Consider the following 144,179-nt stretch of genomic DNA (forward strand, 5'->3'; position numbering starts at 1 on the left):
TGTACAGAAGTTCAATAGTTAATTGAAGAAGTGCATGTATTCAGCACACACTAGGTGCACGTCGGTGCCTATTCTGCTACTGGGGAGAGGTAGTGGAAAACACTGGATGGGTGAATGTGGACATAAGCTCAGCGTGTACCTCTTAAATGCAAGCTACAGTGAGAGGTGTACGCCCATCTCTGAAAAGTGGAGGCCCACCTTAAGGTCGAGTATTCCCCCATGGCAGCCTTATCCCAGGGCATTGATGGAAATGGCACAGAGTAAAGATACAAGTAAACGTGCTGATGCTTAGTACATCAAGAGAGTGGAGGCCCACCTTAAGGTCAAGTATTCTCCCATGGCGACCTTAGCCTTGTCCCAGGGCATTGATGGAAAAGGCACAGAGTAAAGGTACAAATAAATGTGCTGATACTTAGTACATCAAGAGAGTGGAGGCCCACCTTAAGGTCGATTATTCCCCAACAGCGGCCTCAGCCTTGTCCCAAGGTATTGATAGAAACGGCACAGAGTAAAGGTACAAGTGATAATGCTGATGCTTAGTACATAAAGAGACTTTGTTCATGTTTGTCATCTACCAGGTCATGAGGGTAGCTCAAGTAAAGGTACCCCATGTGTAAAGGAGAGTGACCCTGTTACAGGTGCCTAGCGTAGCCCAGAAGAACTCACCCCAGGGGCAGTCCTCTTATGTGACCCAGAACTTGGCGCCCAATGAGTTAACAGGAAGCTTTGGAGAAATAAGGGCAGCACGGTGGTGTAGAGGTTAGTACTTTCGCCAACCAGCAAAAGGGGCGCTGGTTCAAATCCTGACCATGACACTACCTGCCCTAAGTTTGCATGTTCCCTGTGCCTGCGTGGGTTTCCTCCCAAAGACATGCTGATATGTTAAATGGTTCCTCTCTAAAAAAATTAACCCTTATATGTGTATGTATGAATATGAGTTAGGGATCTTAGATTGTAAGCTACTTGAGAGCAGGGAATGATGTGAATGTACAATGTATATGTAAAAGCGTTGCGTAAATTCATGGTCCTTTAAAAGTACCTGAAATAAATAAAGTGTTGCCTGCCTACCCCAGCCCTACACCCTGAAAAAGTATATAAGAAAAAAAAAATGTTTAAGTTCCTGATTGTGTAACAGGAAGAGGGAGAAAGAACGAGATGAAGTACCTAAAGTGAATGAAGGTCCACATTAAACTGGTATACACCATTGGTCTGTGTGTTAAGATATGCCCAATGACCTCCTGTGTGATTGCTAATATTATTATATATTTTACAGCACAGGAGTACAGACTGCACAATATAATTTGAAGCATTTAGATTAATCAGTGAATATCCTTACAAATCTTGAAAATCATTGCCCTTTGATTAGCTATACTTTACTGCGTCAGTTAATCAGCATACATAAAACTAAGGATCTTATACCTAGTATGAAATTATATATTGCAACACTCTAACATGTTTAATATGCATAATAAGCTATACTTATATTAGAATACTATGCTGCCTAGCCCCTGACATAAATATGTAGCCGAAATGTATTTAAATGGTCATATATAGCAAAAGAAGAACTTGATTATTATGAAAGCTGGATGTGATAATAATTACATAATATGCTTAAATCTTTACATTGACATGACATTAAAGCAAATCTATCATTATTTAATGAGCGGTATAAACAGATGTCGCCTGACACCATTACTGATATCTCTGTGCAACAGGGTTTTAAATAACATTTCCGGAATAGTAATGTGCAGAGCTCACCCTCCAAAATATGTACATTCAAAACAAGTAGCATAGATATACACAATAGGAAAAGGTTAAACACTGGATATCCTTATAAAATATTTTTCATTAATGAGATAATACAGGGGTTCCCAACCCACAGGCCGAGGACCGGTCTGTGGCTTGTTGTGGGCCAGGCCACATGGCATTGGGTGGGCAGCAGGCAAGCAAGCAAGCATAACCTGCACTTCAACCCTCCCACCACCGAAGGGCACCCTCTCCCTTTCCCACAGTACACTGTGGTCACCTTACTGGCACCGGCCCGGAGATGACAGGCTGCACATGCCCCCAGAGGTGTCAGGTTTCAGCAACACCCCTCCCAAGGTGACAAGGGCAGTGCACACACAAAAGAGTTGACAAGCTGCACACCATCATAAGGGGACAGGCTGCACCAACATCCCCCCAGGTGGCACTCAAACAAGGGAGGTGACAGGCAGCACATACACATACCACCCCAGTCACCCCCCCCCCCCAGAAGTGACAGGCAAGACACACACCACCCCAGCCCCCTAAACCCCTAGCCTCTCCCTGAGGTAACAGGCGGCACTCACACAAGGGAGGTGACAGGCAGCACACACAACCCCAGCCCCCTATACCCCCCTCCCAGAGGTGCGGGGCAGCACAACAACACCCCAGTCCCCCCCCCCAACCCAACCTATCGCCGCGACCAACAACCCACCCCCCCAGGTCCATGGAGGGGTATTGGTCACTAAGGCCAATCACTGGTGCTGGGAAGGTTGGGAACCGCTGTGATAATAGAAACATTTAATGAAATGTGCACGCTTTTTCCCCCCATATGATTAACAAAACCTGCACTTTTTAGGGTCCAACATGGACCCAGCCTCAAACTGACTCTACTGTGATCCCATGACAGTAAAGCTTACACCTATGGCATGGTATTTTAATTACCTTAGCTAGTATACTTTGATGGTTGGGGTGACCAGACTACCCAGTTTCTGGGGACAGTACCTGATTTTTGGGGGCTGTCCCCGGGAAAAAAAATGTCTACTATTTTGTCCCCGGTTAAAAGACTGTGTTCCTGATTTCTTTAATAATGGCATCTCCATCCCAGGGCTGCTACAGGGTAATCAATTTTAGAAACATTTCTGTTACTGGCTGGCGGTTATTGATGATGTCACATGCCAATAATATGTGGTCTTCCCAATTACTCCCCTCTCAGTGTCAGGAATCAGCAGCAGAGATGGCCAGATATTCATAGCTATACTTAGAAACTGAGACCAGACTATACAGTAAAATACGTTTATTAATAGTAAAACAAAAAACATCCACACACCAGCAAACAACAAGCAAACGTGAAGATACAAGTGAACTACAACCAAATAAACAAAGCGCCTAAGTAACAGTAAGCCTAACTATAATACAATATATACAAGATGAGAAACACAGGTCACAAGGAATACCGGAGATGCAAGGAAGGGGGAACCAGGACAGCAACAAGGGGAGCAGATATAAGGCAGCATGGTACAGGATGCAGCACAGAATGCAGCACAGCAAAGCAAAACAATACACTAGCGCAAGGTGTATCAACAGAAGAGGGACTTAAGTACCCTCCTAGCAGCCAGCATCACTGATTACTGGGATCTGCTAAGTACTAGGAGACATCTGCTGGTGGACACTGAAACTACAGCTTTCCACATTTGGAAGCACAGTGCCACCAGCAGGTGACACATAGCTTAGCTTGTGCAGCCTTTAATGCGGGAGGAAAGAATATGGATTATATGCCACCATGCTCTTCCTTGTGATATTGACCTGCCATGCATACCTGGCCTGCTTTCTTGACCGACAGAAAATTATGCTCAGATGTTGTTAAACCATACTCCTTTAAGCCCCTCTCTACTGTTAGCACAATTTGGCCGAACCAAAAATTTGGTGTGGCATGCAAAGCACATCACTATTATCCCTACCCCCTGCTCCACCTCTTCCTTGCCCCAATAAAAGTGGACGCAGTCCATAGTGTGCCCCCGGATTTCATTTTGTAAATCTGGTCATCGTATTTTAGATGCACTGATTTCATACAGATTGCTTAGATAGTTTAGCTGGATCCTCATATTACATTACATATTATGTTTTGGTTAATCTAAAATTGATTGTAATCAATTTTGTGCAAAAGAATCACTTTTATACACATAGGCTTATTGTTATACTGTATAATAGTGCAGTGCACAGAACAATGGTGTATATCAGTTTAGAAACCAACAGCCACCAGGTGTCACCTCACACCAATTTATAGCAGTTCAAATCTTAAAGCTGTAAATTGTTGTGTGTAGAATACATTCACATTAATTATTAGACTATTTTTGCATCACTTCTGCAATGTGTTTACATTGTAGTGGTGATTAAAATGATCAGCTTTTATTTATTCATGTAAACCCTTTATCCCAAAAGGGAAAAACTATTTGCTGCAATTAATTATAACATGTGAGCTAGAGTTTGGCTTCAATTAGTTAGTTATTTAAATCTACTAATACATTTAACATTGACAATGCTGCGGTCTGCTGTGTCTCCTGTGCTCATTCATCCAGCGTTGTCTCTCACTAATACAGGAGATATGTTACTGGACAGATGACCAGGTAAAAACAAAGAGGAAAAAGCCAAAGAAAAGAAAACTGATGCAGCCACCCCATCTTATGTGTGGTAAGCTGAAATATAATACATTTTTGGTTTTGAGTTTAATACCACTCTAAGGTAAAAAAAAAACTCTTAGACTTTAGAACCACTTTAATATGCTTTGTGGATGGAGGTGCTTTACACACTTCCGATTCTATGTATTCTAGCAATGAATACAAAGCTTCCTCTGATTGGCTGAGTCAGCCAATCAGAGGAAGCTTTGTATTCATTGATAGAATATATTGCTTTCTCTGAGCGGCTGGGCGCCGATCAGATAGACTCTACTGTGTTCCAGGTATGAGACAGGAAGTCTCAGTTCAAACTCGAAACACAGTGCGGTATGCTGTGTGTAGCCTCAACTACATACAGTTTATACCGCACATCCAGCGGCCTCTCATGTTAATGAGGAACGTAGTTCCTTTGGGCCAGCTTGGTATACTATGTAAAGTGTATCAAAAGCTGGAGTTCAGCTTTAGGTTTTGACAATAAAACATGGAAGCTGATTGGTTTCTATGCAGAGCTGCATCAGATTTTGCACACTCCAGTTTTTGTAAATCCCCACTCCAGGTCCCGCATCACTTTCTTTCCTTCCTATGTCACCGGGAGCCAGCTGTCTCTTCTAGATTCCTGTAGCCAGCCCCTGATAATACGCGGCCAGGTAGCATTACAGCCTCTGTGAACCTGCTCCTGCAGCCTCCTGCGATATGTGACGAGGACATCCCAGGAGGCTTCAAGAGCAAGACATGCCATTCTTGCCTAGAGAAGGAAAAGGGTGATCGGAGTAAAACAATTCAAGCAGGGAAAACTTAATTTTTGACATGAAGGTCCACCTAAAATTTGGACCTATTGTTTTTGACAAGAAAACCTGGATGCTGATTGGTTTCTTTGCAGAACTATATCAGAGCTTCCTCTGAGTCAGCCAATCAGAGGAAGCTTTGTATTCATTGATAGAATATATTGCTTTCTCTGAGCGGCTGGGCTCCGATCAGATAGACTCTACTGTGTTCCAGGTAAGAGACAGGAAGTCTCAGCTCAAACTTGAAACACAGTGCGGGAAGCTGTATGTAGCCTCAACTACATACAGTTTATACCGCACCTCCAGCGGCCTCTCATGCTAATGAGGGACATAGTTCCTTTGGGCCAGCTTGGTATACATTGTAAAGTGTATCAAAAGCTTAAAGCTGGAGTTCAGCTTTAAGTTTTGACAATAAAACCCAGAAGCGGATTGGTTTCTATGCAGAGCTGCACCAGATTTTGCAGGCTCCAGTTTTAGTAAATCCCCTGCTCCGGGTCCCGCATCACTATCTTTCTTTCTTATGTCACCAGGAGTCGGCTGTCTAGTCTGGATTCCCTGTAGCCAGAATCCAAGACAGACAAACCGCTCAGGTGAGATTAAAAATCAGGTGCGAGTCAGATCCGCAATCCAGGCAGCACTCCAAACAAGAGATAGTGACCGCACTCCAATGTAGATGAAAGCATTGAAGTATTTATTCATCACCACGAACATCAAACATGACTAGCACATCACAGGACAGGTACATAGGTTGACGCGTTTCACAACACTGATGATCGCTTACTCTTAACCATGCGTACATAACCATATGGTTATGAGTAAGCGATCATCAGTGTTGTGAAACGTGTCAACCTATATACCTGTCCTGTGATGTGCTAGTCATGTTTGATGTTCGTGGTGATGAATGCATACTTCAATGCTTTCATTCCAATATCCAGCCCCTGATGATACAGGCTTGCATTCCAGACTCTGTGAACCTGCTCCTGCAGCCTCCTGCAAAATATGGTGGGGACATCCCAAGAGGCTGCAGGAGCTATACATGCCATTCTTACCTAGAGAATGGGCTGGAGTAAAAAATTCAAGAGGTGAAAACTTAATATTTAGCATAAAGATCCACTTAAATTTTTTGTTAGATATTGGAAAACCCCAGCAGATGAACATTTCTTATAACGCTTGGGAACTCAATTGAGTCTGCACACCTGTTGTAACCATTATGATGTTCTTCCATTCTATGATGGAATCATTATTTAAAATCATGGAGAATGTAACAGGAGATGCTGGAACATGCAGAGAAAAGAATGAAAACCCAAAGCTACCAGATTGACAGAAATTCTGAAATTAGATAGATCTTTCTATTGTTGGGGTCTTCAAACTATGGCCCTCCAGTGGAATGTCCAAGACATATACCGTAAAAAGGTAGGTGCTAACTCTCCTTTTGAGTTGACCGACCCTTTAAGAAAGGCCTATGCCTCCTTGATGAACAACGTGGATATTAAATTATTATTTTCCTCTCTATCTTACCTTCATTGTGATTTCAGTACAACACACTCACTGACCATCTCATATTATGACAAGTTGGGCGCCAGGCTCATTTTCTGGAGAGTGCTGAAGATGAATGGAGAGTCTCACTGTCATTCTATTTATATAAAATCTTCCAGCTCACTACATCATATTTTAAAGCTCTTTGAAGTAGCTTCTCAGCCCGGCAATGAGTAAAGACCTTTGTAACTTGATTTCACATCCTGGCAGCTATTGTGGCAGTCCGGCAACGTCAATCTTCCCGGTATTTTATATTTCAGTAATTACGTGAATAGGATATTTTTTGCATCCTGGCTGTTTGCTGTTGAAAACACTCATCTTAGAGATGAATTAATTTCCTTCCAGACAGCTATGAGAACTCTTCATTTTATACACTTTTCAATACTCATGTAAGTGGTTAGAAAATGTAAAAGGAAGTGCTGGGGAACTATTGTCTGGCATTAGTTGGCTTTCTATAAACATTTAAGCTCTATGCTATTTGTGTAAGAATTCAGTGTGACTCCAGTTTCATTAATCGCTTGCCGACCGCCCTATTGCATTTTTCCTGCTACGGGAAGGCAGCTGTGCGTAGGATCATATATATATATATATATACATACATACATACACACACACACTTATTTATTTATTTCAGGTTCTTATATAGCGCTGTCAGTTTACGCAGCGCTTTACATATACATTGCACATTCACATCAGTCCCTGCCATCAAGGAGCTTACAACCTAAGGTCCCTAACTAACATTCATACATAGGTAGGGACAATTGTTTTTTTTTTATACAGGATCCAATTAACCTACCAGCATGTCTTTGGGGAGTGGGAGGAAACCGGAGTACCTGGGCGCAAACCCACTCATGCACAGGGAGAACATGCAAACTCCAGGCAGGTAGTGTCGTGGTTGAGATTCGAACCAGCGACCCTCTTGCTGCTAGGTGAAAGTGCTAACCACTACACCACTGTGCTGCCCAATATACACTGTATATACATATACACCAGTGGCAGCCGGTCTATAGGGGGCGCAGGGGCGCTGCCCCCCCCAATCTGTGTAAAAAAATAAATAAATAAAAAAAATTACAATTTTCAGCCCACTAGGGGCGCCGGACCTACTATGGTCTATGGGGGAGGGGGGGGTTTGCACCCCACGTGCGCCAGGCAGAGGCGCTGATTGGCAGCCTTCTGGGGGTCATCGGGGCACAGAGCAATGCGCCCCGACACAATATAATAATAGACTTTGAGATTTGGAGTTGCTGCTCCTAATACAGGGAGCTTTAGAAATTCTTCAATTTAGTGTTAGGTATACATTTAGGAACAGGGTCCTCACATTTTTTAAACAAAGGGCCAGTTCACTTCCATCCTTCTTGGGGGCCAGATTGAATTCTCTGGCTCAGGTGGGAGTAAAAATTCCTTGGTGCCACTGGGAGAAACAAATGCCCCCCACGTCACTGGTCAGTGGGGCTAAATAAATTCCCTGACATCAGTGGCTAGTAAGAGTAATACTTACATTGGTGTCAGTGGGAGTAATTAATGGCCTGACATCATTGTTAAGACTGGTGCCTCATCATTGGTGCCAATAGCAGGAACTTAGTGCCCATCATTGTTGTTCAGTGGGAGGAATGGTGCCCCATTATTGAGAGTTTAAACCACCTGCCGGCTGCCTGCAGTACATATACTGTGGCAAGTTGGCTCTGTCTCGCAAAACAACGTAACTTTATGTAGTTTTGAGGGACCGTTAGTGGGGACGCACGCATGTGCCAATTAGCTACAGGGGGAGCCAATCAGGGGGTCCGTTTGCGGGACCGTTGGTGGGGAAGCACGCACGGGCCAATTGTCTACAGGGGGAGCCAATCAGGGATCCGGCGGCCATGATTGCTGCCAGGCACCCGCCAGTGCCATCTTAAGGGCATTAAAGAGCCCCGGGCAATGCAGTGCACTGGGGCCCTGCCTACACAATCATCCACGAGCATAAAAATACAAATTATCGATAAGGTGATATTTATTGGTGCAGCAGTGCCAGGCTAATGACAGCTTCCAAGTTGGGCGGCTGGGTCTGGTGACCACACACACGGACGGGAGTCAGACTCAACTGTCCTGTGTGTGCCTGTTCCTGTTGAGGTGGACAAGCATTCCTGCAGTTGTGGGCTCCCCCTCCACGGCCCAAGTGGCCTGACAGCAATGCAGGGCCGACAGGTGCTTGCCACCTGCTAAGTTCGGCAGCAGGATGCACACCGGAGTCGGGACTAATGCTTGACTGGGGCTGAGCCAGGCAAGTTGGGCCCCCAGGCAACTGCCCAGCTTGCCCATTCGGTAAGATGGCCCTAGCACCTGCGATCGCTCCCTGTAGAGACAGAACGGCGGTCTGCCGTTGTAAACACGGCAGACCGCTGTTCTGTCAGAAATGAACACAGAGCTCCTGTGTTCCTCCTATTTAGGTCTCTGTTCATTCAGCAAGCCCATACCCCAAACAGTTAGAAAGCACCCCCTAGGGACACATTTAACCCTTTGATTTCTCCTGGTGTTAACCCCTTCCCTGTCAGTGTCATTAGTACAGTAACAGTGGATATTTTTAGCACTGATTACTGTAGCAATGTCACTGGTTCCCCCAAAAGTGTCAAAAATGTCAGTAAGGTGTCCGATCTGTCCGCCGCAATGTCGCAGTCTCACTAAAAATTGCTAATTGCCGCCATTACTAGTAAAAAAAAAAAGACTTATTTCCTCTAGTTTGTAGATGCAATAACTTTTGTGAAAACCAATCAATATAGACTTATTCTGATTTTTTTTTTACCAAAAATATGTAGCAGAATACATATTGGCCTAAAATGATGAAAAAAATGTAATTCTTAATTTTTTTTCTATTGGGAATGTTATAAAGCAGAAAGTAAAAAATATTGTTTTTTTTTTTTCTCTTCAGAATTGTCGCTCTTATTTTGTTTATAGCACAAGAAATACAAATCACAGAGGTGATCAAATACCACCAAAAGAAAGCTCTATTTGTGGGGAAAAAGGACATCAATGTATTTAGGTACAGCATCTCATGACTGCACAATTGTCCGTTGAAGCAATGCAAAATGGCCTGGTCATTAAGGGGGAAAATCTTCTGGTCCAGAAGTGGTTAAAAAGTAAGTAAACTTCCATACATGCCTTTTACCTACACGTAAGCCTATAATAAGACTTACCTATGGGTGGTGTAAGTATCTCCTAAACATGCATGGTTTAGGAGATGTATACATTACAGGGGGAAAAAAGAATGTCCAGCAGCATAAAACCACTTTAACTGTACCAAATGCATGAAGGAGCAGCATTGTCACAGTGCTGGGATAGGAAGTATTTTAGGACTACAATAAACTTCATCCTCTACTCTTCTCTTTAACATAAGGGAAGTGTTCTGATAATATTGTTTTAGATAAGTGTGAAGGGTTGACAAGACATCGCTGAATTTCTGGCATAAACAGCAGGTCTTTGCACTTATCCAACAGATTATACAAAATGCTTTTGATGGTATATTTTACACTTCCTAGTGGCAGATGTCTGTGTTCCCTGCATGTGCTGTTGCTCCTTCCTCTCCCCTTCCACCCCTTCACCTCTCAGTAGTGATGAAGGGGTCAGAAGGTGGAATCACAGTGACCGCAGATGTAGCATCCTCCTAGGTAGGTGCTAGTGAGAGAGTAAAGTTTTGAGCTCTGTCTGCTTACCAGAGAGCTGCAGGTAAATCTATATTGCTTTCTGCCTACCAGAGAGTAGGATCTGTTAGTGAGGTCTGCTCGTTGTGCTTAGTATGCGATTCATTCACTCTAGAAAGTGTTTCACACTGGTCCAATAGGGAGGCATGTTGGACAGTGGGAGGAAACCTGACAAATGGGTGCAAAGGGTTTTGATCCAGTCCTGGAGATTGGCAGAGGGCAGGTCACCTTGGTGCATTCTAGGATACTGTATAAAAGCCAGGAGCACATGTGCTGCAGGGTTTTTGGCTGGAAAGCAGAGTCCCAGAGGACGGGAATGGCTGCCTCCTCCTCTGAATAGGTGCCATGCGGTCGCAGGAGGTCATCCTGAAGGCCTGAGAAAAGGATGAGAGGAGCTGAATCCAGAGGTCCAGGAGAGCTGATTGAGAGGGGGAGACACTAGAGACCCTGGGTCCCCAGTATCGTGAGAACAGGGACCCGTTTCAAGGGGCCTGACCTGAGGGGGGCCACCCCTAAGTGTAGGATAGTCAGCGGACGAGTGTCAGCAGTGGAGAAGAAAATGGATGCTAGTGAGAGTGTCCTGAAGATAATTGCCTGTGCCCTGATATGCTTCCTGCCTACCTGTGTTTGAGCCGGTTTGACCTTGACTCTCCTCTGGATTCCCACCTGCCTACCTGTGACCTCGACCTGTGCTTTGACCTTGCTCCTGTCTGCCCAACTGTGCAGAGCTGCTGTTAGAAATCATGGGGCCCCGTACAGCCTACCTGGCAAGCCCCCCCCCCCAAATTTATCAAGACAATATTTTCACTAAAAATACACTAAAATCAATGTGAATTAGCCCTTTTTTTAATTTTTTTTTTTTACAATTTTTTTTTAATGTATAACTTTTTTTTTTTAATGCTAAAAATGTGTACAATTATTTTATTTTACAATTTTTAACAATTATTTATTACAAGAGCTGCGAGGGGGGGGGGGCTTCACAGTGAAAGGGAGGCACACGGGAAGGGGGGGGGGGTTTTGAAGCAGGCAGAAAAGCAGGGGGATCTGTGAGCAATTACAGGAATGATGCCCTATGTCTGGGTCTCTCCCTGTAGCAGGTGAAAGCTGGCAGGAGGGGGAGGAAATGGCTTTTAGCTGCTGCACAGGGCTTCCTTCTGTAAGTTCCCTCCCAACTGTACCGATTCCCATTGCTTTTGGGGCCCCCCTATGTGCCCGGGCCCCCTACAGGAGGACTGGTGGTCCCCCCCTATCAAGGGCCCTGCGCTTATGTACTAACTCCGGCTTGTATCCTGACCCTGCTCTTGTCTCACATTCCTGTGCCCACATTGCCTAGATGTTGACAACCCCTTGGCTTGTGTTCCGGCTACACTACTGCCTACTGATCCAGCATCACGGAGTTCCAGTTTCAGATGCCTGTCTGGCGATCCACAGCCATCAGCTTTCTGTTAAGCCCTCGTGTTCCACACTACCTGTCATATCTACCAGGGGTGTTGGACAGGAGGTGCAAGAGAAGCCCCCTTTACAGCTTGATCTTCACCAGGTACGTGATAGTCCCTCTGTCCCTCTTTCCCCCTCATTTGTCCCTCATTTTGGTCTGATCTATATAGTTGTATATAAAATGCACTTTTTATCTTTCAAAAAGTATTTTCCAGTGCTAAACCTTTCATCCAATTTCTAAATTGCTATATTTGTAAATTTCAAAAGCCGGTATAAAGGAATAATAGTGGTAAAAAAAAGCTCTTGTGGGTTTAACTAATCATATTTGTATAACTCTCATTGAAGGGGGCGTGGTAGGGGGTGTGTCCTATGCCTACATACTTTTGCTAATAGGTGACCTTTGTTCCCATCTCAAAACATTGGGAGGTATGTGTAAACTTACCACAGTATCAGGGGCCCATCAGCAAAGATAAACGTGGTCAGTTTACAGAGGGGAGGACAGCACCAGGCATGATTAACCAGGTATTTTAGAAAATACAAAGGGCCAAATGTCACATCACAAGCACTATGCTGTTATTCATGCTTTAAAGTGAGGTGATCAGATTTTTAAAAATGAAATCCGGGGATTTATATATTTTATTTTACTAGTAAGGGCAGCAATCAGCGACTTATATCGGGATTGCGAAATTGCAGCAGACAAATCGGACACGGAGTGACACTTTTGATACTTTGTGGGAACCAGTGACACTAATGCCGTGATCAGTGCTAAAAAAATGCACTGATAATGACACTGGCTGGGAAGAGGGTAACATCTAGGGCAGTGATGGCAAACCTTGGCACCCCAGATGTTTTGGAACTACATTTCCCATGATGCTCAACTACACTGCAGGGTAAAGGAGCATCATGGGAAATGTAGTTCTAAAACATCTGGGTGCCAAGGTTTGCCATCACTGATCTAGGGTAATCAAGATAATGGAAAAAATACCCCCCCCCCCCCCTAATGTAGTAGGAGCGGGGGGGGGGGGGGTAATAAGAATTTTCAATTTTTTTTTTCAATTCCGCACTGACTGTCTTTGACATTGCCCCGACCCCTGTTCAAATCCAATCCAGGGACAAAACCGGGGACAGATTTGGTCCGGGGGTAGTGTCCTCAGTCCAGGGACTGTCCCTGGAAACGTCTGGTCACCCTACTTTAAAAGAACAAGATCAATAACTTTTTATTTTATTTTTTTAGAATAACAACAACTTTAACTGTATATTGTATATGGAATTCATAGTCACTAACAATTTATTATATTTGCCTTTTAAACCTTGGTCACCCTGGCACGTATGGTGCACTTTAAATGGCAGCTCTTTTGTTGGCGTCATCTCACTTAGCGAATGCAACATTCACTGTAGTAGCTGTAAATCAAATGCTATTTTTGATCCAAAAACACAATCTTACAGTGCTGGTCATAGAGATCTGCCCTGGTTATGGGCTGAAGCCAGCATAATATGTTAACAGCTAATGCCAGTTTAACAAATATGCCTTATGAATTCTACCTTTGTAGATCGATCGATAGGTCACCACTGGAACACTTTAAGCAAAGCAGGCAAAGATCTGTCCCAGAAAATGCTGGCCTAATTGCAATGAAAACTCAAGGCAGACTGATTTCTTCACAGTGGCAGGCTGTGACAGCATCTGACCCTGAGCGCTACTAAGAAATGTTTTCCTCTTTATCTTATTCTATCATGATGTGTGCCTGATTATCGTGTGTGCTGAACCCTGTCATTTCCGGAATATCCATGTCTGAAGATCATCAGTTTAGAAGCTAATTAGAATACAAATCAAGTCACTCAATCTCGCTAGTAAAGACTACTTCATGCGTAGGTTATTATCCATTGTCAGAGTGACGGAGTCGTCTGAAAAAACTTTTTAAAATGTAAGTGCCAGTGAACAATAGCACACTATACATCTCAAATCAGCCCCAATTTCTGCACCTTCAAACATCACATCAGCCTTCATTTCTGCAGATACAGATATAGGATCAGCCACACTTTCTGCATCTTCAAACTTCAGATCAATCATAATTCCTAAACTTGCCGTCTTCAGATCAACCTCAAATCCAGCACACTGCCTACTAAAATCAGTTCCAATTCCTGCACCCTCACACCTCAGATCACCCCAATTCCTGCACCATCACACCTCAGATCACCCCAATTCCTGCACCATCACACCTCAGATCACCCCAATTCCTGCACCTTCACACCTCAGATCAGCCCCATTTCCTGCACCCTCACACCTCAGATCACCCCATTTCCTGCACTATCACACCTCAGATCACCCCAATTCCTGCACCTTCACACCTCAGATCACCCCAATTCCTGCACCTTCACACCTCAGATCACCCCAATTCCTGCACCATCACACCTCAGATCACCCCAATTCCTGCACTATCACACCTCAGATCACCCCAATTCCTGCACCTTCACACCTCAGATCAGCCCCATTTCCTGCACCCTCACACCTCAGATCACCCCATTTCCTGCACTATCACACCTCAGATCACCCCAATTCCTGCACCTTCACACCTCAGATCAGCCCCATTTCCTGCACCCTCACACCTCAGATCACCCCATTTCCTGCACTATCACACCTCAGATCACCCCAATTCCTGCACCTTCACACCTCAGATCACCCCAATTCCTGCACCTTCACACCTCAGATCACCCCAATTCCTGCACCTTCACACCTCAGATCACCCCAATTCCTGCACCATCACACCTCAGATCACCCCAATTCCTGCACCATCACACCTCAGATCACCCCATTTCCTGCACTATCACACCTCAGATCACCCCAATTCCTGCACCTTCACACCTCAGATCAGCCCCATTTCCTGCACCCTCACACCTCAGATCACCCCATTTCCTGCACTATCACACCTCAGATCACCCCAATTCCTGCACCTTCACACCTCAGATCACCCCAATTCCTGCACCTTCACACCTCAGATCACCCCAATTCCTGCACCTTCACACCTCAGATCACCCCAATTCCTGCACCTTCACACCTCAGATCACCCCAATTCCTGCACCATCACACCTCAGATCACCCCATTTCCTGCACTATCACACCTCAGATCACCCCAATTCCTGCACCTTCACACCTCAGATCAGCCCCATTTCCTGCACCCTCACACCTCAGATCACCCCATTTCCTGCACTATCACACCTCAGATCACCCCAATTCCTGTACCTTCACACCTCAGATCACCCCAATTCCTGCACTATCACACCTCAGATCAGCCCCATTTCCTGCACCCTCACACCTCAGATCACCCCAATTCCTGCACCTTCACACCTCAGATCACCCCAATTCTTGCACCTTCACACCTCAGATCACCCCAATTCCTGCACTATCACACCTCAGATCACCCCAATTCCTGCACTATCACACCTCAGATCACCCCAATTCCTGCACCTTCACACCTCAGATCATCCCAATTCCTGCACTATCACACCTCAGATCAGCCCCATTTCCTGCACCCTCACACCTCAGATCACCCCAATTCCTGCACCTTCACACCTCAGATCACCCCAATTCTTGCACCTTCACACCTCAGATCACCCCAATTCCTGCACTATCACACCTCAGATCAGCCCCATTTCCTGCACCCTCACACCTCAGATCACCCCAATTCCTGCACCTTCACACCTCAGATCACCCCAATTCCTGCACCTTCACACCTCAGATCACCCCAATTCTTGCACCTTCACACCTCAGATCACCCCAATTCCTGCACTATCACACCTCAGATCAGCCCCATTTCCTGCACCCTCACACCTCAGATCACCCCAATTCCTGCACCTTCACACCTCAGATCACCCCAATTCTTGCACCTTCACACCTCAGATCACCCCAATTCCTGCACCTTCACACCTCAGATCAGCCCCAATTCCTGAACCCTTCCACCTCAGATCAGCTCCAATTCCTGAACCCTCCCACCTCAGATCAGCCCCAATTCCTGCACCCTTCCTCCTCAGATCAGCCCCAATTCCTGCACCCTCCCACCTCAGATGAGCCCCAATTCCTGCACCCTCACACCTCAGATCACCCCAATTCCTGCACCTTCACACCTCAGCTCAGCCCCATTTCCTGCACCCTCACACCTCAGATCAGCCCCAATTCCTGCACCCTTCCACCTCAGATCAGCTCCAATTCCTGAACCCTCCCACCTCAGATGAGCCCCAATTCTTGCACCTTCACACCTCAGATCACCCCAATTCTTGCACCTTCACACCTCAGATCACCCCAATTCCTGCACCTTCACACCTCAGCTCAGCCCCATTTCCTGCACCCTTCCACCTCAGATCAGCTCCAATTCCTGAACCCTCCCACCTCAGATGAGCCCCAATTCCTGCACCCTTCCTCCTCAGATCAGCCCCAATTCCTGCACCTTCACACCTCAGATCACCCCAATTCTTGCACCCTCACACCTCAGATCACCCCAATTCCTGCACCTTCACACCTCAGATCAGCCCCAATTCCTGAACCCTTCCACCTCAGATCAGCTCCAATTCCTGAACCCTCCCACCTCAGATCAGCCCCAATTCCTGCACCCTTCCTCCTCAGATCAGCCCCAATTCCTGCACCCTCCCACCTCAGATCAGCCCCAATTCCTGAACCCTCCCACCTCAGATGAGCCCCAATTCCTGCACCCTTCCTCCTCAGATCAGCCCCAATTCCTGCACCTTCACACCTCAGATCACCCCAATTCTTGCACCTTCACACCTCAGATCACCCCAATTCCTGCACCTTCACACCTCAGCTCAGCCCCATTTCCTGCACCTTCACACCTCAGATCAGCCCCAATTCCTGCACCCTTCCACCTCAGATCAGCCGCAATTCCTCAGAGTTGTATAAAGTACTCGAAACCCATACTTGAGTAAAAGTACAAGTGCTCGATAAAAAAGTGACTTGAATAGAAGTACTAAATTATTCAACATTTTTTGTACTTAAGTATTGGAAGTAGTTTTTTTTAAATTTTGCTACTCAAGTACTGAAAGTAAAAGTACAAGTACTGTGTTATGTAGTTATGTAGTTATTAAAGAAAGAAGTCAAAAGTTTGAACATCATATTGTTTTTTATTATTTCAAATGCAGCTTTTATTTATACATACAGTAGCATTTATTTTCGTAGGCGCTGATTATACACATGTTTTGAGCTTCATGAAACCTGCCATCTACTGTTCTGGCAGTGGTAATTTTTATAATTGTAATGAGTAACTATGCAGCACAAAAAAAAAAATATCGGAGTAGAAGTATTGAAATCATTGAAAAAATGTAGTGAAGTAAAAGTGGAAGTAGAAGAAAAAAAAATCTACTCCAGGAAAGTACAGATACCGCCTTTCGGTACTTAAAGCGGAGTTCCAGCCATTTACTCACCTGTCCAACGGTCCAGCGATGCGGCCGCCGGAAGCCTCGATCCTCTCCCTCGGCGCCGGCATCACTGCTGTGGGCACCCGGCTGTTACAGTTTGCGGCTTCACAGCCGGGTACCCACTGCGCATGCGCGAGTCGCGCTGCGCGCCGTGATTGGCCGGCAATCTTCTGGGACCTCTGACGTGTCCCAGAAGATTGCAGGGAGGGAGGGGGAGAGGAGAACTTCCGCTCAGGGCGCCACGGCGCTCCGAGCGGAAGTGGGAGCGGGTACCTGTCAAAACTAGGTACCCGCTCCCCCCCCCCAAAAAATGACATGCCAAATGTGGCATGTCGGGGGGTCAGGACTCCCTAAAGCGGAAGTTCCACTTTTGGGTGGAACTCCGCTTTAAGTACAGTAGTGAAGTAGTTCTACTTAGTTACTATACATCTCTGCAATTCCTGCACCCTCCCACCTCAGATCAGCCCCAATATCTGAACCCTCACACCTCAGAACAGCCCAATTTCCTGAACCCTCACACCCCAGATTAGCCCCAATTCCTGCACTCTCACACCTCAGATCAGCCCCAATATCTGAACCCTCACACCTCAGATCAGCCCAATTTCATGAACCCTCACACCTCAGATCAGCCCCAATTCCTGAACTCTCACACCTCAGATCAGCCCCAATTCCTGAACCCTCACACCTCAGATCAGCCCCAATTCCTGAACTCTCACACCTCAGATCAGCCCCATTTCCTGAACCCTCACACCTCAGATCAGCCCCATTTCCTGAACCCTCACACCTCAGATCAGCCCCAATTCCTGCACCTTCACACCTCAGATCACCCCAATTCTTGCACCTTCACACCTCAGATCACCCCAATTCCTGCACTATCACACCTCAGATCACCCCAATTCCTGAACCCTCACACCTCAGATCAGCCCCATTTCCTGCACCCTCACACCTCAGATCACCCCAATTCCTGCACCTTTACACCTCAGATCACCCCAATTCCTGCACCTTCACACCTCAGATCAGCCCCAATTCCTGAACCCTTCCACCTCAGATCAGCTCCAATTCCTGAACCCTCACACCTCAGATCAGCCCCATTTCCTGAACCCTCACACCTCAGATCAGCCCCAATTCCTGAAACCTCACACCTCAGATCAGCCCCAATTCCTGCAACCTCACACCTCAGATCAGCCCCAATTCCTGAACCCTCACACCTCCGATCAGCCCCATTTCCTGAACCCTCACACCTCAGATCAGCCCCAATTCTTGCACCCTCACATCTCAGATCAGCCCCATTTCCTGAACCCTCACACCTCAGATCAGCCCCATTTCCTGAACCCTCACACCTCAGATCAGCCCCATTTCCTGAACCCTCACACCTCAAATCAGCCCCATTTCCTGAACCCTCACACCTCAGATCAGCCCCATTTCCTGAACCCTCACACCTCAGATCAGCCCCAATTCCTGCACTCTCACACCTCAGATCAGCCCCAATATCTGAACCCTCACACCTCAGAACAGCCCAATTTCCTGAACCCTCACACCCCAGATTAGCCCCAACTCCTGCACTCTCACACCTCAGATCAGCCCCATTTCCTGAACCCTCACACCTCAGATTAGCCCCAATTCCTGAACTCTGACAGCTCAGATCAGCCCCATTTCATGAACCCTCACACCTCAAATCAGCCCCATTTCCTGAACCCTCACACCTCAGATCAGCCCCATTTCCTGAACCCTCACACCTCAGATCAGCCCCATTTCCTGAACCCTCACACCTCAGATCAGCCCCAATTCCTGCACTCTCACACCTCAGATCAGCCCCAATATCTGAACCCTCACACCTCAGAACAGCCCAATTTCCTGAACCCTCACACCCCAGATTAGCCCCAATTCCTGCACTCTCACACCTCAGAGCAGCCCCATTTCCTGAACCCTCACACCTCAGATTAGCCCCAATTCCTGAACCCTCACACCTCAGATCAGCCCCAATTCCTGAACTCTCACAGCTCAGATCAGCCCCATTTCATGAACCCTCACACCTCAGATCAGCCCCATTTCCTGAACCCTCATACCTCAGATCAGCCCCAATTCTTGCACCCTCACACCTCAGATCGGCCCCATTTCCTGCATTTTCAGAACTCAGGTCAGCCCCAATTTTGTACCTTTAAACATCAGCTTAGCCCCAGTTCATGCACCTTTCCATCCCAGATCAGCCCAAACTCCTGCACCTTCTAACATTAGATCATCCCCAATTTCTGCACCTTGAGGCTGGGTTCACACCTAATTTGGATGCCGCTCACAGCAGAGGTCTGGTGTGTCCCTGTTCTCTGTTTCACTGACAAATCAGGCCCAAACTGTTGCCTGAATTTGCACTTGAAACAGAGCCAAAGACACACAGGACCCCTGTGCAGTCCCCTCCACAGCCACCACAGATATGTGTTCCCGGCTCCATTGAGAGCCAGGCACACTCTCCTGTCATGCGAATCGCATGCGGGGAAACTCATATCCAATTCATACTAGTGTGAACCCAGCCTCAAACTTAAGATAAGCCCCAATTCATGCACCATCAGACCTCAGACCAGCCCCATGACCTCCTTATCTCTAGCTTCATTGACATCTCCACCCATACTCAATTCTCCAGAACTTCTCCAAAGCCTTTCCCATCCTCTGGAACTCTCTACACCAAACTATACAGCTTTTAGCTATTTCCTGCTCTGTGTGCTTTTAAGCCATTCCTGAAAACTCATCTATTCAGGAAGGCCTTGCCTGTCTATACCAGTAATGTATGCAGTCCTGTAGCCTAGAATGGCAAGGTACCCTCCTCCTCTCTCCTCATCCCCTCCTTCCTTCTCTAAGCTAACAGACTGCCTGGAGACTGCACTGTCTACTGTTAACTTGTTCCTGGTAAGACTGGAAGTTCAGGGAAGCAGCACTGAAAGAGCAGGAGCCGGCTGCATAAACGTTGTAAACTGCAAGTACAGGGGTATGAATTTTGACAAATAAGTTATTGGCAAATATTTATTTTAATGTGCTAAATGCATTCAATTAAAATAACGCTAAGGATTTAATATTACTTTAAATTGGAACTCTATTTATCACCTCACCTTGCCTCATAAAGCAGTATTAAACCCAAAAGCAATCTTTCATTATATTGCAGCCTACCAATTTATAGATGTGATGCCTGCATTTGTTTTCTTTTTTTTGGCTTTCTTTTCTTTATTTTTATCTGGCGATCCAGCCAGTATGTCTGTTATTTTTCAAAAGAACATCCTCCCCTGCAAGTGTTGCAGTAAGAGTGTTGAGACAGATTATTTAACACTGACAGGGATGCTTACAATGATCAGCTTTTATTTATTTATGTAAAAACCTTTTCCCCCAAAAGATTCGTGTATCTAAATCTGCTAGTCCATCTAACACTCCACTCCCCTAGACTGAAAATGCTGCTGTCCAAAGGTGCCCCCTGTGCTCATTCATCCAGAGGGGGGGGGGGGGGGGCGCTCTGATACAGGAGGTGTTTCACTGGCCAGATCACCAGGTGAAAACAAAGGGGAAAAAGACTAAAAAAACAAAATGAATGTAGCCACCACATCTAATGATTGGTAAGTGGCAATATATTACATTTTGGGTTTTGGATTTAATGCTGCTTTAAAGTGGTTGTAAACCCTTACATATACCCAGTAAAGTGACTGGCCTCAGGTGATACACAGAGATAAAACAAATCTTCCTATATAAAACTTGTACATGTTTATCTGCAGCCCACTCTCCTCTACATCTATTCAAAGTACATCATTTATAAAGCTTGTCTGAGCTTTTAGAAAGCAGGCGGCTAAAGGTACACATTGCAGAGCTCAGAGCCGATTAGAGGAAGAGAGGCAGCACCCTTCACACAGCACACAGGTACAGAGCTGAGGTTTTCAATCACACACTGTGTGCTGGAGCTCCTTCCCCTGTCACCTTTTTATCTCCTGGTGTCAGGAAAACTTGTCAGAAGTGACACAATCAGATAGCAGAGGAACGAGGCAGCAGACAGAAATTACACTTAGTGGTCTAGACTGAGACAAGTACACACTCTAGAGGGATATTCTTTATGATGTATGCCTGCCAAAAGCAAAAAAAAAAATATTCCTGTAAGTAGACTTCCAAATAGAAATATTCTGTAATCTACTTTAACCACTTCTGGACCGGAAGATTTTCCCCCTTAATGACCAGGCCATATTTTGTGATTCGGCACTGCGTTACTTTAGCAGACAATTGCGCAGTCGTGTAATGCTGTACCCAAATAAAATTGATGTTCTTTTTTCCTCCACAAATAGAGATTTCTTTTGGTGGTATTTGAACACCTGGGCGATTTTTATGTTTTACGCTATAAACAATAAAAGAGCGACAATTCTGAAAAAAAAAAAGAAACAATATTTTTCACTTTCTGCTATATAACATTCCCCCAAAAAAATAAAAAAATAAAACATGTTTTACATTTTAGGCCAATTTGTTTCTGCTACATATTTTTGGTAAAAAAAATTTGCAATAAGCGTATTTTGATTGGTTTGCGCAAACGTTATCGCATCTACTAACTACGGTAACGATTTATGTCATTTTTATCGTTTTTTTTTTTTATACTTACTGGTAATGGTGGCGATCTGTGATTTTTTGCAGGACTGCGACATTGCAGTGGACAGATAGGACCCCTAACTGACATTTTTGACACTTTTGGGGGGACCAGTGACATTACTACAGTAATCAGTGCTAAAAATATGCTCTGTTACTGTAATAATGACACTGGCAGGGAAGGGGTTAACATTGTGGGTGATCAAGGGGTTAAATGTGAGCCTAGGGGCATGTATCTAACTGTGGGGGGGGGGGGGGGACGTGGCTTGTGAAATGACCATAGAGATATGTGATCCTATATAGAAGGATCACATGAGCTCTGTGATCATTTCAGGTAGAAGAACGGTCAGCTGTGTTTACAACAGCTGACCGTTCTTCTCTCTCAGCGGGGAGCGATCGCGGGTGTCAGGCGGCAATCGGAGCCGCCTGCTCCATGCATTGGCTTCCCTGCTGCCGAGTGGGGGCGGGAGCGCTCTGCCGGTGGCGAGCGCTCGCCCCCTGGGTTCCCACGCACGACCAACGTAGGTCTATGTCAGTTTGCGCAGAAGAGCCAGCCTGCCGCAGTAAAAAGGTGGCGGACGGTCCGGAAGCAGTTAAAAAATACCTTTATGGTTAATTTTGGGGGAGCAAAGATTGTTCCCATCAATAGGTCAGCAGCTTGGTGATTAGAGAGAAGGACCCTGGGTCCTCTTCCCATGCCAATTTGGCCATAAGTGGTATGTAAAGTCCCATAGATTTGAGAATATTCAGGGGACGTTTCAGGGGACGTCTATACCTGAAGGCTGCACAATGAATATGCCTAGAAGGAAGGCTGAGTCTACAAATATAGTCACTTCCTTAAATTCCATCCTCGTTTTAGCAGACCTTCTTAAGAATAATAAATAATAGAGAACATCCAGTAAAAGAGAGAAAAAAAAAACATTTATAACAGTTGTAAAAGCCACTATAAAACATTTTTATATATCCGATCCTCCAAGCACTACGACATTCACATTGAAAACCAGACTACATTATAAGAGGCATTAGATTTCCTGTTGTTGAAGTGGTGTTAACCACTTGCCAACCAGCTGGCGCAGATATACGGTGGCAGATCTGCAGATTCCCGCAAAACGATATATACCTGTATGACCATTCGGCAGAGGAGAAGCTGATCTGCGGGGCTGGCAGCCGCGATTCCCGCCGAACATCCGCGATCGCTCCCCATGGAGACAGAACGGCGCTCTGCCGTTATAAACATGGCAGACTGCTGTTCTGTCAGTAATGAACACAGGGATCCTGTGTTCCTTCTATTTAAGAACATAGGTCTCTGTGTTCATTCCATAAGTCCATCCCCCACACAGTTAGAAAACACCCCCTAAGGACACTTTTTACCCTTTTGCTCGCCCCTGGGTTACCCCTTCCCTGCCAGTGTCATTTGTACAGGATTACACCAAAGACAGCCTGATGTGCTTGCTTATTTGACATGCTTGTACCTCTGGATGTCTGTTAGTGTACCCCCTTTTTATAAATGAATTTAGCGGATTTACACTACGTTTGCTTCCTCTGGCTTATCTCCTATGTCATCGGCTGGTTGAGAATTTCCTTCTCCCTCATTTTCACCTCATGACCATCCATTGGAGGATCTGAGGTTACTACAATTATTGGGGTTATTCAAGAGCTATTCTATGAGCATTATCTGACCCGTTTACCGTATGGTACTTTGGGTCCACAGTCTCTGGTGAGCGCATAACTATCTATCCTCTGATGGTGTTGGGATCTGGCGACCACTGCAACCACGCATATCAGTTTGGATTGTTTGCTGCACTATTCACATGGGACTTTCTTTCAATGAATTTATTCACTATTTTTAGACCCCGTTCACACTGGGGCGACCTGTCAGGCGACCTGGTTGCCTGACAGGTCGCCGTAGGTCGCCTGCCATAGAGTAGCTGTGGACAGTTCTAATAGGAGCGACACAAGTCGCTCCGACTTAGAAAAAGGGTCCGGAGCTTCTTTGGGGCGACCTGGAGCGACCTGCATTGACTTCAATGATATGAAGTCCGCGCCGTCCCCTCCGAGGTCGCTGTGCGAGCTTCGCACCGCGACCTGTGAGGTCGCCCCGGCAAGTAGCGTTGCCCCAGTGTGAACGGGGTCTAAGTGAACTCTGTTGAATATGGACTTATTTATTTATTTACCATTCTAGCGCTGCACTTATCTTTTTTCATTTTTACAGTAACAGTGCAGATTTTTAGCACTGATTACTGTAGTAATGTCACTGGTCCCCCCAAAAGTGTAAAAAATGTCAGTTAGGGGTTCGATCTGTCTGCCGCAATGTCGCAGTCCCGCTAAAAATCGCCGCCATTACTAGTAAAAATAAATAAATGAACAAAAATGACATAAATATTTCCGCTAGTTTGTAGACGCGATAACTTTTGCGCAAACCAATCGATATACTCTTATTGAGATTTTTTTTGAACAAAAATATATGGCAGAATGCAAATTGGCCTAAAATGTTGAAAAAATTCGATTTTTTAATTTTTTAATTGGGAATGTTATATAGCAGAAAGTAATATAAATAGAAGAAAAATTTCCGCGCTAGATGTGACAGAAAACCAAATGATTGAGAACAATAGTGAGCAGCTGGCACAAAATCAACTAACAGTGATTCAAAAAATACAATAAAAACCAAAAAGTGCAGCGCTGAAATCAGTATACAATTATATAGCTGAAAAGCTCATATAAAGAAAACAAAAAAGGAGAGGGGATAATGTCCAAATGAATAGTCCCAATATTAAGTGCAGAGATGTGAATCCACGTGCAAAATAACTTTCTTCCAGTGACACCAGGGAAAAGTGTAGGAAGGGGACACCCTTGTGCTCAGGTATAACAAGCAGCTTACCGAAATTCCGTGGCTGCTCAATTTAATGAGACAGCCTCTCCCAGCTAGTAGTAAACCAGTAGGTCAACCGATATCAAGCTCAGGTGCTTCGAAAGACTCCAAAAGCCGAAAGCCGTTTCCGGTGTGTTGTTAAACCGATCACATTAATATGTGGCACACTTGGAACTTCTCATATACTCCATTGAACGTAAAGCCATATGTAGAAAGAAACAGAGGCCCATAGCGTAATCCCGTAAACCAATAGGTAAATTTATTAAAAAAACTACTTACAATTTAAAAGACAAAAACAGGCATGTAGTATGTGCCGGTAATGGATCTAACCGCGGCGTCCCGCAAGTCTCACGCCCAGAAGAAGTCTTTCTTATGACGAAACGTTGGCGATCCCAGACATAAACGTCCACACGCCCCCCAACGAAGCCGGCCGTTTATCCATATGCTGATCTGGAGACTTGCGGGACGCCGCGGTTAGATCCATTACCGGCACATACTACATGCCTGTTTTTGTCTTTTAAATTGTAAGTAGTTTTTTTAATAAATTTACCTATTGGTTTACGGGATTACGCTATGGGCCTCTGTTTCTTTCTACATATGGCTTTACGTTCAATGGAGTATATGAGAAGTTCCAAGTGTGCCACATATTAATGTGATCGGTTTAACAACACACCGGAAACGGCTTTCGGCTTTTGGAGTCTTTCGAAGCACCTGAGCTTGATATCGGTTGACCTACTGGTTTACTACTAGCTGGGAGAGGCTGTCTCATTAAATTGAGCAGCCACGGAATTTCGGTAAGCTGCTTGTTATACCTGAGCACAAGGGTGTCCCCTTCCTACACTTTTCCCTGGTGTCACTGGAAGAAAGTTATTTTGCACGTGGATTCACATCTCTGCACTTAATATTGGGACTATTCATTTGGACATTATCCCCTCTCCTTTTTTGTTTTCTTTATATGAGCTTTTCAGCTATATAATTGTATACTGATTTCAGCGCTGCACTTTTTGGTTTTTATTATATAGCAGAAAGGGAAAATATTGTTTTTTTCCCAGAATTTTTTTGTTTATTGCGCAAAAAAAAAAAAAAAAATCGCAGAGGTGATCAAATACCACCCAAAGAAAGCTCTATTTGTGGGGAAAAAAAGGACATCAATTTTATTTGGGTACAACGTTGTCAGTTAAAGTAACCAAGTGCCGAATCGCAAAAAATGGCCTGGTCATTAAGGGGGCAAAACCTTCCGGTCCAGAAGTGGTTAAACCCAGAGCCAAAACATTATTATATTACAGCTTGCCAATTCTTAGATGTGATGGCTACATTCATGGTCTTTCTTTCTTTCTTTCTTTCTTTTTCTCTTTCTTTCTTTCTTTCTTTCTTTCTTTCTTTCTTTCTTTCTTTCTTTCTTTCTTTCTTTCTTTCTTTCTTTCTTTCTTTCTTTCTTTCTTTCTTTCTTTCTTTCTGCTTGGTTAAAATGACCAGCTTTAATCACTTCCCGCCGCCATATAGTAGAATGACGTCCGCAAAGTGGTTAAGTTATCCTGACTGGGCATCATATGAGTGGCGATTGGTGGTAAGGTGTGTCAGAGTGACATAGGCCCTTTACCATGTGATCAGCAGTGACCAATCATCACTTATCACTTTATTATCCTATATGGACTTATGACTTTTTTGGATTATTATATTCATTTATACATCTATGTGATAATCTGTGTATTGTATTATTTTTTTTGCACTGAGGGCACTTTTTGCATCATTTCATATTACACAGTGTGTTGGAGTTGGTTATATTTGAGTATTATTGCATTACGTATGTAATATATCACTTATGCATTTATATATGCATTGTTTTAAGGAAATAGCACCGTTATTATTTTATTGATTTATATATTGACACATTTTTCATACACATGTTTTAGGCAGCGCCGCCTATCCCTCTTTCTTATATTTAACGCCATATCCCATATGTTGGGATATGTGAGGTAGGCTGCAGTCTTGTTGCGCATCCTAGCGCAGAATTAATTTACCTTCTAAAGGCCAAACATTCCAGGGGATGGAAACTTTTTATTGGGGCCATTGGGGTGATTTCTGTTTTCATTATGATTTACCAACTTCAGCCCCGGAAGCTTTTACTTCCTTAATGACCAGGCCATTTTTTGCGATACGGCACTGCGTTATTTAACCACTTGCCAACCGCTGACATTGAGCCTACTGCGGCAAAGTGGTTCGTTATCGTCCAGCGACATAGCTCTACGTCGCTGGACTCCTCCCCTTGTGGGCGGTGCGCGCGCCGCCGGAGGCTCGCTCCCGCTGTATTCAGTCACAGCGGGAGCCGGGCAAGGGGAGGAGCGGCGTTGATCACCGCCGCTCTTCCCCGATCGTCGGGGATCGAGTGTGGAGATCCGCCCGCTTGTGTAAACAAAGCGGGCGGATCTCCTAAGTGACAGGCAGGGACAGACTGCAGGATTCAGCATAGCTGAACCTGCGATCTGTCCCTGTGTCACATAGTCCCCTCCCCCCACACACGTCAGTAAGCACCAGGAATACATTAACCCCTTGATCACTAATAAAAGTTAACCCCTTCCCTGCCAGTGTCATTTTTTACAGTAACAGTGCATATTTATAGCACTGATTACTGTAGTAATGTCACTGGTACCCCCAAAAGTGTCAAAAATGTCAGCAAGGGTCTGATCTGTCCGCCGCAATGTCGCAGTCCCGCAAAAAAATTGCAGATCGCCGTCAGATCGCCGCCATTACTAGTTAAAAAAAAAAAACAATAAAAATGACATAAATTTCCCGTAGTTAGTAGCTGTGATAACTTTTGCGCAAACCAATCAAAATACGCCTATTGCGATTTTTTTTACCAAAAATATGTAGCAGAAAACAAATTGGCCTAAAATGTTAAAAAATTTAGATTTTTACATTTTTTTTTTGGGGGGGGGGGGTTTCATATAAAAAAATGTGAAAATTTTGTTATTTTTTCAAAATTGTCGCTCTTTTTTTGTTTATAGCACAAAGGTGATCAAATACTACCAAAAGAAAGCTCTATTTGTGGGGAAAAAAAGGACATCAATTTATTTTGGGTACAGCATCGCACGATCGCGCAATTGTCCGTTAAATTAACGCAGTGCCGAATCGCAAAATATGGCCTGGTTAGGAATGGGGTAAAATCTTCCGGTCTTAAAGCGGTTAAAAATACGCTCATTGAGAATTTTTTTGTCAAAGACATGTAGCTAAATACATTTTGGCCTAAATATATGACAAAAATTGAATATATTGGATATTTTTTAACTGTCAAAGTAGAAAAATATTGTTATTTTTTCAAAATTGTCGCTTTTTTTATTAATATCGCAAAAAATGAAAAGTGCAGAGATTATAAAATACCACCAAAAGAAAGCTCTGTTTGTGGGGAAAAAAAGGACGTAAATTTAGTTTGGGTACGGTGTCGCATGACAGCGCAATCGTCAGTTAAATTCGCACAGTGCCGAATCGAAAAAAGTGGCTTGGACGTAAAGCAGGAAAATCCTCCGGTGGTAAAGTGGTTAACCTGACAATTGCGTGGACGTGCGACACTGTACCTAAATAAAACGTATGCCCGTTTTTTTGCCACAAATGGAGCTGTTTTTTGGTGGTATTTGATCCCGTCTGTGTTTTTTATTTTTTGCGCTATAAACAAAAAAGTCTAACAGTTTTGAAAAACATTTTTTTTTTACTTTATGCTATTAAACATACCCAATAGAAAAATTTCAAAATAAAATGTATTCATCAATTTAGGCCACAATGTATTCTGCTTCAAATTTTTAGTAAAAAAAAAAAGATCCCAATAAGCGTAATAAGCGTTTATTGACTTGTGCAAAAGTTAAAGTGTCTACAAACTTTGGGATAGATTTATGGAATTTGTATTTATTTATTTTTTGTACTAGTAATGGCGGCAATCAGCAATTTTTAATGGCACTGTGACATTGTGGCAAACCAATCTGATACCTAAGACCCCGTTCACACTGGGGCGACACACTGTATATGACAGGTTGCTGTAGGTCGCCTGCCATAGAGAAGCTGTGGACCCGTTCTAATAGGAGCGACACAAGTCGCTCCGACGTAGAAAAAGGGTCCGGAGCTTCTTTGGGGCGACCTGGAGCGACCTGCATTGACTTCAATGTTATGAAATCCGTGCCGGCCACTCCGAGGTCGCGGTGCGAGCTGCGCGCCGCGACCTGTGAGGTCGCCCTGGCAAATCGGATCGCCCCAGTGTGAACGGGGTCTAACTGACACTTTTTAGGGACCAGTGACACAAATACAGTGATCAGTGCTAAAAAAGAATGCATTGGCACTGTACTAATGACAATGGTAGGGAAGGGGTTAACATTAGTGGCGATCAAAGGGCTAGGTGTACTCCTAGGGAGTGCTTGCTAACTGTGTAGGGGTGGCCTAACTCGAGGAAGACAGAGATCCGTGTTTCTGCTTAACACAAGATCTCCATCTTCTACTCTGACAGAACGGCGGTCTACCTTGTTTTTCATTGCCATTCTGCCTCTCTTCCAAAAGATCGGAGGGTTCCGGCGGACATTGCGTCCCTCTGACCCGCTGAATGGCTCCCGCTGTGTCTAATCACAGCAGGAGCAGGTCGCCGGCAGAGCGAGCATGCCCCAGACCCAGAGTATGAGCTGACCTACAGGTACATCTGTTTACGCAGGAGGGCCACCCTGCCACATTATATCTGCGCGGGGGGTCCTCAAGTGGTTAATAGGGAGCCAATGTGATAATAAATGGCTTGATATGATCACTATCCTTAAGTAAGAGACAGTTTATTGGTATGATCAGTCATATTTTCAATATCGATGACAAAACATCACGATTTATGTAAGGGTATGCAAACTTTTGAGCACAACTATATGTGTCACTCTCTGTATTGTTAAGATTTGGCAAGGTTGCAAAACATCAAAATTGCATCAAAGTTGCACTGAAGACGCATTGAAGTGGCAAGCAAGTCACAAATCAAAGTTTCAATAGAAGTTGCACAGATTTTTTGATTGTAGATTGTAAGCTCTAACAAGCAGGGCCCTCTAGTTCCTCCTGTTTTGAATTGTATTGTAACTATATTGTCTTCCCTCACATTGTAAAGCGCTGCGCAAACTGTTGGCGCTATATAAATCCTGTATAATAATAATAATAATAATAATAATAATAATAATAATAATACATTTGGGGGTTGCAGCAGTGTGAACTGAGCCTAAGAATTCTCTTGTATTGCATTAATGCTCAGGTGATAACATGCTTTTCGGTAAAGAAGCCCATTAATTTTTAATATGCTGCCAATGCACCACAATGGATGCAAAACATGTATGACCCTTTTTAACCACTTTACCACCGGAGGATTTTGCTGTCTTATGTCTGGGCCACTTTTTGCGATTTGGCACTGTTCGAATTTAATGGACAATTGCACGGTCGTGCGACGCCGTACCAAAACAAAATTTACAACCTTTTTTTCCCACAAATAGAGCTTTCTTTTGGTGGTATTCGATCACCTGTGCGATTTTTACTTTTTGCGCTATAAACAAAAAAAGAGCGACAATTTTGAAAAAATAACAATATTTTTCACATTTTTTTTATATGAAATTCCCCCCCAAAAAAATGTAAAAATCAAAATTTTTTATCATTTTAGGCCAATTTGTTTTCTGATACATATGTTTGGTAAAAAAAATCGCAATAAGCGTATTTTGATTGGTTTGCGCAAAAGTTATTGCGTTTACTAACTAAGGGAAAGATTTCTGTCGTTTTTGGTGGGTTTTTTTAACGAGTTATGGCGGCGATCTGCGTTTTTTTTTTGTGGGACTGCGACATTGCGGCGGACAGATCGGACCCTTGACTGACACTTTTGATACTTTTGGGGGTACCAGTGACATTACTACAGTAATCAGTGCTATAAATATGCACTGTTACTGTAAAAATGACACTGGCAGGGAAGGGGTTAACTTTATTGGAGAAGAAGGGGTTAATGTATGCCTGGTGCTTACTGACATGTGTGGGGGGAGGTGACTGAGTGACACAGGGACAGATCGCAGGTTCAGCTATGCTGAACCCTGCAATCTGACACTGCCTGTCACTTAGGAGATCCGCCCGCTTTGTTTACACAAGCAGGCGGATCTCCAGACTCGATTCCCCGACGATCGGGGAAGAGCAGCGGCGATCGCCGCTGCTCCTCCCCTGGCCCGACTCCCGCTGTGACTGAATACAGCGGGAGCGAGCCTCCGGCGGTGCGCACGTGCGCCGCCGAGACGGGGAGGTCGTCTACGTCGTCAGACCTACAAGAGCCACTTTGCCGCAGTAGAGCTCTAGTGAGCAGCGGCAAAGTGGTTAACAATGCAGCACACCACAACACTTGGAATATGCATGTTGGTGTGCTGTGGCTGTGGTGCATTGGGCTCTACTGTGAAACGCATGTGGATGCGATACCCTGAGAATAGCACCGCACATAGAGCAAGTGCATTGCCATTTATTGTGATAATGCGCATTACCGAAAGCATTTTAGCATGTGTTGTCACAATACGCAAGTGTGAATAGGCCCCTAATAAGTGGCATGCTACGCGGCAACTCAAAAGCCCATCTCAGTCACCAGCACATCAGAACGATGGATCCTCGCTATTTGCTCTGCATGTCTGATTGTTGTTTGTTTGAATATCACAGCTCATACTGTGCACATTTGCATTGCTAAATGTTCTAATGTGCAATTCATCTATTATATTATACTTTCCGACTTTTTTTAATGACTCAATCAGTTTACAGTGCTCAAGATATTGTGCTGCTGCAGGAGGAAAGATCCACTAGAGGGCACTAGAGGCCTGCAATTTACTCTATCAGCCAAGGCTTATATCTGTTGGGTTTGCTTTGATTAGGAGAAGAGATGCCACCCAAATGATGACAACAACTAGAAAAAACAACGACACGTTCACTGCTCTCATCATTACAAATCTGCATTGCTTTCAGGCAGAGAAAATTTCACATCAGTGTTAGTTTTAACGGATAGATGATTTTAGCTGTCAGAATTGGGATTGGAAGAGAATAGAGCAGTTTAGCAGAAAAACTCAGTCGTTCCCTTTTCCCTGGAGGAAATGTATCTGCTAATTTTAATTATATAAAGTTGAGAAAGTTAAAACCAAAACTTTCCTGTATGATGTAAAATGATACAGGGATTCTTTAACTTACTAATAAACTATTAACAGTTGAAGAGTAACTCCATTTTCGTGGGAAAAATAGCAAATAAAGAAAAAATAATATAGTATATCCAAATTATGACAAAAGTCATATTGTAATTGAATGTTATTAAAAATGACTTTTCCTTTTCAATCTGCAGCCGCTTCAATTTTTTGAAAATGCAATGCAATATGGCTATCTGTGAAAAAGCCCCGCTCACAGGACGTAACGCGTATGGAAGAGGCGAGCATCTGACGTAACCCGCGGTCATTCTGTCTCTTCGCTGTATTTACACGCTTTTATCATCTGGCACTGGGTTACAGTGCTGCTCATGTAAGCAATTTTCTACTTCATTAAAGCACTTTATCTGCAAACAGAGAGCACTGTATATATGCTTTATTTTGTAGGACATCTGCTGGGGAGTCCTGGAGTGATAAGCTTGGAGGGACGTGTTATCTGTTCATGATCTGTTCCTATCTTGGATATGCCCGGCCCCATTGGGGATCAATGCTGGAGAGTTTTTCTGCCTTGAAGGCGACAAGCACATTTAGACCCATCTGTTAATTCAGGAGTCGCCCATTGAGGTGAGAGGCTTGCACTACCGGTGGAGGATCTCTAGCACCTGATCACTCATGAGTGTTATTTTGGAGCACTTAGGTCACTGCATGGGACTTTCTTTTATCCTATTATTCCTAGTTGTACTTATGAGGAGCGCTGCACTGATTTTTCATTGATGATTTTTTTATAGGGTTTGATATTTTGACCCTGATTTGCCAGCTGCTATTTTTGGATTATAGTTATTGTTTTGCACTGATTCATTCACTATTTGCCAATGCAATATGGCTACCTGGATGTGTTCTGTACACACAATGTGTACTGACCAGGCCCCAGAAACATCATTTCCTTCTTGTGCGATTGGCTCACCGATTTTCCCAGTCTGCCTTAGGCTGGCCATACATGTTCAATCATGTTATACAATATTTCTTTAGATTTACCAAAACTTATATAATATGAGGTGAAAACGAAACAACTTTCATTGTATCCAATTAGGCAGGCTCTTGCACTTTTAAGTTAAATCTAAAGGTAAATTGTACAAGAAGATTGAACATGTATGGCCAGCCTAAGATACAAGTCAGATTTCAGGCATCCCCTGCAATAAAAATGTATTTTTCGGTGAGATACTTCCAATAGGAACATGTCTAAAGGGATGCAGGTCCAGCCGCTTTCCTCATTAGTGCTCTGTAGCTGCACAGCTGATTGATAGGTATGAAACCACTCCCATTAGACCCATTCAGCACAGATGCACAGAGGAACAAACAATGATTTCTTCAGACTAACAAAAGGTAGGAATCTGCAACAAAGGTTGTTATATACCTTGTACAGAGATCCCCCAGAGGGGAATGTTTTTTTTTTATCAACAAAAGTCGAGTTACGCTTTAAAGTGGTATTAAACCCAAAACCAAAAATGTAATATATTATAGCTTGCCAAACATTAGATGTGATGGCTGCATTTTTTTTCTTTTTTGTAAGCATTTTCCCCTCTGTTTTCACCTAGTGATCTGGCCAGTAACACACCTCCTGTATTAGAGCGCCCCACTCAGGATGAATGAACACAGGGGCACCTTTGGCCAGTAGCATTGTTAGTCTGGGGGGGAGGATAGTGTTTGATGGACTAGAAGATTTAGATACACTAATACATTGAAGCCAAACTCCAACGAAGGCCCCTTTCACACCAATTAGGTCCACCTGTCAGTTTTTCAGGCGGAGCCGATCGCACCATCCATTGCTCTCTATGGAACGACGGATGTCAATGGATGTGTCAATCCGATGGCAGTTGGATGGAAATGATCAGGCACTCTGTTTCCATCTTTCAGCCCATAGAGGAAAGCGGACTGTGTCTGTATTTGCTCTGCAGCAGCGGAGTGGATTTAGACCTGTCATCTGCTTGCTCAGAGGGGATCAGTGGAGAGATCCCCCACTGAGCAGGCAGATCTGCTGAAGTGTGAAAGGGCCTTACACTTTCTAAACAGTTACAGCAAACAGTTTTCACCTTTTGGGATAAAGGTTTTTTATAAATAAACGCTGTACTGGTCGGGATATGCCGCCTTTCTATTTGGCCTAGCAACCATTGTCACAGACAGATTTTTGGGGGGTCGGTAAAACATGAATGAAGGGAAAGTCTTCCAATGAGGACACTTGTTGGGGTGACAACTGTCTAAGGGCTTGTTCACACATGAGGTTGGGGCTGTAAAAATTAGGCAGTTAAATCGTAATTTTACCTCCCCTGACTGCACCCTGAACACAAACCTACAGAGGTACATATGCTGTGGCCATCATGCTGTGCTTCACAGCAAAACCTAAACAGCATGTTGCTTTTGGAAGGTGGGGCCGTCCCAAATGTGACTAATTCAGTTCCATAGGAGATGCGATTGTTACATAGTTACATAGTAGGGGAGGTTGAATAAAGACAATAGTCCATCCAGTTCAACCTGTGTAGGTGTGTGTGGCTGTAATCATCTCACATACCCCTGAATGTTCTGATCCTTGAGATGTAAGTCTAAGAGTCTTTTGAAAGCCACCATACTACCCGTGGAAACCACCTCTTGTGGTAGAGAATTCCACAATCTTGTAGCCCTAACAGTAAAGAACCCCCCACGTTGCCTGAGGTTAAAACGCTTCTCCTCTAATCGCATTGTATGCCCCCGAGTCCTCGTGCAATCCCTTCGAATGAACAGCTTTTTTTCTAAGCTGAGATCCCCATTGAGATATTTAAAAATTGCTATCATGTCCCCCCTCAGGCATCTCTTCTCCAGGGAGAATAAATCAAGCAATTGCAGACGCTCTTCATAATTAAGGTCCTCTAATCCTCTAATCAGTTTAGTTGCCCTTCTCTGGACTCTCTCCAGCTCCAACACATCCCTCCTGAGGACTGGCGACCAGAACTGGACAGAATACTCCAGATGTGGTCGGACCAGAGTTTTATAAAGTGGAAGGATTATAGTCTTATCTCTGGAATACATCCCTTTCTTTATGCATGCTAATATTCTGCTGGCTTTGGCAGCTGTGGCTTGGTAGTACCTCCAATATTGGATTAAGGCTGGGTCCCCCCTTAAACGAATGTGGCTGACAGTAGCGTCCCTGTTCACTGGTTCAAGGATGAATCAGGCCTGAAATTTTGCCTGAATTCAGACCTGAAACTGAGCCAAAGACGCACAAGACCCCTGTGCAATCTGCTCCGCAGCCGCCCTGGAGGTGTGTGAACCGGCTCCATTGAAAGCCGGTCACAATCTCCAGTCATGTGAATTGGATGCAGGGAAACCCACATCCATTTCACATAAGTGTGAACCCATCCTGAATAAGTCAGCGGGGACGTGAGATATCGCTTCCTCACTGCCTGTCGAACACCTTTGAAAAGAGTGGATTGCTTTTCAGAGGATCTGAATGAACCCTTAGGAGAGATATCTTTTTGATTCCTATTTTATCAATGGGACAGTAAATGTAGGGGGATCCACCTAAGGGGACACAAAGGGCAAAAAAGATGACCAGGATGTAACCTTAGCTTTGGCATAAGCATTTTTTTAGTTCTAGAATAACATAGAGATGAAGAATTCAGAAACTTTTCGCACTCATTTGCAACACCAGAATATATATTTGTATACACTACAACTAGAGGAAAGTTTATAGATTTTTTACTTAAATCGACAAAAATTTTAATAAAAGAGCGGACCAGCAATAATTGAGAGTTATGTGGATCACGGCTGTGGACTGAATGGATCACTGATGAAGAAGAATTTCACAAGTACTTTTATCTCTAGTAATCTGTCAAATACACTTGACTACTCTGTAAATTATCCAAAATATGTGATATATAAAGTATGGAAAGCCATATTTGCATAATGAGAAGGAACAAAGTTGCCAATTAATCCTTTAATTACTGACATATCTAAATAATACAGGTTGTGTGGTTAATTAGATCCAGTCAGTGCTTCATCTGGAGGTAATCATCCACATAACCACCCTAATTCATATATGTCAACAACTAAACTTCTGAGTTGGCAGCCTTAAAGCTGGATACACACTATACAACTTTTGTTGTTTGATTTACTTTAGATTTACCTTCAACTATGTAGTGCAAGAGCCTGCCTGATTGCATACAAATTGAAAGTGTTTAGGTCTGACCTTATATTATATGGTTTTGGTAAATCTAAAGGAAAAAATCTACAGAGAATTTTATAGTGTGTATCCAGCTCAAGGCTCCGTTCACATATTGGCGTCTCGGATCGTGGGCAGAATCACCACGACTCTGCCCATGATCCCGAATTATTGCAAATTGCGAGATGCCTGCGTGATTTCCGTGACTTGCAATGGCACCCCAAATGTGGCGCAATTTTGCCACGATTTTCGCCCGACGAATCATGGTAAAATAGCACAAACAGAATGCCTGTTGCCCAAAAGAAGTTCTTGCACTTTTTTTGGGTGACAGGCGTTCGGATCCGAGATGGCAATATGGGAACGGAGCCTAAAATTGAAGTGTAATCTGCTTATATTTTGCATTCCGTGGTTTCTCTCCCCCCCCCCCCCCCCCTCTTGTCCACATGCTACTGACATTTTAAATAATACCTTTCTGTCTTCATTACATATCTTATTTCATAGTTGTTGACGTCAGCACTGGGTCTCTGTGCTTCTATATTTTTTTAGTCAAGGCACTATCCAAAATTATGGGCAGTCTCAATGCACCTCATTCTAAAAATGTAAAACCTATTCTAATATTTTTACATAATGCAGCAACATCCACAAATCCAAGTAGGACACCCAACGTTGGAGGTGATTTATTCTTCCAAAGCAAAAACACTTTTGCAAACTGGTACTGACTAGTATTCCAATGTTTCTCTTCTCCCTCAGTTTTCCTCCATCACTCTGCTATTGTGACCCCAATGCTGATGGAGAGAGGCAGAGGAGGGTCAAACAAGGATGCTGTGGAGGCGACAGACATCCTCCTTATCAACTGATGATGTCATTGATTGTTAGGATGCCGGCAGCTAGAAGGTTGTAATGGTGCACAATGAAAACCTGTAACTAAAAGGCAGCCTTCATCCTCACGCCAGCTTGTATACAATTTTTGGACAATTTTAGGCATTTTGCCAATGCACTCTTGAAGAAACCTCAAGGCACCCCAGGGTGCCTGGGCACCCTGATTGAAAATGGCTGGTCTGGACAATGCAGACAGATTATGGCTGGTGAGAGGGGCCAGCAGAGTGCTGGACATAGCTTCCTAAAAACATCACTGTACCCTTCGGGTCCTTTGACGCGGGCGTTCCGCCCCACAGACTCCGCTTTGCTCATCGGCAGATCGATCCGCTGATCCCGCTGAGCAGGCAGATGGCTCACTGTGCTGACCGGTCTGTCCCCCCTCTCCTCTATGGCCGTCCTCCTCCTCTGGTGGTCCATTTTCATCCGATCCACCAGACAGATGGGAAATAGAATTACCATCTGTCTGGATTTCATGGATAGGATCGGATCAGATAGCAGCAGGTGTCAGCGGACATGTCACCGCTGACATTGGCTACCCCATAGAGGTGAATGGAGCATCCGATCAGGTCTGCCTGAAAAACTGACAGGTGGGCCTGATCAGAAAGCCAGTGTGAAAGGGGCCTTCCTCAGTACTCCTCTTTAGAATCTTCAGCCCTAATGCAAGCAGTGGGTTGGCTTTTGGGAGAAGTTATGAAAATGTCAAAAGGCCTTGATGGGGGGATATCAATCTAGATGAGTAGACGTTCCAAGGTCTTTTCATGCAGACTGCTCTAGGTAATGGCTACATGTGATGCTGAGCCTTCATAATTGTAAATACTAGAGTCCAATTAATGACAAGTTAAAGTATATTTACATTAGGCTGGCCATGCACATCAAAGTCAGTGAGCCAATCAGGAGAGAGAGGGGGCGGGGCCAAACAACAGCTTCATTTCTGAATGGACACACAAAGCTGCAGCTCAGCTCGGGGTGCCCCCATAGCAATCTGCTTGCTGTGGGGCACTGGATAGGAGGGAGGAGCCAGGAGCAGCGAAGAGGGACCGGAGAAGAAGGATCTGGGCTGCCCTGTGCAAAACCAACTGCACAGAGGAGGTAAGTATAATATGTTTGTTATTAAAAAAAAAACAAAAAAACGAGAATTTGCAATCATTTTAACACTGGGGAGAGGAGTCCGCCCCCACCACCTGAGCCTTGGAGGCCAGTTCTGGTTTTCATCCGGGGGCTGAGGGCAACCTCAGGGAATGTACCCTTCCTCCTCCAATCAGCACCCTTTCTCCTCTCCCCTCCTCCTCCCCCTGCATATATATATTACACCAGAGGACAGAAGTTTCAGACTGCTATTCCAAACACACGCCATGCTGTGTGTGTAGTCTTGTAAAGGATAGGTAAGCAACATTTCTCTGCAAACTCCACTCCCTTACACAAACTTTGTATATTTTTTTGTGACATGTTGATGTCCTATCTTTCTTTTATAAGGACACCTCTATAACTCGCCTAGCTCCAGCCTATAGGGGATATACCCTTTATAGCAATACAACTCATCCAGGCTCTGAATTTTTCCTCTAAAGCAGTTGAATTTTTCCAACCCTTACACCCTAAGGTTGCGGAAGCTGTGGTAAGAGCAACACAGAAATCACAATTTTCCCCCCACCCCCCCTTTCTCCCTAATACCTGTTTTGCCTCTTTTCCTCCTTTTTCCCTCCATTCCCCCTTTACCCCCCCCCCCCGGTTTTCCCCTCATTTTCCCTTCCCTCTTCTCTTGACCTTCCCCTTCCCTCGCTCCCCTTACTCCCACAAACCCCCTTCCCCTCCCCTCCTTTCCCCCTCTCCCTTCCCCTTTCCTTCCCCCTACCTCCCTTCCCACCACCTCCTGCTTCTTTTATTCCCCCTTTCTTCCCCCCTTCTCTTTCCCTCCCCTCCCCATTCCTTTGCTATTCCCTTGGATTATGATATTATTAATTGAATCAGTTATTCTGACATTTGAATTCTCATTTTTGGCAACCCTGTTGGGTTAGCATTGAGGAACTCGGTATTGTACCCCATGAGCCTGGCAGACTATCTAATACTAATCTAATATGTAATTGACATACTGTTGATCCATATCAAGTAATGGATCACAGAATCTTGATAGATATGAATTTATAGATTAAATTGTGCAACTTTTGATCCATCCTTCCTCTTTTCTCATGGTGGGTATATTACTCTGCTATACTATATTTTGAATAAAAAGGTGTATATGAAATATCCTATGATAATATGTTGTCTAATGAGTAAATGTCTTATGTATATCTTATTTGCTGCTTATAAGACGACCCCCTAATTTTCAAGGTAAAACATAGGTTTTGAGCTATACTTTCCGTATAAGACTACCCCCCTTCTGTACGGTAGCAGAGTATAAAATGTGAAGACTACGGTACTGTACATGGCCCAAAACGATTGTCCCTATTGGTCTCTTAACCCGCTGGATGTGCGGTAATAATGTATGTACCATACATCCAGCGCGTTGAGAGATTACACCTTGTATACTTACCCTGCTTGGAGATTAATAGGGACGTTTGTTTTGAGCAAAAGTACCGTAGTCCTCTCATTTTTTACTCCGCTACGGTACATACATTATTACCGCACATCCAGCGGGTTGAGAGATCATTAGGGACGTTCGTTTTGGGCCTTACATTTTATACGCCGCATATAAGACGATCCCCCTATTTTTGGGGGATGTTTTTAAGGTTAAAAAGTCGTCTTATACGCTGGCAAATATAGTATTTGTTTTCTTTATTATTACAGTTCTTTTTAGAGGAGTTTTCCCACCAAACACGTTGGCTAATTAACCAGATCCCAAGGTTAAGATAGATATCTGTATGGCAGCTCAATTTGTGTATATGTTTTTAAAAAGAGTCTTTTAACCACTTTCCGTCTGCTCACATTGCTGCTACTGCGGCTTGTTATCGTCCAGCGACATAGTACTACGCCGCTGCACTCCTCCCCTTGTGGACGGCGCGCGCGCTGCCGGAGTCTCGCTCCCACTGTGTTCAGTCACAGCAGGAGTCGGGCCAGGGGAGGAGCAGCGGAGATCCGCTGTGGAGAGCTGTGGAGAGCTGTGGAGATCCGCCCGCTTGTGTAAACAAAGCGGGCGGATCTCCTAAGAGACAGGCAGGGTCAGATTGCAGGGTTCAGCATAGCTGAACATGCGATCTGTCCCTGTGTCACTCAGTCACCTCCCCCCACACATGTCGGTAAGCACCAGGCATACATTAACCCCTCCCTCTCCAATAAAATTAACCTCTTCCCTGCCAGTGTCATTTTTACAGTAACAGTGCATATTTATAGCCCTGATTACTGTAGTAATGTCACTGGTACCCCCAAAAGTGTCAAAAATGTCAGTCAAGGGTCCGATCTGTCCGCCGCAATGTCGCAGTCCCGCAAAAAAAAACGCAGATCGCCGCCATTACTCGTTAAAAAAAACCCACCAAAAATTACAAAAATCTTTCCCTTAGTTAGTAAACGCAATAACTTTTGCACAAACCAATCAAAATACGCTTATTGCGATTTTGTTTTACCAAAAATATGTAGCAGAAAACAAATTGGCCAAAAATGTAAAAAAAATGTGATTTTTACATTTTTTTGGGGGGGAATTTCATATAAAAAAACGTGAAAAATATTGTTATTTTTTCAAAATTTACGCTCTTTTTTTGTTTATAGCGCAAAAAGTAAAAACCGCACAGGTGATCAAATACCACCAAAAGAAAGTTCTATTTGTGGGAAAAAAAGGACGTAAATTTTGTTTGGGTACAGCGTCGCATGACCGCGCAATTGTCAGTTAAAGTCGCACAGTGCCGAATCGCAAAAAGTGGCCTGGACGTAAGACAGCAAAATCCTCCGGTGGTAAAGTGGTTAATCTATGTGATATCCAATAAAATACTTTTTTTTTTTTTTTTTTTTTTTTACATCTTTGCTGTCTGTGTCTAATATAACCTAGAATGTACATTTAAAGTCCCATACTACTTACTGGTTTCTAATATTGCTGTATATTGTGACATGTCAGGTATTTACTTGTATAGTTACAGAAAGGTCCAATACAACTAAATTCATAGATACATATATAAAGGTTTCATGTGATCTAAAAAAAAAAAGATGAGTAATACAAAAATGATGTAACACATAGTGATATTTTTTAATATACAGCTGACCTCTTATTGAAGCAAACATTGAAATGTAAAATATCTCAATATCTAAACAGGTAAGTGACATTCTATACTTACAGACTTGTATAAAGTACTCGAAATTTCTACTTGAGTAAAAGTACAAGTGCTCGATCAAAAAATTACTTGAGTAGAAGTGGAAGTGCTCGCAGAAAAAGTTACTTAAGTAGAAGTGCTAAAGTATTCAACATTTTTTTTACTTAAGTATTGCAAGTAGTTTTTTCCTAAAATTTGCTACTTAAGTACTAAAAGTAAAAAGTACCAGTAGTTTTGAAAAAAAATTTCTACTCAAGTACTGAAAGTAGAAGTACAAGTACTGTGTTATGTAGTTATTAAAGAAATAAGTCAAAAGTTTGAACATCATATTGTTTTTATTATTTCAAATGATTTATTCAAATGATTAACCTGTGTTTGTTAGTAGTTTCTTGATGCACTTTAAGCGCTGTAGCACCATTTATTTGTTTGTTTCATATTTTCTTTTTATTGGAAAGATTTGGTATAGCAGCTTTTATTATACACAGCCTTTATTTTCGTATGCGCTGATTTACAAATGACATTATACACATTTTTTTGAGCTTTATGCAACCTGCCATCTACTGTTCTGGCACTGGTAATTTTTTTAAAAGTAACGAGTAACTATGCAGCACAAAAAAAAAATACTTGAGTAGAAGTATCGAAATCATCGAAAAAATGTAGTGAAGTAAAAGTAGAAGTAGGAGAAAAAAATTCTACTCTCGGAAAGTACAGATACCGCATTTCGGTACTTAAGTACAGTACTTAAGTAGTTCTACTTCGTTACTATACATCTCTGTATACTTAGGTATGTATGTTTTTGTAGCTCCTTCATATATTGGGGCAGATAGATGACCTTTTAATCTTTAAATCTATATGCTGAGATCTAATAGAACAAATCACTGAAATTCGTTTTTTTTTTTTTTTTTGCGTTGCCCTTCACACTTAGTATATCTATAGTCAGAGCTTCAGTAGGCTCCCAGCTTATAGCAGCACATATTTCTCCCCCACATTTTGTAGGAGTCAATGTTCACAGTAAACAACAGCGCTTGTTCTTCCCGGAGGAGTCGACACACAAGCTATTGCTGTGACATTTGAACAGCTCTTGTATACTGAAAGTCTGTGAGGTTGTGCCTTGTGGCAGTCAATGAGCAAAGCAGTATTTATAATCTAATCTTCCCTTTACTGGACATCAGTCATGGGGGGGGTCTCACCATTCTGAAACCTGGGGCTGAAAATGCCCTTTCTTTATGTAAATTGAATACAAACTCTATTACTGCAGTATTCTCCGCAAAGTCAGATGTTTTATTTAAATCCCAACTTCGAGAAACTTTAAAATGATGCTTTTATAGTGGGGCTGCACCCACGCTGCTAGGATTAAATTCTTGTTTAGGTCTAGGGGACACCATAAAGAAGATTTACTTGCCCGATCCTGTGCCCCCTATGCTGCTAAACAAGTCCCCGCAATGTCTATTGATTTTGTTTAGTGATTTTAACAGCTACAAATCCTTTAAAACAATATCCTTGACTTAACACTAGGGTTAAAGTTTGGTTTGCTGTGCATCCAAAAAAGCCTGAAGGGACGTTTGCAAATCCCAAACATAGTACCAATCCCTACTAAAGTTTATGGGGGCCAAATCTTATTTTTTTCTGTCATTTTTCTAATGCCAATTTTCAAAGTTTTATTAGGCAAAAATGCTATGACTGTCTGCTGATGAAGTGGACGCTGTTCCACGAAACCCATAGAGACTTCCGCTCATAAATGCTTCAACAATTACCAAAAGTATTGGGACGCTCGCCTTTACACGCACATGAACTTTAATGGCATCCCAGTCTTAGTCCGTAGGGTTCAATATTGAGTTGACCCACCCTTTGCAGCTATAATAGCTTCAACTCTTCTGGGAAGGCTGTCCACAAGGTTTAGGAGTGTGTCTATGGGAATGTTTGACCATTCTTCCAGAAGCGCATTTGTGATGTTAGGCACTGATGTGGACGAGAAGAACTGGCTCGCAGTCTCTGCTCTAATTCATCCCAAAAGTGTTATATCGGGTTGAGGTCAAGATTCTGTGCAGGCCAGTCAAGTTACTCCACCCCAAACTCGCTCATTCATATCTTTATGGACCTTGCTTTGTGCACTGGGGCGCAGTCATGTTGGAACAGGAAGGGGCCGCCCCTAAACTGTTCCCACAAAGTTGGGAGCATGAAATTGTCCAAAATGTCTTGGTATGCTGACACCTTAAGAGTTCCCTTTACTGGAACCAAGGGGCCAAGCCCAACCCCTGAAAAACAACCCCACACCGTTATCTCCCCCTCCACCAAATGATTTGGACCAGTGCACAAAGCAAGGTCCATTAAAACATGGATGGGCGAGTATAGGGTGGAGGAACTTGACTGGTCTGCACAGAGTCCTGACCTCAACCCAACAGAACACCTTTGGGGTAAATTAGAGTGGAGACTGCAAGCCAGGCCTTCTTGTCCAAGATCAGTGCCTGACCTCACAAATAGGCTTCTAGAGGAATGGTCACAATTCCCATAGACACACTTCTAAAACCTGTGGACAGCATTCCCAGAAGAGTTTAAGCTAGTATAACTGCAAAGGGTGGGCCAACTTAATATTGAACCCTACAGACTAAGACTGGGATGCCATTAAAATTCATGTAAGCGTAAAGGCAGGTGTCCCAATACTTTTGGTGATATAGTGTACCTTTTATTTTTTATTATTTTTAAGTGATCACATAACCTCTCTTCTCATCTGCATTAGGGGTTCAGAGTGATGTATGTATGTATATATATATATATATATATATATATATATATATATATATATATATACTGTATATACAGTATATATATATATATATATATATATATATATATATATATATATTTTTTTTTTTTTTTTTTTCGTTTTTTGGAGTGGAGTGGAGTGGAGTTACCCTTGAAGCAGTAGCATTTATAGAATTACTTGGATGGGCCTACCCTAAAAATGATCTCAGACAGAATTCCCACAAGTTCATGCCACTATGTCAGGAAGTCATTACTTATTTCTGACCTGCCTGTAACACAAGTAACATGCTGTAGTTCCTGTATTTACAACCTTTGGCTCCAATTTCTTGTCTCACTTATTTTTAAACACCTGTTCATGTCTTTAATAGATGAGTATCATGCGATTGGATATCAGAGAGGACAATGAGGACAGAACAATGGGGATACCTATGCTGTTGACTGATGATGTCTTTTATTCCTGAAATTCTGTTAAAAACCTGGATATCATACTACACCAAAACACCCACAGGAAATTAAACTATAAAAGCATAACTCTTACCCCGTCCCTACTTGATCAATATTGATTCTGAATGCAAATAAAGGAGTAAGGGACTGAATGCTATATGTATTCCATGGATATTCCCTCAATGTGTCCCCTAGCGATGAAAGATAGAATAAAAAAAGGAGTCTCCAATTCAGAATGGAAAGAATTATACAAAGAGAATGCATATTCCCTGTTTTTTGTCACGAGGTTACAGAAATACACAAGAACACCCTGTGACATTTTTAGCCCTAGGGTTTTTGGTGGTTATGATTTATCAACTCTACACTGTATCATCTGTAGACTTTAGATTTGAACACCAAAATCATTTAATTTGAAATTATTCCTGGATGAGTGGAATCATTTTGCAAAACCTGATTTTGCCACCAATTTCCAATTTTGCCTTGGCTAAACTTTTACCACAATTGACAGCCAGTAATAATTCATCCCAGTTCCTGTGAGCCTAGGTTGTCATACATCATTACCACCTTAGCCTGGGCTCACAGTGCAATACTGTAGTATTGAAGATGTCACACCAGTGTCATGGAGAGAAAAGGAAGAGGACCCTAGGACGTCATATGTCCAGCTAGAAAAACCCTAGTAAAAAATATGAATGAATGCAATTGTTAAGACTGGTGCAGGGTAATAGGGAGGCCAGGAGGCTTCTGTAAAAATGATAAAATTCTTCTTTATGTTGTAAGTTGGAAGGAAAGAAAGGCACTAAGCTAAAGTGCCTCCAATCTCAGCGCAAGAAATCATATTCATATAAATTGAATGAATGTCTAGGCTTCAACAAAGTGTTAGAGTTGTCTGGATTTGCTGCTCCTTTATAATGCATAATTCTAACCCAACTTTTGTGATTGTAAAGTCTTGTTTTAAAAAAAAAAAAAAAAATAACAAAAATGTTATACTTACCTTCTCTGTGCAGTTGGTTTTGCACGGTCTGGATCCTCCTCTTCTCAGATCCCTTGTTGCTGCCCCTTGTCCCTACCTCCTATCGAGTGCCCCCACAGCAAGCAGCTTGCTATGGGGGGCACCTGAGCCGAGCTTCAGCTCTATCCGTCCATTCAGAAATGGAGATGCTATTCGGCCCCTCCCCCTATCTCTTCTGATTGGCTCACTGGCTTTGATTGACAGCCGCAGGAGCCAATAGTGCCACGGCTGTATCTCAGCTTGCCCTAGTGATGGACTTGTTGGTCTTTCTCCATTATCATCATCACCATTTTATAGCTTTTTGAGCGACTCCACCATTGCACCCACTACCATTCCTTCCTTTCTTCTTTCCGCTTTAAGTCCTTCTCCCCTGCCACATTTGGAATTTTGTTTTTTTGGGGGGAGTGGGTACATAGTTTAGACAGGTACCCGCTCCCACTTCCGCTGGAATCACAGGCAATCCAGGTGGAAGTTCTCCTCGCCCACCCAGTCTTCTGGGACACGTCACAGGACCATTCACATAGCTCAGCACAGTTTGCGCATATCCAGTGGACAACCAGCTCTGAAGCCAAAAGCAGCAAAGCCTGCTGCCCACAGTTAGGATGCTGGCACCGGGAACCCGAAGGCTAGTAAAAAACTAGCCCCGGTGCGATGACACTGGATCCTGGACAGATACAGTAAGTGTCCTTTTATCCTAGCTGCTGACTTTTTTTACTTTTTTCAAGCGAACCTCCTCTTTAAGCCTATTAGACTTCTATTTTATCTAAAGCCAGCCATACATGGATCAAAAGAATTTTGATCCATGTATGGGGCACGCTGGTGGTACACAAGTGTTGCCGGCTATAGCTAACGTCACTAATTGTGTTCTGATGGCAGGGAAAGCTCCTCATCGGCAGAACACAATATTGCTGCAAGAGGGATTCAGTGTTGATGGAGAATCAGACAAATTGCATAATCTATGGCCCGCCTAAGACCTTGTTGGGGAGACTAGCCCTTTCTTCCTTTCCTGGTGTCCTGGTTGTTATCTGACAGATAGCAATAAAAAACTTATGGGGATTTAGCCTTTCTCTATTAACCAAGATTAGTGGGTTTTTTTTTTTCGATTTCCACCCTGGTTACAATGTTGGAGTACTACTGGCCTTAAAACAAAAAGTCTAAATATACCAACTTACTGTTTTCTAGTTTTTGTTGGGTAGCATGACGTCTCAAATTCTCTTCTTCCTTGGAAAAGATGGACTTTAATTTGACTTTGAGTTTAGGTAATCTTTTGCAGCAATAAAACTTTTGGTTATTTCTGGGTAAGGCTATATCCACTTGATTCCTAATTTTGGTCTGATTCCTCAATAGAGGGAAAGGTACATAGCAAGCTGATCTTTTTTTTTACACTATACCTACACTATATTACCAAAATTATTGGGACACCTGCCTTTATACACACATGAACTTTAATGGCATTCCAGTCTTGAGTTTGCCCACCCTTTGCACCTATAACAGCTTCAACTCTTCTGGTAAGGCTGTCCACAAGGTTTAATAATGTGTCTATGGGGTGCACAGTCATGTTGGAACAGGAACGGCCTTCCCCAAACTGTTTCCACAAAGTTGGGAGCATGAAATTGTCCAAAATGTCTTGAAATGCTGAGGCCTTAAGAGTTTCCTTCACCTAGGGGCCAAGCCCAACTCGTGAAAAACAACCACACCCCATAATTCCCCCCCTCTTCACCAAATGATTTGGACCAGTGCACAAAGCAAGGTCCATTAAGACATGGATGAGCTAGTTTGGGGTAGAGGAACTTGAATGGCCTGCATAGAATCCTGACCTCAACCCAATAGAACACCTTTGGGATGAATAGAGTGCAGATTGCGAACCAGACCTTCTCTCCAACATCAGCGCCTGACCTCAAAAATGCACTTCTGGAAGAATGGTCAAACATTCCTATAGACACACTCCTAAACCTTGTGGACAGCCTTCCCAGAAAAGTTGAAGCTGTAAGTGGGTGTCAAAGGGTGGGCCAACTCAATACTGATCCTTACAGGCTAAAAGTGGGATGCCAATAAAGTTCATGTGCATGTAAAGGTAGGTGTCCCAATTCTTTTGGTCATATAGTGTATACCGTATTTATCGGCGTATAACACACACTTTTTCCTCCTAAAAATGGAGGAAAAAGCAGCAGTGCGTGTTATACGCCGCTTTAAAAAAGAAAGTGCCAGGAAACATCGCCGAGAGCAGAAGGGGATGGGCCGGGCCGAGGAGAAGGAAGGACTAGCTGTCATTAGAGCAGAAGGGGTGGGCCGGGCCGAGGAGAAGGAACGACGAGCTGTCATTAGAGCAGAAGGGGGCAGGCCGGGCGGAGGAGAAGGAAGGACTAGCTGTCATTAGAGCAGAAGGGGGCGGGACGGGTCGAGGAGAAGGGAGAACGAGCGAGAGCAGTCATCGGAAGTCCCGCCTATGACAGACGTCACACATCTCGGCAGAGGAAGCGGGTCTTCCGATGACTGCGCTCGCTCGTTCTCCCTTCTCCTTGGCCATGCCCGCCCCACCCCCTTCTGCTCTTATGACAGCTCGTCCTCCTTTTCCTCGGCCCGGCCCGCCCCTTCTGCTCTCAGCGCTGCTTCCGGCCCTTTTTTAAAACATATTGGGACAGTTCCAATGGCGCTTGTGAGGCTGCATATTTGGACACTGCGCTTGCGAGGCTGCATATATTGAGGCTGCATATATGGACACTGCTGATGGGCTGCATATATGGACACTGCATATATGGACACTGCATATATGGACACTGCTGATGGGCTGCATATATGGACACTGCTGATGGGCTGCATATATGGACACTGCTGATGGGCTGCATATATTGAGGCTGCATATATGGACACTGCTGATGGGCTGCATATATGGACACTGCTGATGAAGATGCATTGTTGGACACTGCTGATGAGGATGCATTCATGGGCACTGGTGAGATGTCATTTGATTTACAAAAAAAAAAATGTTCTGAATTCAAAGCTGTTTATTTTAAATGTAAGCCTTTTTTTCCTGAAATTTCTCTCCAAATATTGAGGTGCGTGTTATACGCCGGCGCGTGTTATATGCCGATAAATACGGTATCTAAAATAACACATTTGGGAAAACCTTGTCTTTCTTTTAAAGTATTCTCAAGGATAACACTACCTGAGTACTTGTTAGCAGTATTTTTATGCAATACCAAGGTCAATTAACCATTGTGCAGCTACTAATAACAGTAAAAGACATCCGTTTGCACTGAATACTTAGAGGATGTACTTTTGCCAAGTAAAAATGGGATTTAGTAAAGACTCACAGAGCCATTAGTGAATCGCAGTATGCAGGAATGCAAGTCTTTTGAATTATTTTTTATTGAACCCCAGTATATATTAATTTGTATTGCAATCACTTTGACAAAAAACATTTGCAGAGCTTAATTATGGAACTTATACAAACATATAGCATTAAAGCCACATCTACTTTAGTGTTTCTACAAGTCGATTTAGTTGAAGGATTAATGAATGTTCCATTTATTATATAGCTTTTGTGTGACCACAGTGCTAAAAGCTGATAATTTTAATAAATAACTATTTAAGTTGTACAGAGATCGAGGAGCCGCAATTTATGAGGTTACTTTATAGTTTATGTAAGGTGTAAACGGTGACTTCGTGTCTGCATAAAATATATACAAAAACGCACTGTTTATTTAACAGGCTTAAAATCCTCTGTCATTTACACTTTGGAGACATATCTCTGCCAAAAAAATTGAGACGCCTGAAAAACATACTAATTTAAGGTAGTGTGGCAAGAAAATGTGAACATTAAAATGATTAATGCATGATTGATCAAATAAACGAAGTAGAGTGCTGATGATTATTTTTAGATTATCGCCATAAAGATAGGCTTTTATTTAAAGCATCAAAACAGGTTTAACCAGTTCTGGACCGAAAGGATTTGCCCCCTTAATGACCAGGTCATTTTTTGCGATTCAGCACTGCGTTATTTTAACGGAAAATTGCGCGGTCATGTGACACTGTACCAAAAATAAAAACGATGTCCTTTTTTCCCCCACAAACAGAGCTTTCTTTTGGTGGTATTTGATCACCTGTGCGATTTTTATTTTTTTCACTATAAACAAAAAAAGAGCGACAATTTTGAAAAAAAAAAATATATATATTTTTCACATTCTGCTATACAACATTCCTAAAAAATATATAAAAATCTAAATTTTTCATCCTTTTAGGCCAATTTGTATTCTGCTACATATTTTTGGTTAAAAAGCGTTTTTTGATTGGTTTACGCAAAAGTTATCGCGTCTACAAACTAGGGAAAAGATTTATATAATTTTTATTTATTTATTTATTTTTTACTAGTAATGGCGGCGATCTGCGATTTTTAGTGGGACTGCGACATTGCCGCGGACAAATCAGACCCCTAACTGACACTTTTGGGGGGACCAGTGACATTACTACAGTAATCAGTGCTAAAAATATGCACTGTTACACTGGCAGGGAAGGGGTAAACCTAGGGGTGATTAAAGGGTTAATTGTGAGCCTAGGAGTATTTTTTTTTTCAAAAGGGGGTGTTTTCTAACTGTGGGGGGAGGGACTTGTGAAATGATCATAGAGACCTGTGATCCTATATAGAAGGATCACAGGCACCCTGCGATCATTTCAGAGAGAACAACGGTCAGCTGTGCTTGTTTACAACAGCTGACCGTCCTTTTCTCTCAGCGGGGAGCGATCCTGGGTGCCTGGCGGCAATCGCGGCGGTTGGTACCGTGGAGCGGCATCCCTGCTGCCTAGTGGGGGCGGGAATGCCCTGCTGGTGGCGCACGCTCGCCCCCCAGCACCACTTTCGCGAACTGACGTACCCCTACGTTGATTTGCGCAGCCGAGCCAGCCTGCCGCAATAAAACTGCGACGGGTGGTCGGCAAGTGGTTAAAGTACAACTTCAGTAAATAGATAGATACAGATAGATAGACAGACAGACAAAGAGACAGACAGACAGATAGATACAATATCTCAATTTTCATAGAGTTTATACAATAAAATATAACTTTCCCATAGGGTATAGAAAAGCCATGGAAGATACTGTATGTAGTAGACCAAAAATGCCTCCACTGCCCTCTTAGGCCTCATGCACACAGGACTTTTTGTCCCCCCCCCCCCCCCCCCCCCGAATGACTTTGCTTCTGCCAAGAGCAGCTTCTAAAACTGCATTTTGCATGCATATTTAAAGCTTGTGCAGTGTTTTTTTTCTGCCCAAAAGCTCTTCTTCTGAACGTGGCAAGTGATGTTTTATTTTATTTATTTTTTTTTATTCAGCTTCTAAACGCTTCTTTGTAAATGCCTCTGTGTGCATGGCCACATAGGCTAACATTGAGGCCCATTTACAGACTGAAAGATAAAAGAAAAGTCAAATTCCCGTAAAAGTAGTGTTTTTTCAAAGAATATGAAAGCTCAACTTTTAATATTCCTGATATGTTTCTGCTGTACCATGTACTGGCATGAAAAATATCCTGCCCTCTTTGTATTGAAATCCCTGATGATCATGCCAGTCCCTCTTCTATCAAAAACTGACCATACTAGACATCAAAGTGCAGCATGGTCAGTTTTTCTGCCTGTGCTGGGACCTCCGTTTCCAATGATCAGACTTGTGCTGACACGCCTCCGCCCCCTATATAGCTATTCACTGGGAAGATGGGTGTGCTCCTGTTTCTCCTCCCCTAGCTCTCTGAGCTCATTATGAAGCTGAGAACAGAGGGGATGTGATCACTTATAAAAAAGGAGAAAAAAAGTATTTAGAATGTTTTTTTATATGTATACAAGCTTTTTGCCTTTCATTTCTATTTTAAACTGAATGAGTTATTTTACAAGATGAAGGTTTACATATGCTTTAAGCTCTGTGTGTATGAGGCCTTAAAATGCCTTCTTCTTTATCTATGTCACCGGTAAGATCCACACTTCAGTACACAGTGCTTACTCACTAGTATCCATGTCAGCAATAGGATCTCCAGCTTACTTACCAGCATCCCAGCACCATTGATATCTACACTTCAACACACACACCCTAATATCCATGTTACCAGTGAAATGAACCTTGCATTACACAGAGCTCACTCATCCTTATTCATGGCAACAATTTACTTCCATTGAACCCTCGGTGACCTGCTTCCAAACAGAATACATTAACCCCTTAGTGACCAGTCTCCAATGTAGGTGCATTAATCCGCCAGGGACCAATCTTTCATCAATCAAACGTCATCTTTCACATTATACAAAATAATTGGGCTAACTTTACTGTTTTCTTTTTTTTTTTATTATTATTATTATTAAAAAAAGTGTATTTTTTCCCCAAAAAATTGCGTTTGTAAGACAGCTGAACAAATAGGGTGTGACATAAAATACATGGGTTTGTTAATAATAATTCTCTTAACCTATTACATGTGAGGTGTTCATGCTGTTATGGGCCATAGATTTTCTGAAGACTTTTTCCTTTAGATTTACCAAAACCATATAATATGAGGTCAGACCTAAACACTTTCAATTTGTATGCAATCTGGCAGCCCTTGCACTACATAGAAAAGGTAAATCTGAAGGAAAAAGTCTTCAGAAAATCTTATAGTGTGTATGGCCCGTTAAAGCTTACAAATACATATTTGTGAATTGTATGTTCCCCCCACCCCAAAATTTGATACGCTCCTGCAGACTTCTCTTTCCTGGAGTAACTTTGCCATAGCAATCAACAGAACAGGGAGAGAATGTTGCGGTAACTTCTGCATAAGCTTTTGGCAATATTAAGGCTAATAAATATTTTTCCACTTATATGATTTGTGAATATTCTGTACATCCTATCCTTGGACTTTAGTAATGTCCTGCAACCTTTCCATCGGTTGAGTAAACTCATTATAGCAACCAGCAGACCAGAGAATGCGCGAGTATCTCCTACAGATCAAATCTGGTTAAATGCATAAATTGCTTATTCTATAATTAAGACGGATGGCAACAGGGATATACACTCACTGGCCACTGTATTAGGTACATCTTGCTAGTACCAGGGTGGACCCCCTTTTGCCTTCAGAACTGCATTAATTCTTCATGGCATATATTCAACAAGGTGTTGGAAACTTTCCTCAGAGATTTTGGTCAATAGTGACATAATAGCATTACGCAGTTGCTGCAGATTTGTCGGATGCAAATCCATGATGCGAATCTCCTGTTCTACCACATCCCAAAGTTGCTCTACTGGATTGAGATCTGGTGAGTGGAGGCCCTTGGCGTACAGAGAACTCATTGCCATGTTCAAGAAACCAGTGGTGAGATGATTTGAACTTTGTGACATGGTGAATTATCCTGCTGGAAGGAGCCATCAGAAGATGGGGACACTGCAGTCATAAAGGGATGGACATGGTCAGCAACAATACTCAGGTAGGGCATGGCGTTTAAATTATGCTCAATTGGTACTAAGAGGTCCAAAGTGTGCCATTACACCACCACCAGCGGCCTAAACCATTGATAAAAGGGAAGATGGATCCATGCTTTCATGTTGTTTACGCCAAATTCTGACCCTATCATCTGAATGTCGCAGCTGACATTGAGACTCATCAGACCATGCCTTTTTCCTACCTTCTATTATCCCATTTTAATGAGCCCATTCCCATTGTAGCCTCAGTTTCCTGTTCTTAGCTGACAGGAGTAGCATCTGGTGTGGTCTTCTGCTGCTGTAGCCCATCTGCTTTAACCACTTTACCACCGGAGCATTTTGCTGTCTTACGTCTGGGCCACTTTTTGCGATTCGGCGCTGTGCAACTTTAACTGACAATTGCGCGGTCGTGCGACACCGTACCCAAACAAAATTTACGTCCTTTTTTTCCCACAAACAGAGCTTTCTTTTGGTGGTATTTGATCACCTGTGCGATTTTTACTTTTTGCGCTATAAACAAAAAAAGAGCGTTTATTTTGAAAAAATAACAATATTTTTAACATTTTTTTATATGAAATTCCCCCCTAAAAACCAATTTTTTTTTAAATTTTTGGCCAATTTGTTTTCTGCTACCCATGTTTGGTAAAAAAAAAATCACAATAAGCGTATTTTTATTGGTTTGCGCAAAAGTTATTGCGTTTACTAACTAAGGGAAAGATTTTTGTCATTTTTGGTGTTTTTTTTTTTAACGAGTAATGGCGGCGATCTGCGATTTCTTTTTGCTGGACTGCGACATTGCGGCGGACAGATCGGACCCTTGACTGACATTTTTGACACTTTTGGGGGTACCAGTGACATTACTGCAGTAATCAGTGCTATATATGCACTGTTACTGTAAAAATGACACTGGCAGGGAAGGGGTTAATTTTATTGGAGAGGGAGGGGTTAATGTATGCTTGGTGCTTACTAACGTGTGTGGGGGGAGGTGACTGAGTGACACAAGGACAGATCCAGGGTTCAGCTATGCTGAACCCTGCAATCTGACCCTGCCTGTCACTTAGGAGATCCGCCCGCTTGTGTTTACACAAGCAGGCGGATCTCCACACTAGATCCCCGACGATCGGGGAAGAGTGGCGGCGATCGCCACTGCTCTTCCCCTGGCCCGACTCCCGCTGTGACTGAATACAGCGGGAGCGAGGGTCCGGCGGCAGGAGTATCTGACGACGTAGTACTAGGTCGTCAGACGATAACGAGCCACTCTGCCGCAGTAATATTACTGCAGGCAGACGTAAAGTGGTTAAGGTTCGATGTGTTGTGCATTCAGATATAGTATTCTGCATACCTTGGTTGTAATAAGTGTTTTTTTTTGAGTTACTGTTGCCTTTCTATTATCTCAAACCAGTCTGCCCCTTCTCCTTTGACCTATAACATCAACAAGGCATTTTTGTCCACACAACTGCCACTCACTGGATGTTTTCTCTTATTTGGACCATTCTCTGTAAACCCGAGAGATGGTTGTGTATAAAAATCCCAGTAGATCACCAGTTTTTGAAATACTTAGACCAGCCCATCTAGCACCAACATTAATGCCACATTCCATGTCATTTAAATCCCCTTTCTTCCCCATTCTGATGCTCGGTTTGAACCTCAGCAAGTCATCTTTACCACGTCTAGATGCCCAAATGCATTAAGTTGTTGCCATGTGTTTGGCTGAATAGCAATTTGTGTTATCAAGCAATTGAACAGGTGTTCCTAATAAAGTGGCGGGTGAGTGTATATGGAGTGGCAACCCATTATAACCAATTCTATTTCAACTTACTAACTTCAGCTAAAATATTTCTGGTTGCTTTGAGTTACTCTGCTTGTAACATCATTGTTCTGTGCCAGATTCATTTTTCCTGTCATTTCTTCAAAGGGAAGATCCAGGAGGCCTTATATTATATGTCATACAATTCTCAATTACCTATTCAAGGAATAAACATACATCTGCTATCTTTATTCCAGTCAGCCTAAAAAAGTACCAATAGCTACATATTGGCAGTGAAAAATATATCCAAAGTCAAAACATTTTTTTTTTTCTTTTTAGATTGAGTAAGGAATGGGTAAAGCGGAACTCCACAATAAAAATGCTAATACACTACATGCAAGGATTAAATGCTTACTCAGTAGAGTGGATAGCAGGCATGCGTACTTTATTCCTTGCTCCACCGGCAGCTCTCCACGTTCTTCTGATGTTCCAGAATGAGGATTGGCCCTCGCCATCCTCATGTACAATTCAGGACTGCTAGTCTTACATTGTGTGTGATAATGTCAGAAAGCTTTCATGGGCCCAGTCATATACCATGGTGGAAATCTGCTGAGGAATAAGGTATTGTAGCTTCTAAATCTTCTTCTAAACCTAACAAGCATTTGCTGCTGCCTAGAGAGGAACGTTCATTTTATTTGTCGTTGTCTATGTGCTATTAGAGAGATTCTCCTTTACATGTCTTCAGACACAAAAGTTAGTCGAGAAAACCTCTCTATGGTAAAGGAAATATCTTCAGTTTTCACCATTACAAATGTCCCTCCAGTGTTCCATAATGAGAACAGACCCTCACCATCATCACGCAGAATGCAGGACTGCTGATCGTACAGTGTACGTGATCATGTCCGAAAGCCTTCGGGGGACCAGTCGCACAGCATGGGTAAAGCCTGTTAGAGTAATAAATAGGGTACGTATCAGTGGTGTATTTAGGTTTTGTGCTGCCCTAGGCCTGACTAAACTTGTGCACCCCCTAATTTAAATATGACCCACCCCTTCCTGTAAATGCCACGCCCCTTCCTGTTTAGGACCCACCCTGTCATCTGTAAACCACAGACCATAACCACAGTCTATCAGTGCCCATCAGCATAGCTTCATCAGTTCATACGTTCAGCCTTATCAGTGCCGCCTCTTTACTGCTCGTCAGTGCAGCATATCAGTGTGGCCTCATCAGTGGCCACCAGTGAAGCCTTATCAGTGCCCATTAGTACAGCCTTATGTCACGAGTTTAGTAAGATTACTCTTTTAAGATATTTGGACTTGTGTTTGCTGCCACTAATTGTAATTATAGGATTATTTCACTTATTTGTATAATAAATAGGAAGTCCATAGTAATTTTACAAATAATGAAATATTTTTTTGCTGCCCCCCTGCAAAGTGCCGCCCTAGGCCTGGGCCTTGTTGGCCTAGGCCAGGATACAGCACTGGTAAGTATTACATGTTCTACCTTTACCCCTAGACTTAACAGGCATTTTTTGCTGTCTAGAGTGGACTTTAAAACAAATGTAATTTTTTTTTTTTTTTCTGTATGTCCTATTGGGGAGATTCCCCTTCATATCTTGTTTCCAGACTCAACAGGTAGTGAGAGGAGACCTCTTCAAGCTAAGGAAAATAACCTCAGTTCACCATAACACATGTCCCTCAAATGTTCCGAATTGAGGACAGACCCGTAACGTCATCATGTACAATGCAGGCCTGCTGAACCTACATTGTACATGTTAATGTTGGAAAGCCTTCGGGGGACCAGTCGCACAGCATGGTGGTAGCCTGTTAGAGTAAAAAATAGGATAAGTATAACATGTTCTACCTTTAACCCTAGATTTAACAGGCATTTGTTGCTGTCTAAAGTTAGGCTTTAAAACATGTTATTTTTTTTTTTTTTTTTTGTTCTGTATGTCTTATTTCAAATAAATTATTTTTCATATCTTGTTTTCAGACTCAACAGGTAGTGAGAGGAGACCTCTTCAAGCTAAGGAAAATACCCTCAGTTCACCATAACAAACGTCCCTCAAATGTACCGAAATGATCTTCAGCTGTGCCCTGTGTCCTGATTGTTCTTGCATGTTCTCCCCGGTACTGACCTGGCATGTTTTTGACCTGACCTTGGATTCCGCTTCTGCCTAACTGTTTACCTTTGTACCTTTGACCTGGCTCTGTTCCTGAATTTGGCTCTGCACATGACTTGGTACCTTGCTGCCCGCCTGTTGACAACCCTGGCTATTCCTGAGACTCTGTTCCAGCCTCTGATCCTGGCCCTCGGTACTACTCGAGTGCTTGCCTGGCCGTCTGCTACACCAGCTCTGTATACCACTGTATGTTCTAGCCTCTGGAATCCTGACAAGCTGCCTATCCAGAACTATCAGCATAAGCGGAGTGCCCCTTTAGTCTGGACCAGTCATCCAAACATAACTGCTGTTCCTGCTTCTCTGATTCCACGGTCTCCTTGGAGTCACAATCCCTGCTGCATGTTCTGCAAATAACACCCACAGGCACTCATGTCCCTCCTGTCCCTTGGCACCATCTGTCTCATCCTCAGTGGGGCCAGGGTGGAAGATATAAGAGAGACCAACTTCGTCAATTCAGTCTCCTATCAGGTATTCTTTTTTGGCAGCTCCAATTGCCCGGACTTCGTTTACACTTCAGCTGTCAACAGGGGAACCCCACTGACAGCTGAATGAGTCATCTGTTGTTAAGGATGCGGTGGCCCCGCTCCTTAAAAACCGGCAATTGCTTTTTTCTTTTACATTTCAGCTGTCGAGGGGGAGGGGGATCCCGCTAACAACTGAAAGTACTGTGCCTGAAAGTATCAGTTTTAGGTTTTGGAGCATTTGCACGAGAACAAATACTACAATAGTAACGGCCAGGGCCGCTGATAGGGAGGACCACCAGCCCTCTTGTAGGGGGCCCGAGCACACAGGGGGGCCCACACAGAGAGGGGGATTGGTGATGGACAACAAATACAGAAATCTTCCTCCAGCACCTGAATCTGATCTGTCTCTCTCCCTGCTATCAGCTTTTATCTGTTGAGAAAGAGACAGTTGTCCCTCACTAATCCCCCTCCCTTGTGTGGGCCCCCTCCCAGCACTTATCTCTGCTCAGGAGTTTATTTGTAAATTGTAACTTTGTTTCTCTCTCTCTGTCTCTCTGATCACTGAGCTCCAACTGCCCAGCCTGTATATTTTTCTCATCTCAACTTCTTTTTTAACATAGTTTTTTTTTTAGATTTAGCAGGAATTATGCGAGTTATGTTATATTTGTGTCTGCTAATAGTGATTTTGTTGTTATTTTAGCTAAATATATCTTTAATATTTTCTTGGGGGGGCCCTGCCAGGTAGTCTGTATGGGGCCCCGCGATTTCTAACAGCAGCCCTGGTAACGGCATCTGTGCAACCCTAGTTTCTATATTTGGGGGAGGGGCAGATCACAATTGGGTGGAACTGTAACATGTGTAATGACTAATTCAGGAACTAGAATACACAAAGTGGTGATATAGAACTGCACCGTGTGTAATGGTTAGTTTGGGTTCAGAACACACAGAAGAGGGATGCTATAAAGAGATTCACTTACCAAAGCTTTCCAAAAAATATTTTTCCTTCTGAAAGATACATATAAAAGAGTATGCTGATTAATAGTTTGCTTAAGATAGTTTTCCTTCCTTTAGTTTCCTTGTAGCGGTAAGAATTCCCCAGTAGCACTGATGTGCTTATGAAAGAAAACCATATGTTTACTTATTTCCTAATAATAACTGATATATTTTGGTCAAGTTTGATCTTTAAAGAGTTTCCTTTCCTGATCTATTTTCGCTCTGACGCGGGGTGTTCAGAATATCTAAACCTGTACATAATATTAACAAGGGATGTGCTGTGTTTACATAGGAAGAAGGACAGAAACAAACAGTTACATTTCTCCGTGCAAGTTGCTGCCTCTTCTGATTTGGTGTTCTCGGGGGAGATTGTCGGCTTACAGTCCTCCCAGCGATCTTTAGCAGAATCTACTTTATTTCACTAGAAGAAAGAAATACAAGGGACCAAACTACGTGGATACTGTTTGGTCGATGGCTTCCCATACTGAAAAGCAGGGCTAATTCTTTTCATGATCATTTGGTCTTAGCCACATCACGGCACATTTGATTTTCATTAAAGTGTCATTAAACCTAAACAGTGAACAACTCTCATTACGTGCTACATAGTGTTCATACTCACAAAGATACTAAAGCGTTTGTTTTGTGTAGAGTGAAATATACCTGGTTGATCCTGCCTTCAGCTGTCCCTCCAATCTTGTCTATGTACCGGCTGCTGCCTGTAATTGTGTGGACCAGCTGTTGTCCTCTACAGAGCATGCTTAATTTCAGTTCCGTACTAAGCTCTTCATTTTCTCTTTTTTCTTATCTGTGCAGCCCATGTGACTATAGAGTCACACATGTGGGTGTATACACAGTGATAAATGTCACTCCCCTCCCTCCCTCCTCCTCTATGTCCTCCTATTGCTAAACACTATGGGAGATGGGGGGGGGGGGGAGTAGCTTGCTGGTTAATTACATTCACTAAGAAACTCACAAAAAGCTTAATTTTAATATAAATCAGTATTAAATAAATCTAATGTAATTGCTAATACCTGTAAATTAAAAAAAAAAAAAGAGCATTGGATGCAGTCTGAACAAAATGAAAGCTAGTGTCAATCATCTTTGACACCGTCTACACTCTATGGTGTAGATTCTGTCTACACCATAATAATGAACAAAAAAATACACATTTGATGTTCAATAAAGATTTATTGGGAGCTGTAAAACAGTTATTTGATATTTATAATCTAATTTCAATTGCTCTTCTGTTTTTTTTTTTTTTTTTAGTCATGTGTCCTGCCTTGAACTCGTCAGGGCTGGCCAGACAGACTCCCACTGTAGAGGGCATATAGTACATCAGCAGAGTAATAGAAGATCCTTGCCTGCAGATGCCAAATAACAGGGAAAGATCATGTGACCACACAACAGTGCTGCAGGAATAAGGTACTTAGAGGATTAAAAAAACAAACAAAAAAAAAACAGAATACAGTGCCATAATGTATATGATATATGTGAATGAATTATGGCAAGTTGGCAACTAACTCTTCTCTATTTAGTATTACTTTACCAATTTAGCTCTAGAAAGGTTTTTACCCCCTTAACCACTTTGCCGCTGCTCACTAGAGCTCTACTGCGGCAAAGTGGCTCTTGTAGATCTGACAACGTAGACCTACGTTGGCAGACACTCCGCCTTCTCGGTGGTGCGAGCGCGCTGCCGGAGTCGCGCTCCCGCTGTATTCAGTCACAGCGGGAGTCGGGCCAGGGGAGGAGCGGCGGTGATCACCGCCGGGGAATCGTCGGGGAATCGAGTCTGGAGATCCGACGCTTGTGTAAACAAAGCGGGCGGATCTCCTAAGTGACAGGCAGGGTCAGATTGCAGGGTTCAGCATAGCTGAACCTGCGATCTGTCCTTGTGTCACTCAGTCACCTCCCCCCACACATGTCAGTAAGCACCAGGCATACATTAACCCCTCCCTCTCCAATAAAATTAACCCCTTCCCTGCCAGTGTCATTTTTACAGTAACAGTGCATATTTATAGCACTGATTACTGTAGTAATGTCACTGGTAACCCCAAAAGTGTCAAAAATGTCAGTCAAGGGTCCGATCTGTCCGTCGCAGTCCCGCAAAAAAAATCGCCATTACTCGTTAAAAAAAAACACCAAAAACGACAGAAATCTTTCCCTTAGTTAGTACGCAATAACTTTTGCGCAAACCAATCAAAATACGCTTATTGCGATTTTGTTTACCAAAAATATGTAGCAGAAAACAAATTGGCCTAAAATGATAAAAAAATTAGATTTTTACATTTTTTTTTGGGGGGGGGGAATTTCATATAAAAAAATGTGAAAAATATTGTTATTTTTTCAAAATTGTCACTCTTTTTTTTGTTTATAGCGCAAAAAGTAAAAGTCGCACAGGTAATCAAATACCACCAAAAAAAGCTCTGATTATCAGAAAAAAAGGACGTTAATTTCGTTTTGGTACGACGTTGCATGAATTGTCAGTTAAAGTCGCACAGTGCAGAATCGCAAAAAGTGGCCCAGACGTAAGACAGCAAAATCCTCCGGTGGTAAAGTGGTTAATGACCAGTGCCATTTTTTGCAATACGGCAATGCGTTGCTTTACCTGACAATTGCGCTGTCGAGCGACGTTGTACCCACAAATAGAGCTTTCTTTTGGAGTATTTTATTACTTTTGTGGTTTTATTTTTTGCGCTATAAACAAAAAAAGGCCGACAATTAAAAAAAAAAAAATTACTTTATACCCTAAAACACCACTAGCAAAAACATGTAAAAAATCGAATTTCTTTATCAGTTTAGGCCAATTTGTATTCTGCTACATATTTTTGGTAAAAAAAATCCCAAAAAGCGTATATTGATTGGTTTGCGCAAAACTTATAGGGTTTACAAACTATGGGATAGATTTATGGACTTTTTATCTTTTTTTATTGTTTTTATTAGTAATGGCTGTGATCAGTGATTTTAGCAGGATTGCAACACTGTGGCGGACAAATCTGACACTCCCGTGACACTTTTTGGGGACCAGTGACACCAATACAGTGATCAGTGGTAAAAATATGTACTGTTACTGTATAAATGACTTATCAGGGAAGGGGTTAATAACAGGGGTGATCAAGAGGTTAAGTGTGCCCATAGGGAGTGCTTTATAACTGTGGGGGGATTCGACTGACTGGAGGAAGAGAGAGAACTGTGTTCCTGAATAGTAGGAACACACGATTTCTCTCTTCCTGTCTGACAGAAAGGTGGTCTGACTTGCTTACATAGGCAGACCGCCTTTCTGTCATTCTTCTGAACGATCGCGGGTGGCCGGACCCGCTGATTGACTTCCGCTGTGTCCAATCACAGCGGAAACGCCCCCTGGAGCCTATCTACGAAATAAGGCATGTGATTTTGCGCTTAAGGGCCGCCCTGTCGCAGTAAATGTACGTGGAGCGGTCCTTAAGTGGTTAAAGCGCACCCTTTTGCAGCAGCACATTTGTCTTACATGGGCAGCAACTAGTTTAAGTGGAAGACAAGCCTAAAGTATAACTATTCTGAAATTTTTTTTTTCCAGTTCTGACAGTTCTGATCGTACAGTAGGAAAGGATCAAAAGTAACATACATACATGCACATGAATACACACACATATAAACATATACACACTTATAAACACAGGCATATGCACACACAAACATACACTTTATTACCAAAAGTATTGGGACGCCGGCCTTTACACGCACATGATTTTTAATGGCATCCCAGTCTTAGTCCGTAGGGTTCAATATTGATTTGGCCCACCCTTTGTAGCTATAACAGCTTCAACTCTTTAGGGAAGACTGTCCACAAGGTTTAGGAGTGTGTTTATGGGAATGTTTGACCATTCTTCCAGAAGCGCATTTGTAAGATCAGGCACTACTTTTGGACTAGGCCTGGCTCGCAGTCTCCACTCTAATTCATCCCAAAGGGGTTCTATTGGGTTGACGTCTGGACTCAAGTCAAGTTCCTTCACCCCAAACTCTCTCATCCATGTCTTTATGGACCTTGCTTCGTGCACTGGTGCGCAGTCATGTTGGAACAGGAAGGGGACATCCCCAGGCTGTTCCTACAAGCAGGGCCGTCTTTAAGACAGGACAAAAGGGGCAGCTGCCCCGGGCCCAGTCATTGTTGTGGGGCCCAAGGCAGCTTTCCCTTGAGATTGCACTTCCTGAAAATAGTTGATAAGTGGATTTGGGAGGGCCCATTAAAATGTTTGCCCAGGGTCCAATAAATATTAAAGACAGCCCTGCCTACAAGGTTGGGATCATGAAATTGTCCAAAATGTCTTGGTATGCTGATGACTTTAGAGTTCCCTTCACTGGAACTAAGGGGCCAAGCCCAACATTTGAGAAACAACCCCCCATCATAATCCCCCCTCCACCAAATGATTAGCACCAGTGTACAAAGCAAGGTCCATAAAGATATGGATGAGCGAGTTTGGGGTGGGGGAACTTGACTGGCCTGCACAGAGTCCTGACCTCAATCCGACAGAACACATTTGGGATGAATTAGAGCGGAGACTGCGAGCCAGGCTCTCTCTTAAACATCAGCGCCTGACCTCACAAATGCGCTTCTGGAAGAATGGTCCAACATTCCCATGGACACACTCCTAAACCTTGTGGACAACCTTCCCAGAAGAGTTAAAGCTGTTATAGTTTTTACATTTGCGGGCACTGCAATGTAGGAGGAGGCAGAGAGCACAGCACACACTTGACAAGACACCTCCCTATGCTTTTACTTTGCATTCACTGTCTGACCGAACTCCCAAAGTGCCAATTTACAGTTCAGCTGTGGAGAGGGAGCTGGGTTTTAAGTGAATGCCTTTCTCGTTTCAATATTTTTTTTTATCAGTATTTCAGAGTTGTACTGAAAACAATGTAACTTTAGATTTGCAATTACAATAAAGTAAAAAGGTAAACAAGAAAGGGGCGATGTCCTTGGTAACACAATTGCAGAAAAAATGTATTATTATTTATGGGAATGAACAATTCAATGTATTATATACCAAAAGACATTGACATAGTATTTACTATCCATCCATGGTTTCCACATTTTATAAAATAGCTCACTCTTTGATATCGTATATGAATACATTTTTTCGTGTGAAAATTGCATGTTAGTGAGATCTTTAACTTCTGAGGGGTTGGGTGCCAAATTGTTAGTCTGGTGCCTAGCTATTATTGTTTTTGCTGCCACCAGAATATGTAGTACAACAGTTCTTAGACTGTGATGGAAGCTGTCTATGCCCAAGTGTAGGACTTGCGAGGGCAGGATTAGGGCCTGTGATCTCTGAAAGAATGTTATAAATTGTTTTCCAGAAGATGGTAAGGTTTTTGCATGACCAAAGATATGCATGAGATTGCCTGTTGTCCGCACTCCCTCCAGCAAAGAGGGGAGTGCTGTTTGGAAAATGTTGACATTTGGTACGGTGTTAGATACCATCGAGTGAGCAGCTTTTGTGGCTGCTCCCAGTGGGCTGCACATTGTGCCAATGAGTTGGTGCAATGGATGGCTGTTGTCTATTGGGTTTCATGGAAAGATGTGTGTAGGTCCTCTTCCCATTTGAGCATAGGGGGTGTTTTGGAGAAGGTCAGCTTGTGTTGTAAGGAATTGTAAAAGAGGTAAATACGCTTTTGGGTGGGGATTGGAGAGAAAATAATTTGCTAGACCTTACTGGGTATTTGCAGGCAGGGAGGGGGATGTTTGGATAGAAAGCTGGAAATTTTCATATATGAGTAAGAGGCCGAGCAAATTCTGTTCGTAAGAGATCAAAGGTTTTAAGTCGGTTAGTGTGGTATAGGTATTTTATTGAATGGATACCTGCTTCTTCCCAATGCTGAAGGTATAAGCAGGGAATGAGGAGTCCCAATGTTCTTAGGGGGAATTGTATGCGGTCTGGGAGGGGGCTCTTGGGGTATTGGGAAGTGAACTTTCTCCATGCTAGCACCGTTGTGCGTGTAGGTGGAGGAAGGGATTTAATGTTTAGAAGTTTCCAGGAATCTGCCAGTAAAATATAGTAAAGTTTATCAGAGTGTGTAAGTGTAGATTCAATATTTATCCATAGTATATCTTTTGAGTTTTGGAACCAGTGACGTAAGGGTGCGAGTTGTGAGGCGTGGAAATAGTCGTCTATGTCTGGTAACCCGAATCCACCCACTCATTTGTGTTTAATAAGGTTGTGATATGAGCACCTGACTCATTTACTTTTCCACAGGAAGGTTTTCAGTATTGATTTTAGCGATGTAAGATAGTGTAAGGATACTGGGACTGGGAGTGTATGAAAAGTATACAAAATTTTTGGGAGGACTTTAATTTTGAATGCCGCAAGCCTTCCGGCCCATGACATTTCAGTTTTGGAGAGTCGGTGGGTTCTTCTCGTACTGTTTGGATTAACAGTTTAAGGTTAGCATCTGACAATTTAGAGGTAACAGAAATTAAAGTGATTCCAAGATATGAGAAGCTATGATCTGCCCAAGAATATGGTGGGTGAGAGGAGAAGTGTTTCCAAGTCTCAGTGTGAGCTCCTAAGTCTAAAATTAAAGATTTAGAAAAGTTTACTTTATAATATGAGATATTACAAAACTTTTGAAGGACCCGGTGGGCGAATGGGAGTGAAATGGTCAGTATTAGGACCACGTCGTCGGAAAAAATATTTATTTTATGAAAGCTATGTTTAAACTTGAACCCTGATATGAGATGATGGAAACAAATGGATTCTGTCTAGGGCCCAATCATGAGATTGAATATTGACGGGGAATGGGGGCAACCTTGGTGGGTGCCATTGGTTATTGTGAATGGTTTAGAAAGTAGGCCATACGTAAAAACATGAGCAGATGGGGTAGAGTAGAGGGCTAAAATTGCCAACAAAATTGGGCCTTTAAAGCCAAATTTAGTTAGTACTGCGGACATATATTCCCAATGGACCTGGTCGAACGCCTTCTCCGCATCAATAGAAAGAAGCAGAGAAGGCATTCGGCTCAGCTCCGTGTGATGAATAAGGTTGACCAAATGTCTGGTAGCATCAGGCGCCTGTCTTCCCTTAATTAACCCTAGCTGTTCTTGTTTGATTAGGGTGGGTATAATGTTTAGAAGTCTAGTAGCTAAGAGTTTTGTGAAAACTTTTACATCTGAATTTAGGAGGGAGATCAGTCTGAAGTTTGCAGGCATATTTGGAGTTTTCCCTGGTTTTGGAAGGGTTACTACATGTGCCTTTAGCATTCCCAAAGGAAATGACTCAGTCTCAGAGACTTTAGTTAAGAATGTTTGTAAGGATGGGAGTGAGAATATCTTTAAAAGATTTAAGGTATTTGTTAGTTAGTCTGTCTGGACCTGGTGACTTTGACTGTTTTTTTGAATTCTGGTTTCTAGATTATCGAATTATTGCATCGCCATAAAAACGTGGGTGAATATGTGTCAACCTCTGCCAGAGACATATTTATGGCCCCATGGCCGGACCATGTAATGTCAGATATGGTGTACGAGGTCACCTTCTGCAAAAGTACTTTACCAACCAAAAATATATCAATGCGGGTATATGTGTTGTGTCATGGGGAAAGATATGTGAAATCTCATTCGTTTGCATGTTGGCAGCACCATACATCATGCATGTCCTCCGCATGGATAACATTTCCCAGGGAAAGCGGCTGATATTTCGGTCGTGTGGAAGCATCAATGACGGGGTCTGATACAAGATTAAAATCCTCACATAACACAAGATATCCCTGACATACCTTAGATATTTTGGTAAATAGTTTGTGCAGAAATTTCGATTGGTGTGAATGGGGGGCATAAACATTAACCAAAGCATAAGTACAATTGTTAATGGTACAAACGAGTATGATGTATCTGCCCTCTGGATCCAGGAGAACTTTGGATAGGGAAAAGGAGACTTGATCTTAAGTTCCATTTAGATGTTTCTCACTGATGTAGAGAACGATGTTGGTGATCAAAAAAGAGAAGTTTTGAAGAATGTGGACAATTGAGGATGGCAGGATGAGAACATTAAGAGGTGTTGATAGGAGAGTTTGTTCCAAATATGGAGGAAGATTATTTCTGAGGATGTATAGATTGCAGTCTAGGTCATACAGCCAAGATGGTGAAAGGAGGCACAACAGAATAAAGAGTGTAGCTCCAGTAGGGTAAACTCCCCAAGGAGCTTTTGGAGACATATATGCAGGGTAGTTGGGGTATACTCTTGCAGCATAAACACAGGTTGTCGAAAGAAGATGTGAAATGTGAGCTGTCCAAACCAAAAAATGGGAAAAAACAAGTAAAAAAAGAAGGTCCAAGTAGAACCAAGTGTGCAGTATCCACTGCAAACGTTTGGACTCAGCATCTTAGGTATTATTTCCCATTGTTTGAGAAGATTAATGCCCTCATCTAGGGAATTATTTATATGTGGTTTCCCTAGATAGGTCACTTTTAGCTTGGCTGGGTACTTCCATTTGTAAATGATTTTATTGTTCTGCAGTGCCTTGGTGGTAGAGTTTAGGTTGCGTCGGAGTTGCAGAGTGTATTGGGAAAAATCTGATAGGACCTGGATATTAGCAGCTTGCGCTGGCAGTTGGTCGTTGCGGCGAAAAGCATCCAGAAATTTTTCTTTCACTTGGAAAAAGTGAACCTGCATCAGGACATTACGAGGTACCTCAGGAGGGAGGAAGGATGGTTTTGGGATGCAGGGGATCCTGTCTATAATGAGATCCTCTGGTGTAAGATTAGGAACCACTGCTTTAAATAGATCCCGCTCAAGATGGGGGATCGTTGAGGGGTCTGAACCATTTTGGGTATGCCCCTGGTTTTTAAATTGTTGTGGTGTGATCTAGCCTCGAGGTCAGCCACCTTAGCTTTTAGGAACATCAGGTCATCTTGGTGAGATGCATGTGAATCGACTGGAGTGTTAAATGAGGTGGTGACCTTGCACATTTTGTTTTCAATTTGATCCACTCTTCCACCTAATTCCCAAATTTCCAATTGGCATTGGTTCAGGGAGGATAGGATGTTAGATTGTATAGAAGTGCGGAGGGATATTAGCATCTCCTTTACGGTGGTGTCAGAAACGGGCTGTCCAGATGTGGGAAATGTTGCAATAGGGTCCGGTCGTGTGTAATTAGAGTGTGTTTTGGACTGGTTGTTGCTCACCTCCATCAAAGGTTCATCTTCTGAGTCTGTGGCTGAGTCTCCCCTGGGTTTTGTTTTGGCAGGACACTGGGTTGATAGAGTGGAGTTGCAGGGAATTTCCTTCTTGGCTCGGTGTGAGCTCTCTCCGTGCTGTTGTGATGATTCCAGAGCTGCCCTAGAGGTTCCAGATTGGCACTGGTGATTTGGTCTCCGCCGCCATTTTGGTAGAGATCAGCTTTCATGGATGGGAAGAAACTTGAAAGTTTCGCAATCGGCATTGTGTCCTGTTGGCGCCGACGCATCATCCTGATAGAGTGCAGGTTTTTCCCCTGTCCAGGGAAGCACAGGAGAGGGCAGAGTGATTTCTAGAGAGCGGCATAGATATAGTAAAGCCCGGTACCCGACAAGAGCTGAGGTATTATGCAGCCATGTTGTCCGGCGGTCGCCACACCCCACGTGAATGCCTTCCTCTACCAGGGTGCCGCCCCACCCCTGACGACCTCAGATGGCACCCCAGGGTGCTGCATCACCCTGCTCGAAAACGTTGGTCTGGTGTTCCCTGACTAGGAGCTGCAAAATCAATTGATCACAGTCACAGCAGATTAAAAAAAAAGAGAGTGCACTTTTTTTTTATACAGGTTAGGTAGGAAGACAGGGAGAGAACTTTTTAAAGAATAGTTAGACCTAGATTTTTCTTCCACTTTACGGGTTTATCCATAAGGCTTAGATTACATGAACTGTAAAAGGAGAGCCCATTATGTAATTTGAGCACCTACCACTTAAAAGTTTTCTGCATGTCTGTGTCCTAAACCTCAGGGAACATTGATATAACAGCAATAATACCTTATTACCATGGTTCTAAATCAAACTGATATTACCACAGCATTGAAAACGGTATGTGATGAAAGTATTGTTATCTAATTACATTGAAGCAAATTGTTAATGCTGAAAAACTGCATCACCAATTCTGTGCAGCAAAATTACGTAATCAGACTGGGAAAACTTCATCCCCTATGTGAGCTTAAATACTACATCTTCATGCCTGACTGCACACTACCTTTGCTCTGTAATGAGACCACTTGTTTTATTGATCAGATTTACTTTAGCACCAAACTTTCAAACTTCTTGCAAAACTTTTAAATGGTTCATTGAACAGATCCTAAAGAATTCTCAAAATTATTTATGATATAATAAACACTAACATAGAACAATAATACGTAAAACACAAAATCAATGATATTTAAACTGGATAATGCATTTTAAATTAACAGTGCAGAGACAAACATAGGTTAATAATTATAGTACATTTCTGTGTGGATCACATTTTATGGTAGTTTAAAGATAAAAAATTAATCACCTGCTTTTAGAACTATATAGATTTTCAAAATTATATAAGCATTTTTGTACAAACCAATTCACTTTTAAAGCCTCTCTTATCTTCTATTACATGAAATTGATGTTTCCAACCTTAGGAAAGTTTTACATTTCTTTTTATAAAAATAATCAGATGCAGTAAAGTTTTTTTTTTTTTTTTTGCAAAAGTAAAAAATTTACATTCATCTTGCAAAAAGGGTACATCCACACTGAACGTCGGTTCGAAATTCTGCGAGTTCAGCTGAACTCGCACAATTTCAAACCCACATTTAAGTGCGAGTTCAAGGGCGATTTGAATGACATCTATACGGGTTCATGCACAGATGTTTATTGAAATCACCCCTGAAGTCTCCAAAAGTAGTGCAAGAACTACTTTTGGGAAAAAAATTATAATATATAAATAAATATAGATTATAAAAGTGCGCTTCTATAAATAATAAACAACCATGTCATAACACGGTATGATACAGATGAGTGAAACAAACAAAATCAAACGATGAAAGATGAGATCTTTCTGTAGTGAAAAAAAGTCTTAATTAATTTAAATTAAAGGTGAGTGATGAACCAATAATTCCGTGCCAAGGTGACAGATGAACAAATTCAAGCTGATGTGGTATCACTGACATAAAAAGGTGCTCAGGTGGCCTCTTACCGCAAACCCATTCAATAAAAACGTGATAGTTGGTGAAATAGCAATGCAGTAATAATGGTGACAACCTGTGATGAAGGTGGATTCTTACCACAAAAAAGGGAGAGATGAGCTAAAGCCGTGGTAACGGATAATCCAATTCCTGGTCAGCTTGGAGTGGTAAACCCCCCACTGGGATGGATGGATCGATCCGCTCCTCTAATACATGGATCCGGAGTTCCTCCGGATATAGAAATCCAAGAAGAATATCCACCGAAGACAAAAAAAGGGGGACTAATAGTGCATTACCCAAGTGGTTTATTAAGACAAAATAGGCAGACACTTACATGAATCCATAGTAAAATCAGCAATGCTCATTTTAAAAAATCACGGCTGCCTGCAGTACAGTCCGTGACAGCGGCTTGCTCCCCCCTAATGGATGGGCCGCCACAGCACTATACTAACAATCTGATGTTAATACAGCAATCTTCCCACTGACCTATTGTGTTCTGACAAGGGGACGCCCCCCTCCCTCTCCTGCCAGAACACACCGGTCAGCCCTCATCAGGAGCCGCTCAGCAGACCTTTTTCAGTCATTCTTCTTCAACAGGAGCTGGCTGGTCGAATGTCGGTCGGTTTCTTTTGGACCAGCCAATGCCACCCGATATTCGGTTCATGTGTACGGTCCTTAAGTCAAAGGAGGCATGCGAAGATCATGAGGTGTAATAGGCACCTCTGAAGCATCCACTGAAAACCCATAAAAACTATGAGCGACCCTCAGAAAACTGAGTCATAGCTGTCATATAGGGGTTGGCACAACCAAAAAATATATAATTAAATCAAATTCTTTTGCTTAATAATGCAAAAATCATTGTTTTATATTAAAGCTGGGATGAAGGAAATTTTTTTGAAAATCAGGAGATTTTGCCAATATTTTGAACTTTCAGTGAAATGCATTGGAGTCAATAGGAAAGAGAAACTAGGGTGGTTTTGTTGGTTTTAAAGCATTCAATGAACTTTTAATCACTCCTGAGGGTTTCTGAATTTTCTTTCAGCTCTCCTGGACCTGTTCTTTTTTCTATTTTATTACAGAAAGAAAAAAAAAATGGACAAATTATTAAAAGAAAAAAAAGTGCATTCATAAAGACCAACCACACCAACAAAAAAGGAAAAAATGCAAAGAACAGTAAATGTAATGAACTACAATACCGCATCTACAACACACAAATGTCACCTAATTAGCTCAATTGGCAAAATTGACTGGTGGTGAAATTTGCAATTTCACCAGAATTGCTCCATTTAATCCTAGTTAACATTTCCTTCCGGTGGACTCTGTCAGCAATGTAAAGAAAAACTGCAGATAAAAGCACAGAAAATCAAGTATTTTAATTGCTTGCTTGAAGAGTTTTCCTTCCCGTAAACAAATGTATTTGGTTGCAATGTGCTTTTGAACTTGCTAAAAAATTGACTGCCTTAAGATGAGTCAGTTCCCTAGCACAACCCCTTCTATCCTTTCATGTCATGACCCTTTCCTCTAATTACTGTCTTTGCTGATCCAGCTCCTCTGCCCTTTGTTCCACCTCCCTGCATATCCATTTGTGCAGCTACTGGGGTAGGAATGAAGAGGAATACTATGGAGTGTCACTTGAGTTTTAAGTCAGCTTGGGCTGCTGACATCATATTCAAATTGGTGGTGCCCAGCAGCAGTCTCAAGGCACTTGGATGTGTACACAAATGAGGCTTTTATAGGAAAATATAATGTATAAAATATAATGGGAGGATTCTTGTTGCAATGAATGGTCTAGTGACAGGGTGACTGTTTAAAATGGATAAAAAATGTCACACTCTTCTGATCTCCTGGTTATCATTATCAAGGTGTGTTCAACATCTACTCTTTATTAAATAATCGAAAAAGATGTGGCCTTTGGAATAACAAAGGATAACTGGGTCAAGATATTTCTAACTATGCCTACAGTCAAATTAGAAAATTCCAAACCACCATGCAAGTAGAACCTACCACCAGAAAAAAAATTAGTAATTGGTAAGAAAGTTTCTGTGTCCATCTTTTACAGGATAAAAATAGATTGTACAGGGGAAGGTATTGTGATGTTCACACCTCTGACCTGTAAATGTCACTATTCACCATTAATACATGTATAATTCTTTATCTACTCTGTACAAGTTATCTCCTGTTCCTATAATTAATATACTAAGAAGGCTTTGCAGGTTTTATAGAAGTGGAAACTTGTTAATAAAGCACTCTATAACTACTCTGCCCCCTCAGATTACAGGACGTAAAATATCTGAAAGAGAAAAGCTAATTGGGTGCTCCAGAGAGAAATGCAGTTTAAAGTATAACTAAAACATAAACTTGTTTTTTTTTTAATTTTGGTGAGAGTGGGAAATGGTTTAAAGTGGTTATAAAGGCAGGCAGAAGGTTTTTTTTTTTTTTCTTTTTTAGATTAATGTTTTCTCTGCATTAGGATAAAAAGCCTTCTGTATGAAGCAGCGACCCCATCCCTCCTCAGCCCCCTCAGCCTCCCCCCCCGCTTATACTTACCTGAGGTCCATATAGATCCAACCATGTTGCAGGGGTGTCTCAGCTGACTAGGACGCCCCTCTTCATTGGCTGAGACAGCAGCATGGCACCATTGGCTCCAGCTGTTGTCAAAGTCAGTCAGCAAATAAGGAGAGAACGGGGGTGGGGTGGGCCATGGCTCCATGTTTGAATGGACACATGCAGCTGTGGCTCGGCTCGGGTGTCCCCATAGCAAGCTGCTTTCTGTGGGGGCACTCAACAATGTGCTGGTGAAAACTTCCCAAGATGGGAATGTGTCAGCGGTAACTACCAAGGATGTAAATGTGCCAGTGATGACTGCCCAAGATAGGAATGTGTCAGTAATGACTGCCCAAGATAGGAATGTGTCAGTGATGACTGCCCAAGATGGGAATGTGTCAGTCATGACTGCCCAAGATGGGAATGTGTCAGTCATGCCTGCCCAAAATGGGAATGCGTCAGTCACGAGTGCCCAAAGATGAGAATGTGTCAGTCATGAGTGCCCAAGATGAGAATGTGACGGTGACAACTGCTCAAGATGGGAATGTGTCGGTTACAAATGCCAAGGATGGGAATGTGCCAGTGCAACTGCACAACATAGGAATGTGCTGGTGATGACTACCAAAGATAGATGGGAATGTGCCAGTGCAACTGCGCAAAATGGGAATGTGCCGATGATGACTACCAAAGATGGGATTATGCCAGTGACAACTGCTCAAGATAGGAATGTGTCAGTAATTAATGCCAAAGATGGGAATGTACTGGTGATGACTGTCCAAGTAGGGAATATGTTGCTAAGGACAGCCCAAGATAGGAATGTGCCATTGATAACTGCCCAAGGTTGGAATGTGTCAGTGTCAGTGATGACTTTCCAAGATGGGAATGTGTCAGTGTTGAATGCACAAGATGACCTACACTCACTGAGGAATTTCCTCTCATTTCCTGATACATCTCCATGACAGGGAAGTCTCCCCAGTAGAGCTCAAATAGCGAAAAAAAAAAAAACCTCATAGGAGTTGCAATCCTTCTACTTTTACAAACAAATAACATTTTGGATTAACATGCACTTCAACAAAACAATATTTTAGTTTGCATTTGTTTGGATAATTGAAGTTAACACAGTGTCACCTTACTTGCTAAGCTAATCTATTTCTTTGATGATTCAATCCTAGCGTCTTCATGTTCACATACAGTAGATAACTATCAAAATATATTAAAAATTGAATTTGCAGAATCCAAGATGATTTCAATCCAGTTCTCAAAGGACAGTAAGAAAAAGTGAAAGGTTAGATTTGCAAACATTTGATTTGCCTGGATACATTAAAGGAGATAAGATGAAAACCACTCTTAAGATAAAAAATACATTTTTTTCTTTAAGACTAATTCCTAGCACAACGTATTTGGCATTCAGAAAACTTTAGAAATATCTAAACAAAAATCAAAATAAACTATCAAACATGATGTCAGCTGGCATGTTCTCATTATATCAAAGTTCTATCTTGTTTTAAAATGAAAAACAACAGAAGAAGAGACAGTCAACCAAGTCTAAACTTTTTACGAGATGCTAATCTTTGGATGGATTAACAAAGATAAAACAGAATTCAGCTGGGATAAATCATTGAGAACACTATAAAACACATTGGATGAAAATCTAAAGAGATGGAAGAGTTGTGAAAGTGACAGATAACCATAAAAAAGGTAGAGAATTCTTCCCCAGTGAATTCATACATTGTTAACACTTAACTGACAGCAGTAAAATAGGCCACAGTATCATTTATATTAAACAATCTTGTCCTGAAAGAAATATGAGGACGGATGTTGCTTAAAGAAGAACTCCTGTCAAAAATCACAAGACAAAGATGAATAGCTCATTAAGGTATTATTTACATGGGGAGATGACATGGACACCCCATGTAGGGCCAAGCTGCCAGCACAGGGATACACAGGTGTTGTGTGCATCCCCATGCCAGTATACCATTGTTGTCTATTGGGACAAGCGGCTGTATGGTCACAGATGGGGTGGCCCAATATGACATCTGTGAGAGTGTGGGTGCAGAGACTCACAGCCACATGTATCAAAGTGGGACACAGTGGCTGTGTCCATGCAGTTCTATGTCCCAATAGACAGCAATTCCAGCACAAGAATGCATGTAACACCAATAAATCCCCATGCCGGCAAAACATGGCTGTGCACGGAGCACACATGTCATCATGAACAGGCCTAAAAGGTAAAAAGATAAAGAAGTTTTTGTTGGAATTTTCAAATACAATCCCCCACTGCACTTTGTTTCTGCCACAAGGTGACTTTAGTCTGAGCCTGAACAGGACTTTAAGAATCTGATGTCAGGTCAGATTCAGGTATTTACACTGCTTGTATTTGAAAAAAAAAATGATTAAGCATGCTAAAGATTGTAGAGCTGTGTTAACTGGTGCCTATTATATCTACTTAGAGTTCAACTTTAACTGTGCTTCTGGAAATAATAGTTGCTTGGCTGTCAGCTGTGTATAATATAGACCCCAGATATACACTTGAAACTTATCTAAACCCAATATATTACAGATTACCACTCTTCTGATGAGGTACCTGCTATAGTTATATTTTTTTCAGACTTGTTTTCTATATTTTCACTGTTCCTGGGTAGCTATTTTCTATTCTCCACTATATCTATGGAGGAAGCCATGTTAACCACCAGAGCTAGACTTCAAATACATCTTTCTATGTTCATCTACATTACATAGTGAGATTAGGAGTACATTGCTTGTGCTTTCAATTCAGCTCACAGAAAAGAACAAGGACACTGCATTTCTATTAATATCAATCAATATTTTCTGCAGTGGAATTGAGATTTTGCATGGGAATACCACATTGCAGCCATCTAATCACCATGCATTTGCCTTGAAGTTGAGAGCTGTCCCAATGACTTCAAAAGACAAGGGAAGCCGGTCAAACTCAACAAGCTGCGTTTAACTTGCAATAGCTGAGAAGCAAAGGATTGTGACATGTATACAAACCCTTCGAGCTTCCATGTTAGAATTTAGATGGACAAACCGCCTGTTTTTACCACCCCTTTGCTGCTTGTGTGAATTAGGTCTTCAAGTTTTGCATATTTTTTCTTTTTGTTATTTAAAGATGTACAGGACATTTTTCATTAGAAATATTATGATCTAATCACTAAGCTATCAAAACCATCTTTTGCCAATAAGCTGTTATTTTCCACAACGAGAACCAATCAGAGCTAAAAGTAACAGTGGCATGGCTAAAGATAACGACCATTATAGCAAAAAAAACCTTTACATCTTAGAGAGCTTAAGCATATGGTTTCCTATAATTTTGCTTTTTATATATCTACTCTAGGTAGTTATTTGATATATTGAGTAAGGGCCAAAAAACCCAGCAAAGGCTACACTATATTACCAAAAGTATTGGGACGCCTGCCTTTACACGCACATTACCTTTATTGACATCCCAGGCTTAGTCTGTAGGGTTCAATATTGAGTTGGCCCACCCTTTGCAGCTATAACAGTTTCAACTCTTCTGGGAATGCTATCCACAAAGGTTAAGAAATATATCTATAGGAATCTTTGACTATTCTTCCAGAAGTGCATTTGCGAGGTCGGGCACTGATATGAAGGCCTGGCTCACAGTCTGCGCTCAAATTCATCCCAAAGGCATTCTATGGGGTTGAGGTCAGTCAAGTTCCTCCATCCCAAACTCTCTCATCTATGTCTTTATGGACCTTGCTTGGTGCACTGGTGAGCAGTCATGTTGGAACAGGAAGGGCAACACCCAAACTGTTGCCACAAAGTTGGCAGCATGAAATTGTCCAGAATGTCTTGGTATGCTGACGCCTCAAGAGTTCCCTTCACTGGAACTAAGGGACCAAACCCAACCTCTGAAAAACAACCCCACGCCATAATCCCCCCTTCACCAAAATATTTGGAACAGTTTAAGCAATCTGTTCTGCAAATTCCCCCATTCAGCATTCAAAGGAAAATATCTCTACATCTATGATTGGCTGAAGAACCTTATCTTTCTCTTTTTATTGCAAATATAGACAATTCTATAACATATGCAAGAGTGTAACTGTAAGGAAGGTTTTTAAAGCAGCACTGAGCTAAATTATTTTGTATATTTCCACAGTGATGGTAATGTCCTTTCTTATAAATACACTACAAATTAAACTGTAAAACCGCAATGCACAATTCAGCTGCAGTTTGTATTTTGTTTGCCAAAACCATGCTGTGCTAGTGTGATTTATTTATTACTGTTTTCTTTTTTTGCATCCTTTAAAATTGATCTTGAGAAAATCCCTCCAGAGGTAGCAGAACAAAGACTTCAAGGTGTGGAACATAGGGGAAATTACATTTAGAAATCTTGAAAGCATAAACACACACACACACACACACACACATCTTTGCACATAAATAAATAGAAGAATCCACTTTTGATGCGGGATTTCAGCAAGAGTTTACTAATGTTCCCTTTCTTTTGGCATGTCATGCGTTGAGTGACCTTGCATGTCAGTGTCCTACTGCGTAATAGTGGAAGTAAATTTGTAATGCATAATGTATAAAGCTATAGTATATTATTACTCTTGCATGACCCTTAGACATTATTAGATGATCACTCATCTGTTGGCTGGTGGAATTCAATGTAGTTCTAGGCAGTAGATGGTTGCAGTGATGAGTGGAGTTTATAACCAGGGATCGTTTGCCTACAAATGCAATGTGAAATAAAGTGTATGTAAACTCTATCAATGAACATCTCTTATTTACTTCCCTTTGGTCTGTCAAATATACCCTTGAAAGTTACGCAGAACAAAGAATTCAAAGAATGGGAAATGGTACTTTAACGGTGCTCAACACCTCAGGACTATATACACTGACAACTTGTTTTTTTATTAAAAAAAATCACATTTTTATTCCATACAATATATAAAAGAATATTACAGAATGTAACATCCATTTAAAAGCAATTATACCAAACACAATAGTCTTCAGCCCAAACAGATTGTGCGGTCTTTGTTTGTTTGGGGGAAGGAGTGTATGCCATGGCCCGGATCCTCATAGCAATATCTTTGGGGCTTTATAACACAATTGAGGGTTTTTTTGGAGGCAATGTGGGTTTCTGTGGGGCCTGGTCGGTGATTATAGCCCTGGTTGAGTTGACACACCTCTATATTTGTGCCTACCTCCGTTGACGATTTTGCGGTTTGGACTTGGCTTACATGATCCTTTCCTTTCTGTGTTGACCGCTGTTGTGGAAATTATATTAGGACTAGTGTGGACATTTCTCAGGATGTGTATTTAGCTTGTCATTATGGCTCCTGTTGTAGGTTGGCTTGCAATACGCTCATAAGAGCGTGTACAGGCGAACCGGCATTGAGGAAAGACTACTGGCAGTGAAAACCTTCCTTTAGATGTGTAGACACATTCACTTTACATAGACATCTCTGCCGGCAAACACTCCATGCACTATGCGCGGGTCTGTTTTCCGGTAGAGATCTATGTGTATTGCGGTGTGGAGTTCAAGGATCAAGCAGCAAGAATATGACTACCAGCGGGGGCCCTTGTAGATTTGTTCGCTGGGCAGGGATATGTTTGCTCTGTGAAGTCAATATTGTTTTGATATCTATCTGCCTTTATGAATTGATACACGCTCATGTCTTTCTACTCTGCCTGATCATCATAGTGGATACAGCATGACTCTTTCTCTGCAGATAGCCTCACGTCTATATGAACAGTAGTATAATCCTATTAAGCATTGTTGTCTGAGCCTTGCTGAGTGGGATTCACGCTAGTAGTAGTGGTGGGAGTGCATGCATGAGTTTAACCAGAGCAGCGTTCACGGTAATACACGTTGGTTTCATTGTGCAGGGTTAGGCGTGAATTCCGCTACACGCGGGTTTCATTATTAACCGGTTGCCGACTGCGCACAGTATATTTACTGCGGCAGTCAGCCCCGGCCAGGCAGAGTGACGTAGATCTACGTCACTCGCCTGTCACTGGGATTTGAGCCAATAGCGGGCGGGCGCGTGCCCGCCTCGGCTCGTTCAGGGAGGAGTGCGGGCGTGTGACCAGCGGACCCGATGTCTGCTGGTCACACTACGATCGTCGGTACAGCGGGAGAAAGGCAGAGCGGCTTATGTAAACAAGCCGCCTGTCATTCTCCCCTGTGTAAAAATGGAGATCAGATGGTTCTACTATGTAGAACCGTTGATCTCTGTTTTTACACTAGTAGCCATGTCCCACTACAGTTAAAATCACGCCCCTAGGACACACTTAACCCCTCCCTGTCCAATACAGTTAACCCCTTCCCTGCCAGTGTCATTTTTACAGTAACAGTGCATATGTATAGCACTGATTACTGCAGTAATGTCACTGGTACCCCCAAAAGTGTCAAAAATGTCAGTCAAGGGTCCGATCTGTCCGCCGCAATGTTGCAGTACCGCAAAAAAATCGCAGATCGCCGCCATTACTCGTTAAAAAAAAACACCAAAAATGACAAAAATCTTTCCCTTTGTTAATAAATGCAATAACTTTTGCGCAAACCAATCAAAATACGCTTTTTGCGATTTTTTTTTTTACCAAACATATGTAGCATAAAACAATTTGGCCGAAAATGTTAAAAAATTTAGATTTTTAAATTTTTTTGGGGGGAATTTCATATAAAAAAAGGTGAAAAATATTGTTATTTTTGCAAAAATTATGCTCTTTTTTTGTTTATAGCGCATGATCAAAAAATCGCACAGGTGATCAAATACCACCAAAAGAAAGCTCTGTTTGTGGGAAAAAAAGGACGTGAAATTTGTATAGGTACAGCGTCGCACGACCGCGCAATTGTCCGTTAAAGTCACGCAGTAAAAAATCGCAAAAAAAACCCTGGTCAGGAAGGGGGTAAAATCTTCCGGGGCTTAAGTGGTTAACTGCAGTGCGAGGATTTCCACACACCAACGGCGGGAAGCCGTGCACGCTGTTCTGCTTGTTAATGATCGTGTTCTCCCCCTTTCTATTGTATATTTGAATGTGTCATTGGCTAAATCTATGTGAGTAACTTGTGTCATGTGACTGTACATTTGGAACTGATTGGCTGATGTTGTATAGCCATCACTTCCTGCTATTATCCCTGTGTTGTCCCATAAAAAAAGCAGAGCTCAATGCTTTTGGCAGGACATTCTATCGGGCATCCAATGAGATAACAGCCTGTGTGTTTGTATTACTGGGTACTGCTGAGAGCACTCCATTACCTTTTACAAAAGAGCTGAGAACTGTGCTTTTTAGCACAACGGGGTTATTTGCGCTTGGCGTATATTAATATAAAAAAGTGCACTTATTAGCACAACTGAGTTATTTGCGCATCAAGTGTACATTAAGATCCAATACGCCGCATGCCTATGCCTTTGTACACAAACACTAGCTCACAATAAGTGGTCTTCGGATGAAGCTTTTCAAGTGAAACGTAAAGAGATTGTATAGCCGTAAAATCACTATACTTGAGTGTTCCATCATTACATAGATAATGTATTCAGAGATGTTATTGGTACCTTTTACCACTATTTGGGCTAAAGGCTTTTGTGTTTGGTAATTTTCTGTAATATTCTTTTATATCTTGTATGGAATAAAAATTGATTAAAAAAAAAAAAAAGTTGAGCACGGCTAAAGTCCTATTTTCCATTCTTTTAGCTATGTAAATTGTTATTCAGGGATGTGGTGCTTTCTTTGCCCATCCATGCCATTTTTTGTTTAAATTGATATACTCTTGAAAGTGTTTTGTTAGATTTGTACAATAAGTGCAAAACACACCTGTTGATCATGTCCAAAAATTTAGAGCTGTTCTCTGCACACTTCCTGTGTTATCTCAGGATAAACAGTTTTTTAAAGTTTATTTATAAAAGTTACAAAGTAAAAGAAAAGGTTACATAACATAAAGTAAAATTTAAGAAAGAGTTTAGCACGACTATTTATCTCCTAGCCATGGCTGACTGCACAGATCCATTCATGTGATCTATGGCCATGTTTCTCAACCAGGGAACACCCTGGTGTGCCATTGGGGTCCCTCTTTCCCAGGGGTTCCACAAACACGAGATCCAGTTTGCCATCTGTAGTGATGGCTGACTTTGGTCTCATGTGAAAAGACTGATGTGATGGGGAAGTTCTTATGTATGAGGGTGGACTCTGATTTTCTTGAGTTCTCCCTGTGCTCTTCTGGGTTTCCCCTGGGCACTCTGGTTTCCGCCCAAACTCCAAAGACATGCAAGTAGATAAATTGGCCCTAATATATTTGACTGATGTGAATGTATAATAAATATGTAAAACACTGTGTAAATTGTTAGTGCTGTATAAGTATCTGTAATAAATCATTTTATCAGGGTGGTTGTGTGCATTATCCTAGGCTCGGGTTTCCCACTGATAAGTCACATTTACAATTCTTACATTTTAGACTGGGTGCCTAAAATTTTAAATACTTTTAAAGGGTGCTGCAACTGAAAAAGGTTAATAAATAAATGCTGATATATAGTGTTAGTTTCAGGAGCTGAATCTCTGCAGTTAGTCCTGCTGATAGTGAAAGAGGAAGTTTCTGTACAGCTCTTTAAGTCAAAGGTATTCTATTGTAAAATCAATGATCCTTAGAGAATGGAACCCAAGAACACCAGCTTATCAGTCCTTAGATTTGGTGGCTGCATTTTTATTTTTATTTTGCAGGTAAGGAACAGTTTCACAAAATACAGAACATACCATGTGGATTGTGCTAGAAATGTGCTATCCTTGTCTTTTCCTGTGAGCTGCACCGACAGTCAAAATATTGTTTTCTTTTGTAAAATAACTTTCCTATCCCCCATGTGATGGAGATAACATATATTTGTGTTATTTGCAGGATTACCTTAAAAATGGTGAAAAAAAAAAAAAACAGAAAAAAGTAAACTAATGCAGCCATCAAGGACTGGTAAGGTGCAATATATTAAATATAGGCCAATCATATTGGGGCAAGGAAGGTGGATACAGCTACATCACATAGGTGTATGAATAGGACAATAAAAAGTTCAATTTGGTCCTTAACCACTTGCCGACTGCTCACAGTAATATTACTGCGGCAGTGCAGTTCCCCTGGGTCCAGCCACGTAGATCTACGTCACTGGACTGCTAGACACAGCAGGAGTCTGGCGGCGAGAGGAGCGGCTCCAATTGCCACTGCCCTCCCCTGATCGTCAGGGAAAAGGAGAGAAGACCTGACTGCTTATGTAAACAAAGCAGGCGGATCTTCTCAGTGACAGACAGGGAGAGATCAGCAGATTCAGCCTAGCTGAAACTGCAATCTCTGTGTCTGTCACAGAACCCCCCCCACACACACACACGTCACTAAGCATGAGGCTCACATTTAACCCCTTGATCACCCACAGTATTAACCCCTTTCTTTCCAGAGTCATTATTACAGTAACAGTGCATATTTTTAGCACTGATTACTGTAGTAATGTCACTGGTCCCCCCAAAAGTGTCAAAAATGTTAGTTAGGTGTCCGATCTGTCCACCCCAATGTCGAAGTCCCACAAAAAATCACAGATCACCGCCATTACTAGTAAAAAAAAAAAAAAAAAAAAATTAAATTAATCTTTCCCGTAGTTAGTAGACGCAATAACTTTTGCGCAAACCAATCAAAATATGCTTATTGCGATTTTTTTTTTACCAAAAATATGTAGCAGAAAATAATTGGCCTAACATGTTAAAAAATTTAGATTTTACATTTTTTGGGGGGGGGGGGGGGAATGTCATATAGCCAAATGTGAAAAATATTTTCTTTTTTCTTTTTTTCAAAATTGTCGCATTTTTTTGTTTATAGCGCAAAAAGTAAAAATTACACAGGTGATCAAATACCATTAAAATAAAGCTCTATTTCTGGGAAAAAAGGACCTAAATTTTGTTTATGTACAGCGTTGCACGACTGCGCAATTGTCCATTAAATTTGCGCAGTGCCGAATCCCAAAATAGGGCCTGGTCAGAAAGGGGGCAAATCCTTCCAGGGCTGAAGTGGTTAATAAAGTTCATGGCTGCTTGGTGTGCAAGCAAGAAGAGACTTGAGGGTTGCTAGGGAGAAAACACAAGCACCATCTAAGTGTAGCACATTTTATTTTATGAGCATTATGAGCAAGTGGTATACAGATACTCACAAAATTCATGTGTAGTAGAACATTGGAAAGTGCTGTAGTGCATGTCCCCCTGTGTAAAGCGATACGATTTTTAAAGTTTTAAATGTTTTTCAATCAAGCAATACAGTTAGTAATTTGGTAGCTGTCCATGGCACTGGTAACGGTCACTGCCAGTCTGGATCTTTAGGACACAGCGGAGGCCACTCCAGTCCTATTTAAGCCCTCAACCAAAATGGTGCTGATAGGCCTGAAGGAGCGCATGCTCCGCAAATGCATTGCCTTGGCAAATCCCCTGCACCTGGAAGTGAATGTCATGTGAGGCTGTGCGGGAACATCACTGAACACGGGAGGTGCTGACATTCACTGGCCACATCCTTGCCAGCCGCAGCCGCCAAGGCCATCCTGACGGATACATTTCCACAGGGGGACATGCACTACAGCGCTTTCCAATGTTCTACTACACATGAATTTTGTGAGTACCTGTATACCACTTGCTAATAAAATATCCAATGTGCTACACTTAGATGGCACTTGCAATATGTTAAATGTAGGTTTTCAATGACAGCAAGGTCACCTCTTTATGCAATGACACAGGAAGGGGTAGGATGATTTAGAATTTAAACAAAAACCTTGAGATCTGAGTTGTTTCTATTCTCCTCCATAACAACTTATATGCGTCAACTATCCTGCTACCTGACAATGATTAAAACATATATATTTTTAGTGGAACTTAAACCCATCTATCCTTTATAGCCAAGGAATCTGACAATTTAGCCTCTGTTTGATCAGCAGCTGTAATAATGATGCATGTGATCAATAATGACACCAGCCAATGGATTTGTTGGAAGTTTTTTGAAGAGTACAAGCACCTGTAATAGTTATCAATCATGGCATGCCTTGAATGTAACTGTTTTAGAAAACTGTTAAATTGATTGGTTTATTTCCATTTTAAGATAAATGATAGTGTTTTTGCTGTTGACGCCGCCAACTGTTGACACTCAAAAAAGGCCCTATTGAAATTTTGCAATGGGGCACCATGATCTTAAATTAGACACCTGACCAGAATTTAAACTAGACTGCAAAAAATGTTTTTTTCCCCCGCCTGCCAAAAACTTAAAAAAAAAAAGTTTTGGATTTAAGTGCAATCTAATTTCTAAAGCTAATGGTCCATATGACTTTTGTTTACAACTTTTATATGTGAACCACTAATGTAGTTCCTTCCTGCAGCTCAAATAAACTGTCATCCAGATGAGATCAGTGGTTTCTCTACTCCGTGCTTATAAAAATAAATTCCTCCCGTCAGTGGTAATTGGCATCATACAAAATGCAGTAGCTCTCATTGAAATAATATGCTCCTCCAACAATTATGTTAAACCTCAAGGACAGCCTTCTTCTAGATGTATATATCCTGAATGCTAACCACCATCATTTCTCCAAGCTTTATAGCCTGAGAACAGAATGATAAATGACCAAACACACAACTCTCTGCTGTAAAACCGCTGCAAGTATTTATGAATGCTGTAAATTAGAGTAAAGTCTTCTGTAACTTCCACCTCATTAGTATTAATTATTGAATAAATCAGGACAGAGATAAAATCTATGCCAATGCAGTTCAGAATAATCTCTAGTTAAGATATTAGGTATTTACTGTATCTGTTAAATCCAAAGTTTTGAAGGCCTTTTTTTTTTTAACTTGAAGCGGCACTAAACCCCAAAATAAAATGCATTACATTGAACCTTACCCATTCTTAGATGTGGTGACTGCATTCGTTTTCTTTTACAAAGTGTAGGCACAGACAGAAAATTTTCTGAGTGCCTGGCTTAGAAAGTGAGATAATTTGCACGCCGGTAGGATTCTTTTCTGCAGAAATGAATAGCATTTTTTATTAAGTCAAATACGATTTTAAAAACCCGCCCGTCCATCCACAGGTTCTTGCTATCCCTTCTCCATGCTTTGTTCTTTTGTCAAAATTCCCAGCCCAATATGGACTCCATGTGGGATGGTTTTGTAGCTTGCACAGGGTTGACTTCCTCCTGTCACTCTCATGGCAGTGTCCTGGCATGGTGAATGGCCACTCTGGCCAAAGCACTGCATCTTGGAAGGAGGCCACATGATCTGAAGGGGTCTGATGGAGTGATGGGGCAGGGTGGGTGTTGGCAGGTGTGGCTTGTTTTAGCCCAGAAGCCTGGTGATAGCTAGTGATGAGCCGAACACCCCCTGTTCAGTTTGCAACAGAACATTTCGAACAGGGGAAATATTCCAACGAACATACAAACACCTACAAGTCCTCATTTTAAAGGCTTAAATGTTAGGGACTATTAATTCAAACCCATGGCCTCTAACTTGCAAGCCTGTTATTATACCAGCTACGCCTCCATGCCGGCTGATTAACCTAAGACTCTCTCTGCCTAACTAATTTCTATCTGGGTTTGACAGCTCTGACTTCACCAGCGCCCCATAATTAACTGCTCAGGTGCAGTAAATAAATTACTGACATCACATCAGAAGGGGCGGGGACAATAATTACTTTTTTTTATTAAAATCCATAATTAATATTAATCACCCGCTGACCAGTTTCAAACCCACAGACTCTAACTTGCAAGCCCATTATTCTACCAGCTACACCATCGAGCCAACTGATTAACCTAAGACTGTCTCTGCCTAACAAACTTCTATCTGAGTTTGACAGCTCTTTTATAGGGCTCTGACATCACCAGTGCCCCATAATCCACTGCTCGGGTGCAGTGAATAAATTACTGACACCAGTAATTCATTCACTGCACCTGAGCAATGGATTATGGGGCACTGGTGACGTCAGAGCCCTATAAAAGAGCTGTCAAACTCAGATAGAAGTTAGTTAGGCAGAGACAGTCTTAGGTTAATCAGCTCGCTCGGTGGCATAGCTGGTAGAATAACAGGCTAGAAAATGAGAGGCTGGGGGTTCAAATACCCTGGCCAGTGGATGATCATCAATATTAACCACTTGCCGGCCGCTCACATTTCTGCTACTGCAGCAGAGCGGCTCGGCTGGGTCTACATCGCCGGACTCCTCCCTCTCTCAGGGGCGCACGCGCGCCACCGGAGACTCGCTCCCGCTGTATTCAGACGGGCCAGGGGAGGAGAGGCGGTAATCACCGCCGCTCTTCCCCGATCATTGGGAAAACAGTGAGGATATCTGCCCGCTTGTTTAAACAGTCAGGGACAGATCACAAGATTCAGCATAGCTGAACCTGCGATCGTTGCCTGTGTCACACAATCCCCTCCCCCCACACACGTCAGTAAGCATGAGGCACACATTTAACCCCTTGATCACCAACAGTGTTAACCCCTTCCAAGCCAGTGTCATTATTACAGTAACAGTGCATATTTATAGCACTGATTACTGTAGTAATGTCACTGGTCCCCCCAAAAGTGTCAAAAATGTCAGTTAGGGGTCCGACCTGTCCGCCACAATGTCGCAGTCCCGCAAAAAAAATCGCAGATCGCCACCATTAATAGTAAAAAAAACAAACAATAAAAATGACAAATCTTTCCCCGTAGTTAGTAAACGCAATAACTTTTGCGCAAACCAATCAAAATATGCTTATTCTGATTTTTTTTACCAAAAATATGTAGCAGAAAACAAATTGGCCTAAAAAGTTAAACAATTTTGATTTATACATTTTTTTTTTGGGGGGGGGGGGATGTTATATATCAGAATGTGAAAAATATTGTTTTTTTTTTTTTTTCAAATTGTCAGTCTTTTTTCAAAAATTAAAAATCGCACAGGTGATCAAATACCACCAAAAGAAAGCTCTATTTTTGGGGATAAAAGGGGATGTAAATTTCATTTGAATACAGCGTCGCACAACTGCGCAATTGTCTGCTAAATTAATGCAGTGCCAAATCACAAAATATAGCCTGGTCAGGAAGGGGGTAAAATCTTCCGGACTTAAAGTGGTTTAAAATACGCTCATTGAGAAGTTTTTTGTCAAAGACATGTAGCTAAATACATTTTGGCCAAAATATATGACAAAAATTGAATATATTGGATATTTTTTAACTGTCAAAGTAGAAAATGTCAATTTTCTTGCAAAATTGTTGCTCTTTTTTATTAATATCGTAAAAAATGTAAAGTACAGAGGTGATTAAATACCACCAAAAGAAAGCTCTGTTTTTGGGAAAAAAGGATGTAAATTTTGTTTGGGTACGGCATTGCATGACTGCGCAATTGTCAGTTAAAGTCGCGCAGTGCCAAGTTAAAAAAAGTGGCCTGGACGTTAAGCAGGAAAATCCTCTGGTCCTAAAGTGGTTAATCATGGATTTGAATTAAAACCTATTAATTGTCCCCGCCCCTTCTGACGTGACATCAGTAATTTATTCACTGTACCTGAGCAGTGGATTATGGGGCGCTGGTGACATCAGAGCCCTATAAAAGAGCTGGTAAACTCAGATAGAAGTTAATTAGGCAGAGTCTTAGGTTAAACAGCTGGCTTGGTGGCATAGGTGCTAGAATACCAGACTTGCAAATGAGGGGCTGTGGGCTCAAATCCCTGGCCAGCGGATGATTAATATTATTTATGGATATTAAATAAAACCTATTAAATTAATTATGGATGCGGGGACTCAAAGTTCCTGCGAAGAAGCCCATTTGTTCGCCATTCGGCGAATGGGCAAACAGACAGTGTTCGAGTCGAACTTAGGCTCTACTCGAACACGAAGCTCATCACTAGTGATAGCTTGTCATTAAGGAAGAATTTTATTTCTGTTAGAATCATATAAAATATCCATTTCTCATACAAGTAATTTTTTTATTTAATGATATGTAAAATGTTACTAAACCCAGGACCCTGTGTTCATTATATCTGGTCTCCCACAGTACACAGAACATGGAAATGCAATTATTTTAGTTTATAGAAACTGCTAAATACCTTTTCTCATTGACAGTATATAGCAGTGTTATGACTTCTATCAGTGTCTGGTTAATGCTTTTAGGAGGAGTTTTCATTCTACACTAACTATCCTATGAGGCTGCAGGACCCCTGACCCACCTTTTCTCATTGACAGTATATAGCAGTGTTACCACCTTTATCAGTGTCTGGGTAATGCTTTTAGGAGGAGTTTTTGTTCTACACTAACTATCCTATGAGGCTGCAGGACCCTGACCCTCTATCTGGACAGTGCTGATTGTCCCTGTGCCGATCCCATGCACCTTCCCAAGCAAAAGAAAAAAAACTCTCTAGCATTACACACCAAGCTGAGCATGTGCAGATTGCGCAGATTGCCCCCAAGTCTCTGTACTGTTAGGAGATGGATTGAGGACAGTCGAAGAAGGGGAGGATCAGAAAAGACAGGGTCAAACAGTCTTTTTACACAATACACAGGATTAACCCCTTAGGTTCCACAGTGAGTATAACAAGCAAACTTTACTGTGTATACAGACTGATTTTACTGTTGTGGGTTTAGTAACACTTTAAGGAGATATCTTCCCGTTTTATTCTGCAGCTACCTAGTAAAAAATTTCAAATGTTTCTTCTTCTCATCTATGACAGGAGTGCTTTGCTTATTAAGCTCCCTAGCGCTCCCATCCTCCCGATCACAGGAGTAGCTCTCTGCTTCTCCCAAAAGTATGCACAGAGCTGAAAGTCAAGATAGTGCCACACCCTTCAAAGTTTTTTTTTTAATTTCAGGTAAAAAAATAAATAAATCTGCAGACACTAGTTTGCTTAGGCTAATGTTCTTCAAACTATGAAGTTCAGTGGAAACAAGCATTTTTTTCATATGTCCTTTCAAATAAGTTTCTTTATCAACCATGGGCATCCGCAGAACTTTTTTAAGGGGGGGCATCATTTTAAGGTCACCCTTGCTCCATCCCTTTTCACCCCAGAGATCCCCCTTTAGAGCAGGTCAGGCCAGGGCCCCCCTATAGATTCACCTTTAGAGCAAGGTCCCCATAGAGCAGATCAAACCAGGGTCCCCCATAGATCCCCCTTTAGAGCAGGCCAGTGTCCCCATAGATCCCTCTTAAGTCTTACCTTTTTACCTATATTCCCCATGCTACCAGGTTTTCCTGCACCACCAGGTACTCCAGGCCCTCCCTGCAGAGAGTATATATATATAGATATAGATATAGATATAGATTTCAGGTAAAAAAATAAATAAATCTGCAGACAATAGTTTGCTTAGGCTAATGTTCTTCAAACTATGAAGTTCAGTGGAAACAAGCATTTTTTTCATATGTCCTTTCAAATAAGTTTCTTTATCAACCATGGGCATCCGCAGAACTTTTTTAAGGGGGGGCATCATTTTAAGGTCACCCTTGCTCCATCCCTTTTCACCCCAGAGATCCCCCTTTAGAGCAGGTCTGGCCAGGGCCCCCCTATAGATTCACCTTTAGAGCAAGGTCCCCATAGAGCAGATCAAACCAGGGTCCCCCATAGATCCCCCTTTAGAGCAGGCCAGTGTCCCCATAGATCCCTCTTAAGTCTTACCTTTTTACCTATATTCCCCATGCTACCAGGTTTTCCTGCACCACCAGGTACTCCAGGCCCTCCCTGCAGAGAGTATAGATATAGATATAGATATAGATATATATATATATATATATATATATATATATATATATATATATTTAGCCAATATGACCCCTTTAGAGCAGGACAGGATCCCCATAGATCCCCTTTAGAGCAGGGTTCCTATAGAACCCCCTTTAGAGCAGGCCAGGCCAGGGCCCCCATAGATCCCCCTTTAGAGTTGGGACCCATAGATTTCCCCTTTTAGAGCAGGCCAGGAATTTTCCAGGGGGGGGGGGGACACTTGCCCCCCTTGCAGAAGCCCATGTTATCAACCTAACTGTCCTAATGATTTTCAAAATAAAGTTCCTACTTAACTTCACAAACTTTTCCTGAACACATTTGTGCAGCAAACCTCTTATTTCTTGCCTCTAATAAAGCCAATACATCAGGTGCACAAAATGACACTTCTTCAGTTGCCCAAGTTGAAAGCAAGACAGCTCTATTGTTATGTATGTCTTATAATCTGCCTGTACATATGTATGCTTGCCACTCAACCACTACTTTAATAACGTATCTGATGGTGCAGTTAATTATCCCTCACTCTCCCACTCATTTTATGTATACATGAAGACATAATAAGTAGTGACATGTATATAGATGCTCATTAAATTACATTCACATTACATTAGCATTAAACGGAACATCGCTGAAGTACTTTTTTGCAGTGCGTTTGATAAATATTCTGTCTTTTGCAATACAAAGCCCTGAAGCAGTTATCAAATGCTATTTAAATATCTCAATGGAATGCTGTAGCTGTTAAGCAAATGATTATCAAAATAGCAAGCTCTATGAAGATATGTAATCCTTTATCCCCTAGCGCAAACCTCATGCAGGCAGACCCTCCTTACTGTCCATTATTAAGTCTAGAATATGATAATTAATTACATCCGTCAATACACAGTTAGTGGACAGGGAACTCCGTGACGTGCAGTGATCTCTTAATCTTTCTTGCAACCCGTTTGCTAATTTATCTCACATTGATATAGCGCTTCCACTCCTTTTTCCATTGTGTTCCATTATTAGAATTGTGACAGTTAACTCAGAATGTATTATTTAAGACATGGTTGACTAAAGGGGCTTTTTTTTTATTCTAAGTGAAAATTTGCAATGATCGCATGGGACGTTTTTATAGTGGCCAAAACTGCAGAAGTTGTGAAAGAATGAATTTGACAGCAATCTTTTTTTCTACCTTCAGTCCTGGAAAGTATTACCTCCCTCATGAGCAAGCCATTTTTTGCTAGTTAGCACTGCGCTACTTTAACAACTTCTAGACTGAAAGATTTGCCCCCTTAATGACCAAGCCACTTTTTGCGATTCAGCACTGTGTTACTTTAATGGACAATTGCACGGTCGTGCAATGCTGTACCCAAATAAAATTTATGTCCTTTTCTTACAACAAATAGAGCTTTCTTTTGATGGTATTTGATCACCTGTGCAATTTTTATTTTTTGCGCTATAAACAAAAAAGTGCGACAATTCTGAAAAAAAAATAATTTTTCACTTTCTGCTATATGAAATTCCCCCCCAAATTTTTTTAAAATCAAATTTTTTCATCATTTTAGGCCAATCTGTATTCTGCCACATACTTTTGGTAAAAAAATCCCAGTAGGCCCTTTTTTGATTGGTTTGCGCAATCACTTTTACAAATTAGGGGAAATATTTATGTCATTTTTTATTTATTTATTTTTTTAACTAGTAATGGTGGTGATCAGCGATTTTTTACGGGACTGTGACATTGTGGTGGACAGATCGGACCCCTAACTGACTTTTTTGACACTTTTGGGGGGACCAGTGACATTACTACAGTAATCAATCCTAAAAATATGCACTGTTACTGTAATAATGACACTGGCAGGGAAGGGGTTATCCCAGGGGCAATCAAAGGGTTAAGTGTGAGCCTAGGGGGTGTTTTCTAACTGTGTGGGGGATGGGCTTATGAAATCAATACAGAGACCTGTGTTCCTAAATAGGAGGAACATAGGAGCTCTGTATTGATACCAGAGAGAACAACAGTCTGCTGTGTTTAAAACAGCAGACCGCTGTTCTCTCTTCATGGGGATCGATTGCGCTTGCCCGGAGGCAATTGCGGCTGACCGACTCTGTAGATTGGCTTCCCCTCTAGCAAGTGGGTGCGCGTGCCCCCAGGATCGCTCCCACGGACCGCCGTACAGGTACGTCAATTAGCAGGAACCTGCCGCCATATAACTGAGGCGGCTGATCAGCAAGTGGTTAACTAGTAATTGCGCAGTCATGCAACACTGTACCCAAACTAAATTTTTATTGTTTTTTTTTCACACAGAAAAAACTTTTTTTTGGTGGTATTTGATCATCACTGGGTTTTTTATTTTTTGCGATATAAATGAAATAAAGAAAGAAAAGTTTGCAAAAAAAAAAACACTATTTCTTATTTTCTGCTATAAAACCTATCTAATAAAAAATGTAAAAAAGCAAATGTCTATACATTTAGACCAAAGTGTATTCTGTTATGTGTCATTGGTAAAAAAAATAATCCAATAAGTGTATATTGATTTGTTTACATTAAAGTTATAGCGTCTACAAATTATGGCATATAGTGGAACTTTTATTATTATTATTTTTTATACTACTAATGGCGATAATTAGTGACTTATAATGGGACTGCGATAGTGCAGTGGGCAATCTGACACTAACTGACGCTGGGGGGAACTGACTGACTGCCACTGACATCACCAGTGACACTAATACAGTGATCATTGCTAATAAACCCTGTAACTGTACTAATGACACTGGCTGGGAAGGGGATAACATCTAGGGATGGTCAAGGGATAAATGTGTGCCTAACAATGTGTAATGTGTGCTGATTTTTATTTAATGTCTTTTTGTTTTTTATCCCTGCTTTGCACGCGCACTAAACTTTACTATTAGGGCTACAAGATTGTGGAATTCTCTACTACAAGAGGTGGTTTCTGCCACAAGTATGGTGGCTTTCAAAAGACTCTTAGACGTACATCTTAAGGATCAGAACATTCAGGGGTATGTGAGATGATTACAGCCACACACACCCACACAGGTTGAACTGGATGGACTATTGTCTTTATTCAACCTCACCTACTATGTAACTATGTAAACCTGGAAGCAGGAAGCAACATACGGGTACGCGGCTTTGCCTCCACGGGCCACCCGTCCACAGTACATTGTGGGCAGGTGGTCCTCAAGTGGTTAAAGTATATCTAAACCCAAAATGCATGTTTTTCTTGAGGTGGGGTTTTTTTCTTGCTGTCTGTGACCCCACTGGTGAGATTCACCCTCTGGAACGGATAGCAAAGATATTCTCCCATTCCCCTGTTCCAGAGTCTTAGAAGGGATTTTCTCCTACTTTGGATATATGTTTTTCACTTTCAGTGGTGACTCTGGGGCAAGAAAACTATCCCCAATAGGACAAAGACAGCATTATATTCTGACCATTCTCCACTCCATCCAAAGCAAAAGGAAAAAGGTTTAAAGTTGGATAGTGCAGATTCATCAGGCAGTATTACCTCGATACAGACATGAGCCATGGGGCAAGCAGGTATTCTAAATACATATTGAACAATACACACATAACAATACATGCTGCATATTAAAGTGTTTCTTTAATAACTTATATAATATTAATATGTCACTGTATCTGTTAATGTTTACATTTGCACATGATGTTTTGGGAATATATTATGTGATAGAAGAGGAGGGAACTCTATAATATACAGGCGGGTTCCATTATCATGAGCGGGATAGCCAACTATAGACTCAACAACTTTTATAGGCTCGTGAATATAATGATGGTTGCTGTGCCATGCAGCCAATCACTGGACGAAGTCATTGTGACAAAACGCATCGGGGCATGGCTGTACGGCAATGGGAAGTGAAACATTACGTCTGAGTGAAGGGGACGTTCCGTTTCTAACGAGCGGTCGGTGAGATACACTGTATGGTGATTTATCATTCTTGATCATTATCATATGATTTAGATTATCAGAACTCGTGGTTGGAAACAGTCTTTTATCTATATACGATTTTAAACTGAACAAAATATGAGTGTAATGTGATGTATGTGTGGAAATTTAATAAAGCATGTTTAAACATATTACACTATCCAAGCTTTGCTTTATCTTCCCATATATGATTTACCATTTAGGAGGGACTATTTGCTTTGGATGAAGCCATGGATGGACTGATCATCTGACACATAGTCTATTAATGTGCAATTACCGAGCATGAGAATGTGAGGCAAACTCATCTGGTGAGTGTACATCTGATTGGGAAGTGGTGACACATGTGCATCACTTGGTGTGATATGAAGATTGCATGCCAGTGTGTCCTTGGACTCTATTTACTATAATGGTAGATGGACTGAGAGATTTGCATACAAACTCTTCAATGGACTGAACTGTCTTTTCAATTTTGCTTGCACACGGGGTGTTTTAAGTGTATTTGTCATTCACATTTGGGTTTATTTGATGCACTGGACCGGTGGATAGTATTAGAACATTGTTCGATATCATTGACTAGTGGATAGTATTAGAACATTGTTTGATATTATTGACTAGTGGATAGTATTAGAACAATGTTTGATATTATTGACTAGTGGATGGTATTAGAACATTGTTTTAATCATTGACTAGTGGATTGTATGAGAACATTGTTTGATATGATTGACTAGTGGATAGTATTAGAACATTGTTTGATATCATTGACTAGTGGATGGTATTAGAACATTGTTTTAATCATTGACTAGTGGATGGTATTAGAACATTGTTTGATATCATTGACTAGTGGATGGTATTAGAACAGTGTTTTATTTATTGACTAGTGGATGGTATTAGAACATTGTTTTAATCATTGACTAGTGGATGGTATTAGAACAGTGTTTTATTTATTGACTAGTGGATGGTATTAGAACATTGTTTGATATTGTTGACTAGTGGATGGTATTAGAACATTGTTTGATATCATTGAGCCTATTTTTTATGCACTTTAAATTAGTTTTTCAGCGCTGCTATTTACCAATGATTGTACATGATTTGGGTAAATGTATAGTAAAGGATTGTTTTATCCCCTCTTAAATTATTTTGCCATTTGTGTCCCATTGGAGAGATTTCTCTTCACAACTTGTCCCATAACCAAAAAAGAAAGTGAGAGGAAATCTCTCCAAAGTGATGAAATTCCTGGTTATCACCAGGGTCGCCAGAAATAGTGTCCCCAGTGGAAGATTTCCCCTCTTTTTCTTTTCTGGTTATAATCCAAAATTTGATATTTCCTTTCACGTTAACTCTCAGCAAGTGGATTGGCACTTGTTCTTGGCCATAATGGTTTAAATACTGTTTCTTGCAGTGTTACAGCAGAATAACGTCAACCAGCTCGCAATTTTTAGACTCATTATTAATCACCTTAAAAACATCACACAATTTACAGACATTTTAAGACATGTCTGAAATTTTAGGTTTGAGACATATTAACAGTCAAAATAACTATTTCACTAATAAGCTCCTTCTACATTCAGCTATCTATTCTAGGCATATTGCCAACAGATGTACTACACCCTTCTGTGGCGAGATCAAGCCTCAAAAATATACTTTCACTTTCAATATTTCCATTAACCCTTGCTATGACCAGCTAAGGCTAAATACTATAATATCTACTTTGGTCAATACATTATGACCAGCAAGAAACAAAACTGCTAAATCTATTTTTGGTCAAATTACATTCTTTGATTGGATGAGGTAGAGAGTGTGACATCACTGCCCTACCTCTCCACCTCATCAAAACAGAGAACACTTTGTATTTATTCATGAAATTGCAAAGCATTTTAATTATGGCTCCTGTGTAGAGCAGCTTATTTCCTGTGTTCACAATGCAGGGGGGGAAGCAGGCATGGGACCCAAACATAAGTAGAGATTGCTTCCAGGATCAACTTTACCTATAAAATATTAGTATCCAGTTATATTATGTGCATTTAAAAAACAATCCAGGCCTTTTTAAAACAATCTACTGAGCTGGCCAGAACCAGCTCTTGAGGGAGTCTATTCCACGTTTCACAGCTCTTAGTGTGAAGAAGCCTTTCCATATTTGGAGGTTAAATTTATTTTCCTCCAGATGTAAAGAGTGCCCCCCTGACCTCTGTGATGATCTCAAGGTGAATAACTCTACACCAATTTCACTTAATGGACCACTTATTAAAACATGGCAAAAGTAAACCAAGTCTTACAGGTGGACCCTGTGGACGAGGCGGATGGGGATTTTAGTGTGCCCAAGAGTATCAATTAGATAAAATACAGATTATAAAAATAAAAATTTTATTGAAGGCAAGATAGTAAAAACATCATACAAGAATACAGTATCTAGAAGGTATATTGAAGCACATCCAGTAATGCGATGGATCGACACGTTTCACCCACACTTTGGGCTTCCTCAGAAACCAGATGTGTCGCAGGCTTTCTCAAAGTATATATATATATATATATATATATATATATATATATATATATATATATACACACCCTCAATTAAATTCAACGGCCATGCCATAGGGCCTATATTGATATTATCAAAAATGTACACAGTGTATGCGCAAAGAGAAGGAGCTCACAGGCCCCCAAATGAAAATAAATACCAATAGATCATAAGTGCAAGACACACAAGGTTCAAAAAACACATAGCTACCAAGAATCATCTCTGGTTAGAGCTACATGTCAAATAGAATAGAAACTGGCCGAGAATGAAACCTCTCTCCTCTGTTCTGTCTTAAGGCCTCTACGGAGCTCTGCCCTATGTGGAATATGCTCCCTCAGAAAGTAGTTCTAGCCAGCCCAGATAAAAAAAAAACAAACCTAACGCTAAATCTACCTGTACCCTCATTCTAAGACTGTACTATGTACACTGTGAAAGAAAAGATCCTTATACTTACCTATTCTGAAGCCACCCCGGTTCGGTCACATGGTCAAGTCCCAGTACCAGCTTCAGTGTAGAGCAGGGACAACCGATAAAGGATGTCCCATAGTAAGCCTAGGGGTGATATAACTGCACAGGCATTTGCAGCCATTGTTGGCAATCTCTCCTCTTCACAAAAGCCGCCACTAGATCAAAACCAAACCAGAACGGCTTTACAATAGGTAAATATGAGCATCTTTTCTTTAACAGGATATATAGAATAGTCTTAGAATGGAGGTGGGAGTAGGTTTAGCCTTAGGTACAGTATATTTTAACTGAACTTTTACTTAAAAAAAAAAAAAACACAAAAAAAAAAAAAAAACAACTGAATGCATAACTAAAAGCACAGAAGCAAATTAGACCATGCCTTTCTCTGGATCCACTTTTTTTTGCCTATTTCTGGATCTACTGTGAGTATAGGGTTCTGTTTATAGAGGTTTTCTACTACTGGTTGAACTCAGTGGACTTGTGTCGTTTTCAACCTAACTATGTTACAGCTTCACATTACTCACAAAGTTCAGAGAACATTCCCTTTGCTAAGACATTGAGATATACTTGGGCACGAGTGGAAATCAAAGGAACTACATCCCTTTTAAAATATCCAAATTATTCTTAAAATTAAATGTGCCAATAAGAAACCATATACTGTATCAAGGATAAAATACAGATTATTTTATTTAATATTACATTAAAAACTTCAGTGATTTCAAATGTGCAAAGCCTATCAAGCAGATAACCAACACAGTTACATATTGTTACTTGCTGTAGTCAATCAATCTCTACATGTTTCTCCCTAAATTCAGCTTCTTCAGAAGACTTTTGTATTGCAAAGTTACAAGTTGTTGACAGTTCAGAGGGGTATTTGGTAAGCCACAAGAGGGATATAAGGGACACAGAAGACTGGATGAAACACATAATTCAGATTACTAATTGCTTCATAGCACCACATACTGTAAATTGTAAGACAAATGGCCCAAGTATCCAGTAAGACACACTTGGAATTTTTTACCAAAAAGGTCTAAATGATTCAAACCCCTCAGAATTCAACAAAATTCTCTAAAGCGGTGCTTCAAGTCCATGGACTTGAGGCACTGCATTAGATGATTCTGCATTATGCTTTATTTCACATTTAGAATAATCCTATGGGAATGTTGGTAAATTCGGAAGGCGTTGAAGCATTTTAACCTGTTTTGGGACAAGATTCCAAGTGCGCCTTACTGGATACTCGGTACACTTATCTTACAATTTATGTGGTACTATAAAGCAGTTAATCATCTGAATGACCGGTATGGGTTTTATCCAGTTTTCTGTGTTCCTTATATCCCTCCTTTGGCTTATCAAATGCCTCCCTGGACTGAAAGTTTACTGAAGTCCTGAAGAAGTCAAATGTAAGGTGAAACATGTAGAGATGGATTGACTACAGAAAGCAATTATATGTAACTGTGTTGTTTATGTTCTTCAAGCGCTTTGCATGTTTTAAATTACTGATGCTTTTAATGCCATTTTGAATAAGATAATCTGCATTTTATTATTGATATATTGTTTCCTGTTGGCCCCTTAAAAATCAATTTCATTTAGAAGTTTTTGGATTCTCCTTTCTAAGTTAACAGGCTTTGCTCTTTGCATAAATCAACCCCAAGGACTATATGTAACTCCTGTATTGTAGATGATTTGGAATGATCGTTTATACCGAAGACCATTTTTTAAATTATGTGCATATGTTAAAAAGTATAAATTTGTTGTGCTTTGTAAATTTCTGCTATTGTGTTTTATTTTTTGTTTTCCCTTTCTTCTGTTTCCCTCCTTCTGTGAAATAAAAGCTTTTTTTATCATCCAGAAATCTTTATATTGAAATTGCCGGTTTACAGAACAAAACTCCTTGGCACAGTTTATTTTATTCCTGCTGTCCTCACAAGTTTCAGCTGAGTGTAAATTGCACAGCTCCTCTGGGAAATCTTGTTGTTCACAGAGCATATACGGTAATATTTGCATGTCTGGATGTGCCTGGATATAGTTTTTCCATCCTAGAAGCAGGTGCAAGTCCCACATGGCTAACTTCTATTATATGCTACAATCCTAGCGCAAGGAAAGAGTAGACTGAGCTGCTGCGCTGGACATTGTGTCATTGCCAAGCCCATAGGGATACTTAAAACAATACAAAAGTGCAAATTAAATCTTCACAGAGGCATAAGACATGGGCTAGAATTTACACTGGCTCGCTGGGGTTCCCTTATTTTCAAAGTAAATATTGTCCCATTTTTATTTAACATTTCTTCTAACATTTGACATTAAATCAGTTCATTATAAAATAAGTACAGTACATAGATATATATATATATATATATATTTTTTGCAATTTTATTTTTTATTATTCTTTACCTATTTTTTTTAGCTCTCCATCCTGATAGATCCCCTGCAGCAGCCAGCAGAAGGGGAAGGGGGGGGGGGGGGGAACCCGGCAGTGCTGCAGGGGGCGGCCAGGAAAGTACACATGGCCCCCGGGGCAGCAGGACAGGGATAAGAAGGTGGCGGGAGCAGCAAGTAGAGGAACCAATGCCCTCCATTTCCTTCCTGCAGCCACTGAATGCCTGCAGGATCGAGAGGTGGAGAAGCAGGCATTCAGCAGCTTCTGAGGAGAGACTGGTTCCCTTACATGCCACTGCCCTCCTATTCAGGTGTATAGGAGGGCCGCATGGGACCATGAGACCAGGTCACAATGGCCACCCCTGTGTACCCCTGTACATACCTCCCTAGGCCCAACCCAATATTTATTTATCACAGCACTCTATATGGTATTTGTTCACATCAGTCCCTGCCTTTAAAGAACTTACAATCTATGGTTCTTATCATACATATTCAAACTCATGTTAGTTATGCAAGGAGGGGAGGGGAATGTCAGAACTGCTGCAGTAGTCTAAATATTGGCAAGTGGAAAATGTTAGTTCCAAGTGACAAAGTCCAGTGGAGTTGCTAGATCCCTTCGATGGCTGCTGGCAGTAAAGGGTGAAGTAACCCTGTATGAATCCAAGAAGAGAGAAGAGAAAACTGAGCGCCAATCTAAGTGTAGCAATACAAGTATTTAATAACAATTAAAAGAGTGTTACTCACAAAGGTACGATAAAAACAGGCATCACAAAGTAATGGAAGATCTGGGCAGTGTTCATCCAGGTGGTCCTTCCGAATTCCTAGCGGAGCTGGCGCTGTGGAGGATAAGCTGCAATCTCCTGTGGGATGGCAGGGGACATGCTGATCACTCGGCGATGGTAGAGCAGCGTAGGTCTGCAGGTGGAAGGGCCATGACGTCACTTCCTGGAGACACAGTGTGGATCAAACGGCGACGCGTTGCGGAGCATGCGCTCCTTCTTCAGGCCGTGCAGGGGCCATTTTGGATGTGGGTTTATATGCCAGCAGTTTAGGGAACATGTTACAGTGGCTCAACAGGGACAAATTAAAACAAGGCATTTTACGTGGGACATACCATTAGGCCTCTCAGGAAACGATTTGACGCACACCGTCGCCTTGTCGAGAAAGGGAAAGACAAGCATAGTGTCCCCAGACGGGGCTTCTCTGTGCAAAAAAACACTGCACAGAGCATATTAGTATAATGCGTTTGTTATTTTTTAAAATAAATTGTGATCCTTTACAATCACTTTAAAGGACAACTATTGGCAAAAATTCTCTTCCCAGGTCCCCTGGTGGTGCTTCTGGATTCCCCCCGTTGAGAGTCCACCATAGCAAGCCACCTAATATGGGAGCAATTGTGTAGATGAGTTTTACATGTAGGAGAATTTGTCCAGTAGGGAAGTAGTTAAACACTAGGTCACCCCAACATTTCCTATGTCTGATATGTATCTGTTTTATCATGTACTTGTATTAAAAAGTATCCTGTTCTCTTTGTATTGCTTCCTTTGTGTGAAATACCTAGTAATCCTACCTGTCCATCTGCTTCTCTATTTCAAACTGACCACAATAGATCATGGAATCACACTCTTCCCAGCATGGTCAGTTTTCTGGCTGTGCTGGGAGCACAGCCTGCTTGTCCTCCAAGGATCAGACTTGTGCTGACATGCCCCCCTGCACAGCCATTCACTGGAAAGATGAGTGTGCTGTTTCTCTGCCCCACCTCTCTCAGCCCCTGATGCAGATGAGAAGAGAGGTTATGTTATCACTTAAATTTAATAAAAAATAAAATGTATTTTACATTTTGACTCATCAGTCCAGAGACCCTGCTGCCATTTTCTGCACCACAGTTCTTATGTTTTCATGCATAGGACATGGAAACAATACTAATCTACTAATCTATACATTGAAAACATAGGAACTGTGGTGCCGAAAAATGGCAGGAGGTGCTCTGAACTGATGCTTTAAACATTTAAATATTTGGCTGTAGCAGGAGGCAGTTTGTTCACAAAGGGCTTAAGAGTGGTGCAATAATGAATGTCTGCAGACAACAGTGAAGCATGGTAGAGATTCCTTGCATGTTTGGGACTGCATTTCTTCAAATGGAGTTGGAGATTTGGTCAGGATCAATGGTGTCCCCAATGCTGAGAAATACAGGCAGATACTTATCCTTCATGCTGTACCATCAGGGAGGCGTGTGGTTGGCCCCCAAATTTATTCTGCAACAGGACAACAACCCCAAACATACAGCCAATGTCATTAGAGACTATCTTTGGTGTAAAGAAGAACAATGACCATGTGGAAAGTCTATTGTTGACTGAGGAATCCTATGATCCAATTACAGAGATCAAGATTAAAGAGGAACTAAACTTTCCTTAACTATACAGCCAAAGAAGCTGACATCTTAGGTCTGTTTGATCTGCAGTTGCCATGGTGCTGTACGCATGATCAGTTATTATGACATCAGCCATTTAATGGCTTTACAGATTGATTGAGAGCACATGCAACTTTTACAGTTATCATTTATGGTATGCCTTGAATATAACTGTTTAGGAAACAGCTAAATTAATAAGTTTAGTTTCGCTTTAAATCTATGGAAATCCATGAATATCTGCCAGCTGTGCATCAACCCAAGCTTGGTCCAATAGTAGATTGGCTAGGCTCAATAGTTCATCTCTAGCCATATAGCCTGTGAATTTCAGGCTGCAAATGACCAGCTTTACCTTTAATTAACCCAATATGGTAAAAATGTTAAATTGCAATCATATTCCATATAGCCATGTGAAGTGCTCTCCTAAAAGAAATATTAGCTAGTAATGTAGTAGAAAAATAATGGTTCTCTCAGTAAATCAATACCTCAATACATTTTCTATTCATAACACAAATGGAATTTAATATTTACAGAGAGCCAATAACTTACTGATGTGTGAAACACACCTAATCCACTTAAACATATCTCTCCACCTCAATACGATGGATCGATCTCTCATTGGAGAAATAAAACACTTCCCTAGAACATTATATATGGTGTTAAGTTCCCCAGCCTCAAGACTATCACCAATGAATCTTTTGGAAAAGCTATCACTCCAATTTCCTCCCGCCGTGAATCTGCTTACACTGAAGAAAACTGTATTTATCACAGCTACACTTCTAAAACAATTAATAAAATACACTAAGAATAAAAAGCAAAACAGAAATGTATTAATATTACTAATATATACAATTTTACGTAGAGGCTGCAAAATGGTGTATAGCCTCGTACACACGCAACGATTGTTGGCTGTGAATTTTCGGCCAACGTCCGATCGGCCTATTGTCGGCTTGTTAGTATGATGCTTCCGACAACCGAATGCGACTTTTTGGCGAAAAAAATCTGGTGTGCATGCTATAAAATTTTTGTTGGCCGTCAACAGAACGGCCGATTGTTCGTCAGTCAGTACAGATTTCGGCAGACAAAAATCAGATGAGCAAGACTGGGCATGCTCAGAGAAGAAAAAACACACGGAAAGTAAACCAGCACATGACATCACTTCTGAAGTTGGTTGTTGTTGGCCGAAAAAATGTGTGTGCAGTCTAGAGCACATTTCAACCAACACAACAACACTGGACAAAAGACAGCCGATCGGTCGGCCAACAATGTTGCGTGTGTACGACGCTTAAGACTGTTGGCAGATATGCAAATAAAATACAAAAAGTAATAATGAAAATAAAAACTCATTATTATCATTACTATTACATGCCAAACACATGTAAGAGGGGCTTTGTGATTGGAATAGAAGTCCCTACCCTCCGCTCCAGCCCCCAGCCCTGCTAGAACATTGTTCCTTCTGCTGAGTCTGAACCCTCAGCCATCTTATACCTTGAGCAAAGACTGGGTTTAAAAACTTGATTTAACTCAACCACCAGAGGATAGAACAACATATATATGGAAAAGCACTGGACTATATGAAATTGTCACTTTATTTATTATCAAGTATAATTAGAATATACAAATTCATGTTAAAATTGGTACCACACACAACAAACACACCTAAAATCACACATACAACTCTTTCTCATAACAAATAACACTTCCCCCATATTATGCAAAATAGCTATAATCACTAATATATAAATATATGTATGGGGTAAGGGCTTGTGATCCTAATAATAGACGGGATTTTCTGGGAAGTTCTGGTCACAAATACGTTCTTATGCATGTAAGTAACAGTTCATAGCACCCAGCCAAAGATAGCATATCAGTCAAGCAACACGATTGAAGTTCCAAGGTAGATCCAAGATATATGGTGAAATGATGAGAAAATCCTCAGTTAGTTTGTGAAACAAGGTATGATGTGGTCCAGAGGAGCATCAATGTTCACTAATTGTGTACAGTTATTTCCGTTTCGTAGGTAGTTAGGCGTGTAGCCACAGCAATAATGAAGCGGCCAAAATATATGTGTGAACATGCATATCAACTCTCTCGCACACAATCATGTTCCAGGTTGCACAAAGTGAGTATATTCCATCACTAATCTGGAAATGAATCCTCAATGTCTTAAATGTCAATGTGTCACAGAGACCAGAGTGTCATGGAATGTTCCATAGGGTGCATGTATGCATGGTATACTTATCAGTCCAGACGTTTTTGAAGATATAAGACCAGCATTGTAATTTTAGCGAGATTCCTTCTTAGATGTTGAAGTCCCAAATCACAGAGATGGGGATCATTGATGCCCCAGGAAAGAGGGTGGATGTGGAATGTGAAATTAAGCCTGACCGGTTTCACCGTACACAAGGCGGGTGCTTCAGGGACAAAATGGCTTCATTTTGCCTCTGAATGAGCAGGCTTAGGTCCATCTTTGGCTAGGTGCTCTGAACTGTTACTTACATGCATAAGAACTTATTTGTGACCAAAATTGAACCCCATCTGTTGTTAGGATCATTAGCCCGTACCCCATACATATATTTATATATTAGAGATTACAACTATTTTGCATATTATAGGTAATGTTTTTTGTTATGAGAGAGAGCCGTATGTGTGATTTTAGGTGTCTTTGTTGTGTGTGGTACCAATTTTAATATATGGGTTTGTATATTGTAACTATTCTTGATAATTAATAAAGTGACAATTTAATATAGTCCAGTGAGTTGCCATATATGTTGTTCTTTCCTCTGGTGGTTGAGTTAAATCAGGATTGTTTATTGGTCCTTGCCAATGTACTCCCACTGATTTGAGGAATATTATTATTAAGTATATATGTTAGCAATAGGGAGAACCTGAAGTGTCTAATTGAGTGTGTATTACATCTTACACCTTGCCATAGGCCTCCACATGACATTCCCAGCCATAGACTTTTTGTATCCCCAAAGAAGGAATGTCCAAACAAGTAGTTTTGCTACACTTTACTGGTGGTGTTCAGGAAATGGCATTACAGTCACATCACAAGGACATGTACCTACATGATGGACATGTAAATAACTTTTAGGTTTCAGGGGAAACCCTGCTAATAATTACTATATCCACCACTCAGTGAATAGTGAGTTATAACAATATTGAATATAACAATAAAAAAAAGGAACAAGCAGTGTGGCGTGCTTAGCATTTTAAACTCAGAGGACTGTTTTATACCATGAAATTAGTCAGTTAGAAAGTCAGTAGAATAAGATCCCCTAAATTGTTGGTCTGTGAAGTGCCCCTTTAAATTAGTGGTCAGTAGAGAAGGGCCCCATTATGTTGGTGGTTAATGGGAGAAAAGGCTCTTTGCAATGGTGGCCAGAGGGAAAATGCTCCCTAAATTGAAGGTCGGTGTTAATAATTTTCCTTTCATTTGTGGTCAGTGGGGGGATGGGACCCATTACAATGCTGGTCATTGGGAAGAATGATTTTTACCATGATGCACTGTCATTTTAAATATTATGTGCTTATCATGTGATTATTCATGTGAATAAAAATTCATTAAATAAATAGCAATTCAATTCAAAATTCATACATCAAAATTTCATATCAATTATGTGCCATAAATGAATAAAGTGCAATAAAGTGCAATAATTGAGTAAAGTGCCAAATGCAAAAAAAAAAAAATTGAGTAAAGTGCAAATGCCAAAGATTAAACAAACAAAAAGTCCCAAATATAGAATCCTCCAAAGTTGAAGTGATAGCAAAATCAAACAAAAGACTTCTTGTGGAGAGTCCCACCACCAATATATACGCTCCCTACCATATTGATCAGATCTTTAAATTATAGGAGCTCGATTCAGCATGGATGCATAACAAGGCAACTGACAGCAGCCTGGAATCAACCACACCACATATAGTAGCTCCAGCTTTCCTCTTAAAACTCCAACGGACTGCCTCCGCATCATCCCCATCATCAAACAAGTGATTCTCAGAGAAAATAAAAATACTTTGGCCCAATATAAAACTTTGCACAGGTTTTATTTAAGAATAATACTGACAAGAAATGTCATAAAACAAGTGTGTACTTAAAAAATGGCGCCACCACCCCAGTTTGAGTAAGCGAGTGTAAACTCGTGAAACGCATCAACCTGTGTCCTTGTCCGTGATGTATTGATGTCCAGTTTGGATTTACAGTGGTGAATAAACTTCACATGTCGGAGTGCGGTCATCACTTTATGTTTGAGGATGCTGCTGGAGACTACGGATCTGACCTGCACCTGATTACATGATTACATCTTCCCACCTGAGCGGCTTACCTGCAATTGTTTTAGTATCAAGGGTGCACAATGACGTCACGGGTAGCTCTTCCCAGCACATTTTGTGTAAACACACGTCACATCATTAGGGGAACATTGTGTCTAACAGACGCTAAGCACAGGTGGTTTTTCGTTTTTTCTCTTTTTTAGTTTATTTTGGAAGAGTACCCCTTTACTGATAGCTAAGTAGTCATTGGTGTCAATGACTACTGATCTGCCGGAAATTGCTCAAGGAAGCCCTACCTGGGAACCCCGAGGTGCGAACCTTATGATTACATGAAACCTTGGTTGAGAAAGCCTGGGTGGTTATTTTTTTAGAAGTTGTGTTCAGAAACCAGTTTAGATGTAAATTGTGCTTAATGAAAGCATTTCAAAATGCAAAGGTCCGCTCATGTTATTTTTGGCATATTTGATATGGTACCAACAACCATTTCTGTTCTTTTAAGGGTATGGTTTGACAATTACATATTCAAAGTATTATTTTTTATTTTGCTGCTTAATGTAATACATATCTATCTCAAACTGTTTTAAAGTGTTGCAACCATTTTTTCACCTTTAGGTGTGATTGTTCTTACTGTTATCTATAGAGACTTCATGACCATACACATTATTGTAAATACTGGCACATGATTGTGTCCTAATGTTAAAAACAAGAGCACAGGGTGCAATCATCAAGATAGCACATTGGTTTCAGGAAGATAAATGAAATATTCAGAGGCACTCATAAAAGCAGATGCAGAGTGAACAGACAGCGAATATTAAAGGCTTGCCCTAATCAGCTGACTTGGCACTTTTCTTTCGATGGCTTGCCAAGAGAACAGTATTGCTGTATATATACTCTACACTGGCTAATACTATAAAGCTGTGCAAAGACAAAGTTACTGTGCAAATAATCTAAAGCAAACAAAAAGATGCAATTTCAGATATTAATCTACACTTTATCTGTAGGCCCGCGTTCATACCCAGATGACTGAACACACAGCATACAGGTAAACCAATATTCAGTGCGTACGGTGCAATCCTAATTTTCCATGCCCATGGATTGTCCAAATAATGTTGCTTTTTTTGCCTTCTGTTCTCATAAAGTGCACCAAACAATGTGCATGTCAACATTAGGAAATACACATAAAAAAAATAAATAAATAAAAAATGGAAACAAAGAATGGAATCTGGCTTAGTAAGCAATGAAATGCACATAGCCAACAGGCAGTTCAAAACCCTGCTTTACATGATGGTGTTGGAGAAAAAAGCATATGTACATGTATTTATGACTGAAATCTCCATTCAAAGCACCAGGGTAATACATTTTTCATGCTGGCTAGTGCTTGAACTTCTGCAAATACACAAAAGATGTGTGCATGCAGTACCATAGAAAAATATTAAGCTATTGAGCCGACCAGAACCCAACTGTCATTAGGTGGGGCACATAAGAGGGCCAGGAGAGTGGTAGGGAACACCAGGTGAAATGGATGCAGCTCCTCTCAAATTAGGTCTTGAGATCCTAATGCACATATACAGTGTTTTCAGGTAATCCGTTGGCTAAGGGGTGGTATCATTAACTGAGCAAGAACTGTTTGACCATATTCTGAGATAGAGATGGTGATGGTTATCTGGTAAGCAGCTGATTTCTCTTGCTTCCTCTCATGGGAGTATTGGGGTCCATTTGAGCACTGGGTTTTCTGTATTGTGTGATTGCTAGAAGATTTACCTTTATGCTAGATTTCTTTCTCTACACACGTACATTTAACTTTTTTTTTTTTTTTTGGGATCTTTGAGACTTATTTTGTGTATTATTATTTTTAGACACTGTTTATTACTTTTTTTTAAATACTTTTGATGTTAATTGTTTTGGAAAACATGTAAGCACATGTGGACTAATTATTATTTTATTTAAAGTAGAACTATAGGCAAAACTTTTTTTTAATGTTGAATTGAGTAAGGAAGGGTTATAACCCCTGTAAGTTTTTTTGTTTCAACATCTATGTCCCATTGTGGAGATTTCCCATCACTTCCTGTCTCATAGCTAAACAGGAAATTTCTTTGGAGACATATACCAATAGGCTGGGGTTTGGCTTTGAGTTTGCTCTGAACCCATGTTGGGCTTAAACCAGAAGTCTGCTGTCTGTGCCGGGCCAACAAAAAGATGCAAGCAGGGGATTCCCCACTTACATAAAGTGAAGGGGATGCTCAAGTCTCAGTCCTCCCAAGATCTCCTGCTCTTTAGCTCTCTTGTCACCTCCTCCCATGCTCGCCTCCAGAACTTCTCCTATCCTTTAGAAATCCCTACCTCAATCTGTTTGATTATCTCCTAATCTATCCATCCCTGAAAACCCTTCTCTTTAACCAGTTCTGGACAGCCCAACGCAAATACACAGGTACGTGATGCGCACGCGTGCTCGCTGTCCCAGGGTGATTTTATTTGGTTCAGAACCGATCAGTCATCAGGTCCAGGCCAATGATTTATGGCCGGGAACTGGTGATCGGTTCTGACCAATTGCAGAACGTCCTGTGCCTGTGTAATGTAAATACAGGCACAGGAAATTATGCAATCTTCTCTCCTGGAGCTCTTTTCGGTTCCAGCGTGAGAGGAGAAAGCATCACAGTGAGTACACAAGCACTACACTGACACCAGTACACATAGGCACACATTTAACCCCCTAATAACCCCTAGATCACCCCCAGTTAACCCTTTTACTCCCTGTTGCAGTGTCACTATATACAGTATACAGATAATTTACTGATCACTGTATTAGTGTCATTGGTGACGCCAGTTAGCGCCAGCAGAAGTCCCAGATAGGTTTAGGGCACCCGCCATATATCCCCCTAATAAAGGTTTAACCCCTTGATCACCCCCAGTTAACCCCTTTACTGCCCTGTCACAGTGTCACTATATACAGTATACAGATAACTGATCACTGTGATAGTATCACGGGTGATGCTATAGCTAGTTAGCATCAGTGTCAGTCTTAATATAGCGTCAGGGTCCTGCCACATATTTTCTAATAAAGTTTTACCCCCTGATTGCCCCCCCAGTTAACCCCTTCATTCCCTGTCACAGTGTCACTAGTAAAGTGTACAGATCTTTTTTTTTTCTGATCACTATATTAGTGTCACGGGTGACACCAGTTAGTTAGGGTCAGCATCAGCGTCAGTTAAGGTCAATCCCAGATAGCATAATATTTTAACCCTTTGCTTGCCAGTAACATTAACACACACACACATACACACACATGCACACACTATATACCTCCATTACTAGTGGAACTATACTAGCATCCCCAATAGTTTAGTGTTTCAAAAACTGCGGTGTTAGCAGGATACGCCCTGACACCTGCCAGCACCTGCGTTTAGCCCCCCCAAGAAGTGCAGTATCAATAGACCACTGTCACTTCCAAAACAAAGCACACAAAACTGCAGCGTTAGAAAAGTCAGGCTTGATCTCTGCTAGCACTAGCAGTTATTTTTTTTGTAGCAGTTCAAACAGTCCTCAATTACCAGGTGCTTTTTTACCTGTGAGTCACACTAGGTACTTGTAAATTTTTTGGCCAAAATGTCAAACAAAGAGGCCTACAGGATATTGAGACTGACAGATGAGAGCAATGGGGAGTCCTCACTATCAGAATCAGGCTCAGTATACGAACCTGTAGGGAGCAGCAGCACCCTGACACATAGCTCTGACGACAGAGTAGTGGTCCCTGCTAAGGTCAGGCGTACCCAATGCCATTCTTCTGTTGCTGAGGTGCAACAACTGCATGATTCTCATGTGCAGCAGAGTGTCAGTACTAGTACGGCTCAACCTTCTGGTGAACTGGGAGCACCAGCTGCCTAATACACCCCGGTCGTAGACAAACCAGCACTGCAGTATCACTTGGTGATGTGGTGAGTCCCATAAGTGCAGTTCAAGCTGGTGCGGTGGCTAGCACAAGTAGTGGCCCACAGCCAACAAGAATTTGAACGCAGGCCCATAGAGCCCATAGTGCCTTTCCTGATGCGCTTGCAAATCCTGATTGGCAGCCCACAGATTCTGCAGCGCCCGTAGTTCCCCCATTCACTTGCCAACTGGAATTCAGTTGGAAACAGACAGTTTTACTTCCCTTGATTTTTTTGAGCTGTTTTTCATGGAAGATCTGTACGGATCTATTGTGGACCAAAGAAACGTGTATACTAATCAATTTATCACCGCAAATCCAAATCTGACTCTTGCCTGACAATTTGGCTGGAAACCTATAACGGTTTCCGAATTAAAAACCTTTCTGGGCCTATCCCTCAACATGGGAATTACTAAAAAAAAGTGAGTTGCAGTCATATTGGTCCACTGACCCAATTCATCATATGCCGGTGTTCTCTGCTGCAATGGCCAGGGCTTGATATGTGTAAATATAACGGTTCATGCACTTCAGTGATAATGAACTCTGTTGTCCTCGGGTTGACCCTGGATATGACCAACTCCACAAAATTCGGCCCCCTCATAAACCACTTCAATCAAAGATTTGTAGCCTTGTTTATCACCCAACAAGATGTCTGCATTGAGGAGTCCCTGATTAAGTTTTCTGGCCACCTTGCTTTCAAACAGTTTCTCCCCAGCAAGCATACCAGATATGGGGTCAAGATGTATAAGCTCTGTGACAGGGCAACAGGCTATACATGTAATTTTTTGGTTTACGAGGGAAAAGATAGTAATGTGGAGCCCCCCAACTACCCAGACTACATAGGGAGCAAAATTGTTTGGGACTTGGTGTCACCCTTATTCGGAAAGGGGTACCATTTATATGTGGACAACTTCTATACAAGCGTGCCACTTTTTAGATACCTCTTTCTATAAAGAATTTGTGCATGTGGCACCATGCAGTCGAATCCTCGGAGCTTTCCCCAACGGCTTGTAAATGCCCCACTCAGTCAGAGTTGGAGAGCCTGCTTGAGGTGCAATGAATTGCTTGCAGTGAAGTGGAGAGACAAACTGAACTTTTTTGTTCTGTCTTTCATTCATGCAGACACGGAAGTACAAATTACAACAACAACTGGTGTTGTTTAGAAGCCCCTCTGTGTCCGCGACTACTACTGTAAAATGGGAGGGGGTTGACATCAACGACCAGATGATGGGGCCGTATTTAAAAAAGTGCCTGTATACTTATTCCAATTGGCTCTTTTCAACGCTTATCTACTATACAAAGCCTCTGGAATAAAAAGAGCCTTCCTAAAATTCCAGGAAGAGATTATCACAGCCGTCCTGTATCCAGAAGGTGCTGTCGCCCAATTTCCCAATCAAGATGCATTAAGTTGGCTGCATGAGAGGCATTGTGTGGATGTCTTCCTGGTACCCCTACCCAAAGAACACCCCAAAAAAATGCCATGTCTGTAGCAAGCTTGGATATAGGCGTGACACACGCTATTTTTGTCCCTCTTGTCCTGGCGAACCTGGTCTCTGCATCGGTGACTGTTTTCATCGCTACCACATACTAGTGGAGTATTAGTATAGGGTACAGCACGGCACAGTCTAGGGCACACTTTCACACAGGGTCTAGAAAGATGTAAGATGGCTATCACATTTTTAGAGACCCTAACCTGAAACGTTTAGAGTTACAATAAAAAAAAAAGACAAAAAAAAACATTAAAAAAAGGACAAAAAAAAAAAAAACAAAGTGGTTGTTTTATTGTTCCTTCTGTTTTACTGAATTTTATGCTATACTGTAATGTTTTATTGTTACTGTGTTTTATTATTAACCATTGTTTGCTTTGCAGTTATGTCATTCTACTGTTTTACTGTATTGTTCTGTGTTTTATTGTTAACCATTATTTGCTTTGCAGGTAAGTAATTCAGCTGCAGCACTGATTTGCTTATTTTGACAGCAACATGGTTTGCTTTCACAATACGTAAAATCAGCAACTCCAGCGCTGTAGGAGGTGATTTCACCGCCACAGTTAAAAAAAAGAGCATATATGGCGAAGCATAGGAACAGGGGTGGATATAGAGGCAGATTACCCTTATGTTTCACTATATATTTTTTACACTTTTTTGGCACAGATTGCAATTAAAAAAAAAAAGTTGTTTTATTGAGTTAATGTTTTATTGATATTGTGTTTTATCATTAACCATTGTTTGCAGGTACGCCTTACAGCTGCAGTACTGATTGTTTTATTTTGACAGCAACAGGGTTTGCTCTTACGATACATAAATTCTTGACTTCAGCACTGTAGGAGGTGATTTCACCACTGCAGTTAAAAGAAATCATATATACTGAAGCATGGGGGATGGGATGGATACAAAGGGCGGATCTCCCCTATTCTTCGGCATATCATTTTATTCACTTTTCTGGGCAGAGATTTCTTCATCCACATCAATCAATGTGAATGGATGAATCCGTTCATTCAGGCAATGGGCTGAACGAAAAAAAAGAACAGTGCATGTGTGCCCATCATTAGAAGTGGGTGGATGCAGGGCGGTATTCTAATGGTGGGCATACCACCAATCAATAAATGTGAATGGAAGAATCTGTTCAGTTCTCTTTTTTTCATTCAGTCCACAGGCTGCATGAAAAAAAGGACATTAAAATATATGCCCAACAAGGACCAGCAACGTACTGGTATGTTGCTGGACTTTGAGTGGTTATACTAAAATGATGCCTGCAGGTTTAGACATCATCTTGGTATCGTTTTTTTCAGCCGGCAGTCAGCTTTTATGTAAAAGCAATCCTAGCTGCTAATTGGCTGCTAGACTGCTTTTACAAGCAGTGGGAGGAGACATTCCCACCTTCCATTGTTTTCTTGGGCTCTCCTGTCCCACTGGGTAACCTGAGAATGCAGCCGGTGGTTCCACCAGCTGACCATAGAGCTGATCGGAGACCAGAATGGCTCCAATCATCTCTATGGCCTAAGAAACTGGAAGCTATGAGCATTTCATGATTTCAGTTTCCCTGGATATAAACAGTGCTATTGGGAAAGCATCTAATCACACCGATCTTGATGTGGTCAGATGCTTTAAGAAGAGGAGAGATCTAGAGTCTAAAAGACCCCAAAGTTTTCAAAAAAGAGTACCTGTCACTACCTATTGCTATCGTAGGGGATGTTTACATTCCCTGTGATAACAATAAAAATGAAAAAAAAAATTAAAAGAACGGTGTAAAGAAAAACTAAAAAGGCAAAATAAATGATTAAAAAGGTTACGCGCAAAGGTGAACGCAAGCATTGGTCTTGTGTCATATGAAAAACGGCAGTTGCACCATGCATGTGAGGTATCACCGCGAACGTCAGATAGAGGGCAGTATTTCTAGAAGTAGGTCTTTTCTATAAATCTAATGAGGTAACCTGTAAAGGCTTTTATGTATGTAGTTTGTTGCCGCTGCATGGGCGTGCGCAATTTTAAAGCATGTCATGTTTTGTATCTATGTACTCGGCATAAGATCATCTTTTATATTTTTACTAAACATTTAGGCAATAAAGTGTGTTTTTGTGCATTAAATTTCAAAAAAGTTTTTTTTCCAAAAAATTGCTGTGTGAAAAAAAAACCAATTGCAACACCCACAATTTTAATCCGTAGGGCCTCTGCTTTAAAAACGTATATAATGATTGGAAAGTAGACACCCCAAGCTATTTGCTGAGAGGCATGTTGAGTCCATGGAATATTTTATATTTTGCCACAAGTTTTGGGAAAATTACACTTTTTTTTAACACAAAGTTGTCACTAAATTATATATTGCTCACACATGCCATAGATATGTGTGGAATTAAACCCCAAAATACATTCTGCTGCTTCTCCTGAGTATGGGGACACCACATGTGTGAGACTTTTTGGGAGCCTAGTCATGTACAAGACCCCAAAAACCAATCACCGCCTTATGGTTTTCTAAGGGCGTAAATTGTTGATTTCACTCCACACTACCTATCAGTTTTGGAGGCCTTAAAATGCCAAGACAGTACAAAAACTCCCAAAATGACCCCTTTTCGGAAAGTAGACAACCCAAGGTATTTGCTAAGAGGCATGGTGAGTATTTTACAGCTCTCGTTTGTTTTGGAAAATGAAGAAAGAAAAGGAAATTTTTTATTTTTTTTATTTTTTCAGTTTTCAAAACTATGTGACAAAAAAATAGATCTGTAAAATCGTCAACAAGCCTCTCAGCAAATAGCATGGAGTATCTAATTTCGGTAAAGGGGTCATAATAGAGTCTACCATGATAAAGTCAAGATATCACAAGCCCTACCCTTTTGTGTACATGCAGTTGCGAGGCTAGGAATGTCCCGGCTGCACCTGATTGGCCCAGAAATGATTCCCAACCAAACCCAAGCTCATCACTAACCACCAGGACTTAAAAAAATGTCTAAATCTTCCAGGTTGGGAAACACACAGCAATAAAAATCTGACAGGGGATCTAACCCTTTACCACTCTATCCGAAAAAGAAAAAAGTTTAAACTTTAGATACACTTTAAGGCTTCATTCGCACAGGTGTGTCTAAGTGTACATTTATGCGGAGGGCTGTGTTTGCCCGCATAGGATGCACAGGTGTCCTATGCATCCGCAGCAGCTGCATGGACACACACTGTCTTTGTTCAGGGAAACGCACCTGCATAGTTGTCAAATTGAGACCAGCGGCTGTGTGCATGTAGCTGCTGCATTCTCTGGAGCCAAAGTGGCCAAAAGTATGTCCATTTGAATGAGGCATAATAGGTTACATACAGAGATCTGAACAGCTCTGCCATGATAAGCTATAGTCAGTTTAGCTCTTTGGGCGTACTATGTGCGTCCAAAGAGTGAACCTTTAATCACAAGCTGATGGCTGCAGTAGCAACCAACAGCTTGTGCAGGTTTTTTTTAGCCGGTGACCAGCTTGAAAGTGAAAGTGATGTTCCATAGCTGCCGACCACTTTTACACAGCCGGCAGCGCGATGCCCCCTCCTCCCATGGTTTCCAGGCTGTCCTGTGCTTACCAGAGCCTGGGAACACAACCGTGTGTGTGGGGGAGAGAGATTGCTGTGAGGCCGAAGCAAATCCATGCCTCGATCTCACATGCAAACAATGAAACCAAAAGTGATGTCACTTCCCGGTTTCATATGCACCCTTTCCTTGCCATAACAGCCAGTTGACACATCTAACCAATAACCAAGCCAATCTGTGCTTTGTTAGATGGTGTGAAGGGCAGGGGAGACATTGGGACCTATTAGTACCCGTCACCTGTACAATGAATGCTATCACATAGGGGTTTATGAACCCCTTTTGATAACAATCAAGAAATAAATAAATAAAAAAAAAGGAAACATTTTAAAAAAGATAATAAATTATATATAAAAAAAAAAAAATTGTCGAAGCCCCATTGCCCTTCACGCCTACGCAAACATAAACACAAGCTCCAGGTGTGCACATGTATGTAAACCGGGGTCACACCAAACCTGTGACATATTGCCGCAAACATCAGAGAGAGAACAGTAATTCTAGCACAAAAGCTCCTAGTTAACTCTAAAATGATGAGCTGTAAAGAGTTTTAAAGCGTCACCTATGGTGATTTTTGGGCACCATAGTTTTTGACAATATTGCGGGCGTACTTAATTTTAAGACATGGGATGTTTGGTATCTACTCAATGCACATCAAATTTTTATATTTTAATCAAAAATGGGTATTATATGGCGTAGTTTTGCATTAAAATTAATTTTATTATATTTTTTCTCGAAAATTTGCGTTTAACAAACAGTTGCATGAATATAATGTGAAACAAAAATTGGCAACTATCACCCTTTTATGATACAGGGCCTCTGCTTTCAGAAAATAAATAATGTTCTGGGGGTAATTTTATTTAGTAATTTTATTGCCAAAAATTAGGATTTTTACATGTATGCGACAAATAAAAATAATCGCTCTGGAGCTGAATTGGATAGAAATGTTTTGTTTAGATTGGATTTGTTTGAAATATAGAAAATTAGTGAATGACACAGACATGGTAATGACATATTATGGTATATACATCATGTAAACAACAATACAAACCACCGGAGTCTTTATTACCAAATAATGTAAATTCTATGGGTAGTTCAGCTTTTCCTTGCACACAACATACACATTAAACAATGTGCCAGATGTAAAGGTGCTACTTTACTATAGAACAGCTGACATTTAAAAGACATTTTCTTTCAGCTATTACAAAGCCATTTGATCAAGGTTGTGACAAGAACGGACCTCGAGAATGGAAAGTGAGACTTACCAGGGAGAACAAGACTTGAAGACGTATTTTCAGGTTCACAGTAATCAACATCTGCTTCGCTGGTGCTTGCCACAATAAAATTGAATTCGATGTCATTGTCACATTCAATTTTTTCGGAAGAAAGATTATCCAGTTCAACTCTCACGGTGGACATTGTGAAAATTCTAGACCATCTCTTTATTTAAAAAAAAAAAAAAAAAAATTCCCTTTGCGGAGTAAAAAAAAAAAAAAAAAAATTGCAAAAGTTTGAGTATTAATTTCTGAGTTGACTTCTTCTCTGAACTTCAATCAGCTTGCTTTGTGGTTCCACAAGGAAGTGTTAAAACTGTTTCTAAAAGAGGAGACACCTCAACGCTTCAATTATTTATTCCTCTGCCAGACTTGAAGGAGTCGTTGTCTTTGAAAGTGCTGGATACTGTCACAGGGAGTGCGGGCTCTCTGCCTCGGCCTCAGATCTAGGAACATGTTCTGAGTTTGTATCTCTGACAAGTTTATGTACCAGCTGGGTGGGGCAGACTGTTGCCACTCTAAAACTTTGATGCTCCAGCCTGACACAGGATTCTACTGCAGTTCCCGGATTCTGCGCTACGCTACTAAACTTTCTCTAAATGGAAATGCCACAAAGGTCGTGTTAAAGGGAAACATGCAGTTATAACATGTCTAAACAATGCACAAGTAGAACCCTATCTAAAAGACAATAGAAATCCAGAACTAAAACAAACAGGCACTTGTTAGTTTGTCATCTGCAGGCTTGTTTCTTGTTTCAATAAAAGTCATTTTAACTACTTCCCTACTGCTGTTTGTCTTTAACCACTTTAGCCCCAAAATGTTTTACCCGCTTAAAGTGATTGTAAAGTCTTGTTTAAAAAAAAATAATAATAATGTAGCACTTGGGAGCTGCATGAAGCGGGTTCCCCTGGGTTACCCATAGCAACAACATGCAAATCCTTAGTAATTTAGGTTCTTGGCTCAGTCAGAAAACAGTCTAGGGAATTTGTTTTTTTTTGTTGTTTATTGTAGAACTTGGGATGGGAGAATGGATGAGTGGGTTACTCCAACTAGATGAACTATGCACAACTTGAGGACTTCTAGCTATGTTGATTGCGGCAAGGCTGCTGCTTCACCTCACCACAGTAGTGAAGTATAAGATAAGCAAACTTTGCCCTTACTTTCAGGGTCACGTTTGGCACCCCCTTTTACTCTTGCTAACCATTTGACCTTGCTAACCATGTGATCTGACCGTCTATCCTCTGACTTCCCTGGAGTGGTCCCCTTTCCTAGGCGGGCCCCTTGGCAAGCCTCCTGGTACTCACGGACACTGTTTTTCCCAGAGGGCTCTGCCCGCAACTCCACCGTCAGCTTTCCAGGATCCTTTAGGCTCAGCTCCACACCTGGTCCACTAGGCCGACCGCCAGTGACCACCTTCCTCAGGCAGCAGGAGGAGAGACAGCCGTCACCCTCCTCCTGGGACACTGCTTCCCACCAAAGACACCCTGTTACATGTGCCCTTGGATTTTATGGTCAATCCCAGGATGCACTACAGTGGTGCCTTTCCACTGGGACTGCAACAAAAGCCTGTTTGCCACTGGTCAGGTTTCCTCCACTGTCCAACAGGCTCCCCTATTGGATAAGGTGGGGACACTCCCTCAGACCAAATGACTCACACCTGGACACATGTAACAGGAATAATTAACAGATCAGACTCCCCTGATAAGCAGAATGGAGCAATAATGCTTTTAACCTAGTACCTATCTAGGACGGAGCTACAATAAAATAATAACTAACATGTTAGGCCCCTTTCATTCATGCGGACCGTTCATTTCATCAGTTCAGTCACGTCACAATGGATGAAGTATTCATCAGTGATCATTCGTTTTTTTTTTTTTTATCCATTTATTTTACATCCACTACCAATGCAAAAACTGATGAAAAACTGACTATTTGTCAGTTTACATCAGTTTTTCGTCCGATCTGTTTTTTTTTTTTTAACGGAAGAAAAATAGAGCTTTCATTAGTTAATAAAAAAGGATGATGACGGATGCTGATGTAAACTGATGTAAATAGATGATCACCCATTTACACCCATTTTTTCATAGAGATGCATTGATGTCCATTTTTCATCCGTCGACAGATGGATGAAAAATGGACAAACGGACAGCATTTGTGAAAGGGGCCTTATAGTTACCTTCTCTGTGCAGTTGGTTTTGCACAGGGCTAGGGAAGGACTGGCCCAGGGGGCAGGGGGGAAATTGCCCCGTGGGCCGCTCTGATGCTCCATAAAAAGGCTGCACTGCTTCTGCCACAGACATGCCTAAAGGATTCCTGGTGATGAGAAATAAAAGGTCCCCACCGCTGACCTACTGAGTGTGGGTTGAAGGCAAGGACAGAGCGCAGGCCTCCCCCCCAGCATGGATGGTGTAAACTGTGTCTGAGCAGAGGCCGGTTCCATGCCCTACTGGAGACTCTCCTTCCCCAGCCAGCCCCAACTAAGCTGTCCCAGCTCCCCCCAACCACCCTCTGCTGGCCAGGTCAGGAACCCGGATTCAGCTGGTGAGTAGAGAATACCTGGAGTGGAGCTTCAGCCAGGAATGGGGGTCAGGAGGAGGCTGGGATGAGGGGGAATGGGAGGGGGCCCAAGTCACTGCACCATGGGCCTCTGGTTTGTACTTGCCCCGGGCTGAAAGTTGCCAGTCAGCCCCCTTTGAAAAAAATCACAATAAGTGTATATTGATTGGTTTGTGCAAAAGTTATAGCGTCTACAAACTATGGGATAGATTTATGGATTTTTTTTTTGAATGGGAGGGGGCCCAAGTCACTGCACCATGGGCCTCTGGTTTGTACTTGCCCCCGGCTGAAAGTTGCCAGTCAGCCCCTGCACATGGCAGTCTGGATCCTCCGCTTCTCGGGTCCCCCTTTGATGCTCCTAGCCCCTCCCTCCTGTTGAGTGCCCCCACAGCAAGCAGCTTGCTATGGGGGGCACCCAAGCTGAGCTGCAGCCCCATGTGTCCATTCAGACACGGAGCTGCCGTTCAGCCCTGCCCCCTCTCTCTCCTGATTGACTAACTGACTTTGATTGATAGCTGCGGGAGCCAATGACACCACTGCTGTGTCTCAGCTAATCCTGAATGGCAGAGGGACTCGTGTACATCGCTGGACAAAGATTGGGCTCAGGTAAGTATTATGGGGGCTGAGGGGGCTGCTGCACACAGCATTGCATTAAAATAAAAAACCTTCTGACTTTACAAACCCTTTAATGACCAGGCCATTTTTTGTGATACAGCACTGCGTTGCTTTAACTGACAATTGCGCAGACGTGCGAGGCTGTACCCAAATAAAATGTATGTCCTTTTTTTTCACAAATAGAGCTTTTTTTTGGTGGTATTTGATCACATCTGCGGTCTTTATTTTTTAGGCTATAAATAAAAAAAAAAAAGCTTTGAAAAAAAAAAAAAATCAATATTTTTTTTTTCTTTTTTTTTTCTTTTTTTTTTAACAATATTTTTTACTTTCTGCTATAAAACACACCCAACAAAAAATGTAAAAAAAAAAAAAAATCGAATTTCTTCATCAATTTAGGGCAATATGTATTCGGCTACATATTTTTAGTAAAAAAAAAATCCCAATAAGTGTATATTGATTGGTTTGTGCAAAAGTTGTAGCATCTACAAACTACGGGATAGATTTATGGATTTTTTTTTTTACTAGTAATGGTGGCAAGCAGCATTTTTTTAGCGAGACTTAGACATTGCGGTGGACCAATACAGTGATCTGTGATAAAATGCTCTGTCACTGTATAAATGACGCTGGCAGGGAAGGGGTTTACATCAGGGGTGATCAAAAGGTTAAGTGTGCTCCTAGGGAGTGCTTTCTAACTGCGTATGAGCTGGCCTCACTGGAGGAAGACAGAGATCTGTGTTTCTGCTTAGCAGAAACACAAGATCTCCATCTTCCTCTGTGACAGAACTGCAGTCTGCCTTGTTTACATAGGGCAGACCACCGTTCTGCCTCTCGTCCGAAGTATTGTTGGGTCCCGGCAGACATCATATCTGTCTGACCTGCTGATTGGCTCCCGCTGTGTCCAATCTCAGCAGGAGCAGGTCACCAGCAGCGTGTGCGATCTTGACCCAAAGCACGAGCCGGTACAGGTACCTCAGTTGACGCAGGAAGGCCGTCCTGCCGCAGTATATCTGCATGGGGCAGCGCTGTGTATATAAACGCCACTGGAGAAAAAAAACATTGGGCGGCCAATGCACTCTGTAATATTTGTGAAATGACCCATCCTTGGACTGCCTGGTTAATACACACTGTATAAACAACAAGAAGAGGGCACACAGACCTTGTACATCACCTAAATAGAGTTTATGAAATGAGAAGAAATATACTCATAAACATAAAAATGTTAAAAATATATTGATTCACAATAGACCCAAAGTGACCAGCATGCCAGAGGACCTTCAAATTGACTGACGCATTTTGAGGGGGGATCCCTCTTCTTCAGTGCCAGACACCCCACTGGGGGGGTGGTCAACAGCCATCAGCCCCTATTCCTAAACAAGCTTGTAGTCCAATGTCCCTATCATAAACAAAAGTAACTAGTAGACCTTATTTAAAATTTTATTCCTGAGGGTTGCGCTTTGCCAGTATGTCATATAAAGATGCATTCAAACATACACTGTGAAAATTTTAACAAATATATATGCAACAATGAATAAGGAAAAAAAAACTAGTGCATTAAATCCACAGTAAGTGGATCCAGTATTATGCCAGAAAATCCATAAACGGAAAGTTCATAAGTGTAAAAATTGCCATGCCCATTAAAGGATAAATCCAACCTAAAACTAAAATCCCTGCATCTATAGATCTCTATGTTCTAACACTAACCTATCTAGCCCTGTAAAGAAGAAATCAGTATACTTAACTTTTTTTGAAGCTGATCCGACCCGAACTCCAGCGGTACAAGCTCTGCATGAATGATATGGGACGTCACCTATAGACTTACTATGGGGCTTCTGTTGTCGGCTGTGTCTTCTGCACCCGCCTACACAGCAAAGCTGCCTCTGACAGCTCAGCGTGGAATCGGGTTGGATCGGCTTCAAAAATATATGTATACTGATTTCTTCTTTACAGGGCTAGATAGGTTAGTGTTAGATCATAGAGATCTATAGATGCAGGGATTTTAGTTTTAGGGTGGACTTAAGAGTGTCCATCCATCACCTTAAAACAATAGTGTCTTCATGCAAAAACAAGTGTCAGTGCATCACCGTCATGTTATGAGTTAATTAGATGGCCACTTACCAGACCCATAGATCCTCACAAGATCTCAATGCCTGTGTGATATATTCCAACAGGAAGGAATCAGCTCTTTAACCACTTCTGGACCGGAAGATTTTCCTCCTTAATGACCAGACCATTTTTTGCAATTCGGCACTGCATTAATTTAACGGACAATTGCACGGACGTGCGATGCTGTACTCAAATAAAATTGTTTTCCTATTTTTCCCACACATAGAGATTTCTTTTGGTGGTATTTGATCACCTCTGCGATTTTCATTTTTTGCGCTATAAACAAAAAAATGCAACAATTGTGAAAAAAAAAAATATATATATTTTTCACTTTCTGCTATATAACATTCACAATAAAAATTTTTTTTCGGTAACTAGGAAGAGAGGCATGGTGGATTTTTAGACCTAATTCCAGATCACCTCGGGGGTTAAACCTGAGATGGGATCTAGATCTGCACATACATTAAACTGTCTCTCTCCAGTATCTCTCTTCCCTTTTGGTCTCTTTATAATTTTTCTTTATTATTTTCATTGATTGTTTTATTTTCCTTTTCATCTATGTATACTTTCATTGTGTAGTCTGTGGATATTAAGTGGCACATACATGGGTTTCCTTAGAATATACTACAGCTGATTCAAATTTTTGCTAATTGTCTGCAATTAATTGGAACAATGAATGGGTGAAGCCGGTGATATGTAGAGTCACTATATATTTCAAAGTTTTGTGTCTAAATTTAATTATGACTAAGGCCTTGTAGGCTGAAACGCGTCAACTGATCTTATCAGGAGTTGTGTACTGTGGTTCCTGAATAAAGATGATGATTTTTTAAGAGCAAATACCGGTGTGCGGATCATCTTTCTACAGAAAAAAATGCTTGCATTGTGGATGAACACACCCTAAAGTGGTTCTAAAGGCAAAAGGTTTTTTTTTACCTTAATGCATTCTATGCATTAAGATAAAAAAACCTGGGTGCAGCTACCCCCCTCCAGTGCACCCCCCCCCCTATACTTACTCAATCCAGTGATGTGCATGAGAGCAGCTGCTCTCCCCAGTCTATGCTCTCCTCATTGGCTCCCGCAGCAGTGGGAAGCAGCATTGGCTCCTGCTGCTGTCAATACCAACTAATGAGCCAATGAGTAGAAAGGGGGGGCGAGGCCAATCCCTGCTCTGTGTGTAAATGGACAATGTGCATTTACAGGAGCGTGACTCGGGAGTCTGTATGAGTGCTACCCATAGCAAGAGGCTTGCTATTGGGGCATTTGGCGGGGGGGGGGGGGACAGGACCAAAAAGAAGAGGATCAGGGTTGCTCTGTGCAAACCACGGCACAGAGCAGGTAAGTATAACATGTTTTTTGTTTAAAAAAAATGTCAATCTATAGAATCACTTGAATCACATGCTTGATAAAGGGGTTCTGTGCAGCTCTGAAATGTTGGACTTGGTTCTTTTGTGATGTGATCTTTCTGCAATAAAAGCTTTGGATGATATTTAACCACTTGCCAACCAGCCGTCGTACTTATACTGCGGCTGATCGGCTCTGTCCCACGAGAAGACGTACCTCTACATCGTTTCACGGGGCAGCTAGGAGGGCGCACACATGTGCTCATTGGCCACAGGGGGAGCTAATCAGTGGGTCTGGCGGCTACAATATGTTTAGGAACACAGGTCCCTTTGTTCATCCAGTAAACCCATCCCCCACAGAGTTAGAAAGCACCCCCTAGGGACAAATTTAACCCTTTGACCGCCCCTGGTGTTAACCCCTTCCCTGCCAGTGTCATTAGTACAGTGACAGGGCATATTTTTTAGCACTGATTACTGTAGTAATGTCACTGCCCCCCCCTCCCCAAAAAAAGTTTAAAAAATGTCAGTTAGGTGTCCAATCTGTCTGACGCAAGTCACTAAAAATCGCTAATCGCCAATCATTACTAGTAAAAAAATAAAATAAATGAAAATGACATAAATCTTTCTCCTAGTTTGTAGACACGATAACTTTTTGGCTCAAACCAATCAATATACACTTATTGGGATTTTTCTAATCAAAAATGTGTAACAGAATGTATATTGGCCTAAAATGATGAAAAATTCGATTTTTTTAATTTTTTTATTTGGAAATGTTTTATAGCAGAAAGTAAAAAAATATTGTTTTTTTTTTTTTCCAGAATTGTCGCTCCTTTTTTGTTTATAGCGCAAAAAATAAAAATGCAGAGGTGATCAAATACCACCAAAAGAAAGCTCTATTTCTGGGCAAAAACAGACATCAATTTTATTTGGGTACAGCGTTGCAGGACCGCACAATTGTCAGTTAAATTAGCGCAGTGTTGTATTGCAAAAAATGGCTTGGTCATTAAGGGGGTAAATCCTTCCGGTCCAGAAGTGGTTAATGATCCTTTGTGTGCTGACGAATATAAGCATTGACTTCACTGGCTTATTTACATCTGTATGTAACTTAAAGGATAAATTCCCCATTTAACAAAGAACAAAAAAAGCATATTTTTTTGCAGGTAAATATGGGTGTAACATGTAACATGTTAGAAAAGGCAAACCTATCCTTTGAAGCATAACTCCACTTTTGTTGAGAAAAAACATTCCCCTCTGGGTGATCTATGTGCATTACAAGGATTATACCAAACTTTGTTGCAGATTCCTACCTTTTGTTATTCTGAAGAAAATATTGTTTGTTCCTCTGTGCCTCTGTGCTAGGTGGGTCTAATGGAAGTGGTTTCATAATTATCTATCAGCAGTGGCAGCTGCAGGGCTCTAATGAGGAAATCTGCTGGGCCTGCATCCCTTTAGACGTGTTCCTATTGGGGGTATCTCACCAAAAATTACATTTTTGTTGCAGGGGATGCCAGAAATATGATTTGTATCTTAGGCAGACTTCTGGGAAAATTGGGGAGCCAATCACACAAGCAGGAAATGATGTTTCTGGGGTGTGGTCAGTATACATTCTGTGTACAGAACCCCTCCAGGTAGCCATATTGCATTGCAATTTCAGAAAATACAACAGCTGCAGATTGAAAAGGAAAGGTCATTTTGAATAAAATTCAATTACAATATGATTTGTGTCACAATTGTATACACTATATTATTTTTTCTTTATTTGCTTTTTTTTTAAATCCAACTGAAGTGGAGTTACCCTTTAACGTAAAAACATCAGATATTTTTACAGCAGGTGGTAAAGAGGTAGAAAAAAAAACATGTCAGGAGGAGGGTAAAGCTATGCCTACTTGCTGGAGAGCAGACTACATTATAATTCCCAACTTTCTGAGAAGAGAAAGAGGGATGCCGGCGGTGCGCTCCCGCCCCCACTCGGCAGCAGGGACTCCGATGCACAGGGCCGGCGGCTCCGATTGCCGCCTGCTACCCGCGATTGCTCCCCGCTGAGAGAGAAGAACGGTCAGCTATTGTAAACACAGCTGACCGTTCTTCTCTCTGGAATGATCACAGAGCACCTGTAATCCTTCTATATAGGATCACATGTCTCTATGGTCATTCCATAAGCCACGCCCTCCCACAGTTAGAATCACTCCCCTAGGCTCACATTTGACCCATTAATCACAAACAGTGTTAACCCCTTCCCTGCCAGTGTCATTATTACATTAACAGTGCATATTTTTAGCACTGATTACTGTGGTAATGTCACTGGTCCCCCAGTGTGAAGTGTCAAAAATGTTAGTCAGGGGTCCGATCTGTCCGCCGCAATGTCGCAGTCCCGCAAAAAATCGCAGATCGCCGCCATTACTAGTAAAAAAAAAACAATAAAAATTACAAAAATCTTTTCTGTAGTTAGTAGACGCGATAACTTTTGCACAAACCAATCAAAATACCCCCTTTGGGATTTTTTTTAACCAAAAATATGTAGCAGAAAACATTGGCCTAAAATGTTAAAAAATTTTGTTTTTTAATTTTTTTTGAGAATGTTATATAGCAGAAAGTGAAAAATATTGTTTTTTTTTTTTTTTTTCAGAATTGTCGCTATTTTTTTGTTTATAGAGCAAAAAAATTAAAATTGCATAGGTGATCAAATACCACCAAAAGAAAGCTCCATTTGTGGGAAAAAAGGAAATACATTTTATTTAGGTACAGCATCGCACAACCGCGCAATTGTCCGCGTTAAATTAACGCAGTACTGAATCGCAAAATATGGCCTGGTCTTTAAGGGGGAAAATCTTCCGGTCCAGAAGTGGTTAAGCTAGGATAAAATTTCTATTTCATATTTATTATTTTGGCATAATGTGCATATACGAATACAACCTAAGCACACTTACCCATAGCAGTAATCAGCATTTTCAGTACTGGCTTCTTATTGGCTGCCATGGGTTGCTATACCTTGCACATCTTCATTGCTCTTTTGTTCTGACTAACTGAATAATCATAAAATCCTAATTGTATGTAAAAAAAAAAAAACACAATGGACAAACTTGCAATAAAACTGTTTTAGACTAATGAAGAGCGACTCCAAGTGGTCATGTTTTGAAGTTTTTTAAATGACAAAGTACAATTTCTAAGCACTTTCTCAAGCTAAGGGGTCCATTTATAAATGTTTTCCCACAAGATTCACACAGCATTCACCAAAGATTCCGGGATTCATTTAGCAAAATGTGGGAATACTGGGTTTAGTTTGTGAATCTTGCGTGAAAACATTTATAAATAGACTCCTCAGTACACCATCACTTAATTGAAAGTAGCTAATCTGTTAGCAGAGATAGGTGGAGTGATGTTAGTGAAATGATTGCTAAAACAATTATGATTTTGCCTTTTGGAAAATTTTGCACATTCGGAATCTGTTAATATTTCTCATTGAGGTGCTTAGGTGAAATTTGCTTGTATTTTTTGTTTTTCTTTCTTTAGTGATCACATCATAGCAGCATTACATAACTAAAAAAACTTTCTTATCATGAATATTTTCTTCCAAGCACTTAGCATTGAAGCAGGTCCATTAAATGCACTAGAAATAATACAGTATACACAAAAAATGTATGTTTTTACAAAGCTACCAAGCTTGTTATTGGAATGCTAGGGGATAGAGCCACAATCAACAGCGTCATAGTATATCAAAGTATATCTAAGGTTGGAAACCCTTGGAGCATAATGGTCCCCTGACCCACCAAATGCTTACAATTGTCCTGGAGCGGAATCCTCCCGAGTTCCAGAGGCGACTTTCTCTTTTCCTGTTCCCTCGGTTAGAAACAGTAAAAGCTACCGTATATCTGTGTAAAGTAGAGGCTCTGGTTATTCAGCATGCAGACTCAGTATTTCACCATAGTTAAAAAACAGTATTGATTGGAAATAAGGCAGAGACTTTGGGGGATGCCACTCTAGAACAGAAGCTGGGGTTAGGGACAATTTATATAAATGTGAACTCAAGGGGATTCAGTGAACCTAAAGTCTACTGGTACCTTTTGAGATGGCCAATACGTTAAGGTCCCATTCACATTTTGCTATCCTTGTATGTTGTTTTAATTCATGTTGTGTCATGTGTCACCTCCACCGTGATTGGATAAGCCCCTTACCAGATGAAAATAACACAAGGGCGTATGTGGGTGTTCCTATCTTTCCTGGTACCACATTGGATCTGATAACACATACGCCCTTGTGTTATTTTCATCTGGTAAGGGGCTTATCCAATCACGGTGGAGGTTTCACTGCTCACATCTATTTTTTTGGATTCTGCACTCTTGGATTTTCTTCACATGCATGTCGTTTGAACATGATTTTGGACTTTTACTTTTCATTTATGGACTCACTTTTTTGATATTCACAAGACTGTGTGTCACTTTGGTTTCAAACCTGTATTTATTGTTTACCATTTTGTGGAAAGGTTTGTCCTCTTATTCACATCACCATTTTTGTTGATTAGTCATTATATGTATATATTTGACACAATATCGAACAGTTTAGCGCACCTGATACACATTTTTCACATCACATATATTTTCTAAGGTTGCAGCTTTTCTGATTTTCCAGCGCACTTTTTTCCTTATCATACTAAGCACCTTCCCTGACAGATGGGGGGGGGGGGGGGTCTGTCCCTACACTACACAACACGCAGAAAGTATACTAAGCTGAGAAGCCAGGGTCTCAAAAAGACTCTGCTCCTGACCCAAGATAGCAGCCAGAGTCATAGAGTCATATGGGGCACCAGTATCCAATGGAATAGCTGCCCCAGTGACCCAGAAAAACCATAGAAGAACCATGTTTCTTTTGAATTCCTCTCTCTCTCGGCAATGCTGCTGCAGTTTGAGTGACATCTGCAGTGGGGAACGCAGCAGACTGCACTTGTCTACAACCCGACTGACCTCTACACAAAACATATTAATGGTTTCAGATGATGTTCTCTTGCAACTGATCAGAAGCAGATACATCATCCTCCTTTATATACTACACAGGTAGTCAAAAACTATACATGTTCCATTCTTTGAATTTTGCTTGTGGATCTTTCTTATAAAACGATATATGTGTTGCATACAATGTAAGTAATTTCCACAGATACTTCACCAAGTCTGTTGTTAGAAATCAGTTTGCATCATATTTCCCTTCTGTTTATAGGCAGATTCTTCAGAGAGAATGTAAACTGACATATTAATTTGAGCATACCCTTGAGATAACAGCACACAAAACAAAGGGATGCTTTCAATCCAAGGGAAACAGGGGAGTATAGGCTAATAATTGAAAATGATTTCAGTCTCCAGTTATTTCAATTTAGCAAAAATGAGACATTTTATGTGGAACAGAAGCCACCCATTTAGTTAGGACCTTTAGAATTAGAATTTTAAGGTTTATTGCCTTTTTAAATAACAACATGAACTCAGACTCGTAATGCAGTACATGTAAGTCAACAGTGTAAGACCTCTTGAATATGTACAGAAGGTTAAATTAACAGAAGCACTAATACATTTAGGTGTTCATAGTTGCATACAGAACACTAAGCCAGTATACCCCAAACATGATAAATTCAGTGACTGACAAATTGCTTCTATTGGCAGACACTGCAACAGGGAGGTTCAGGCCAAGCCTGTGGTAGGGGTAGAGAGGCACTCAACAACTGTAGGGCACCATAAAGTGAGTTTATTCTACTACAAGAATATCATAGATATGGGAGAGAAACAGAAACAAGCTGAAGCAGTGAGAAAGCAGATGGACTTGTAAGAGAAAACAGAGGAGGAGAAGGAGAAAAAGGGAGAGAGAGGAAAAGAAAAAAGGGTGTGGAAGCTTGCAACTCGGGTTCATCAGGCATCCAACATAGCCCAGCCAGAATTGTGTTGTCATAGAGATAGCTGAAGTTTGGAAGATGCAGAAAAGTCAATCTAAGTGAACCATAATTGTACAAATTGAGAACAACTATAATGTAGACTGACAGTTAATTCCTCTATCATCATAACAGAATTAAGTCCCTTAACCCATTCCTTGACAGAGTAGTCGATTTCCAATGTCTAGGGATGAGTGCATGGGCCATGACAATGAGGAAATGGAAAATACTCTTTTTAAGGTGGGCAATAGACCCAGGCATGATAGATCAGCTATGCTGTACTGAATGTGAGATCTTATGTAGAGCTACCAAGCTCCTATACCACTTGGAATGGTTTGAAATACCTGCAGTGCTTGAAATACCTAACTTGAAGGTATGCAAAAAGGCTTTGTCCCACTCATGATCAGTAAAGGAATGGCCCAATTCTCTCTCTCAGTCATGGAAATAACAGGGACGAAGAGGAATGGTATGAAATAAGCATATGTTGTATAACCTGGACACAATGTGAGGGCAGTCTAAATTATGGATACAGAGGGCCTCAAACAGAGTTAAAAGTCTATGGAGAGTACCAACGGTGGAGAGATTGGCAAAGAAGTATTTCAATTGGAGATAAAGGAACCACTGGCCTGGGCATGGATTCTCCTCTGGAAGGAGTTCCCATGAAGGTTTTTGAGGCCAGAGGAGCAGACTACCCTTCTAATTGGAAAAGGGTCCACAGAGGACAAACCCAGGAAGCTCTGGCACCACAGCAAGGGGGGAAGTCAAGATTGCCCAGCACTGGAGTTAGTGAGCCCACGTGGGAGTATATGGCATATTTATGTACTGCTAAATCCCAAACCCACAACAGGGACAAGAATAGATAGGGAAGCAACAGAGAGGGGGTCAATGTCCATGGAATAGAAGTCAACGACAGGAAGGAAATATCTCTTTCCACGCAAACTCAGAGCTTATTTCAATACTGTTAATATCAAGCTAAAATTCTGTCAAGGACCGCCACTCTATGATAAAGTTCCAGGTGCAGGACATCCTCCCCAGCCATGAGTGCCAGAGGGACATCCATTGGCTCAGCTTTCGTTAGCTATATCAGAAGAGGGAGATAATTGAGTGTAAACAGTTTGTCTAAATGTGCAAGAATTTGTTCCCTTAAATACTTGAGAGCTCCCTGAGCCCATTTGAAGGAGAACCTGCCCTGTAAGATGTTCCATTCCCCTAGTGGAAGTGAAATGTCCAGACACTGCGTTTTAATAGTATTAACTTTAAAATTACTGAACAGGCCAAACTGCTCCAATTCAGTTAATAAGGCAGGAAAGGCAATCCTGTGGTTGGAGATGTACAGGAGCAGGTCATCTGCAAATAGGCTCTGTTTGTGATGTCTAGAGCAGCCTTTTTCAACCGGGGTGCCCAGGCACCCTGGGGTGCCTTGAGGTTTTCTCAGGGGTGCCTTGGCAAAATGCCTAAAAATGTCCTCAAAAATATATACAAGCCGGTGGGTGGATGAAACCTGCCTTCTAGTTGCACAAATACACAGGTTTTCATTGTACACCATTACAACATTCTAGCTGCCAACCTCCTAACGACCAATGATATCATCTGTTGATAAGGAGGATGTCAGTTGCCTGCATATCATCCTTGTTTGACTCTCCCTTGCCTCTCTCCATCAGCTTTTGTGGTCTCAATAGCTAAGTCATGAAGAAAAACTGAGGGAGAAGAGAAACATTGGAATTCTAGTCAGTACCAGTTTGCAAAAGTGTAATTGCTTTGGAAGAATAAATCACCTCTAACATTTTGTGTCCTTTGTGTATAAATGTTGCTGCGTTTTGTAAAATTTTTAGAATGGGGTGCCTTGAGATTGTCTATAATTTTAAAGGGTGCCTTGACTGAAAAAAGGTTGAGAAACACTGGTCTAGAGGGTATGATAACACCATAGATCAGGGCTTTGGAGCATAAGGCATTAGCTAGGTTTTCCATTGCTATTAAATATACACTAGAAGTGGCAAGAGGGGGCAACCGTTGCGCGTGCCATTTGAAATCTGTTTAGATTCAGAGAGCAGACTGTTAATTTTAAGTACGAAAGCTTCCTTTTTTTTTTCTTATCTGTCCAGCCCATGTGACTATAGAGTCACATATGTGGGTGTATACACAGTGGTAAATGACAGCCCACCCCACCCATCTCCTCCATGCCCACTAAACAGCGAAACACGATTGGGGCAGAATATTACATGTTGATTGACGGGGGCTTCACCTCATTGTACTTCTAAGCACAAACAAACACTAAACAGAGGCTAGAGGGGCGTAAACCAGCTGTGATTGCCAATACCTCCCTCTAGATAGCCTGCATCATGTTTTTGCACAAAAATAATGACTTTTTCAGTTCAAATACATATTTGTAATGTGATTTAAAACATTTAATATAACTTATGTATTCTTCCTTTGCATTTCAAATGCTGTTTTTTTTTTTTTGTGACCAACAACAGAGGATTAGAAGCTCTTCCCACAGATGTTTTCCTGTAGATGGGCAAATATGGTGCACTGCTTGTTCCAAACTAATGGAAGTGAGGGTGAAAATGAGCTCACAGGATGTTACAAAGAGGCAGAAAAACACAATAAGAAATTGATTCATGACAAATAGATTGCAGGGCCATTAAGCAGCAGTGAATGGATTGTTGGAGATGAAGAATACTATCGTTAAGTGTCATGTTAGGGCACTCCTAGGCCTAGAACAGCAAGCTAACAAATGTGTCCATTTTTCCAGCAGCAAAACCAAAGCAGGTCAGCAAAAAGTCTGTCAAAAGACCCTTTTATAAATGTTGTCAATTTCTGGCCCAGGAATAGGAAAAAAAGAGAAGGTAAGAGGCATGTACAGGATGTTTCTGGTGGGTGAAACAAGAGATATGGATGTAATGGCAGGGGGGTGGTATGATGTGGTGTAGTAGAGAGTATCTAAACAAACAGCAAAAAAAACTAGGTATTAGCACAATATACTAATGAAACATTTTTTTAACCTTTTGTGTAAATACTTATTTTTTTCTTTTATTAACCTAGTGAGATCTGATGGCCCCACCAAAGTTATAATCTGGCATTTACCACAAAAAACAGGCACCTCCAGCTGCTTGCACCCCAGCTCTGCTTCCTTTTAGGGTGCCCTGGCACAACGAAGGCCCCTTGAACCTATTTAGGGAAAGGGAGCCTTGACTGCTGGAAGCATGGCATCACTGTGGGTGTGAACCTAAAAGAGAAGTTAACCTCTTGCCGACCGCCGCACGTCTATTTACGTCGGCTGTCAGCCCCTCACAGGCAAAGCGACGTAGTACTACGTCGCTAGCCTGTGAGGCTCTAGTGGGCGAGCGCGCACCGCTGGAGGCGCGCCCCCGCTCGTTCACGGACCCCCCTGCACGAGTGAGCGACGGACCCGATGTCCGCCGCTCACTCGTGATCGTTGGTTACACCGGGAGAAAGGCAGGCGGCAAATGTAAACAAAGCCACCTATCATTCTCCCCTGTGTAAGTGCATTTCCTGTACCATGCTCACAGCCCCTGTGTCTCATGTACCATGCCTGCAGCCCCTGCATTTCCTGTACCATGCCTGCTGCCTTCTCCTGTACCATGTCCGCAGCCATTGCTTCCCTCTGTACCATGCCCACAGCTCCTGAATCTCCTGTACCATGCTCCCAGCCCCTGTGTCTCCTGTACCATGTCCTCTGCCTCCTCCTGTACCATGTCTGAAGCCTCTGCATCTTCTGTACCATGCCCGCTGCCTCTTCCTGTACCATGTTTGCAGCCTCTGCATCTCCTGTATGATTCCCGCAGTCCCTGCATCTCCTGTACCATGCCTGCTGCAGGGGCGTAACTACAGGGGTTGCAGGGGTTGCAATCGCTACCGGGCCCCATGCTCCAGGGGGCCCGGTAGCAAACCAGTGGGTGAACTTCCAGGATTGCAAAGGTCACACTTGCGACCGGACCCTGGCATTGCACCACTGTGGGGAGGCCCCAAGATTGCAGAAAGGGGGCCCACTGCAGAACTTGTGAAAGAATCCTGCTGCGGGACCATAATAAAAGGCCATGCAACGAGTGTAAAGAGCCCCAGGATTAGTGGGAAGAGCCCTGGGCTTGAAGGTAAGGGCCCTGGTCAGGGGTCTGGGGGGCCCTTCATGGTTTCTTGCATCAGGGCCCTGAAGGTTCTAGTTACGCCTCTGGCCTGCTGCCTCCTCCTGTAACATGTCCACAGCCCCTGCCTCCCCTGTACCATGCTTCCAGCCTCTGCATCTCCTGTACAATGCCCGCAGCCTCTACATCTCCTGTACCATGCCCTCAGCCCCTGCATCTCCTGTACTATGTCCGCAGCCCTTGGCATCATGTCCGTAGCCTCTGATCATCTCCTCTTGTACATTATCCACAGCCTCTGACCATCTCCTCCTGTACCATGTCTCCAGCCTCTGACACATCCTCCTACACCATATCCGCAGCCCCTGTACCATGTCCGTAGCATCTGCATCTCCTGTACCATGTCTGCAGCATCTGACATCTCCTGTACCATGTCCACTGCCTCTGACATCTCCTTTACCATGTCCGCAGCCTCTGACCACCTCCTCCTGTACCGTGTCCACAGACTCTGACCATCTCCTCCTGTACTGTGTCCGCAGCCTCTGACCATCTCCTCCTGTACTATGTCTGCAGCCTCTGACTATCTCCTCCTGTACCGTGCCCGCAGCCTCTAACCATCTCCTCCTGTACCCTGTCCACAGCCTCTGACCATCTCCTCCTGTACTGTGTCCGCAGCCTCTGACCATCTCCTCCTGTACTGTTTCTGCAGTCTCTGACATAGCCTACTGTACCATGACCGCACAGCCTCTGACTAGTGTTGAGCGAACACGGACTGTATTATTTGTGTTTGTACCGAATAATTGGATTTTTGTTACCCGAACATGGACCCGAAAACTTTACTGTATGTTCGGGTTTAAAATCCGTGTTCGGTCATTTTATTTCCGGGTTTGTATGTATTAGCGCGCTTTTAATGGCGGGCTTTCAACAGCCAATCAACAAGCGTTTAACTGGTGTGCCTTAAGCCATCCCAGCCATGCCTACAAATGTATTAGTAGCTGTGATTGGCCATCTGAAGCATGTGACCAAGTCTTTATAAGTTTGAGACCGAGCACCGCTGCATCATTCTGCTGTAGTACAGGGACAGAGCACACATCATACATGCTGGCTGCTGATTAGGGACAGACACTCATAAATTTTATTGTGTCCGAAAATAATTCAGAATCAGGGACAGGTCGGAGTGCTGCAGGCAGGGCGAGTTGTTAGGGCATTTTAGGGCGAGGCTGGAGATAGGCAGGGTCAGTGTTCTACAATCGATTTTGCTGTGTGGGGGGGGTTTGCAGTGCCGGCAGTGACCGATCTTATCGATCATTTTAGGGCCAGGCTGGAGATAGGCAGGGTCAGGGTTCTACAATCGATTTTGCTGTGTGGGGGGTTTGCAGTGCCGGCAGTGACCAATCTTATCGATCATTTTAGGGTGAGGCTGGAGATAGGCAGGGTCAGTGGTCCACATCGATTTTGCTGTGTGTGGGGTGGTGTGAACACAATCTTTTTGCCCGCTGAGGAGGAGGGAGAAAAAAGTCTTTTTTATCAGTCAGTTGTGTGCAGCGTTTTCCTTCAGTGCTGCTGACTGTGATAATACACTGCTGTGTTCACATGTGCTATTATTGAGTGATTTCAAAATGTATACACTTTTTTCTATTCCACTATTCAATATACACCGTTCTGGGTTAAAAAAATTTCATTGTGGCATAGTCTGTACTAATCTATTTAAAAATTACAAACTTAAAAAGGGAATTTTCTTTTTTTTCCCCTCCATAGCCTGCAGCAGAGCTGACTGATATAGGACACTGCTGTTCACACGTGCTATTGAAAAATCACCAATTTTATATCATATTTTCTATTCCGCTATTCAATCTACACCCTTGGGGTAAAAACAATTAAATTGCGGGATAGTCTGTATCGGTACGTGTGAGATACACCTTTCCAATTTTTGGGGCGCATCTCATACTGCCGAGGATTGCAGGGTGCTTCAGTGTGCCTCCTGCCTGTTCCGAACTCCTCCTACTCCTCATCCTGCCTTTGGGGGTACAAAAAATAGTAATTTGGGCCTAGTCTGGGTCTGTACATGTGAGATACATACACCTTTTGATATCATATTTTCTATTCCGCTATTCAATCTACACCTTTGGAGTAAAAACTATTAAATTGCATGATAGTCTGTATCGGTACGTGTGAGATACACCTTTCCAATTTTTGGGGCTCATCTCATACCGCAGAGGATTGCAGGGTGCTTCAGTCTGCCTCCTGCCTGTTCCGAACTCCTTCTACTCCTCATCCTGCCTTTGGGGGTACAAAAAATAGTAATTTGGGCCTAGTCTGGGTCTGTACGTTTGAGATACATACACCTTTTGATATCATATTTTCTATTCCGCTATTCAATCTACACCTTTGGGGTAAAAACAATTAAATTGCGGGATAGTCTGTATCGGTACGTGTGAGATACACCTGTCCAATTTTTGGGGCGCATCTCATACCGCCGAGGATTGCAGGGTGCTTCAGTGTGCCTCCTGCCTGTTCCGAACTCCTCCTACTCCTCATCCTGCCTTTGGGGGTACAAAAAATAGTAATTTGGGCCTAGTCTGGGTCTGTACGTGTGAGATACCTACACCTTTTGATATTATATTTTCTATTCTGCTATTCAAGATACACCTTTGGGGTAAAAACAATTAAATTGCGGGATAGTCTGTATCGGTACGTGTGAGATACACCTTTCCAATTTTTGGGGCGCATCTCATACCGCCGAGGATTGCAGGGTGCTTCAGTCTGCCTCCTGCCTGTTCTGAACTCCTCCTACTCCTCATCCTGCCTTTGGGGGTACAAAAAAATAGTAATTTGGACCTAGACTGGGTCTGTACGTGTGAGATACATACACCTTTTGATATCATATTTTCTATTCCGCTATTCAATCTACACCTTTGGGGTAAAAACAATTAAATTGCGGGATAGTCTGTATCGGTACGTGTGAGATACACCTTTCTAATTTTTGGGGCGCATCTCATACCGCCGAGGATTGCAGGGTGCTTCAGTCTGCCTCCTGCCTGTTCCGAACTCCTCCTACTCCTCATCCTGCCTTTGGGGGTACAGAAAATAGTAATTTGGGCCTAGTCTGGGTCTGTACGTGTGAGATACATACACCTTTTGATATCATATTTTCTATTCCGCTATTCAATCTACACCTTTGGGGTAAAAACAATTAAATTGCGGGATAGTCTGTATCGGTACGTGTGAGATACACCTTTCCAATTTTTGGGGCGCATCTCATACCGCAGAGGATTGCAGGGTGCTTCAGTGTGCCTCCTGCCTGTTCCGAACTCCTCATACTCCTCATCCTGCCTTTGGGGGTACAAAAAATAGTAATCTGGGCTTAGTCTGGGTCTGTACGTGTGAGATACATACACCTTTTGTTATCATATTTTCTATTCCGCTATTCAATCTACACCTTTGGGGTAAAAACAATTAAATTGCGGGATAGTCTGTGTCGGTACGCGTGAGATACACCTTTCCAATTTTTGGGGCGCATCTCATACCGCCGAGGATTGCAGGGTGCTTCATTTTGCCTCCTGTTCAGACCTCCTCCTACTCCTCATCCTCATCCTGCCTTTAGGGTACAAAAAATTATAATCGGGGCCTAGTCTGTGTTTGTATGTGTGAGATACACCACTGTTTTTGTAAAATTTTTCCTATTCCGCTATTCAATATACACCCTGTTTGAGTGTAAAAAAATTTAATTACGGCATAGTCTGTATAGGTACATGTGAGATACACCTTTTTAAATTTGTTTGGCGCATCTCCTTCCACCGCCGAGGATTGCAGGGCGCTTCAGTTTGCCTCCTGTTCCCAACACCTCCTACTCCTCTTCCTCATCCTGCCTTTAGGGTACAAAAAATTGTAATCGGGGCATAGTCTGTGTTTGTACGTGTGAGATACACCGTATTATAAAATTTTTCCTATTCCGCTATTCAATATACACCCTTTTGGAGTGTAAAAAATTAAATTACGGCATAGTCTGTATCGGTACGTGTGAGATACACCTTTTAAATTTGTTTGGCGCATCTCCTTCCACCGCCAAGGATTGCAGGGCACTTCAGTTTGCCTCCTGTTCCGAACTCCTCCTACTCCTCTTCCTCATCCTCCCTTTAGGGTACAAAAAATTTTAATCGGGGCCTAGTCTGTGATTGTACGTGTGAGATACACCGTTTTTTATTCCTTTTTCCATTCCGCTATTCAATATACACCCTTTTGGGGTCAAAAAAATTAAATTGCGGCATAGTTTGTAGATTTGACTGTGAGATACACCCGTGCGATACTGTTGTTGTTTTGTTCCGCTATTCAATAAACACCTTTCTAGGGCAAGATCATAAATTACAGAAATATGAGGAGACCGTCAAATAGGGGCCGTGGCCTGGGTCGTGGTGCTGCTGGTAGAGCTCCTGTTGCAAGGAGAGGATGTGGTCGATCTGTGCCAGCTACACGCAAAAGTGAAACACCTTCCTCAAGTGTGAGTAGGCGACAGAACCTGCAGCAGTATTTGGTAGGGCATCATACGCCTCTAGAAGTGATGAGGCCAGAAGAAGTACAGGCGATAGTAGATTGGGTTGCTGACAGTGCCTCCAGTTCCTTCACATTGTCTCCCACCCAGTCTACTGCAGAAAGGTCAGAGTTGGCACCTGCAGCCAATGTCCAACCGTCTTTCACCTCACCCTCTTGCAAATCAGGCAAGCAGTCTGAGCCCCAAGTCATGCAGCAGTCTCTTCTTGTTTTTGATGACTCTGTCAGCAGGGTTTCCCAGGGCCATCCACCTAGCCCTGCCCCAGAAGTGGAAGATATTGAGTGCAGCGATGCCCAACCACTTATTTCTCAAGATGAGTACATGGAAGGACCATCGCAGCACGTCTCCGATGATGACAAAACGCAGGTGCCAACTGCTGCGGCATTCAGAATTGTGGAGACCAACAAGGAGGGCAGGGGTGAAGACTGGGTTGAAGATGATGTGGAGGACGATGAGGTCCTCGACCCCACATGGAATGAAGGTAATGCCGGTGACCTGAGTAGTTTGGAGGAAGAGGCGGTGGTCGCACAGAGCCACCAGCACAGCAGAAGAGGGAGCAGGGTACAGAAGCGGAGCGGCCGTGCCCTAGACACTACGCCTGCTACTGCCCAACGCAGCAAGGGAATGAGCACACCAAAGCGAGCTCTCTAGCGTGGAAGTTCTTCAGAAAATGTGCTGATGACAGGACACGAGTGGTTTGCACCCTGTGCAATCAGAGCCTGAAGCGAGGCATAAACCTTCTCAACCTGAGCACAACCTGCATGATCAGGCATCTAAGTGCAAAGCACGAGCTGCAGTGGAGTAGACACCTTCAAAACCAAGAAAGGTCTCTGTCTCCTCCTGCTTCCTCTTCTGCTGCAGTCTCGGCCTCTCCATCCACATCTGTAGTGATACCGGCACCTGCCACCCCGCAAACAGACAATCTGTCAGCAACACCACCACCTGGGTCACCAACCATCTCCACAATGTCCCGTGGAAGTGTTCAGCTTTCCATCTCCCAAACACTTGAGAGGAAGAGGAAGTACCCCCCTACCCACCCGCGATCCCTGGCCCTGAATGCCAGCATTTCAAAATTCTTGGCCTTTGAAATGCTGTCATTCAGTCTGGTGGAGACGCACAGTTTTAAAAGCCTTATGTCGGTGGCTGTCCCACAGTACGTCGTGCCCAGCCGCCACTACTTTTCCAGGCAAGCCATCCCTTCCCTGCACAACCATGTGGGGGAAAAAATCAGGTGTGCACTGCGCAACGCCATCTGTGGCAAGGTCCACCTAACTACCGATACGTGGACCAGTAAGCACGGTCAGGGGCGTTATATCTCCCTAACGGCACACTGGGTAAATGCAGTGGCGGATGGGCCTGAGGCGGATAGCAATTTGGCGCATGTCCTTCCACCACCGAGGATTGCAGGGCGCTTCAGTTTGCCTCCTGTTCCTAACTCCTCCTACTCTGCTTCCTCATCCTCTACCGCCTCCTCATCCGGTCAGCGTAACACCTTTACCACCAACTTCAGCACGGCCAGGGGTAAACGACAGCAGGCAGTTTTAAAACTTGCCTATTTGGGGGAAAAAAACCACACACCGCGCAGAGTTGTGGAGGAGCATGGAACAGCAGACAAATGAGTGGTTGCTGCCAGCGAGCCTCAAGCCCGGCCTGGTGGTGTGCGATAAAGGGCGAAATCTCATAGCAGCTCTGGGCCTAGCTGGTTTGACTCACATCCCTTGCCTGGCACATGTGCTGAATTTGGTGGTGCAGAGGTTCCTTAAAAATTACCCCGATATGTCAGAGCTGCTGCAGAAAGTGCGGGCCGTCTGTGCGCACTTTCAGCGTTCTCACCCTGCTGCTGCTCGCCTGTCAGCGCTGCAGCGTAACTTCGGCCTTCCCGCTCACCGCCTCATATGTGACGTGCCCACAAGGTGGAACTCCACCTTGCACATGCTGGAAAGACTGTGCGAGCAGCAGCAGGCCATAGTGGAGTTTCAGCTGCAGCACGCACGCGTGAGTCGCTCTGCGGAACAGCACCACTTCACCACCAATAACTGGGCCTCCATGCGAGACCTGTGTGCCTTGTTGTGCTGTTTTGAGTACTCCACCAACATGGCCAGTGCCGATGATGCCGTTGTCAGCTTAACTATCCCACTTCTATGCCTCCTTCAAAAATCAATTTGGGCAATGATGGAAGAGGATGTGGCACAGGATGAGGAGGAGGGGGAGGAGGAGGAGGATGAAGAGGTAAAATTGCCAAGGCTTTCAGGGCAGTCATTCGCAAGTGGCTCCGAGGGTGGGTTCCTGCACCCACAAATGCCAGGGACACAATTGTCCAGCAGGGGCACAGTTCTGGAGGATGAGGAGGAGGAGATGGAGGAGGAGATGGAACCATGTTCACAGCAGGGTGGCACCCAGGCCAGCTCATGGCCATCACTGGTGCGTGGCTGGGGGGATACAGAGGACACAGACGATACACCTCCCACAGAGGACAGCCTTTCGTTGCCTCTGGGCAGCCTGGCACATATGAGCGATTACATCCTGCAGTGTCTCCACAATGAGTTGCCCACATTCTAACTTGTGCTGATTACTGGGTGGCCACGCTGCTGGATCCCTGTTACAAGGACAACGTACGATCCTTAAAGCAGAGTTCCGGGCACAGAAGTAATTTTTCACTGAACATACCCCCGGGACAGTCAGGGCAAGCACATTCCACAATGGCTAGCCTCTGATCTGTCCCGGTTCGCACTTACCTTTTAGAAGAAATACTTACTTATAAAATTTCTTCCACAGCGTTTCCATCTCTCTTGTGGGCAGCTGAAGCCGGCGCGGTCCTCTTCTGTGTCTTCTTCCGCGTCTTCTTGTCCCAGAATGCGCCCGCACCGGCCCCTCTCGTCACTTCCGGTGCGGCGCCATATTCCTCCACAGCTTCTGGGCATGCCCAGAAGCTGTTTCGCAGGGGAATGCGGCGTCGCCCGGAAGTGACGAGCGGGGCCAGTGCCGTCGCATTGATTCCTGGGAGCTATGACGTTCAGCTCCCAGGAATCATCGCAAGACAGGAAGTGACAGCTGAGCCGCGGCGCTGAGGGAGGAAGTACTCCCTCAGCGCCGCGGTGAGGTGAGTATTTACGATCTTCATTTACAAGGTGAGTAAACAAAAAAAAAACCTAACTATCCAATTCCTTTTCAGGTGATGTCTAACTAACGGAGGGGCACAAAAAAAAAAATATCGATTTTGTGCCCGGAACTCCGCTTTAATTCATTCACTGGAGCGCGATCGCAAGATGCGCGAGTACAAGCGCACGCTGGTAGACGAGATGCTGCTGGCATTCCCACCTGACAGCAGGGCCACAGTGGAAGCACAAGGCAGAGGAGGAGGAAGAGGTCGCCAATGCAACCAGGGCACCGCCAGCACCTCAGAAGGCAGGGTTAGCATGGCCGAAATGTGGAAAAGCTTTGTCAGCACGCCACAACAAACAGCAGTACCAGCAGCTCATATGGAACGTCTTAGCAGGAGGCAGCATTTCACCAACATGGTGGAGCAGTATGTGTGCACACGCCTACATGTAGTGAATGACGGGTCTGCCCCCTTCAACTTCTGGGTCTCCAAATTGGGCACATGGCCTGAGCTTGCCCTTTACGCCTTGGAGGTGCTGGCGTGCCCTGCAGCCAGTGTATTATCTGAACGGGTATTTAGCACGGCTGGGGGGCGTTATCACAGACAAGCGCAGCCGCCTGTCCAGAGACAATGTGGACAAGCTCACGTTCATTAAAATGAACCAGGCATGGATCCCACAGGACTTTTCCGTACCTTGTGCAGAATAGAGATGGATACCGTCCTTACCCAACCATTGTTCTATTTTTGATCTTTCTCACTCTTTTGGGGTGTACCCTCATTTAAAATGACTGAAAAAAAGCAGTGTTGGCTACCTCGTCCTCCTCCACCGCCGCTTCCACCTACACCGCCCATAGGTGTGCGCAGCCTATTGCATTAGGGTGTGCACCCCAAAGTTTAAATACACATGCATGTGTTTGCCTACATGTATATGGCCCCAGGTACATTACTCTCCCTGCTGGCAAAGTGAAATTGAAGTGTGTGGCACTTCTCTTATGGCAGAGCAGGTCCGAGGGAGATCTTTCCCATCTCCTCACTGGCAAACAGAGCGATAATGCTAATGTGCCCTAGGTGATTAGGGTGTGCCCAGGCACACCCGGCACACCCTGTGCGCACGCCTATGACACCGCCACATCCACCACCACCTCAACCTCCCTCCTACTCCATATGGGCCTCGTCCTTTACAGATGAAGAACATTGTTTTATTTTTCTGTTTTTTCTTGTTGTTTTAAGTTATTTCCCTATCCACATTTGTTTGCAGATCACTCGCCATGCTCTTAACTACGTTTTGCTGCCATTTGCAGCACCCTAGCCCTTTCCATTGGTGTTTTAGAGCCATTTTAGTGCCTGAAAGTTCGGGTCCCCATTGACTTCAATGGGGTTCGGTGTCCGGGTAAAGTTTGGAAAAAGTCCGGGACACGGACCCGGACTTTTTTTTCAAGTTCGGCCGAACCCGCCGAACACGGACATCCAGGTGTCCGCTCAACTCTACCTCTGACATGTTCTCCTGTACCATGTTTGCAGCCTCTGACACGTCCTCCTGTACCATTTCTGCACAGCCTCTGACCACCCCCTCTACCATGTCTGCACTTTTACCACTTTTAACCAGCATTTGCTCTTTAAAAGCCCTGTCTATCTGTCTGATCTATATAAAATACACTCTTCAAATGTGCATCAAAATGCATGCTTTTCCCTTTTATGAACACGAAAATAATGACGTTATGCTGTACGACCGGTATAATAATGCTATGAGGCTGATATGAAATTATTTCCAGGGCTGGTTTTTATTCCCAGCCCGGCCCTGTGTACAAATGTGCAACAAACTTGTGAAGCCTGGCAAGTCTAGCAATAACTTAGCAAGTCATTTTCAAACTTGCAGCACAGTTTCCTGCTATCTGGGTAGTAGACATATAAATGCATAGATACAGAATGCCTGAAGCTCTACGCCACAGTGTGGACAGTACCTGACACTGTGTCTGAGCCTGCAGCATGCCAAGCAGTCTAATTTATATTTAATCTCATGATTAAAAATAAAAGCCGTGTTTTACAAGAGCTTCACATAGAGCCAAAACTTTCCATCTGCTGAAACTGAATTTGAAGGTTATTTGTTATTTCTTTCTAAAGAGAGACTGCGGACAACTAACATGGAAAGATTTACTTTGACTTCTTCCTGTTACAAAGAGATAGAACATCCCCGAGTTTTAGGATCTGCAAAGCTTCTTTCATGTAACTGACTTTGGTGTTAGTGAATACAAACACATTATCAAAGAGATTTCAGTGGCTTATCTTCCAATATTCTGATCCCTTTCTGGAACTTTACAAATATCTCCCAGCTTCTGTCTCTGTGTTTTAGCAGGCTTTGGTTGTGCTCTGAAATAACTCAGCACCCTCGGAAGAGATAGCTCTTTTCTCAGAGAGAACAGGCCGATTAACAACCCTTTATGCCTCTTTAGTTGTATGAAGCACAGGCGCATTGGAGGTGATAAATATACATTTAAAGGAAAAGCACTTTTCTTTGTAGAGGAGTGAAGTGACTCTGGTGATTAAATTGCTGTCATTTAAAATGTATACAGTGAGAAGAGGCGATGTATTTACTTGCTTTAACCACTTCTGGACCTGAAGTTTTCCCCCTTAATGACCAGGCCATTTTTGCGATACGGCACTGCGTTACTTTAACTGACAATTGCACGGTCAGTACCCAAATAAAATTGATGTCTTTTGTTTCCCACAAATAGAGATTTCTTTTGGGGGTATTTGATCACCTGTGCGATTTTTATTTATTGTGCTTTAAAATAAAAATGAGCGACAATTCTGAAAAAAAAAAGAAACTATATTTTTCACTTTCTGCTATATAACATTCCCAAAAAAAAAGAATTTAAAAATCAAATTGTTTCATAATTTTAGGCCAATTTGTATTCTGCTACATATTTTTGGTAAAAAAAATCCCAATAAGCGTATTTTGATTGGTTTGCACTAGGGATCGACTGATTATGGGCAAAGCCGATATATCGAGGGCCGATATGCACTTTCCCCGATATATCAGAATCGGCCCCTGAGGTTACCGATATTGTCGATATTTCAGGAAACTGCTTGTACCGGAGTGATGCCTGCAGTTAGAGGCATCACCCCGGTACCAGTGTCCATAGCCGATGGTCGGCTGTCTTGTAATGACAACTGAAGTGGCTGAGAAGCCGCTCGGCTGTCGATACAAGGAGCATCCCCTTCCTCCCGTCAACTTTCCCCCCGGGAGACCCGGGCAATCAGCCTGCCCGGCCGCGGAAGACCCGATCAAAGCCCCATTCGGCTCTGATCGGGTCTCCATGTAAAAACCCAGAAGTGATGTCATGACTAGGGATGATCGAACTTTTGAAAAGTTTGGTTCGACCAGAACACTCAAATTTCCTGAAAGTTCGGTTCGGATTCCAGAACCCCATTGAAATCAATGGGACCCGAACTTCTGGAATCAAAAAACACCATTTTGAAGCCCTAAAACCCAATAAATGTCCCTAAAAAGTGCCTAGGGTTCTGGGTCATGTCCCAGGGACTATGAATCAGGCAAAAAAAAAGTTCTTAAAAATTGTCGTTTTTGATAGAGAGCCAATTATTGAAAAAATTATTGAAAAAAAAGAGAGATTTCTTTGGATTTAGTGTCTCTGGGGTCTAAAAAGTGTACCTGTGAAGTTTCAGCTGAATTTCAAACAGCCAATGTACGGGTCGAACCGATGGTCGACCCGAACCGTTCGATCATCCCTAGTCATGACATCACTTCCGGGTACTGGCGCCAAATTCAAAAAAATTACAGCATTCAAAGCAGCCAAACTTGGCGTTTTGAATGCTTTTAAGTGCAGAGGAGGGGTTTGTGGTCTTTTAGACCCCCAGATCCCTCCACAAGCATATCTGTAAAAAAAAGAATGCGATTTCCAAAATATTGGTATCGGCAATAAAAAAACGATATTGGTCGATCACTAGTTTGTGCAAAAGTTATTGTGTCTACAAACTAGGGGAAAGATTTATGTCATTTTTTTTGTTTATTTATTTTTTTGCTAGCAATGGCGGCGATCAGCGAATTTTAGCAGGACTGCGACATTGCGGTGGACAGATCGGACCCCTAACTGACATTTTTGACACTTTTGGGGGGACCAGTGTCATTACTACTGTAATCAGTGCTAAAAAATATGCACTGTTACTGTAATAATAACACGGGAAGGGATTAACCCAGGGGCGATCAAAGGGTTAAATGTGAGCCTAGGGGGTGTTTTCTAACTGTGGTGGGGGGAGGGGCTTGTGAAATCAACATAGAGACCTGTGTTCCTAAATAGGAGGAACACAGGAGCTCTGTGTTGATAGCTGAGAGAACAACAATCTGCTGTGTTTACAACAGCAGACCACTGTTCTCTCTTTACAGGGAGCGATCGCAGGTGCCCGGCGGCAATCGCAGCTGCCAGCCTCATGGATCAGATTCCCCGCTGGCAAGTGGGCGTGCCCCCAGGATTGCTCCCACGAACCACCGTGGCGATTCGCGGGAACCTTCCGCTGTATAACTGCGGCGACTGGTCGCAAGTGGTTAAAAAAAATAATAAATAAATGTACAGTAATATTTTATCCCATGTATTGATACCAGCTGTTCACCTATATGTTTTCCCCCACTGGTACCAGTTTAAACCACTTCAACTTTTTTCTTTGTATTTTTCTGTGATTTAAAGTAGTATTTAAGCCGTAAACCAAAAATGTAATATATTACGATTTACCAATCCTTAGACATGGTGGCTGCTTTAGTTTGCTCTCTTTAGTCTTTCATGCCTCTGTTTTTACCTTGTGATCTGGCCAGTAACACACCTCTTGTATTAGAGTGCCCCACTCTGTATAAAAGAGCACAACATTGTCAGTCTGTTGGGGGGGGGGGGGGGGGGGCAGTGTTATATGGACTTGAAGTCAAACTCTCGCTAATAATAAGCAGTTACAACAACAGTTTTTTTTCCCTTTTTGGATAAAGGTTTTACATAAATTGTCAAAAGCTGACCATTGTAAGCACCCATGTCAGTGGTAAATGGTTTGTCTCATCCCTCTGACTGCTA

This window comes from Pelophylax lessonae (genome assembly GCF_965119305.1).
Source record: "Pelophylax lessonae genome assembly, chromosome: 10".
NCBI classification, from domain to species: Eukaryota; Metazoa; Chordata; class Amphibia; order Anura; family Ranidae; genus Pelophylax; species Pelophylax lessonae.